This window comes from Rhinolophus sinicus, chromosome 9, assembly GCF_057876585.1.
Source record: "Rhinolophus sinicus isolate RSI-liver-muscle chromosome 9, RSI-T2T, whole genome shotgun sequence".
Taxonomy (NCBI): Eukaryota; Metazoa; Chordata; class Mammalia; order Chiroptera; family Rhinolophidae; genus Rhinolophus; species Rhinolophus sinicus.
In genome coordinates, this window is record NC_142509.1 from 10473074 (window position 1) to 10597118 (window position 124045).

A 124045-nucleotide genomic window follows, 5' to 3' on the forward strand; every position below is an offset into this window, starting at 1 on the left:
AGGAAACCCAATCTTTTATAATGGGCACTAAACATGTCTGCCCTTTGCTTCAGAGGAAGACATTATCTTTGTTATACTGAACAGTAAGTATGATTGCCTTTTGCTCTAGGGTAGACACTCTCTTTACTTTCTAAGGCTATTTTGTACACAAACATCCTTGAAAAGATAATCAGAAACAAAGAGCAGTTAATACCTTTCTCACAAGATGTGCAAAAACATGAGAAACCCATGGAGAATTACCTCCTGACAGTACCTAGAAACCAGTGGTGGTAAAAATCTGTTATCATTCATAAGGCCGAAATGCAAGAAGAAATAGTCATCTGAGCCCAGTGAGAACTGGAGCCATGGAAAAGGGGCCACAAGTGGAAATTTCAGTTATAGAGAAAAACAGCTGCCATTAGAGAAGCAATGCTGAAGCAGGGAGAGAGTGAGAAAGAAACTGATCTGTTTCTCCCACTCTGATTTTTGGCCAGTGACTCCAATTAGCCAAACCTCACAGGAGGCCAGCTAGCAAGGAAACCTGGATGACACAGTTCAGTTTCCCAGGTCCACAACAGCCTTGTGAGGAGATTAGAGAGTCTATCTGGAATGCAGTAGAGGAGAATAATTAGCACATTATGTGGTCCCTCCAATATCTTAGCTTAGAAACTTCTTGACATTCTGGGATCAAATGATCTTCATTCCACTCATGCTAGTCAGTTGCTCTCAAGGCTACATGGAACTTATCAACACACAGGACTTCTCAACCTCTGAAATATTAAGCTTCAAAATACCAGTCCCTGACCACACTTTCTAAACCTCCGGTTGGTTCACTCTCCTTTCCCCCAGTAGACCTGCTTTGCTTACTTGAGCACCACTACTTCTTGCAGTCCATTAATCTGTTCTGGTTCCAATTTCCTTATAATTGAATTATGACATTTAATAATACTTTCAGAGTCACTGAATGATAAATTATCAGTCTTTTGACTGTCTGAAATGCTTCTATACTATGCTCAATACTGTGTTATAGTTTAGCTGAGTATAGAATTCTAGTGTACTGGTTATTTTCTCTCAGAACTTTAAAGATATTATTCTAGTGTTTTCTGGCTTCTATTCTAGCTGATTATATACTAATTTAATGTTTCTTTTCTTCTGTAGGTAACTGTTGTCTTTGTCTCTTGTGTCCTGCAGTTTTTCTATAATGTGTTAACATAGGGATTACTATTGATTCATTTCATTCATGACTCAGCTTTCTTCAGTTTGAGCATCATGTCTTTTATAATTCTTGGAAAATGCTCAGCCCATATTTTTTATATTGCCTTCCCTCCATTCTTTCTACTTTCTTCTCCTAGGAATTACTATTCGATGTGTGTTGGATACTGTCCTCCATATCTCAACTTTTCTTTCATATTCTCCATCCCTTCTTTGTACAATCCTCTGGTTACCTTATAACTATGTTCCAGTTCACTAATTTTGCATTAATGTCTTAGTCTATAGTTTTATCCACTTATTCACTTTTAATTTCAGTAAAAAATGTTTTTCATTTCTAGAAGTTCTATTTGTTTTGTTTTGTTTTAATGTACCTGGTCTATTTTCACAGAGCCCTGTTCTTTCCTTATGATTTCTATATCTTTAATCATTAGCAAACTACTTATTTTATAATCTTTTCAAGACTGTTTTATGAAAACAAGGTTTTATGGTTTTAATTCTACTGTATCTGATAAATGTCTGCATAATGGGTTATTTTCCATGTGGTTTGGAAGTTTTACTATCAACTCATCTTCAACAGGAATTAGTTTTCCCATGTGAGTCTCCTGGATTATGGAAGTGTGCGACATAATGGCTTTATATGTACATCTTTCAAGCACAAATATAATTTTATTGTCCAGGAATACAAGCTCTCCATGATCTGCTTTTATACTAATATCTCCTCTTCAAGATTCCCATTAATGAGAATAAGATAAATTTAGTTTCAAAATCTGAAAATGGGGCAAAAATACATTTCCTTGTTACTTCCCTGGGAAGTTTCTAGTTCCCACTTTCACTGAGCAATAACTCTACCAGAGTCCTGGCTTGATTTAGGGATCTCAGTTCCAGCTTCCTGCCTTGTTCTATATTAAAGCCATATCTCCTATCCTTATGCAGGTGGTAGAAGGCTGGTACCCAGCCTCTAGAGTATATGTACTGCTTTATTTCCCTGACTGATGCATCAGGTTTATAGATCCAGGTTCTAGTTCCTCTTTCACTTTTGGCACCCAGGAATACCATTTCTATGCCTTTGCAGTGAGAAGGGGTAGCAGAGATCCTCATTGGCTCATTCTGCCATGATGTTTAAACTGGCAGTTGTCGTGCGGGGAAGCCTGCGGGGTCTCTGGTCCCGCTCCCCATACAAGAACGCAGGATATGGTGAGGCCAAAAAGGAACACCCACGGAGCCATAGGTAGGGGAGTCATACCACTACGGTCTCACTGGAGGCTGGGTTCACTGGACGTGCGACCTGCTGTCCCTTTTGTCTGCAACCCACCGACGACTCTCTTTCACTCTCCTTCACTCTCTTCCGTAGCCGCAGCAGTTATATTAGCGGCTAATTGGCTAACTGGCCACAGCTGACGGCCAATCAGCCACAGCTGACGGCCATCTACTACCCGAGCCAGCACTCCTCCACGTGAGGCCGAGAGCCTGTAAACTACTTTCTGGGGCTCTGCCCCCACACAGTCCTCCCTGCATTGCCACTTTATTCATATCTATAATTCCTTTGTTTCTCTGTTAGCTTCTGGGAACCTTACTCCATTCATGGCTTTGGTGCCAGCCCTATTCAGCCTAGAATCCACATTACACCATTCAACTACTCTACTTCCTACAAATTAACATTACAGACTCTTTTATTCTGCCTCACCCACCTCAAAAACACTCAAGACTGGATCTAGATGAACAGCCCCTTTCTTATACCACACCCATGACAAGCATAGTACACAGTGAAAGCTTTGGAGTAAAATAGCTAAATTTGAATACCAGTTGTCATGTGGGGCGGCCTGCTGGCTGGGCCATTTGTCACACGGGGTCTCAGCTCCCACTCCCTACATAAGAACGCAGGATATGGTGAGGCCAAAAAGGAACACCCACGGAGCCATAGATGGGGGAGTCATACCGCTATAGTCTCGCTGGCGGCATCCGCCTCTCTGCAATCTGCTCTTGCTAGTTCAGCCACAATCTTCTTGCTAGCCCCCATTTGCTGCTAGCGTAGCCACAGCAGTTATATTAGTGGCCAATGGCTCCCTGGTTACAGCTGACGGCCAACTAGCCACAGCTGATGGCCATCCAATCTACAGTTGATGGCCATTTACTAGCTGAGCCAGCACCTTTCCACATGAAGGCGAGAGCCTGGAAACTGCACTCCTGGCTCTGTCCTCACACCAGTTCTGCCATTTACTAGCTGGGTAACCTTGGGCAAGTGTTTAACTTATTTAAGCCTCCATTTTCTCTCCAGTAAAATGTAAATAATAATAATTTTCTCAGAGTTATTGTGAAGATAAAATAAGATAATGAAGACAAAGCACTTAGCTTAGCTCTTGACACCTTCAAGAAAGGTAGCTATTGTTAGGTTCTAGAGAAAATCTCCACATTGATACAAATACTAGTACATTTTCTTCAACCTCAGCAAGACCCTCTGTTAGATTTGGGAACCTTTTAAACGCTGCCTTTCCCATTTCTCACAACTCTTCTTGCAAATCTGTAACCTTCTCCTCAAGCCATGTTCCAGCAAGTAATTTTGCTTCTTATTTCAACAAAAGCATCGAGAGTATCAGGTGCCTTCCCCATCAATTTAGGCAATCAATGAAGGCAATCAGTTTTACTGCCCTCATGTGTGGCTTGTATCAAATTTGGCCTCCATTTCACAAAAATATTTTCAGTACAGGCTGTGTGCCAGGCAGTAGTCATCTAGGTCCTGTGGATAAGTCAATAAACAAAAGAAACAAAAACTCCTGCCCTATATAGTTTACATTCTACTGGGAAGAGAAAGTGATAAACAAACAAAGTAAATTGTATTTTATATTAGAAGGTGACAGGGGCAATGAAGGAAAGTAAAATGCTGGCAGGGTTGCAATTTTAAACAGGGTTATCAGGAGAGTTCTCACAGGCGATGAGGGAGTGAGGAAATAGAAAGTGCAAGGGCCTGAGGTGCAGATGCACCTGGTGTGTATGAGGAAAGCAAGTGAGGCCAGGATGGCTGAAGAGAAGAGAGTAAAGTAGGGAACTGTATGAGGTAAGGTTGGAGAACTAATAAGGGCCCAGATTGTGTAGAGCCTTGTAGGCCATTACGAGGACATTGACTTTCATTTTGAGTTCGATGGAAAGCCTATGTTGGTGTGGGGACAGAGCCCCAGAAAGTAGTTTCCAGGCTCTCAGCCTCACATAGACAGGTGCTGGCTCAGGTAGTAAATGGCCATCACTGTGATTGCATGGCCATCAGCTGTGGCTAGTTGGCCGTCAGCTGTAACCAGTGAGCCATTGGCCACTAATATAACTGCTGTGGCTATGCTAGCAGAAAAATGGGGGCTAGCAAGAAGATGGTGGCTGAGCTAACAAGAGCGGATTGCAGAGAGGCGGTGTCATGCGGGGTGGCCTGAGGGGTCTCTGCTCCCGCTCCCCATACAAGAACGCAGGTTATGGTGAGGCCAAAAAGGAACACCCACGGAGCCATAGGTAGGGGAGTCATACCACTATATTCTCTCTGGCGGCACTATACTCTCACTGGAGGCTGGATCCACACTGTCCGCAAACCGCCATCCACGCTTGCCAGCCCAGCCGCCATCTTCTTGCTAGCCCCCATTTTTCCTCTTTTTGCTAGCATAGCCACAGCAGTTATATTAGTGGCCAATGGCTCACTGGTTACAGCTGACGGCCAACTAGCCACAGCTGATGGCCATCCAATCACATTGATGGCCATTTACTACCTGAGCCAGCACCTGTCTATGTGAGGCCGAGAGCCTGGAAACTTCTTTCTGGGGCTCTGCCCCCACAGGCGGGTGCCGCCAGAGAGAATATAGTGATATGACTCCCCTACTTATGGCTCCGTGGGTGTTCCTTTTTGGCCTCGCCATATCCTGCGTTCTTGTCTGGGGAGCGGGAGCAGAGACCCCGCCGGATGCCCCGCACGACAGTTGGATTTTGAGTAGTGGGATGACATGAGAAACTTACATTTTATTGGCATCACTCTGCTACTGGGTTGACATTTGACCGAAAAAAGGTAAGAGCAGACTTAGGGAGACCAGTTAGAAGACCACGGAAATAATCCAGGCAAGAGATGTTGGTGATTTCTCTCAGGGCAGTAGCAGTGAAGGTAGTGAAAAATGATCAAATTCTGTATATATTTTGAAGCACCAACAGGGTTTTTTAATTGAGATATAATCGATATATAATATGATTTGATATTTGTATATGTTGCAAATGACCACAATAACTCTAGTTACCATCAGAGTTACAACTTTTTTTCTTATGATGAGAACATTTAAGATCTGCTCTCTTAGCAACTTTCAAATATGCAATACAATGTTATTATTAATAATAGTCACCACGCTGTACATGACATCCCCATGACTTATTTATTTTATAACGGGAAGTTTGTACCTCCACCCATTCTGTCTACCCCAGCCCCTGCCTCAGGCAACCACCAACCTGTTCTCTGTATCTATGAGCTTACTGTTTGTTTTTAAGATTCCACATATAAGTGAGATCATATGGTGTTTGTCTTTCTCTACCTATTTGAGAAATGTTCGAATTCTGTATATATTTTGGAGTGCCAACAATTTTTGTTAATGGACTGGATGTAGCGCGGGAAAGAAACAGAGGAGTCAAGGATGATTTAAGATTTTTGTCTAAGCAACTAGAAGGATAGAGATCCATCCAATTACTTAAGAAACACTGAGAGGATTGGGTGTTCCTGGGGAGGATGAGGATGACCAGGAATTCAGTTTGGGCCATGTTAAAGCAAAGACACCCACTTGATATTCAAGTAGAGATGTCAAGTAGATCATTGGAGTTTGACATTCAAAGGAGAGGTCCAGACTGGAGATATAAATTTGGAAGATGTCAGCATATTTTAAAGTTATAAGACTAGATGATATAACCAAGGGAGTAAATACAGATGGAAGAGAGACTAGGTCCAAGGTCTGAGGTGGGGCAGTACAGATGATAAGCAAAGGAGACTAAGAAAGAGTGGCTAGTGAGGTGGGAGGAAAACTGCGAGACGGTGCTGGTGTCCTGGATGTCAAGTGAAAATATTTCATGGAAGAGACAATGATCAACTTAGTCAAATGTCACTAATTTAAGTAAGATAAGGATAGAGAATTGACCATTGTGTCTAGCAACCCAGAGGTAATCGTGACCTTGACTAGAGCAGTGGGAGTGAAAGCCTAACTGGAGCGGATTGAAGACAATTCATTCAAACAGATACATATATGCCAATGTTTATAATAGCATTATTCACAATAGCCACGAGGTGGAAACAACCAAGGGTCTACCAACAGATAAATGGATAAACACAACTTGGTATATACATACAATGGAATATTATTCACCCTTAAAAAGGAATGAAATGCTGATATAGACTACCAGATGGGTGAAACTTGAAAATATTACACTAAGTGAAATAAGCCAGACAAAAAACAAAGAAAGCTATTACATGATTTCACTTACATGAGGTACCTAGAATAGTCAAATTTATAGAAACAGAAAGTAGAATGGTGGTTACCAGGGGCTGGGATAGGGGTGGGGAATGGGAGTATTGTTTAATAAGCAAGAGTTTCTGTTTTGGATGATTTAAATGTTCTACAAAAGTTCTATAAAGTCCTAGACATGGTGATGGTTGCACAACATTGTGAATATAGTTAGCACCACTGAATTGTATATTTAAAAATGGTTAAAATGGTAAACTTTATGCTATGTATATTTATGCAAAAACAAAAACAAAAGAATTGAAAGAGAAGACTTGGAAAGAATATAGACAAATCTTTAGGAAGTTTTGTTGTAAACAGGAGCAAAAAAAATGGGGCAATAGAAGGAAGGGGAGGAGGGGTCAAGAAAGGATTTTGTTTTAAAAAGAGAGAAATTGCGAGTCCTTTTTATTCTTTTGGAATGATCCAGGAAAGAGGGGGTGATGATAATGTAGAAGAGAGGAGGTAGAATGGCTCCATCCTTGTCACTGAATAGAAGTGCAGTGTGTGGGGCCAAGTGGCAGTGTGGGTTTTGCTAGCAGCAGAGGAAGAGACAGTCTCTGAAGGGAAGTATTGGGAGCATGAATTTTTCAACTACCCTAACAGGAGGGAAGGCAGAGTAATTGGATTCACACACAGGGGAGTGGGGTAAAAGTGGTAAAAATATTTCAATTCTCTTCTTACTGCTTTTCTTTTATCTCTGAAATAGGAAGGGTTGTCATTATGGTACACAGAGTAATGGCCCCCCCAAAGATGTCCAGGTCCTACCGTGTTTCCCTGAAAATAAGACCTAGCCGGACCATCAGCTTTAATGCGTCTTTTGGAGCAAAAATTAATATAAAACCCAGTCTTATTTTACTATAATATAAGACCGGGTCTTATCTAGCACAATATAAGACTGGGTCTTATATTAATTTTTGCTCCAAAAGACACATTAGAGCTGATCATCCGGCTAGGTCTTATTTTCAGGGAAACACGGTGATCCCTCGAAACTGTGACTGTTACTTTACATGGCCAAAGGGAATTCACAGATGTGATTGAGGATAATGACTTCAGATAGGAAGATTATGATGGATTATCTGTGTAGGACCAATCTAATCGCATGAGTTGTTAAAAGTGGAAGAGGGAAATGAAATATTGATACATGCTACAATAATGGATGAAAACATGCTAAGTGAAAGAAGCCAGGCACAAATGAGCACATATTTTATGATTCCATTTTATATGAAATGTCCAGAATAGGCAAATCCATAAATGGAAAGTAGATTAGTGGTTGCCAGGGTTTGGGGGTGGGGAGAATAAAAGGGACTGCTAAAGAGCACAAGGGTTCCTTTTGGGGAGGATGAAAACTGATGTATAATTGGTTGTGGTGAAAAATACACAATTCCACGAGTATGCAAAAACTATCAAATTGTGTACTTTAAGTGGGTGAATTGCATGGTATGTGAATTACATCTTCAACGCAGCTGTTCCTACAAATGTGGAGAAAAGAAACAGAAGATTGGGTCAGAGTAACATGTGACAATGGTGTGGGAAAGATGTTAGGAAAATTTGCCTTCATTGGCTGATGTTATCTTTTGTCTGTTCGCTTTTTGTTCTTTTGTGCCCCCACATGAGAGACAGCATGTGGGGTTCCCTCACATGAGACAGCATGTGGGGTTCCCTCACATGAGACAGCATGTGGGGTGCTGGTTAACCTTTTGTTGGCTCACATGTGGAGGACTACATGTGAGGTTTCTTCCAGACTAACTCTGAGTTGGTTTTTTAACTATTTCGCCCACATCAGCAGATGAGGTAGGAAAAAGTAACTAAGTAAATCAGAATGATGTAACAGGCATGTTGCCAGGCTTTGGAAGGCCTGGGGCCAACAGTCCCAGGCAAAAACAGTATTTTTTGTCTGAATAAACTGGCCCTTCAGCCAGATAAACAATATTTTTATCACAGGAACTGCCAGACCCTCCCGGAACTGGCCATTCCCTGAGAGGGAGGCAGGAACAAGGAGCTTGGCTCTAAGGAACATCTGAAAAAATATATAAGACAAACCTCAGTTGGCAGTGTGATATTTTTTGTCTTTTGTCATTGGTGATTCTTCATCAGTCTAACATTTTGGAAACTCATATACAACATGCGGATTACAACACCAGGAGACTCCCTGACTTCCAGCCGCGGATCTGGTGAGGTCTGGTTGCTTCCCTATCTCTCCAGTGTTGTTCCGTGTCCCGTCCCATACCCCCCAACCCCGTTAGTCTTAAGAACTTGTTAGCCATTTTGGAAACTTGCATGCAGCTTGCAGCTTGCAGCATCGAGAGACGCCCTAACTTCCAGCAACAACAATGGCAACAGCAGTAGCATTCTTGGGAACTTGTTAGCATTTTGGAAATGTGTATGCAGCTTGCAACATCAGGAGATGCCACAGTTTCCCAGCTGCGGACCTGACAAGGTTTTGATTCTTGACCTTTCCATTGTTGTTTCCCCAGAGTTTGGTGAGCTTTCGGCGTCTACTGTAATAGTTGCTATCCTATAAAATTTATTTACTGCTTTTGGATACTCCTTATTGATGTTATTTGTGTGTTTGGCCAAGTGATTTTTGATCAATAGTGAACATATGTTGGGATCTCTTAAACTTATATATATATGTATACTCCTTTGGTATATAGTTTAGTCTTAACCGCCTTCACTTTCAGTCATTAGCATATTGTTTTAATTGCCTTTGTCTTTTGCTACTGCATATTGCTAAATAAATTGATTAGATATTGATAAATAAATCAATTAATCCCTCTCTAATGTGTCCTCCCCTTTCTTTTCCCTGCTCATTGTTACACAATGGAAAAAGGGTCAGAGTTGCTGACTTTATACTTAGAAGGAGACCATGAGCCAAGGAATGCAGGTGGCCTCGAGAAACTGGAAAAGACAAGGAAAGGGTGTGGGGACAGAGTCCCAAACAGCAGTTTCCAGGCTCTCGGCCTCACGTGGAGAGGTACTGACTCGGGTAGTAGATGGCCATCAGCTGTAACTAGTTGGCCGTCAGCTGTAACCAGTTAGCCAATTAGCCACTGATATAGCTGCGCTGGTTGGAGTGAGTCGAGTCAGTTTGTCGGTTGGCAGGCAGAGAGGTGGACAGCAGGTTGTAGGTTGTGTAGATCCAGCCTCCAGTGAGATTATAGTGCCGCCAGTAAGACGATAGTGGTATGACTCCCCTATCTATGACTCCGTGGGTGTTCCTTTTTGGTCTAGCCATATCCTGCATTCTTAAGTGGGGAGCGGGACCAGAGACCCCACAGGCCGCCTTGCACGACAAATGGTGCAGCAAGCAGGGTATGGCGCCAGCCAAAACTTTCTGAGGGATGGTGGAACAGTTTGTGCGTGTGAAAACTCAGTCTTGGTAAGCCCATGAGGAGCAGTGCAGTCTGCCTGGGAGAGACGTGACCCCTCGGTGAATTGGTGCTCCTCTCGAGCGTCCGGATGGCATGCTGCCCTGTTGGCCATAGCAGGCATTACCAGATTTTTGGTGGGCTGCTGCTGTAGGCTCCAAGGGTGGCAGACATCTTACATGGAGGCCACCACCAACTCAGACACCTGGCACGGCGAACAGGATTCTGACCAGGTAGGAATGGTGTCTGACTCGGGGCAGGAGGACAGGTGGCCCCCACACAGTGTGTGGTGCCCGGTGGCCACTGTTCTCAGGAGTTGGACCCCCAAGGAGGGGTGGGAGGACATGGATGGCTCTCTGGCCAGCATGGAGAGGGCCCTGCATGTTTTGGCTGAGCGGTTGCCGGAGGAGGCAAAGGCTACAGCGGCCGGGTTTGCTGGTTGTTCCTCACGGCCTTGAGTCTCAACACGGAAAATGCGTTTCATGAAATGGCCCAGGTGCCGGACCAGATGTCCCAGTTGGGAGTGCTAGAAGCCCAGATCCGCCTGTTAGAAGAGGGGCCCCACAGTGGAGACTCTGAGGCAGAGGCGGAGGAAGCGAGTGCAGACAATGTAGCTCCCAACCCCCAAGTCGAGCCAATCTTGAAGCAAAAGGTAAACCATGAGCAACCTTTGGGCCCCGGGGGCGTTGCTGCTGGCAACCCAGTTGTGACTGAGTTCACAACCTACACCCCTTACACTCCCACTGAGTTGCAGGAGCTGGGGAGGCAGTACAGACAGCGCCCTGGAGAGCCAGTCTCAGCTTGGCTTTTACGTTTATGGGATGAGGGAGCAGACAGCATTCTCTGCTCCCCAGGCGAGATGGAAAAGCTAGCCTTCGTGACAGTGCATCCGTCCCTGCGACAAAGGTTACAGAACTGCCATAGGTTGGCCCAAAACCAGGGCAACCACACTCTAATGGAGTGGCTCACTGCTGTGGTATGCACAGTATGGGGACAGGCTGGTGAGCTGCCAGACACTGTGAGTAAGTGGCAGTCATGTACAGAACTTACTCAAATCATCCGTGAAATGGGTATGAGACATGCTATTTTCAACCCCAGCATGCGGGGGCTGGATGACGAGCTTTTTACAGCCAGCATGAGAGATGTGGTTTTGGATACTGCACCTGCGAGTGCTTTTGGATCCTTGGTTGCCATTCTTACGCCCTATGTGGGGCGGCGGATCCATGAAGTTACAGTTGCCATGGCTATCCAAGGGGATGTTGAAAGCTGGAGGCAAAGGAAGTTAAGACAGGAGGTCCAAGCAGTTGAGACCTGGAAGCCCAAATCAAAAGTAAAGGGGTGAGGTCGCGGGCCTCAGAGAGTAACACGCGCACAGATGTGGCATGATCTCGTGGCAGCAGGGGTCGACTGGGAAAAAACAGACCAGCAACCCAATGCACTCTTGTTGTAACTTTGCAAACAGTTGCATCTGGAACAGCAATTCCGGAGAAGCCTAAAGGAGAAATCTGGGAAAGTGCAACCCGTGTCCCTCCAGGACTTCATGCAGCCGCTTGAGGCCGACTCCTTTCAGCTTGATTAGGGGTGGGGCCAAGGTACCCGGTCGGAGGGGACGAGCAGGGACCAGAGGCCCCGCGTGGACCTGTCCATACATTGGTCCCCTTCGAATGTACAGGGGGTTTTAGCCCTAGTGGACACTGGCGCAGACTGCAGTCTTGTTTATGGGAACCCAGAACTGTTCCCCAGACCAGCAATCTGCATTGATGGCTACGGGGGAAAAACTGTGACTGTGAAAGCCGTTTCCTTACCACTGGGTATAGGAAGCCTTCCCCCTCGTACCTACAAGGTTTATGTCTCCCCCGTTCCGGAGTATATTCTAGGGGTGGACGTGCTACACGGCCCCAGCTTACAGATGTTGGTAGGAGAGTTCCATCTCCAGATCTGGGTGGTGAAAGCAGTGACACGTGGGCATGCTCACCACCCTCCTCAAGTGTTGCCACAGCCCTGGTGCGTGGTTACAGAGTGACAGTACCGCCTGCCAGGAGGGCAGGAGGAGATTGGTCATACAATATTGGAATTAGAGAAAGCACATATTGTGAGGCTGATGCACAGTCCCTTTAACTCCCCAGTATGGCCTGTGAAGAAGCCAGATGGGACCTGGCAAATGACTGTGGACTATAGGGAGTTAAATAAGGTGACGCCACCTTTGCACGCTGCAGTGCCTTCAATTCACGATTTGATGGATCGTCTGACTGTCCGCGTGGGAACGTATCACTATATAGTGGACTTGGCCAATGCTCTTTTCTCCATTGACATTGCACCTGAGTGTCAAGAGCAGTTTGCTTTTTCTTGGGACAGGCAGCAGTGGACTTTTCAAGTCTTTCCGCAAGGATACTTGCACAGCCCCACTATCTGCCACGGGCTCGTGGCCCAGGATTTGGCACAGTGGGATCGCCCATCCTCTGTGGCCTTGTTTCATTATGTCGATATTTTATTAACATCAGATTCTCTTTCTGATTTAGAGCAAGCAGCTCCCTCTCTTCTCTGTCACCTGAAGTCATGTGGCTGGGTGGTGAATGAGGAAAAGGTCCAAGACCCTGGCTTATCTGTCAAGTTTTTGGGTGTTGTGTGGTCGGGTAAGACAAAGGTCATACCTGAGGTGATTATTGATAAAATACCAGCCTTTTCCCAGCCGACCAAGGTCTCCCAACTGCAGACGTATTTGGGTCTGCTAGGATATTGGCAGGCGTTTGTACCCCATTTAGCACAAATGGCAAGGCCCTTGTATAACATGATTAAAAAAGGGGGCCTCATGGGATTAGACAGAGGCTATAGAGCAAGGCCTTTGTTGCCAGAAAACTGGCGTTGAGGCAGGCACAGGCTCTGCAAGTAGTGGACCCTGGTCACCCATTTGAACTTGATATTCATGTAACCCAAGAGGGGTATGGTTGGGGCCTCTGGCAACGACAGGAGCATCTCTGGTTGCCAGTGGGATTTTGGTCCCAATTATGGAAAGGAGCGGAGGTCTGCTACTCTCAGGTCTGCTACTCTCTAATAGAGAAACAGCTGGCTGCTGTGTACGCAGCCCTAGTGGCCACAGAAGCCATCACAGGAACGGCACAGGTATTGGTTCGAACAACCTATTCCGTCCAGGGGTGGGCCTGTACGTGGACCCAGGGATCCAAAACGGGGGTGGCACAGACCACCACCCTCGCCAAGTGGGGTGCCTACTTAGAGCAACATAGCACCCTTAGTTCAAGCCCTTGAGCACAGAGCTACAACAGGTCCTGGGGCCTGTGGAGCTTGTAGCCCAGGCTGAGCCAAGTGCTCTGCCTAGAGGGGAGAACTTGGAGCCCTCGCCCTACAAAGGACAGCCCCCGGTACCTGAAGATGCCCGGTTTACCAATGGTTCTAGCCGAGGGGCTGCAGCTGTTTGGACAGCTGTTGGTGTGCAGCCCAAAACAGTCACCATCTGGTTTGATACTGGGACGGGCCAGAGTCGCCAGTGGGCTGAGCTACAGGCTGTGTGGATGGTAATCAGCCACGAGCCCGGGCCCCTAGTTATTTGTACTGACAGCTGGGCGGTGTTCCGGGGCCTGACGTGGCTCCCTACATGGAAACACCAAAACTGGTTGGTAGGACACCATCCACTGTGGGGTCAAGCCATGTGGCAGGACCTCTTGGACCTAGGGCAGAGAAAGGAGGTGACCCTAATGCATGTCACAGGTCACTCCCCTGTAGTGTCCCCAGGTAACAATGAAGCAGACGTCCTAGCACGTGTCCAATGAATAGAATGGACTCCTGCCACTGATGTGACCCATTGGCTGCATAGGAAATTGCAGCACGCTGGAAGCCGAACCATGTGGCAGGTGAGCAGACGCTGGGGTCTACCTTTGAAATGGCAAGAGATAGCAGATGCCTGCTATGACTGTGCCGTCTGTGCCCAGGACAGCCCCCAAAGGCGGAGGCTCCCCTGGGAGACACAGCAGATTACACGAGGGAGGGTGCCCCTCACTCGCTGGCAAGTGGATTACATTGGACCCCTGCCTAAGGCCCACAATGCTATGTCTGCGTTCACAGCAGTGGACACTGCTATGGGGTTGATGTTTGCTTGGCTGTGTCCGCTGCAGATCAGCAACATACAGTGGTTGCTCTTACATGGCTGTGTGCCCTCTATGGGCACCCCCAAGTCATTGAGAGTGATAGAGGTACCCATTTTACGGGGAAAGAAGTGCAGTGCTGGGCTGCCAGGATGGATGTGCAATGGTTGTTTCATGCCCCATATAACCCACAAGCAGCTGGCATGATTGAATGCTACAACGGCCTTTTGAAGCAAGACCTCCGGGTGTCAAAACACCCTCCCACAATGGTGACTGGGCCTCGTGTCTATGGGACGTCCTGAGAGTCCTGAATGAGAGACCACGGAAGGGAGGGTCCACACCAGTAGAAGCTCTGCTACATCGAGCGGCCGCTCCCATTCAACTACAAGTTACCACCAGTGAGACTCTGTTAAAGCCAGGCTACGGCAGAAATGGAAACATTTTGCTGCCAGCACCCACATGCTTGAAAGCAGGGGAACGGCAGCAATGGACTTGGCCCTGGCAGGTCAAAAGCCCCCACTGTCGATGGTTGGGCCTGATAGCCCCACAGGGGGCCGGTTTGACCCATGATTTGCAAGTGACACCAGGGATGGTGGCTGAGTGGCCACCGCAAGTGCCTGTAGTATACGGAGGTCCTGATACCGGGATGATTTTGTGGGGAACCTATGTGCTCTCGCTATGGCCTATTATGGGGTCCCCTGTTCTGTTACATGTTGAAACTATGTGAGGGACCCCAAGCAATGCCATAAAGGTCTGGTACCACAAACCAGGAAAGGTGCCAGTGGCAGCGACCCTCCTTTCCCAGGACAAAAAGCTAGCATGTATCCTCCCAGATGGAAGCGATTTGCCATTGTTGGGTCCTAAGACTACTGTTTCTTTCTGTCCATACGTGCCTGTGGGCTCATATGACACAGGAACCCTTACGGAAGATGCTTGTCACGTAAATTGTGAGGCGAGACTTGTAGGGGTGGAGTGTAGGGACAGAATCCCAGAGAGCAGTTTCCAGGCTCTTGGCCTCACATAGAGAGGTGCTGACTCGGGTAGTAGATGGTCATCAGCTGTAACCAGTTAGCCAATTAGCCACTGATATAGCTGCCAGGGCTGCGCTGGTTGGAGTGAGTCAAGTCATTCGGTCGGGTGGCAGGCAGAGAGGTGGACGGCAGGTTGCAGGTCGTGTAGATCCAGACTCCAGTGAGACTATAGTGCCACCAGTGAGACGATAGTGGTATGACTCCTCTATCTATGGCTCTGTGGATGTTCCTTTTTGGCCTAGCCATATCCTGCGTTCTTATATGGGGAGCGGGACCAGAGACCACGAAGGCCACCTCGCATGACAAATGGCAGAGCGAGCAGGGTCTCCCACATGACAAAGGGATTCTCTTCTTAAGCTTCCAGAAAGAGCACAGCCCTGCCAACACCTTGATTTTAAGCCCTGTGAGAGCTGTGTCAAATTTTTGACCTACAGAACACTAAGATAATAAATTTGTGTTGTTTTAAGCCATTACATGTGTGGTAATTAACGTCATGGCATTCATCAATTGTGAGTGAGAATAGAGAACAAGATATTGGAGGCTTGACAGGGTTGTTAGGAAATAGTCATCAAAGAAAGTAAAAGAATGAATTGGCTAGGAAACTGTAGTATGGTTACCAACCGGCATTAGGAATACGCTTAAGGGAATTGGGAACAACTTTTCCCCGTCTAGATGGCTACTGTGGGAGTTTTGTCTCTTTATTTTCCACCAGTGGGCAATGTTTTATTGATTCAAAGATGACCATTTGTTAAAAGTTTGTCAAATCACTATATCACACTCCTAACCACAAATGATTTCCGGACTGGGTTATTAACAAACACTGTCCCTCCAAATGAAAGCAACAGGCAGTTAACTAAAGTCTTAAAGAATTAACAACAACAAAAACCTCATTCCTTGCAAAGGCAGTTGTGATTATTGTTAACCCTTAAGCAGAGCCCCAGCCCAAATGTATTCACCAACAGAGTACACTGCTGAAATAGTCAAATCCTCTTCAGAGGAATCTCTCCCAAACTCTTTCTCAGGGATGGCCCTGTGGGATACAAAGAAGGCAAATTCTACCAGACATAACCTGGGACAGAAATACCGAACTCATTCCATTAGTAAGTGATTTAACAAACAGATGCTGTGGGGACAGAGCCCCAGAGAGCAGTTTCCAGGCTCTCGGCCTCACATAGAAAGGTGCTGGCTCAGGTAGTAGATGGTCATCAGCTGTGACTAGTTGGCCATCGGCTGTTACCGGTTGGCCATTAGCCACTGATATAACTGCCATGGCTAAGCTCCAAAGTAGTGTAGTGGTGTGGTGGTGTGGCATCCTGGCGTGGCGTGGTGGCGTGTGGATTATGGATTACAGAGAGGCGGATTGCAGCTAGCAAGTGAGGTTGGTTGGCAGAGACAAGTTGAAGGCAGGTTGCTTCCTGTGTCTCCAACCGAGCCACCAGTGAGACTATAGTGGTATGACTCCTCTATCTATGGCTCCATGGGTGTTCCTTTTGGGCCTCACCATATCCTGTGTTCCTATGTGGGGAACAGGACCAGATACCCTGCCTGACTCCCCGCATGACACATGGCACAGTGAGCAGGGTACACGGACAAAGCTCTCCGAGGGGCGAAGGGCGGTGGAACAGTTTGTGCATATGAACACTCAGTTTCAGGGAGACCAGACGGGCAGCTGCCTGAGAGCTGGACCCCTGTGGAGGGGTAGGAAGATGTGGATGGCATAGGCTAGAGAAAGCAAAGGTTGTTGCAGCCCTTTGGGCTGGGAAGTGCTTGCTGAGGTCCTCACCTCCAGGTTGGGGACGACTTAGAGCCCTCGACCTGCGGAGAGGGCATACATTGTGAGGCCAATGCACAGCCCTGGCGAATGACTGTGGACTATGGGGAATGGGCTCCATCCCTGAGTTGATGAACCGCTTGACTGTTTGCTTGAGAATGTACCACCGTGTAGTGGAACTGGTGGATGTTTGCTTCCTGTGTCTTGACCGGCCGCCATCGAGAATATGTAAGCACCTTGACTGTGAGCCACTGTTGTTCCAGCAGGGTACCCTGAGAGGCCCAGAGAGAGTGGGAGTGCCCTGAGAAAGCCTGGCTGTGTCGGGAAGTCTGGCTATGCCCAGAAAGAGTGGCGGTGCCCTGAGAGCCCTGGCTGTGCCTGGAGAGACTGGTGGTACCGTAATAAGCCCAGGAAATCTGGCGGTGCCCAGGACTGGTGGTACCCTCAGAAACCCTGGCTGTGTCCAGGATATTGCATTCACCTCCAGGTTCCTCGCACAGGGCCCCTCACGGAAGACACTTGTCATGTAGATTGTGAGGCGAGATCCTATATGGGTGGTGGGGACAGAACCAGGAGTACAGTTTCCAGGCTCTCGACCTCACGTGGAAAGGCACTGGCTCAGGTAGTAAATGGCCATCAACTGTGATTGGATGGCCATCAGCTGTGGCTAGTTGGCCCTCAGCTGTAACCAGTGAGCCATTGGCCACTAATATAGCTGCCGTGGCTACTCTAGCAGAAAATGGGGGCTAGCAAGAAGATGGTGGCTGAGCTAGCAGGAGCGGCTTGCAGTTAGCACAGCGAATTGCACCTAGTAGGTGAGGTTGGTTAGCAGAGAGTGGATGGCAGGTTGCAGATCGTGTGGCTCCTGCCTCCTGTGTCTCCAACCCAGCTGCCAGTGAGAATATAGTGGTATGACTCCCCTATCTATGGCTCCGTGGGTGTTCCTTTTTGGCCTCACCATATCCTGCTTTCCTATGTGGGGAGCGGGGCCAGAGACCCCGCCTGAGAGATGCCTATGAAATTTGCTAATCCTGTGATCTATGTTATTCACCTCCTACAGCAAGATAAGATCTATACCAGTCACCACTATATATTGCTTTCCTTGTTTTCTAAAAGGGTGATTTTTTTTTAAGTTATGGATATGTTGTTTGTCTTTCATCATTTTATATTAGTTGTACTCTAGAAGAACAACATATACACACACATTTAGTTCGTGTGAATTCAAGTGGTCTTGAGACAGACAGAAGCATACGCATCATTTCACTTGGTCACTGCTCATAATGAGCAGGCAATGGAAGACATGAATCTGTCACGTCCTCAGTTGGTCTTAGTTTCTGGGCACTTCTCATGGTGTGCACACCTAGTAATCTGAGTGCAAGTCTATAGTCCCTAAGCCAACAACTTCCTCTGATGCTCAATAGAAGAAGAAGCAATCTATTCCAACACTGGAGGGAAAACCCACTAGGTTGGACTTGTTGGGAGACAGCATGTCAGTCTCCAACATGGCTTATAAATTCTAAATATTGTGCTTTATGGGTGATTTAGGAGATCTTCAAAGGTAATTTCGACTATCCATGATTTAGGTTTGTAACACGTGCCAGTTGTGTTGTTTTTTGTTGTTGTTGCTGTTTGTTTGTTTTTTAAATAAATTTTATTGGGGAATATTGGGGAATAGTGTATTTCTCCAGGGCCCATCAGCTCCAAGTCACTGTCCTTCAATCTAGTTGTGGAGGGCTCAGCTTAGCTCCAAGTCCATTTGCGGGAATTGAACCGGCAAACCTTGTTGTTGAGAGCTTACTCTCTAACCAACTGAGCCACCCGGCTGTCCCAAGAATTTTCAACTTTACTGTAGATGATAAAAAACAAGGAAGCTAAATGAAACAGAGTATAGAAGCAAATGGCATGTGAGGTATGTTGGAGATATAAAAATAAGTGGGGCATACATGTTCTGAACTAGATAGAAAGAAAAGATCTAAGACGTACCAATATTCATGATTCACTAAATATACATGACGCAAATTAAGAATTCGACATTTATGAGGTCTAAAGTCAGTCCAGACATAAATGATACCATTCTGGCCCACTTGTGCCTCTGCCCAAGAAATGTAGATGAAATCCATAGCTACTCATCAGGCTAATTGCTGAGCTATAGCTATTTGCCAGGCACACCTGTCCCTGCATCTTTTCAATAGACTAGTGTGTGCGTTGGCTCCATATACTTTTAGCCTATAGGACCTCCTTGCTCAAACCTCAACTGATCCCGATAGTCCCGCCATCAGAGAGGAAAGCTAACAAAGCAGGGAAAAAACAGGAATAGGAATATTGTATGACCCAGATTCAGGGAGTAGGGCTCTTCTAACCCACTTGTAAGTCATCCAAAATGTGTTAATCTACCTCACCTCTTTGCCCTGACTTCTTGCTGTGTGTTTTAAATTTTTCCAATTAACTGTGTGATTTGAGCTTTAGTTTGGTATGTGAGCCTTTCTTTTCTGTGGCTTCTGGGATAGCTTTGCCTAAGAAGAGTCTCTTGGAGACCCTTGCCCCAAGGTTAATTTCTCACATGGCAGGAGCTAACTTTAAAACCTTTGCAACAGATCATGACTCTACTTTTTTGAGGGTCATTAAATTTGTCATTTAGCCCATAGGTTGCAAAATTGTGTGCAACCATATCCAGATCTGATCAACAAAGATTCTGGGAATCAGAGATGAATATAATAGCTAGTCATATCTTCGAAAACTTTCTCATTGAGGATACAAGGTATCTGTTGTTCTATGTGGGAAAACTACATTATGTTAAAGGGAATTTATGAAATTGGATGTATAGGAAGAAATACCTGTGTGCTCTACTCTGAGACCATCTGCCTGGCACGCTCCCTTCTCCTAGAACCTGTCCCTCAGCATCTGGCATGGAAGTGACATGTGCTTATAGCGTCTTGATTATCACCTTGATTTCAGCTGATTGGTTTATGGCTGAGTACTCAACCTGAGATAAGCCAATAAGCCCCTTCTCTGGGATTTTTGAATTTAGGACTCAAAGAATTAAGGTCAGTTCTTTTCCAATGTAGAGTCTGTGTGGTATAGTCCTATAGATTGCAATATATTAGGATTTTAACTTGATACCTTAGATTCTAGAGCCAAATTGCTTAGATTTGAATCCTGACTCTGACATTTACTATCTATGTGCGCTTGCACCATGGCTTAATCTCTCTTCAGTTTCCTTATCTGTCAAGAGAGACAATTATAATATCTGTTATTGTGAATATTAAAACTTATTGTGAATAAGGTATAACAATACCTTATTATGTTATCTTTACTCTAGACAAATTGAGACAAAGGATTGTATTTTTCCCCAATCTGACTTCAATTCAATGTTATTCAAGTCAACATTTATTTTGTACACATACTATACAGGCATCTGTATAATCTGTACACAGAGATCTTGTGGGTTTTGTTCCAGACCACCAAAATAAAGCAAGTCTCACAATAAAGTGAGCCAAAATCTTTTTGTTAGTGGAGGGTCTTGCCTTCAGTTTGTAAAAAATGTAACATCTATGAAGCATAATAAAATGAAGCACAATAAAACAAGGTATGCCTGTATTCCAAGTATTAAGTTTAGGAGAAAAAAATGGTGCCAAAAGAGACATGGTCCCAGCCTTCATGGAACTTATGTGGGGAGGCAAATATTAAACAAACAGGCATATAAAAATCATAAATACAAACTATGAGATGTGCTATGAAGGATAAGTAGAAAGTGATATGAGAAGTTATAATTGGAATACCAGTCTAGTTTTCCTTAAGAAAGTAATGTAATCCCAGACAAGAAAAAGCTGAAGGAGTTCATCACCACCAAACCATTATTACAAGAAATGTTAAAGAAACTTCCCTAAGAAGAAGAAAGGAAATCAAAACTATGAATAGGAAAATATCACAAAGAAAAAATTCTTACTAACAAAGGCAAACACACATAAAAGCAATGGATTAACCAACACTAAAACTAGTACAAAGGTAAAAAGGCAAAAGTAGGAAGATCATGTATAATTACAACAGTAAATTAAGGGATACATAAAAACACACATACACAGGGACCGGCCCGGTGGCTCCGGCGGTTGGAGCTCCATTCTCCTAATGCCGAAGGCTGCCGGTTCGATTCCCACATGGGCCAGTGGGCTCTCAACCACAAGGTTGCCGGTTCGACTCCTCAAATCCCGCAAGGGATGATGGGCTCTGCCCCCTGCAACTAAGATTGAATTAGGCACCTTGAGCTGAGCTGCTGCTGAGCTCCTGGATGGCTCAGTTGGTTGGAGTGCATCCTCTCAACCACAAGATTGCCGGTTCGACTCCCACAAGGGATGGTGGGCTGTGCCCCCTGCAACTAGTAATGGCAACTGGACCTGGAGCTGAGCTGCGCCCTCCACAACTATGATTGAAAGGACAATAACTTGACTTGGAAAAAAGTCCTGGAAGTACACACTGTTCCCCAATAAAGTCCTGTTCCCCTTCCCCAATAAAATCTTTTTAAAAATAAAAATCAATAGCTCACAGAGTTTATATGATTGAATGGGATTGCCTGCGCACTAGTTCTCAAACTTGAGCATGGATCCAAATTACCTGGAGAGTTCATTCAAAGACAAAGTGCTGGGCCCCAACCCCAGAGCTTCTGATTTAGTAGGTCTAGGTGTGACTTAACGATTTACATTTCTGAAAATTTGACAGGTGATGCTGATTCTGTAGGTCTGGGGACTACATTTTGAGAACCACTGGCCTAGGAAAGTAGTATACACACTGGTTCTCAGCCTTGGAGGCACAGTGAAAAGAATGTCAGGAAGACAAGGAAGAGAGAGCTTCCAGTTGGAGGGAATGCTCAGCAAGACCAAATGCTGCTCAAAGGTCCAGTAGGATGAGGGTGAAAAATGTCCTTTGGATCAGCACCATAGAAATAATTGGTGACTTTAAGGAGATACATTTCAGTGGAGTGAAAGGAAAACCAAATTAGACGGGTTAAAAAGTAAAGAAGGAGGTGCAAAAATAAACGGTGAGTACAGATAACAGTTTTGAGAAGTTTGGCTATGAAGCCTGTAAAGGGGAAGAAAAAGAGCATTGTGGCTGGTAGGGAGGTAGGGCTGAGAGTAGACATAAACATTAAGATCAAATCGCTGAGATCAAACACTGCTCTCCATTTGAATTTAAAAAAAAAAATTAAACCACCAATTCCCTTTCTGAAGATGAGTTGTATTTCAATAGTTTCATCTTTAAAACCTGAAGAGTCTTCAAAAAAACCCGAAGGATGGACTTTGATCTTGGATATTTTGGCATCTTGCAGAGGAATGGGTAAGTTTATTGAAGCACAAGCTCTTCCCTGACATCACATGTCTTAGGAAGCTGCCATTCTACTAGCTGATAAAATTGACCTCCACTTTCATTTATTTCATCATTGACTCATTCATCCATTAAACATTCATCAAATACCTATTATGTGCTAGACATTGTGCTAGGCTCTGGGATTACAGTAGTGAATAACAAGAGTCATTAGAATTAGAAGTGTTAGAGAACTGCAGGGAGATCTCAAAATATATACCATAGGATGTAACGTAATCTGGTGAGCCAGGGGAAGGTGGCATTGAATGAATATGAAATGTCCAGAATCAGCAAATCTGTAGAGACAGAAAAGGTAGCTATATTAGTGGTTGCCTATGCCTGAGTAGTTGTGGGGTGGGGGAATGGGAGTGACTGCTAATGGCTACGAGTTTCTTTTTGGGGTGATGAGAATGTTCTACAATTTATTGTGGTAATGGAGGCACAACTCTGTGAATATACTAAAAACCACTGAATTGTACACTTTAAATGAGTGAATTCTATGGTACGTGAATTATATCTCAATCATAAATATATCTCAATCATATATGTGTCTCAATCACATATATGTATATATATATACATATGTGTCTGTGTATATATATACATATATATATATGATTTGAAGATTGAATTAGTTAAACAATAAAGTATTTTTTCATAGAGAGAATAATGCATACATTGGAAGAAAGAGTGTGGCATCTTAGATGTGAAAAAAAATTCTGTGACTGGCATGTTTCTTGACAGAGTATACGAGTACAATGAGAGATGAAGTTGAAGATATGGAAAGGGCCCAGACTGTGTAGTGTTGTAAAAGCCATGCTCGAGTTTTGGGATTTTATCTTAAGAACAATAGGAAACCATTGTTATGTGACATGGCTGTGCATTATAACTCTGCCTACCATATAGAGTAAGAAGGGAGAGTATATTTGGGAAACCAGAAAATTGATATTCAATTCTCCAGGTATCTTAGAGTAGGATGGTGGCAATGAAGGGACAAATTCAGTAAGACTTGTTGATGGATTGGAATTGAGACGTAGTAGAGTGAAGTAGCAAAGCTGACTTGCTCAACCAGGTGGATGGAGAAATGGGAATACTAGAAGAGGTGCAAGTTTCACGGTGGGGAAGCATGATTGATGTTTTATTTTTTAAATATAGTTGGGATGATCTAATGAGGAGCAGGGATGATTTGTGCAATAATGAGCTCTCCTCCCTTGGAATTATTCAAGTCAGCCTAGAGATCTTTCTGTTGAGTGGAAAGCATTCTTGCTCTAAAATAAGTTGTGAACTAAATAACCAAGTTCCCATTAAGTTCTAATGGTCCACCACAAGAAAGTCCCCCCCCCCTTTTTTTTGCCAGAATTTGGGCCTCCAAACAGCTCATGGCTGCAATAAAACCTTGTTGCCTGGAATTTGAATTCCTCAGAATCATCTATACTAGGTTAATAATTGAAGGTTCCTCATACTGGTGTCTACATGGTTTGTTTCACCTGTGTGCAAGATTCCAGTTTCATAAAATCCTTCCAGCAGTATTATTTAACCTAGTATCAGAGAAAGGTATAACCCAAAAGCAAGTCTCTACTGGCCCAGGAAGAAAAAGGTGGAAAGCTGCAGAAACCATAGAAACTGACCCTGCCCAAAGTCAAAACAGAGAAGAGGCCTCTTACATAGTTAATCTTAATATTTTTTTCTCACATCCACTTTAAGTATCTAGCACTCTGTCCTGAGGTGCCAACCGTCATTTGTTGATTGATTTTCCAGATCTGGGAGGAGGAGGGGATGACAAAATTTTTAAATGTAACATGAAAAATAGAAAAGCACAAATGGGAGGGAAAGGGAGAAAAGATGACAATCTAAGGAAGGCTATTTTTTGTGCGTCAGCACTGCTAGGCTTGTCATGAAAGGGAGCTGCCATCTCATTTCCCTGAGAAACACTTAGTAAAGACTTGCCGAATAGGTCTTTTATTAACTGTCCTATTAAATGCCCTAATGTCCTATTAAGCGAGGTAGAGGGAATTTATTTGACTACTGTTAAAGAGAAAAACCACAGGCCCAAAATGGAGTCACTTGAGCTAAAGCCCACCACCCCAAACCTAGATTCGATACCTGACCTTACTGCAGTTTCAAGCTTCTCCAGGAATGTAATTTTAGTCTGTCAGTCTGGAGTTATTCTGGTCATTACCGTTGAGGACATCTGTCACCTGGGCGCATTCCATCCCCCAAAGAAAGCCAAGGCAATCCTCCCTTCCCCTAAGGGAAGGTAACCTTGCCTGAGATAATCCTTTCTTTTGCTAACGACTTTTTTGTTCTGCCCAGTTTCTGCTTATAGAAACCTTCAATATTGTAGAGGAAGCTTGCTAGAGGGGATGCTGCCCAATTCATGAATTGCTTCATATAAAGCCAATTAGATCTTCAGATTTACTTGAATTTTATTCTTTAACACTACTTTGTTCCCACCCTGATTCTTCTCCAGTTTCTACCTTGCACATAAAGTTCTAATACACACCCTACCAATGCTTCAAGTTCCTGCCCTTTCATGAGCCTTGCTCTCCTGGAGTAAGCATTCCACCTTTTTCTTCCTTCTTCAAATCTCAGCACAAAACTTCATGGGCCTAATTCACAACTTTCTAGTTTTCCTCATCTCTGAAATGGGAATAATAAAAAATGATGGTGGGAAAAATAGTAAAATCTATGCATTACAATTGCTGTGGTTAAATATTATATATACTTGAAAATTTGTTGGAAATGCAAAAGGCCTATAAAATTAGATGTTTTTATTATGTTTATTTCTAAAGTGATTTCAATTGTTAGAATTAGGGTGCTTGGCTGCTTGTGCCTCAGAAAAGTCCACTATACTTCAAGTGGAAGTCAACTCACCTAGCACAAAGCCCTTTGCAGAGGCCTTTCGGTTTAAAAGCTGGAGGCAGGGGAAAACAAAGTATGCAAATCCAGATCGCCGGGGGCCCACTAGGCCCACACCCCCACTCCCCCTCTAGGCACCTGGCAGGTGGCTTCACCAGGGGTCGCTTCCGCCTGCTGCGTTCTGGGCCCCTCTTTACCACTAGGTCTGGGTCTGGAGCGCCTGGGGAAGCTAAGACAGGGTCCTGGGAGTTTTAACACTTTACGCGATTTTGCAGTTGACCGAGAACTCTAACCCTCCGCCTCCCAACCCCCCACCCCAGGTAGTACCAGCAACTTCGGGGTGCCCGGCACATTCCCCACGCTGAAATGAAAGGCTAGATGATGGTGTAATAAAGTGAGATTCAAGGTTGTGGAAGAAATAGGCAGTTTTTGCAGCAGCTCTAGGTGCCCTGTGTTGGGGGAAGAGACAGACTTGGGACTCGATTTTCCAGTATTTTCAGAACAGCACGCCTCTCCACGTGGCCCAGGAAAATGACAGAGCAATCCTCAGGAACTGATGCCAGGGGATGCAAAGGCGGTACGGAATCGAGGATACCTGGCCGGGGGTCGGCTGTCTGAAAAAGAAGCGGGACCCTCACCTGTCTGGGGCGCCACCTCTTCCAAGGCTTCGGTTTCCAAGTGTGAAGAATGGGCGGATGACCAGCCAACCGCTCTTACCGAGAGAAAGGGGCTGCGGTGTTCCGGTTTGAGTCCGGCTACAGAAACCACTCGAAAAAACAGAGAAGTTTCTTTCGCTTTTAGTTCAAGATAAAAAAAATTCCAGAAGCATAAACCATGCCCAGAAATGCTTATGTCAGTGCAAGCGGGGACCTGGCTGAGGGGACAGCTGGAAGAAGGACAAGTTGGGCAGAGCTTATGCAGCATATGAATGTAAATCTGCACGTGTGCACATACGCAAAGGTGCAGACAGTGTCGAAACCCACGGTGTGTAAGCAGACATGCTCCCCAACAGTTCAACTCCGGACAACCGCGAGCGACCCCTTCTGCGCTTGCGCAATAACTCGGTTCCCCGCCCCCGAGCTCGCCCCGCCCCGCCCACTTCCCCTCCCGCCCACTTCCCCTCCCTCCCCCCAGCCTGGCCGCCTGCGCGGAGCATTGTGGGACACAAACAAAGTGCCCCCAAACAGGCTGGAGTGAACGGAGCGGCAACGGCGGCGGCGCCGGCCCGCACGCGCGCGGCGGCGGCTCCCTCCCAACCTCCCCTTCCCCTCCCCTCACTCCCCTTCCCCTTCCCCACCCCGCCCCGCCGGGAAAACGCGAGCGGCCGCTGCGCTCCCTAAACCGCCGTCTGCCTTCGGCCAACCGCCCCCAACGGCCGTCCCCTCGCTCCTCCCCTCTGGCTCCTCGGAGCGCCGCGGGCGCTTTCCTCCCGCTGCTTCACACTCTCCCACCTCGCGGGCACGCTGCCGCTGTGTGCCGCCATGCCCCAGCCACGGGCTGTCCACGGGCCTAGGCGCGGCGGCCCGAGATAGGGTCCCCTCAGTCTCCCGGGGGAGGAGAGAGGCAGCGAGCTGCGCGCTCCGCCCCCTCCCCCCGGGCTGTCGCCGCTGCCGCTGCCGCCGCCACCTCGCCGCCTCAGCCTGGCGGGGCGGAGGAGGAGGAGCACCAGGCCTCCGGGCCCCGGCACCGCCGCCCGCAGGTAATGGGAAGGGGAGGGCGAACGGGCCGCCGGGCCGGATCGGGGGCACTGGCCAGCCGCGCGTGCCCTCGGGGTGCGCCCGCCCAGGGGCTGACACTGCGCGTCCCCCATCTGGGCGCTGGACGGGAAGCCTGGTCTGGTCACCCCCATCCGCTCCGGGAGACACCCCACAGGGTCCCCTGAATGGCATTTAATGCTTCGAGGAGGAGACTGGCCTTGGGCCCCGCAGTTCAGGAGAAATTATCCGGACCTTCCAGGGTGCTGCCCGTCATTTGCACGCCCATCTGCCCAACACCCTAACCCACAGAAGGCAGAGGTGTGCACCTCCTCTCACCTGGGCGAGCCGGGGAGCCCGAAGCCTGACTTCTTTTCCCTCTACTGCCCGGCTGCTTTTCCTCTGGTACTGGAAAGAAAAGGACGGCACTTCTTTAAAAAAAATAATATAATTCAATCACCTCTTTTTCTTCCCTACCTGAGGATCACTCAGCATCTAGTCAATTTTCTGCTGGCCTAACCAGAAAAAGGGGTTACCTGAAGTGAGATGACAACTATGTTGGAACTGAGAAAAGGAAATAACATCCTTGTGAGTTACATGAATCTTAACCAGAATTTAGAATAAATCCTGATAATTTTGTACCTTATTGCAACGTATAAAAATGAAGGCAAAAAAATTTCAATTTTTCAACATATAGGTAGATAAGTAGATCTGTTGTGGTCAGGAAAAAAAATTCTCTTTAACTTCCACTTATTTTCTTACTGTTTTACCAGGATATAGGCTAATACCTGAAGCAAACTTCACAATTGGATAGATGGCAAGTAGTTTGAATAGGTAGAGATTAGAGATTTTTAAGGTTTACTTTTGACTAGGGTTTCAGTTGAAATTATGAGATTTTAAAAAAATTGTATAAATCTTCATTTCCCCTATTGTTTCAGGCTGACTGCCAATGCATATTTAATTTTACCTAATGTAGTTTCCTCATGAATGTGAGTATAATGAAAGGAATGTTTTCCTATACTCGTGTTTTAGGATGATTGCATTCATTAATTATGAAAACCAGATTTACTTATTTTGTGTAACACTGGTAGGCATTTTACATGTGATCTTATTTAATTCTCAGAACAACCCAATGACTTATATATTATTACTTGAATTTTATAGATGAGACAGAAACTTAAGTGATATTAAGTAACTTGCCCTAGGCCACACAGCTAGTTAAGTAATAAAGGTGAGATTTGTATCCAGATACAGTTCCAGTGTAGGTGTATTTTCTACTGAACCTCTCAGTACAGGTGCACTTTTTAAAATTTTTATGAAAAATTTCAGTCTTAAGGAGGTTGAGAAAAAAATACAATGAATACTCCACTACCTAGATTCAGTGATAAACATTTTTGCCGTATTGTTCCCCCTCTCTTATCCCATTCTGTATGTGTCTGTGTGTAACCATTTGAAAGTTAAGTTGCAAACATTATGACACTCAAATATTTCAGCATGCATTTCCTAAAATTAAGCACATTCTCCTTCTAACCCCAATTATCAACATATGCAAATTTCCTCAGTATTCCAAAGTCTCTTTGAGAGAGCCCACCCACCCCCCAGCTGTATTCAGACAAGGTTCATGCATTGCATTTGGCGATTATGCCTTCAGTTCCTTAAAAAGAAAAAAATAGTACCCATCTCCTTTTTTCCTGACAGTTGACCAAGCTATTTGTCTTATAGAATGCTTCCACATTCTGGACATGTCTGTTTCCCCCAGTGTCATTTAATTTATTCCTTTATCCCCCTGAATTTCCTGTTACTGGAAGTTAGGTCTAAAGAAAATCTTGATTAGCTTAAACTTCCTTTGGCAAGAATATTTAATAGGTGATGCTATGTACTTCACACTATTAATGATGCTAAATGTGACCACTTGATTAAAGTGGTGACTAACAGATGTGTTATAAAGGTGTGGTTTGCCTGTTCGTGATTTGTATATAATCTTGGGGTAGTACTTTAACACCAAGCAAATACTCTGTTTCTGACTACCTTTTTGCTTAGTAATTTTAGCACCCATAGATGACTCTGTATCAGTTATTTTATGGAGATTTTCTATAAGGAAGATTTTTCTTCATTAACTGGGGGTGAACTAAAGTTCCTCCTAGAAATGCAGAGCAAATCTTTATAATTTCTTCTCTTTACTTATCAATATTCAGAGTAAAGAGCTGGGGAAATATCACCCCCAATGGTGGCAAGTGAGATTTTTTTTTTTCTTTTTTTATGGGGATACCACTATGGGCTCGTGAGTTTTAATTTATCCGTGTTTTTTTTTTATAACCACTACAGTTTTTCTTTTTGATGATGAAATTGTCCCAAATTTGGACAATAGGACCCCTTTCAAGCTGGCTCCTGTGTCTTTTTAACACTCCTACTCACCATTTAGTCTTAGAGTGCTTTTTCATCACAAATTATCCCAGCCTTGCTTTGGTGGTACTCTATTTGTTCCAGATATGGAATGGGCTGTTTTAAGGAGTCTTGGTTCTTTTTAGTGCAAAGTGGTATGTGGAAACCAAGTTCTGGGTGTTTGGCATGTTCATTGTTGCTGGAGTGTCTCTGCTTTTAGGCCCTTTCAGAGGAAAGAACTACAGCTGTTTTATTTGTTTGCTTAATAATAAGTTCATAGTGATATATCCAATTTAAATTTAACATAGCAGACTTCTTGACTTTTTTAATTGTCTCTTGTTTTAAGTGAAAATATTAGTGCCTGATAGAATTAAATGCTTTCTACTTGGTACTTGTATATATAAGATATATACTTGCTATTATGTACATATAAAATATTTCAAAATTACCATACAATATTACTGTCAGTAAACTTTTGAATAAAGTTTAAGATTTTTTTTACATTTTTGTCCTTAGACTATATCACATGTAGGATGTACAATCAGAGTACTTACTGTATTCAGAAGTCAGTTGAAATACTTTTCTCTGTTTGGTTATGCTACCAATTTGATATGGTTCTTTGGTTTCATTTTTTATTTTAAATTTTTTTTAAATTTTATTTTTAAATATGTAAAATATATACAGTTAAAAAGTCAAAAAGCATTTTAAAAGTATTCTTAAAGAAACCTCACCCAAATTAGTTTCTAAGATGAAGAAATATTCTTTACCTTTGCCATACTTTTTAATAGATAATATTTTCTCATATATCTTAACTAGAAAGATTAGCAGTAGACAGGTATATTGAAGCAACATAGGAGTACGACTTAAATTTTTCAATTAGATTCTGATTCCTCTGCAAAAGAGAATGCGCTAAGACTGATCTTTAGAAAAGTAGATTTCAAGTTTGCTTTTGCAAGTTTCTCTTAAATATCATTTCTTTAAAGAGGCATGTAGTTGGTAGATCTTTTATGAATCTATCTACCTGTGCTTGTATGTCACACACCAAAACTGAAATATACATATGCTAGCTGCAAATATAAAAGGCATTTGGACATCAGTGAAGACAGCACATTTTGTTTGGAACAAAATTGATAGAAATTATGTCTTCAAAAGAGGGTGCAATGGTTGTCTAAAGTAGACAGAGCACAGTTAATCAGCCTCCTGTCATCCGGGTGCTGAAAAGCAAAAGATGTGTGTTTTTATGTGTACTCCACTACTACCTTGGGTAAGAGCATCTGTTTCCTTTAGGGAGTGGACTGGGAAAATGGAGAATGCATGTGCATTGGACCCATTCACCCTCATTCTGTCTTTAATCTCAGTAAAATAGATTGCCCAAGATTATTAGAACACGTAGGTGATGAAAAAGAGGCCACGAAAAGTAGCATAGGTATGTATAACCACATATTGTAGCAGTTAGAACCTACTGTGGTAGGTTGAGTGGACTAATATGATAATGATGATAGTACTATCTTTCGTAGAGCCCTTTCAAAAAGCCAGCAGTATGCTAAACATTTTATACATCATCTCATTTAAATCTCACATTAACTCATTGATATTGCTGCTAGTTGTCTTTCTTAGCAGGTAAGAAGCATGCTCAGTATCTCGTTTTCAAATTCAAGTCTGTTGGTCTTCAGAGTAATTGCTTAACTACTTTACTACAGCTGACAAATACAACACATCATAACATTGAATATATTTTCATACCATGAATTAAAGGAACTACAATGATTGATTTTTGTCCTATAGAAACACCAAAGATTGCCTGCCAAGAGCCCCATGTTCTTGTATTGTCTATTACATATCCTTGGTATATAATCAGATCTTGCTTCAGAAACTGCATTTAGATAACATTTTAATAGGCATTTAAAAAGCAGAACATCAAAAACCAAGATGTATTGCTGGATTGATAGATATGTGATAAAACAAGTATAGTAGAATGTTAATGGTAGAATCTAGGTCTGGCTATTCGGGCATTAACCTATAAAATTCTTTGAAGTTGCTGAATCTGCAAATTTTCATAAAAAAAAATGTTGGAGTGGCTAAAATTTTTTCTTATATTATTGACAGTTGTATAAAAACGAATAACATGCTATGTCCTCTATGTTTACAATGGTCCTCTTAAAAACTTTAGTACTCCGTTCTAGCCTTGTAAAGGATAAAACCATTTTGTCATTGAATATGGTCAAGCATCAGATTATTGTAAAGGGATTTCCTTTATTAGGGGACTCCTAATTAATTAGGTTCCTTCCAACTATAATTTTTAAATATCTTTATAAATAGTATATATATCGAATATGAGTATGTATGTATATTTTTTCCTTGTCGTTTTCTGGTATTTTGTAGACTACTATTGAGCATGCTTTTTATATAAGCTTTATGGGTTTTTACTTTAAATGTCACCATATTCATGACTGAAACAGATAGTTTTTCATGTACCTCAGAATGATTACTTAAAATTTATCTCCTTGTTAAGTTGAAAGCCACATTAGTTTTTCTTTGTTGTTTATGTTACAAATACTTCACCTCATTTTAGGCAACAAGCTGGAAATCTCTAGATTTTTGGTCACAGGATCTAAAATAATGTATATGTGCCTTTAAAAATATAAAGATACATCTGAAACTAAAACAAACAAACATACATACATACATTAGGTTTGTATTACACTCCTGCTTGAAGGACACATTGAGTATTACATTAATTTCTTCACTAACATTATTATTAGTGCCAGGTGACCTTAGCCAGCACATTTTTACATAGCTGATCCTGGAGTAAATCCCTGACTTATGTTGTCATCTTTCACATTGATAATTTTGTCTTATAAGAGTGAATATTGGTAGATGAAACTTATTAATGTCTCACTCTTCTTGGAGAACATCTTCCTTGGTCCACATCAAATGTTCTTCCATTTTAATAATTTTCTTTCATAGCTTTTTAAAAACCTTAAAATTACAAATGTTTGATACCCAGTTTGCCATTTCAATATTCTTTCTATATTGCTATCCTTCTACAAGTACTAAATGGTATATTTCTTTATGTTGACGTGATTTTCTATTTGGTTTTGATAGTTTTTAATGCATTCAGCATAACTACAAACATCTTGGGATAGCATATAACCGAGATTATGAAACTCTGGAATCAGGATTTTGTGGAATCTACTACCCTCTGGCTTCAGAAGCAACTTTAGATAATTCCTTTTTTAAATGATTTTCTCTTAATTCAGTTCTTAACCTGCTGAGAATCTGATTCCTAGCCTACTCTTAGCAAGCAAGTTTGTTCATTACTATCCTCTATTAAATATTTTATTTATGCTCTTTGATAAAATTAGTAAAATCTTTGGTCCAAACAAAGAAAATAAAATGTAAGAGTTTTCAGAGACTCAGTCATACTTGCTTGACTTTACTTCATTTTTCTCTTTTACCAGTATTTACTGGTGTGTGTATATGTGTTTTCTTCCACTTTTACCCTTTTTTACATGTTGACTCAGGGTTTTACTTTTTCCTTGGCTGTTTGCTTTCTTTCTTTCTGCTCTGGATCTTTCAACACTGCTCATTTCCTTTTTGTGGCTTTCCATTACTGTATGAGGACAGTTTCTTTTATCTTGGGTGCCTTTTACATGTAGTATAAAACTATACAAACCATTCTTCTATGAGAATTATTTCTATTTACAGGAATCACTGCCTCTCTCTGTTTTTTGGCCCACCTGGTATTGTTTCTTCCTCATTTCTTTCTATTTTCTTCAAGTAGGTTTACTCAGCTTTACTTTGAGAGGCAGTATAGCATACTGTTACGAGCACAAACTGAGCAACCACCGGAATTCATATCTTGACTCTGATGCTTACTAATTTTGTGGCCTTGGGTTCCTTAACTTCTCTGTGCTTCATTTTTCTTACTGGTAAATTAAGATACCAAGTAGTAACTGTCTCAAAAGGTTGTGTGAAAATTAAGTTACTTAATATATGTAAAAAGTACTTTTAAAAAATGCCTGGTACATACTAAGTACTATGTAAGTATTAACTATTAGCTAATGATTATTGTAGTTAATTTTTTAGAAACTGATTCAAAGCCATTGATTATTTTTTGATAGTTTATTGAGATACGACTCAAAAGCCATAGAATATTGCCACTACAAATTTGTGGTCTCCGATTGAGTTTTCCAATTTGTGGTCTCCAGTTGGGTTTTCAGTGCCTCCTAGCCATCCTTCTTTTTCTTGTCTCCACACAGATTTCTCATGTTTTACTTTCCTCAAAATTCTGCCTTCTCTTCTTTTCAAGTCTACTTCTGCCTATAACTTCAAAGAGAAATGAAAGCCAAAGCTATCAGACAAAAACTTGTACTGCTTCTTACCACCCATATATTAACTTAACTGTAACTACACCCTTTCTTTGCTCTGTTTTCCTATCACTGGGTCTCCTGTTTAAGGCTAATTCTTTCACTCATGCAATGAATCCAACTCCTTTCTGCCTATCCAGAGACCTTGTATTATCTGCTATCATGTTTTCCTGTTTCTTTAACTTTTCCTTCTTCTCTGCGTCTTTTCCCAACAACAATCAAAACATTCTCTTATATTTTACCACAATTTTTTAAAAAGACATATCTGGGGGGAAAATTGTCTAGTTTCTCCCAGTGTATAAAAATACCAGTATCCTCCCTTGAGCTCTTATTTCCCTCCAGCTAACCCTTTGCTCTATCTTTAGAACTAAACTTCTTAAGATTGAATTGTCTATACTCAAAATTTTCACTTCCTCATTTCTGTATACTCTTTATCTTTGTTTATCACAATCGAGCATCTGACTCTGCTACCTCTTCCTTATGTGCTATTATAAGGTCATCAGTGACTCTTTGTGGGTAAATTGAATAGACTTTGGTCCATATCTTATTTGACCTTTCAGTAGCATTTGACACTGTCAGCCACTTTTTGAAATAATTCTACCATCCTGTACATGTGTATCTCTTTCCCAGTTTTTTTTTTTCTGCTGCCCCACCCCTTTTTTTCTCTTTTTTTCCTTGATCAGTCTAGCTAAAGGTTTATCAATTTTGCTTGTGTGTTCAGAGAACCAAGTTTTGGCTTTAATTTTTTTCTGTGGCTTCTCTGTTTTCCATTTAATTTATGTTTGTACTTTATTTCCTTCTATTTATTTTGGGTTTGCCTTGCACTTTTTCTAGCTTCTTAAGGTAGAAGACTAGGTCATTGACTTTTTTTTAATTGTAGTGAAATGCACAGTAAAAAATTAGCACCGTAACCATTTTTTAAGTGTACAGTTCAGTGGCATAAAGTACATTTTTGCGTGTTGACTTTCTGGGTTTTACTTTTTCCTTAGCTGTTTGCTTTCTTTCGTTCATCACCACCATTCATCTCCAGAACTCTTCATCTTGTAAAATTGTAACTATACCTATTAAACAAAAACTCCTCATTCCCCTCTGCCCCCAGCCCCTGGCAACCACCCTTCTACTTTCTGTCTCTATGAATATGACTACTCTAGAGACCTCATATAATTGGAATCAGATAATATTTGTCTTTTTGTGTCTGGCTTATTTCACTTAGCATAATGTTCTCAAGATTGGTATCGCAGCACATATCAGAATTTACTTATTTTAAAAGGCTAAATACTATTCTCTGTCTGTATATACCACATTTCATCTGTTGTGAATAATGCTCCTATGAACACTTGTGTACAAACAGACCTTCACGTGCTCACGTTCAGTACTTTAGGGTACATACCCAGGAGTAGAATTGCTGGATCAGACAGTAATTCTGTTTTTAATTTTGTGAGGAACCAGCATACTGTTTTCCATAGTTTCTACACCTACATTTCCATCAACAGTGCTCAAGGGTTTCATTATCCACATCCTTATTACGTGTTTTTTTTTTATAGTAGCCCTCCTAATGGGTGTGAGGCGGTAGGGTGTGTGGTGGGAGGCAATTGATTTTCTTACTTTTCCATGCGTGTACACACACACGCACATATACAGAGGGTGCCAAAAAAAATGTATACACATTTTAAGAAAGGAAAAAACTGCATTAATATATACCGATAACAAAAGATAAATACAGGTCACATTTGACTTCTGCAATTACCAGAGGTGCTCAAAGTGGTTACCATCTGCGTCCAGACACTTCTGATTATGGAGAACTACTACTGCTTGAGCAACATTGACCAAAGTGTTAACGTCTGTTAAAATGTGTGCATTTTTTTGGCATCCCTGGTATATATATATATATATATATATATATATGTACATACACACACACACACATACATATATGTATATATTTAAAGCAGTGGGAAGAAATTCTAATAGTTTAATGTTATTGATTTGAGTTATTATTTAACTCCAGGTAAAGTTCAGTCTCTCTTTCTCAAAGCTCTAAACTAGAAAGGACTTCTTTATGTAGTAAAATTATAAAAAAATCAGCTAGCTATAAAAGTTAAATGAATATGAATGTCTAACCACTGTGATACACCCGAAACTACTGTAAAATAATATTGAATGTCAACTGTAATTAAGAAATTTTAAAAAAATTAAAGTTAAATGACTTTTTTAATACCTCAGATACAGTAACCCATTTGCAATTCTTCCTGAAAACTTAATAAACATTTAAGGAAGATAAACCATCATCAAATAAAGATCACATACACTTTTGTTAGTGTTCAAAGTAAGTAAAAGCATGTTCTCAAATATGAATACTTACGAGAATTCATTATAAAATGTGGTTCCTTTCATGAAAAAGTATAGATATTTATTCTTGCTTACATTGACAACAGAGTGATAATGCTTTTTTAGAACAAAACTTAAAATATGAGGTACTGTATATAATATTTGTAAAGAAAATAGTGAAAAACTTATTTTAACAGTAACTTTCTGGAAAAGTAAGTAGAGTTGTCATTTTCACTGGTTCACTCAAATTTTCTATGTAAGTTTAGACTGAAGTTTTTACTTTGAGTTAGGGCTCTTCCATTCTTAAACCATCTATATTAACAAGTTTTCTATAAAACGTTTTCATGTGTTATATATATTAAATTCTTTAAAAATATTTCTCAGGTTCTATTTTGTTCATCATTTGCTGTTATACTTTTATTAATGTGATTAAACGTAAACGAATATGCTTATTCCAAAAACAAACACCATAAACCACAAACATTTATTCAACATTCTTAAGATGCCCTCTCTGTGTTAGGCAGTTACAGAATACACACAGGCTCAGCTTCTTCCCTCAAGTAGCATGTGGATCTATAGAAAGCAAGATCTGTAAATGACTAATTGATCACCTATTGTACATAAAATACTCTATGAGTAATAACTGAGCAGTGATCTTTTTGTGGCCATAAGGGATACTCAAATTGAGACTTACTGCACTATAATAAGCAGTATTACTGCTCATTATAACGCATGTTGTAAATGGCGTGGAAACAGCAATGATTAAGAACCTCTGGTGGTGTGGCCACAGAAAGACCTGTATACACATGTTCACAGTACCTTTATTTATAATAGCCCCAAACTGGAAACACCCTAAAAGTCTATCAACAGTTAAATGATAAACATTATGGTACACCCATACAATGGAATAGTACTTAGTAATATGAAGGAACAAAAAATTATTGAGCCTGGGGCCAGCCCGATGGCTCAGGCGGTTAGAGTTCCATGTTCCTAACTCCGAAGGCTGCCGGTTCGATTCCCACATGGGCAAGTGGGCTCTCAACCATAAGGTTGCCGGTTCGACTCGCAAGGGATGGTGGGCAGCGCCCCCTGCAACTAGCAACGGCAACTGGACCTGGAGCTGAGCTGCGCCCTCCACAACTAAGATTGAAAGGACAACAACTTGACTTGGAAAAAAGTCCTGGAAGTACACACTGTTCTCCAATAAAGTCCTGTTCCCCTTCCCCAATTAAAAATAAAAATTCTTGAGCCTAACAACATGGATGAATCTCAAAAATAATTATATCCAGTGAAATAAGTCAGATCAGTAAGGAAGTATATATTATATGATTCTATTTATATAAAATTCTAGAAAATGAACCTTGTCTAAAATAGAAAGCAAACCAGTGGCTCCTGGGGAGGGGCAGGAGGGAGAGACTTGCAAAGAGGCACGAAACTTACAGGGGTCATGGAAATGTTCCCTATCTTGATTGTGGTGATGATATATATGTCAAAACTGATCAAATTGTGCATTTTAAACATATGCAGTTTATTGTACATCAGTTTTATCTCAAGCATTCAAATGATTCTTTTTTTTTAAATAAATTTTATTGGGGAATATTGGGGAAGTGTGTTTCTCCAGGGCCCATCAGCTCCAAGTTGTTGGCCTTCAATCAAGTTGTGGAGGGCACAGCTCAGCTCCAAATCCAGTTGCCGTTTTCAATCCTTAGTTGCAGGGGGCGCAGCCCACCATCCCATGTGGGAATTGAACTGGCAACCTTGTTGTTGAGAGCTGGCGCTCTAACCAGCGGTGCCATCCGACCGCCCCTCTGGAAGCTCTGCGGCAGCTTGTTGTCTTTAATCTAGTTGTGGATGGCGCAGCTCGCTGGCCCACGTGGGAATCGAACCGGCAGCCTTGTTCGGAGCTCGTGCTCTAACCAACTGAGCCACCTGGCCACCCTTCATTCAAATGATTCTTAACACAGGTATGATAGATTCCAAAATATGTTGGAATTATCCTTTTATCCTTGGAGAGACAGGACATATACTCTGGTAAACCTAAGTTGGTGTTACATCAAATGCCAGATCAGTGGTCATGACAGATACTACAGGAGTTCAGTGAAGGGACAAGCAGCATAGGTTAATAATAAAAAGAGGACAGGATTTAAATAAAGTCAGTTCCTGATTTTGAGCCCCTATTAGGCCACTTATTTTCTCTGATCTTTATGTTCCTTGATCTTTAAACTTTCCTCATCTACTTCATCAGGTTTTTAAAATCCAAAGAAAATGTATTTAAAAACACAGTGTAATCTGAAAAGTGACATACAAATGGAAGGTATTGCTCACATGTAGGGTGGAAGGAAGAACAAAGCATAGAAGTATTTGACTGTTTAGAGCAATAAGGAGGGGAGTTCCAAAAAGAGACCAGAAGTGGGGAAATGTAAATCCATATGGTGTATTCAGAGAGTAAGTTAAAATCAATTTGGAGTTAATAATTAATATTGCAGACTAAGGAAAAGGTAGCAGCCTAAAGCATCTAAAGATATAAAAGAGCTGAGAGAATATGAGGTACATGGCAAGAAAGCTTAGCATCAGTATGTAAATTGCTGTTTACTAGCGCTATGACCTTGGATGAGTCAGTTATTCTCTGAACTTCAATTTCTTTATCAATGTAATGGGAGGAGCTCAAGGGTTTTATATATTGAACTTGGTATCAATTGTATACAAAAGTGTTGAAAAGAACAAAATGCTATTAAACACTTTGTAAGCGGGCATTTTCCCGCCAAATCGCGTCGTAACGCGGGGTTTTTTTGACATTTTCTCACCAAAATTAGACTTTCCGTAAAATATTCATATCTTTCGATCTATTTATTTTTCTATGAAACTTTCAGTGTTTTAGTTTAAAAAGAGGTGCAAAATACGTGTTATTCTCATCTCCCGCGCTTTGGTATAAAAAGCGATATGACGAGTTTACTCGTTTCCCGCAAAAACTGTGTTAAGAGTTGTTCAGTGTGACAACGAAGGCATGAGGTAATAAGTGCTGGATTCAGATTGTTGTATTTTAGAGGGTATTTGAATAATGGAGGATTTATTCAAGGCTGGTGACACTAAAGGCAAGGAGACCAGTCAGGATGCTATTTTAAGTAATCCTAGGCAGTGACTAAAGGAGAAAAGAAAGAATGGATCTGAGAAAGGTCTTAGTATCCAAGTCTGTGTTGGGAGGAAAAGGGAAAGATAGAAGTTGTATTAGTTTCCTGTGGCTTTTATAATAAATCATCATAAACTAGATGGCTGAAAACAACAAATTTATTCTCATAGTTCTGGAGCACAAAAGTTCAAAATCAGTATCACAGCATTGAGATCAAGGTATTGGCAGATACCCACTCCATCCAAAAGCTCTAGGGGAAAATCCATTCCTTGCCTCCCCCAGTTTCTGATGGCTCCAGGCATTCTGTGGCTTGTGGTGACATCACTCTGATTTCTGCCCCATCTTCTCATCACCTTCTCTGATATGTGTGTCATCTCTGCCTCTTATAAGGATGCTCTTTAGAGCCCACTTGGATAATCCAGGCTAATCTCCCTATCGCAAGATACTTAACTTAATCACATCTGCAAAGTCCTTGCCATAAAAGTAACATTCTCAAATTCCAGAGATTAAGGCATGGACATATGTGGGGGGAGTGACCTTTTTAAGTCTACACAGAAGTCAAAGATAACTCTCAGGTTTTCTACTTTTGGGAATGGTGGTATCATAAAAGAAAATACATTTGTGAGAGATGATAATGACTTCATTTGGACCTGCCGAAGTACCTACCTGTGGGATTTCTGTGTGTGGATACTCATTTTATGTATCAGAAAATCTTGAATTAAGTGGCTTAAATGCCAAGGACATTTATCATTTTAAACAAAAACAAAACAGGAATCCTGGAGTAAGGCAGCTTCAGACTTGATTATTAGCAATTCATTGACAGCATCAGGGACCTAAGTGCTGAACTTGTTTCTTTGCCGTACTTAACCTGGCCCTCCTTATGATCACAATTCTAGGTCTTAAATCCAAAGATGAGCACATCTAACTGGCTTGTTTTGTGTGCCTTGTTTTATCAGCAGGGAGACCTAACCCTAAGCCATGACGCTCCCTAGCAGGCTCTATTCCTCTTTGCCAGATAGACATTTAAAACATTTTCTTGATTGTCTTTTACCTAAATAGACCTATTATATCTACATTGCAAATTTGTTGAGGTAGGTACCCCCAACCCTTCCCCCATACTGTACACAATCCTCCTTTATGATTATCGTAAGTGACAAATGGATTTTACTACTCATTGATGTGAAAATTTGAAGATAGGAAACCAGCTTTTTCTGGCGTGGGTCAGAAGTTTAAACAACAGCCCATTCACCTTGCTTAGCCTTCTTTAAGTTCTTGTTAACAATTTCCTAACTGTCTCCTGATTTAACATGAAGGCAGTGGTTAAGTGTGGTATGGGGACTTGCCTGGGGATCCCCGGAACCTTCCTGAGGGAGGGTCCACAAGGTCAAAACATTTTTATAACAGTATTAACATATTGTTTGTCATTTTCATTCTCATTCTCACGATATTCAGTGGAGTTTTCCAAAGGCTGCTTGAAATGTAGTATCACAATAGACTCAATACAGATGCAGATAAGGGATGTGGCTGCTGTAATAAATCATACTTTAAGAGATTTGCAAAAATCAGTGCCTCTTTTTCTGAGAAAATGTAGTTTTTTTTTAAAAAAATGTCAACATGTAATAGGCTTATTCAAATAAATCAATTTTTTACATTTCTAAATGTTTTTACTTATGATATGGTAATTATTAGTAGATATCACTCACATAAACAAGGGGTCCTGAGACTACACAGTTTGAAATCTTGCCGTCTAGTGTTGATGCTACTCTAATTACATAGTCAAAAGTTTTTCAATTTCACCAATCATTTTCCCTTGTTACTTGCTGATTATTATCAATTATGTAGACAAAGCATCTTCATACGTTGCAAGATTTGTTGTGGGTACTTCAGAATCATTCATACTATTCAGTGATTTATACTATTCAGTGATTTATCCCATTCATGGAGCAGCATGCTTTCTTATTCTTTATTAATATGTTTAACTGCATTTTATTTCAACCATAATCACAGACTTCTGTGAATCACAGACTAACCTCTAAGATAGTATTCAAGTTCACACTTTTAGCATTCTGAGGATTTTTTGCTTACTGACTATGCTGGATTTAATAATATCCATAACCACCTCAAAACTAAGCAGAGGGCAAAGTAATGAAGACTAGAGAGCAACGACTCAACAACCTTGCAAGGCCATTATCATCATCTCTTGGTAGTGGAGAATTAACTCTCTTGCTCTGGAGAATGACTTTGATTTATGAATAAACATTCATAAGCAGAAGAGTAATTTTTCTAAATTTGTATGTAAAGGGAGAATAGCTGAGGGAAGATTTTCAGGTGTTGACAAAAGATAGGAGGTGGTAAATCAAAAACGAGTACCAGATTTTAAGCTCTGGGTGACTGAGCAATTGAAAGCATCCATCATTAACAGAATTAGAAAGTCTGCAGTGGCGTATCATTTGAGGAGAAAGAATTTAAGTTCGGTTTCAGGTGGTGAATTTGAAAGATAGCAAACACATTTAGATGGAATTGTCCAGCACTAGCTGGTCATGAGAGCCCCAGAATTGAAATTCAGGAAGGATAATGGGGTTAGAGATTTGAGATGAATTCAGCCAGAATTGATAGAGTCAGAGATCTGTCAATAAAGATACTTCATCTGTTACTTAGTGTTGTGTCATATTCTTGTGTATATAGTATGTGTTATGCACAGGTGCTTTCCATATACAGATAGTCCCTGACTTACAAAGTTGACAACAATTTTTCAACTTTACAGTGGTGTGAAAGTGTTACACATTCAGTAGAAACCGTACTGAAACTGATGAGTTTTGATCTTTTCCTGGGCTAGTGATAACCACTATGAAACTCTCGTGATGCTAGGTTGTTTTGCAGCAAGTACTACAACTAATACTCAGCTTGTAAAATTCTGGCCTGATAGCAATGTCTTTTTCAAATATCATTTTATTATAGAATTTGCCTGACTTTCTATCAGTTTGACAATTTACAGAAGTATTTACTGGAATGAGGCATAACTTTTCCCATTCCAATCTGTTTAGTTGTATAAAAGCAGTTTGTCATTTTCAGGATAGTTGATTACTAGTTTGAACAGATTGACTGTGAGTTCTAGAAGTAATAAGATAAAATTTTATTTCAATAAGAACAATTGTTCCTATGTGGAAACTGAATTGTTCTTACAGTATTAGAAAATTAATGGCAAGAGTGCTTTAATTTAGGAATACTGGCTCCAGGGCCTGTTAAGTATGATTTTTATACAAAGCAGTGGATTCCCAAAAATAAAGTAATCTGGGTTCCACTCCCATCTTACATTAATTTACTGACTTGGTTAACCTTTCTGGGCTTTTTTTTTTAGCACAGCATCTAGTCCGATAAATGTTTCGTGAACTAAACTTAATTTCTTAAACTATAAAATAATCTCCTTATACCCCCTTCAGCTTCAAAATTCAAATTCCTTTATTCTATTTCTGAGGGGTTTTTTCCAATTGAGGGGGGAAGAATGCCTCTTTACGATCTTTTCCTCCATCCTTTATCTCTTTTAACCTCTAAGATAGTATTCAAGGCATGAGTAGTAATATCTGTAGTATAAGAGAATGAAAACTGTCAGGTCCAGAGTCATACCTCACAGTTTGGCATATGTATGGTTGCTCTGGAGACACTTAAAATAGTATTGACTGTATCAAAACTCGATGTTTTCCCATAGTTGTCTATATCTTCAAAGACTGGTGATTTCCACAGTTGCTGTAAGAAGTCCTTTTCTTGAGCAGCTTTAGTCAGGGTCCTCAAAGAAGCAGGTCTTACCAGAGGTTTTGTAATTGCTATCTCTTTATCAGTTGTGAGTTAAAACTAGAGCTTAAAGAATGGGGCTTCCAAAACCAATTCACGCCGGAGCTCAGCGAAGGCAGCGCCTGTGGAGTCCTGTTCTGTGGAACACCGAGGAAAAGCTACTACTAGACGCCGTCTGTCACCAGGGGTAAAGGAGACCCCAATGAGCCGAGGGGCAAGATGTCCTTGTATACCTTCTTTGTGCAAACCTGCCGGGAAGAGCACAAGAGGAAACACCCAGACTTCCGTCAATTTTGCCGAATTCTCCAAGAAATGTTCGGAGAGATGGAAGACCATGTCTGCAAAGCAAAAGTCAAAGTTCGAAGATACGGCAAAAAGTGACAAAGCTCACTATGACAGGGAGATGAAAACTTATGTTCCTCCCAAAGGTGATAAGAAAGGAAAGGAAAAAGATCCCAATGCTCCTAAAGGCCTCCATCTGCCTTCTTCCTGTTTTGCTCTGAACATCGCCCAAAGATCAAAAGTGAACACCCTGGCTTATCCATTGGGGTACTGCAAAAAAATTGGGTGAAATGTGGTCTGAACAGTCAGCCAAACAAGCAACTATATGAACAGAAAGCAGCTAAGCTAAAGGAGAAATATGAAAATGATATGCTGCATACCGCGCCAAGGGCAAAAGTGAAGCAGGAAAGAAGGGCTCTGGCAGGCCAACAGCCTCAAAGAAGAATGAACCAGATGAGGAGGAGGAAGAGGGCGAAGATGATGATGACGAAGAAGAGGAGGCTGTCCTATAATGATGTGTGTGTGTGTGCGTGCTCAGGCAGTTTTGCTAAGAATGTGAATTCAAGTGCAGCTCAATATTAGCTTCAGTATAAAAACTGTACAGATTTTTGTATAGCTGATAAGATTCTTTATAAGAAAACACTTTTTTAAAAATACAGGTGGTAGCTTTTTGAGGGGCTGCTACATACAGTTAGATTTTAAGGCTTCTGATGTTAAATGTTTCTAAATATTAAATGGTTTCTTAATTTCTTGTGTATTGTAGCACAGCAAACTTAAAGAAATTAGTATCAATAGTAAATTTTGGGTTTTTTAGAATATTGCATTTTGTTTCTTTAAAAGATTTTGTAATAAAATTATGTATATTATTTTTAAAAATGGGGCTTCCATATCTTAATTGCCACAACCTAATGTATAGTACCATTAATAGTTTTAGAAATTATGAATTACTTAAGTATTTGTCATTATTGCAGTTACTTCAGTTTTATTTTGTCCATGAATACACTTATCATGAGAAGGGTGAGGAAGCAAAGTATGCATATTGTCTATTAGCAAGAATGACACAATGAAACAATTTGCAGTAACAACACAGTGTAATTATATATAATTTACCTACACGTTTGCTGCATTTTAAATATTACATGTGGCTAGAGACTCAGAAAAAAAATCAAGATTTTCATCTCGGTGTCAAAGCTTAATTTTTTTTCCCCTTCTTCCGCCCCCTCCCCCACTCCAGTTTAAGCCATTGTTTCTCCGTCTAGTTGTAGGGCACAGCTCTCTGGCCCATGCTGGTGGTATTATGAACCTTGCTCTCCCCCCGGCTGAGGCAGTTGGTGGCCTGTCGTCGGTTGGCCGCTCACAACAGCTCACGGCATCATCTGGCTGCCGGCCACTCATGCTGGCCACCAGCTGCTCCTGGCATCACACGGTAGCCCATGGCTGCTCATGGCAGCCCAGCTCCAGGGCGAGCTGTTGTTCACAATCTTAACTGTAGAGGGCGCAGCTCACTGGCCCATGTGGGAACCAAACTGGTGACCTCAGCATTAGGAGCACGGCGCTCCAGCCACCTGGGCCATCGGGGCGGCCCTATGTTATCTATATTTTATCCAGTTTTTTAAAAAATCTAGCCTTGCCCATGGAGGTATATCATGTGTGTGAACATCATGTGTCATGTGTCATGGCTAAATTAATTAAAAGACTGATGATAACTGCCAACTTGAAAAGAGAATGTGAACAGTTTGAATTGGTAGCTACCCATACTCAAGATGATACTGCGAAATACCAGAATTTTATGATTGTGATCGCTTCTACCAAGTGATGTATTAGAAGGCGGTAGAACTAGGTGACTTCAAACATTCCTCTCTACCTGAAGATTCCTTGATTTTGTGAATAATCCTTGCTTTTATTAGTTAAATAGGGGATTGAAAACCTGTGGAAACAACCTGAATATCCAGCAACAGATGAATAGATCATATATATATATATATATATATATATATATATATATATATATATATATATATAATGCAGCCTTTTAAAAGGAAAAAAATACTGATACATGGATGAACCTTGAAGACATTATGCTAAGTAATCCAGTCAGTCAGAAAGGGACAAATAAATATTGGGTGATTCCACCTACTTGAGGTACCTAGAGTAGTAAAATTCATAGAGACAGAAAATAGAAGTGTGGTTACTAGGGGCTGGGGTGTTGTTCCTTGGGTCTTAAGGTCTCTAGATAGTTTACTTTTTATCCACCTTTCAGAGTTGTCTTATATTTATTTTACGTATAAAGTACATAGTACTTTAACTGCTGAGTGGAAGGAACAGGAAGAAGTACAGTGGTACCTCAGGTTTCAAATGTAATCTGTTCCAGAAGACCATTTGAGTTCTGAAACGTTCGAAAACAGCTGACAGCTAGGCCTCAGGATCTTGCACTCAGCGGAAGCTGCGTGACATGTTTGACTTCTGAAGGTGTTCGAAAACCGAAGCATTTACTTCCGGGTTTACGGCCTTCGTAAACGGAGATGTTCGAAAACCAAGGTACTACTGTATATTTCATCTTGGCCCAGAATCTAGTCTCTTGCCCATTTTTTCATTGGGTTGTTTGTTTTCTTACCATTGAGTTGTAAGAGTTTTTTTTACATATTCTGGGTACAAGTTCTTTGACAGGTGTGTGATTTGCAAATAATTTCTCGTAATGTAGTGTTTTCACACAGCAAAAGTTTTTAATTTTCATGAAGTCCAGTTTATCATTTTTTTCTTTTGATTGTGCTTTTCATTTAATGTCTATGAATTCTTTGCCTATCCCCTTATTCCCTGCCTGGACATACAGGTTTTTTCCTATCTTACGAATGCTTTATAATTTTAGTTTTACATGTAGATCTATGACCCAGTTTTAGTTAATTTTGGGATAAAGTATGAGGTTTCAGTCAAGGTGGTTTTTTGTTTGATTTGAGGGTAGTTTGTATATGGATGCTCTATTGTTGCAACATTTATTGAAATGACTATCTTCTCTATTGAATTGCTTTTGCACCTTTGTCAAAAATCAGCCATATTCGTGTGCACATATTTTTGAACTCTCTTCTGTTCCATTGATCTCTGTCTATCCCTTGGCCAATACCACTCTGTCTGGATTACTGTAGTTTTATAGTAAGTCTTTAATTTAGTGTGATAACACTTTTTCTTTTTCAAAACTGTTTTGTCTATTTTAGTTCCTTTGCTTTTCTGTATAAATTTTAGAATCAGCTCGTTTATATATACCAAAAAAATCCTGTAATTGTAATTATGTTAAATCCCTGCATCAATTTGAGTAGAATTGACATCTCTACTATATTTAATCTTCAATGCGTGAACCTGCCTCTTCATTTACTTAGGTCTTCCTTAATTTCTTTTTATCCGTGTTTTGTACTTTCAGCATGTGGGTTCTATACATGTTTTATTAGATTTATATTTAAGTATTTTGTTTTTTCTGGAGCTGTTACAATGATACTGAATTTTTTTAAATTTAGATTTCTTACTCTTCATTGCTACTATACAAAAATATAATTGACCCTGTGTACTGTCATGTTCATCCTGTGTCCTGTCACTTACTAGCTCTAGGAGGTCTTTTTTTTTTTTTTAAGATTCCTTGGGTGTAGATAATCATGTCTAAGTAGGAACAGTTATTTTTTCCCTTTCATATATATATATATATATATATATATATATATATATATATATATATATACACACATACATATATGTGTATATATATACATACATACACCTTTTGGGTTTTTTCCCCTTGCCTTTTTTCCTGATTATAATGGGAAAGCATGTAGTCTTCAACCAGTAGGTGTGCCAACCTGTTGATTTTTTTTGTAGTTGCCCTTTATCAGGTTGAAGAAGAAGTTCCCTTCTATTTCTAGTTTGCTAAGATTTTATCATGAAGGAATGTTGTTTTAGGGTGTTGTTTTTTTTTTGATGCTTTTTCTGCATCAATTGAAATTATGTGGTATTTCTTCCTTAAACTGTGAGTATGGTGGATTAAATTGATGGATTTTTTTTTTTAATATTGAACCCCAGGATAACTCCCTCCCCTTGATTGTGGTATTGTTGGTGTTGCTAAATTTGATTTGCTATTATTTTGTTGAGGATTTTTAAATCTGTGTTCACAGGGGGTATTGTTTTGTAGTTTTTTGTACTGATTGTCTGGCTTTTATATCAGAATACTGCTGGCCTCATAAAACAAGAAGTGTTCTTTTTTTTCCTGGAAAAGATTGTATGGTTGGTGTTACTTCTTTAAGTGTTTGGCAGAATTCTGTAGTGAAACCGTCTTGGTCTTGAAGATTTCTTTAGAAGGACTTTAATTATGAATTTGATTTCTGTAACACAGGATTATTCAGGGTATCTGTTTCATCTTGGTTGAATTTTGTGTGTGGTTATCTCAAGAATTGGCCCATTTTATCTTTGTTGTCAAGCTTAAGTGTGTATAGTTGTTTGTAATAGTCTCTTATGTTTTTTATATTTGTTGTATGTTAACGAAAAAAATCCAACAGTCATAAATTTTGACAAGATCTGGTTGACTTTATTCAGCAATTTGTGGATCTGGCAGTATCCAGTCTAGAGATAGAGTGGAGCTCCCAAAGAGTTGTATAAAGTGAGAGAATTTTATAGACCAAAGTGAATAGGAGCAAGGAAGTTTTACTGGGCATTTGCTGTTTGGGTAAGACAGGGTTACTTTCCTTATATGGAGAGATGTCTTGCAGCACAGTTAGGTAACTTGTGCTGAGCAGGCAAGTGCTGATTGGTTGGCTCAGGCCTTTTCTGGGAGAGCCGCGTATAGAAACTTAGTTAAGTTCCAGTTTGCTGACATGGACCTTAGGGTAAGCAACTCCATCTTGGGCCTATTTGGACACTTCAGCAATTGATATCCAATTTTTCAATCCTGATATCAGTAATTTGTTTCTTGTCTTTTTCTTTGTCAATCTTGCTAGAGCTTTATCTATTTTATTGATCTTTTTAAAGATCAAACATTTGGTTCTATTGATTTTTTTATTTTCAATTTTATTGATTTCTGCTCTTTATTAATTCCTTCCTTCTATGCTTTTGTTTTATTTTGTTCTTTTCTAGTTTCTTAAAATAGAAGCCCTAGATTACAGATTTGAGACCTTACTCATTTTCTGATATAAGGTTTTAATGGTATAAATTTCCCTCTAAGTGGGTTCTGTGTTCAATTTTAATGTGGAGGGAGTGTCCCCACACCAACAGGCAATTCTTCGACACTAGCTGGGTGTTTTACCATTTAACTAAATTCTGACATTATCCGAAGATAGCATCAGCCTCTCCATTTAAGGTGTTAGTCCTATAAGACTGACCTCTCACCCTTACTGCATGGGCCAATCAGAAGTCCAGGTTGTCACTTACGCTTCTGACAGACCAGCTATAGATTGGAGGTTCCTACAACCCCTTCCTTGGAAGTTTGATTAATTAGAACTAGAGCAGCTCATAGAGCTCAGGGAAATGTTTTACTTACTAGATTACGGATTTATTATAAAACTAAATAACTCAGGAAAAGCCAGATTGAAGAGATGCATAGGACAAGGTTTAGGGAAAGGGTGTGAAGCTTTCACGCCTTCTCGTAGTATGACGCTCTTCCCCCAAATCTCCACATGTTGAACTGCCCAGAGGCTCCCCACGCCCCATCCTTTGGGGGCTTTATGGAGACTTGATTACATAGGCATAATTGATTCACCTCGAGTCCTTCTCCTCTCCCTGGATGTCAAGGGGGTTGGGAATGAAAATTTCAATGCTCTAAGAATCATATGGTTGGTGCTCCTTGGCAGCCGGCCCCCATCCTTACGGATATTCTAAAAGCCAATTCATTAACATAGCAAGAGACACCTTTGCTGCTGTCATGACTTAGGAAATTCCAAGGGTCTTACTAGCTCTGTGCCAGAAGTGGGGATGAAGAGCAAATACATGTTTATTATAAATCACAGTATCGTGCGTGTGCGTTCTAAACACTTATTTTAGCTGCATCCCATAAATTTTGATACGTTGTTTTTCAGTTCAGTATACTGCCTGACTTCCTTGTGTCTTGCTCTATGATCCATGAATTACTTAAAAGTATGTTGTTTAATTTCCAAGTGTTTGGGGATTTTTTTTGTTATCTTTCTGTTACTAACTTTTTGTTTGTTTAAATCCATTAGAATCAGAGAATATACTTTGGAAACAATGTATATTCTGTTAGTGGGTGGAATGTTTTATGAATATCAGTGTTACCCAGTTGGTTGATTGTGGTGTTTAGTTCTGCATCTTTCCTAATTTTCTGTCTGTCAATTCCATTGATAACTGAGACAGGGGTGTTGAAGTCTCCAAATAAAATTGCAGACTTGTGTATTTCTCTCTTCATTTCTGTCAATAACAGAAATAAATTCACTAAAGGTGAAACCAATGTAACTTTACTAACAGTTGTCACCCCAATAAACTTTAATTTTAAAAAAATGCACTAAAGGGACTCAACAGTAAGTTTGACCTGGCGGAAGAAAGATTTAGCAGCCTTTGTCATAGCTCAGTAAAGATTATGCAAACAACAAAAGAAAACAAAGGGGAGGAAAAGGATAAAGAAAAGAGAAAAGTAAACAGTCTCAAAAAAAATGTGGGTCACCATCCAGCACACCAACATAAGTGCAATGGGAGTACAGTGGTACCTCGGTTTTTGAATGTCTCCATTGACGAACATTTTGGTTTACGAACACTGTAAATTTTATGGATCTATGGTATCATTAGATAGTAAAATTCATGCTAAATTTGCATTTTTAGGGGTTGATTTTAAAGGTCTGGAACATATTAATCCATTTTGCATTACTTTCTATGGAGAAACGTGCCTCGATTTTCTAATGTTTCAGAACTCGGTCTTTTGGAATGGATTGTGTTCGAAAACCGAGGTACCACTGTACTAGAAAGAGAAGAGACAGGAGTAGAAAAAAAATAATGGCAGGAAACACCCCAAATTTATTGAAAAATAATAACCTACACATCCAGGAAGCTCTATGAACTCCAAGTAAGAAAAATAGAAAGAGATCTACAAACATACACATCATGGTAAAAATGCTGAAAGTTAAAGACTAGGAGAAAACTTCGTAAGCAGAGAAACAACTCATCACTTACCATGGAACACCCCTCCCGCATGAGATTAACAGCTGACTTCCTATTAGAAATAGGGGAGGCCAGAAAGCAGTGGGATAACATATTCAATGTGCTCAAAGAAAAACTGTCAAGCAAGAATCCTTTCTTTCTAAAATGAAAGCAAAATACTTTCCCAGATAAAAAATGAATTTCTTGCTATCAGACCCACCTTACAAGAAATACTAAAAGAAGTTTTTAAGTCTGAAAGCAGATGACTCCCAGATGGTAATTCAAATGTACACATACAAAAAAGAACACTGGTATAGGTAAATATGTAATTGTGCAAAATAATAGAAATTAATATTTCCGCCTTTCTCCTCCTCACTGATTTTATAAAATGTGTGTATTTTAATGTGGAGCCTATAATATACAGACATGTAATGGATGTATAATATGCCAATCACACCACAAACACGGTAGGTAGGAGCAAAGCTGTATTGGGCTACATGAGTTATTACTGATGGTAAAGTAATAATTATAACAATGTGTTACTGTGTTTTTAACAATATACACAGTATGTATATACTAAAAAGGGGGAAGGACTAGAGCTATATAGGAGTCATGTTCCCATATATCACTAATGTTAAGCTAGTAAAAATCAGAAGCTGATTGTGATAAGTTAAGATTTATATGGTAAACTCGTGAGCAACCATTGAAAATATGACTCAAAAATTGGAAAAATTGTTAAAGAAATTAAAATTATATATATATATATATTAGAAAGTGTTCACTGGATGGATTCAAGATGGCAGCATAGGAAGATTCCGAACTCACCTCCTCCCGTGGAAATACCTAATAGAGAGCTACATATGAATCAACTTACTCTGAAACAAACCTGAAAACTAGCTGAACAGCTTCCACAACAAAAAATGAAAGGACCACATTGAGACTAGTAAGAGAGGCAGAGACATAGTCTCGCAAAAATACCCGCATCACCTACAGTTGGGAGGGAATCTCAAAAATACAGAGCTTCTCCCTAAGGAGTGAGGGATTTATGTCCTGCATTAGGCACCCCAATTCTTGGAACCTGCACCAGAGATATGAGCCCACAAAACACCTGGCTTTGAAAACCAACAAAGCTTACATCCAGGATACCCAAAAGCCTATGAGGAATGGAAAGTCTGCTCTTAAAGGGCTCATGCTCAGATTCATTTATCCCACAACCCAGGACAAAAGCAAAAGTTTGAAAGCGTCTAGCCCATACATGAAGGAGATTCATTAGCTAATCTTAAAGCGTCTGCTGAAGGCATGGGAGTATGTTGGGTCTTTCTCCAGGGATGGAGATGATGGTGGGCACCATTTTTGTGCTTTCACTCCACCTTGTTACCGTGTTTCTCTGAAATTAAGACCTAGCCAGACAATCAGCTCTAATGCATCTTTTGGAGCAAAAATTAATATAAGATCCGGTATTATATTGTATTATATTATACTGTATATCACATCATATATCATATATCATTTCCTGGTCTTATAGTATAATAAGACCGGGTCTTATTAATTTTTGCTCCAAAAGACTCATTAGAGCTAATTGTCTGGCTAGGTCTTATTTTCGGGGAAACATGGTAGCACTGACACTGATAGGTGCCATTTTGAACGTCTTCTACCTTACTAGGGCCAGCAGGCTTGCCCTGGCTTTGGGCTCCCCATTGAGCCCACTGAAGTTAGTGGGTGTACACAGTCCAAACAGGATGCCCCTTGAGCACTTGGCTCTGGTGGCCAGGAGGACCTCAGTGCTGGACTCCAACATAACTGAAACAATCAGAGAGACAAGAGACCACCATAGGGTACAGCACAGACAGCAGACTGAAACACAGCCCCAGTCTACCTGTGAAAAAAAGCCTATTGTTTTGGAGCTTCAGCCTGAAGGCAGGTTTCAGGGCCACCACACATCTAAGGCTACCGAGGACCTTTCAGGGAATGTAGGCCAAAGGGCATCATCTTTGCATTCTCCCTTGGCCATACAACTTGCTGGAACCTCCTAGAAAGGAGATTATACACTTGTCTGGATCCCCCATTTTTGTAACTGTCCCAAGGAAACACCTTCAGATATACTGGCCTAGAGATCAGCATGGATTATGACTGCAGACCCAGAGGACTGTGTAAGTTTGCATACTTTAAAAGATGCTGCCTGAGGATTTGGCTTCCATTCAGCCTCAGTCTAATTGCTGAGAGCGATCCCTCCCTTTGAAACACTGACAGCTTGGCACAACATCAACAACTGGGACCTATCAAGGATAAATCAGGCTACTTAGACAATCAGAAAGGTTCTAGAACCAGACTAGAGCTAGGGCAAGGTTGAACAACAAGATTCATTGCTTACACAAGGCCACTTCTTTGAGAGGCAGCTGTCTCACCAAATACATAGAAGCAAACACAGGGAGATAAGTATAATGATGAAACAAAGGGATGTGTTCCAAATAAAAGAAGATAAAATCCCCCAAAAAAACCTTAATGAAACGGAGATAAGTAATTTACCGGATAAAGAGTTCAAAGTAACAGTCATAAAGATGCTCACTGAACTCAGTAGAATGGATGAACTAAGTGAGAACTTCAACAAAGAGAGAAAATATAAGAAATTACTAGATAGAAGCCACAGAGTTGAAGACTACAATAACTGAACTAAAAATACACTACAGTAGCAGACGAGATGAAGTACCAGAACGGATCAGTGACCTGGAAGAGAGGGTAGTGGAACTCACCCAAACAGAGCAGCAAAAAGAAAAAAAACAATGCTAAAAAAGTGAAAATAGATTAAGGGACCTATGGGACAAACAGTAAACAGAATAATATTCTTATTACAGGAATCTCAGGAAAAGAGAGAGAGAAGGGCAGAACACCTATTTGAAGAAATAATGGCTGAAAACTTCCCTAACCTGCACCTAACCAGGTCCAGGAAGTACAGAGATTTCCAAATAAGATGAACCCAAAGAGATCCACACCAAAACAGATTATAATTAAAATGTCAAAAGTTAAAGAATCTTAAAAGTAGCAAGAGAAAAACAACTTATTACATACAAGGGACCCGCCCCCATAAGACAATAAGCTGATTTTGCAGCAGAAATTTTTCAGTCCAGAAGGGTGTAGCATGATTTAATCAAAGTACTGAAAGATGAAAGCTTACAAGCAAGAATACTCTACCCAGTAAGATTATCATTCAGAATTGAAGGAGAGATAGTTTTTCAGATAAGCAAAAGCTAAAGGAGTTCATCATCGTTAAACCGGCCTTATAGGAAATGTTAAAGGGACTTCATTAAGCTGAAAAGAAAAGGCACTAACTAGTAACAAGAAAACATGAAAGTAAAAAGCTCACTGGTGAAGGCAAAAAATAGTAAAGGTAGTGGATTTGCCATCTATAAAACTACTGTGGAGGTTAAAAGATAAAAGTACAGTCATGCACCGCTTAATAACAGGAATAAGTTGAGAAATGATCATTAGGCAATTTTGTCATTGGGCAAACATCACAGAGTATACGTTTGCAAACCTGGATGGTATAGCCTGCTACTGTAATTGTATGTGCTATACTTTTATATGACTGGTAGTACAGTAGGTTTGTTTACACCAGCATCACCACAAACGTGAGTAATGTGTTGCACTACAATGTTATGATGGCTGCAATGTCACTAGGCAATAGGAAATTTTCAGCTGCATTATAATCGTATGAAGAAACTACCATTGTCTCTGAGGTCCATCATTGATAGAAATTTCATTAAGTGTCACATACGGTAATAAAATTATAATTAGTTAAGGCATACACAAGATGGTGTAAAATATGACATTTAAAACATAAGGAAGTAAAAATAATAGTTTTTAGAATGCATTCAAACTTAAATTATCAACTTAAAAAGACTGATGTATGTTTTTTGTGTATGTATGTGTGTATATACAGACACATATATTTGTATGTGTATCTATATATATATATATCTGTTATATGTGAACCTCATGGAAACTACAAAGCCAAAAGAGCATAAACATAACACTAAAGAAAGTCATCAAACCATGAGGGCAGATAGCAAGAGAAGTAAGGAACAAAGAGAAACTACAAAAATAGCCAGAAAAATAGTTAACATAGTGTCAAGTTAATACCTATCAGTAGTTACGTAAATGTGTATAGACTGAATTATCCAATTAAAAGACTTACAGTAGATAAATAGATTAAAAAAGAAAGAAGATCCATCTATGTGTTGCCTACAAGAGATTCACTTTAGATCTAAGGATACACACAGAGTGAAAGTGAAGGGATGCAAAAAGATAATCCAAACAAATGAAAATGGAAAATAGTAGGTGTAGCTATACTTATATCAGACAAACTAGTCTTTAAAAAAAACTAATAAAAGACAAAGGACATTACGTAATGATAAAAAGGGGTCCAACAACAGGGTATAACATTTGTAAATGTCTGTGTTCCCAACTAGGAACACCTAAATATAGTATAAAGCCAACATTAACAAACCTAAAGAGAGAAATAGCACAAAGATAGTAGGAGACTTTAATACCCCACTTACATTAATGAATAGATCGTGCAAACAGAAAATCGGTAAGGAAACATTGGCCTTACATGACACATTTGACCATATGGACTTAATAGTTATATAGAGAAGAACATTTCATTTAAAAAACAACACATAGATCATTTTCCAGGATAGATCACATGTTAGGCCACAAAACAAATATTAATAAATTTAAGAAGATTGACATAGTATCAAGCATCTTTTCTGACCATAATAGTATGAAACTAGAAATCAATTACAAGAAGAAAACGTGGAGATTAAACAACATACTCCTGAACAACCAATGGATCAGCCACAAAATCAAAGGAGAAAGCAGAAAATACCTTGAGACAAATGAAAATGGACATACAACGTTCCAAGATCTATGGGATGCAGCAATAGCAGTTCTATGAAGGAAGTTCATAACGACACAGACCTACTTCAAGAAACAAGAAAAATCTCAGTCTAACTTTACACCTAATGGAACTGTCAAAAGAAGGACAAACGAAGCCCAAAGTTAGTAGAAGGAAGGAAATAATAAAGATCAGAGCAAAAATAAGTGGAGGACAGAAAAACAATAGAAAAGATAAATGAAACTTAGAGCTCATTCTTTGAAAACATAAGCAAAGTTGACAAACCTTTAGACTCACCAAGAAGAAAGAGGATTAAAAAAATAAAATCATATAAGAAGTTACAACTGATTCCACAGAAATACAAAGAATTATAAGAGGCCTCTGAACAACAAAACACCACAAATTGGACAACCTAGAAATGAATAGATTCCTAGAAACATACCATCTCCCCAGATTGAATCATGATGAAATAGAAAATCTGAGTAGTAATCATACTAGGGAAGAGATTGAATCAGTAATCAAAAAACTCCCAACAAACTAAAAGTCCAGAACCAGATGGCTCCACTAGCAAATTATACCAAACATACCTGTCCATCTCACATTCTTCTAAAGAATTGCAGAAAAGGGAGAACTTCCAAGCTCATTTTACAAGACCAGCATTAGCCTAATACCAGACCTTGACAGGGACACCACAAAAAGAAAAAAAAGAAAAGAAAGAAACTTATAGGTCAATATCCCTGATGAACATTGATGCAAAAATCTTCAATAAAATATTAGCAAATTGAATCCAATAATATTAAAAGGATTATATACCATGATCAAGTGGGATTTATTCCAGTAATGAAAGGATGATTCAGTGTCTACAAATCAATCAATGTGATACACCACGTTAACAATGAAGGATATAATCATATGATCGTCCAATAGATACAGAAAAAGCAATTGACAAAATTCAACATTCATTTATGATAAATACTCTCAAGAAAATGGATATAGAGGGAATGTACCTCTACATAATAAAGGCCATATATGACAAACCCACAGGTAACACCATACTCTGTGAAAAGCTGAACGTTTTTCCTTTAAGATCAGGAACAAAAAAATAATGCCCACTACTTTTACTCAACATAGTATTGGTTAGTTCTACTCATAGCAGTTAAGCAAGAAAAATAAATAAAAAGGATCCAAATTGGAAAGGAAGTGGTGAAACTAACTATTTACAGATGACACGATTCTAGATACAGAAACCCCTAAAGACTCCAACAATAAATTGTTAGAACTAATGAATGAGTTTAGTCAAGTTGCGGGATACAAAAGTCAATATACAGAAATTTGTTGTGTTTCTATACAGTAATTTTGAACTATCAGAAATAAATTAAGAAAATTGCATCAAAAAAGAATAAAATACCTAGGAATAAATTTAACTAAGGAGGTCAAAGACCTGTACGCTGAAAACTGTAACACATTGATAAAAGAAATTGAAGACACAAATGGAAGGATACCTGTGTTTGTGGATTGGAAGAATCAATACCATTAAAATGTCTATATTCCAAAGCAATCTATAGATTCAATGTGATCTCTATCAAAATTCCCATTGCATTTCTCACAGAACTAGAACAGTAATCCTGAAATTTGTATGGAACCACAAAAGACCATGAATAGGCAAAATAATCTGGAAAAGAAGAACAAAGTTGGAGGTATCATGCTCCCTGATTTTACTGTACTACAAAGCTATAGCAATCAGAAACGTGTGGTACTTGCACAAAAATAGACATACAGATCAATGGAACAGAATAGAGAACCAGAAATACACTTAACGCATATGTGGTCAATTAACTTACAACAAAGAATATACAGTGGGGAAAGGATAACCTCTTCAATAAATAGTGTTGGGAAAAATGGACAATTACATGGAAAAGAATTAACCTAGAGCTCTGTCTTACACCATACACAAAAATTAACTGAAAATTGATTAAAGACTTGAATGTAAGACCTGAAACCATAAAACTCCTAGAAGAAAACATAGGCAGTAATCTCTCTCACATCCATCTAAGTGTTGCATTTTGGATATGACTCCAAAAGCAAAGGCAACAAAAGGAAAAATAAACATGTGGGACTACAACAAACTGAAAATCTGCATAGCAAACTAAAAATATTCTGCATAGCAAAGTAAGTCATCAACAGAAATGAAAAAGCAACCTGAATGGTGGAAAATATTTGCAAATCATTGTCCAGTAAGAGTTTAATAACCAAAACATTTAAAGAACTCAATGGCAAAAACACATACTTCTAAATAACCAATGGGTCAAAGAAGAAATCAGAAAACATTCTGAGGTGGTTGAAAATGAAGATACAATATCCCAAAACTTGAATGCCATGACAATCTGTAGACATGTTTGTTGTGGGGACTATGCGCCAACCACAAGAAACATTTCACGGACAAGCGAAATTGGTATTCAAGAACAAGGCTCTTGGCTTCATGTTGCAGATGGCTGAGTAGGAAGATCCCAAGCTCACCTCCTCTCATTGACACCAAAACTACAACTACACATGGAACAGCTACCGTGTTTCCCTGAAAATAAGACCTAGCCGGACCATCAGCTCTAATGCGTCTTTTGGAGCAAAAATTAATATAAGACCTGGTATTATATTATACTATATTATATACCTGGTCTTATTTTGATTTAATTTAAAATTCTGTTTAATTAAAATAAGACTGGGTCTTATATTAATTTTTGCTCCAAAAGATGCATTGGAGCTGCTGGTCCGGCTAGGTTTTATTTTCAGGGAAACACGGTATCTCTGAGAATAACCTGAAGACTTGCGGAACAGATTTTCTACAACTAAGGATATAAAGAAAACCACTTGAGCCAGGTAGGAGGGGCAGAGACTCAATCTAGTCATGATGCACCGTACTTCCCACTTCCCATGCAGTGACCCACCAGTGAGAGAGATTTCACAACCTTGGAGGTCCCCCCCCAAAGAGTGAGGGACCCAAGCCCCAGCCTGGGGGACTTGCAGCAAGAATGGGAGCTACATAACATCTGGCTTGAGGTTTGCATCTGAGAGAGCCAAAGGGCTGTAGAAAACCAAAGTTGGGCTCTTTCCAAGTCCCAGTACAGAGGCAGCAGTTTGAAAAGCCCCTGGCTTATACGTGAATGTGATACATTAACTAATTTTAGGGTGTGTGTTGGAAAGGCAGGGTTCGGTTGGAACTTACTCCAAGGACAGTACTTTTGGGTGCCCTTTTTGTTTTTTGTTTCTGTTTCTTCTCCTTCCACCTATCTCGTCTGACACTGGTAGGTACTATTTCTGACACTCTTCATTAACCTTGGTAACACTGTTAACCCCACAGTGGCATTTTCCTGAGGACCCATCCTGGCTGGGACCCTTCCAAAGTGGCTCCTGTTCTGCCACATCTGGTGGGTGCCCTCAGCCGGTACTGGTGCCCCCCCCAAAGCAGCCCCTGCCTCACCACAACCAGTAGCAGCCTCAGTCAGCACCAGTGCACAGCATTGTCTCTGCTACAGTTGAGTCTCGGCCTCATAGCCAGCCATACCAGAGGCCTGCCCTGCACACCAGCATGCCAGCAGCAGTTGAAGTCAAACCAACCAGCCAGTGGGGGCCACCCTGTACACCAGTGTTTGCACACCAGTGTTCCCACAACAGTTGTTTCCAGACCTCACAGCCAGCCAGGCCAGGGACCAGCCTTGCCTGCCAGTGTGTCTGTAGCAGTCCAGCCACAACAAGAGGCCATACAAGTCCACACAGGGAACAAACACCTCTGAAGCACTTCATTCTGGTGACCACTGGGCCCCACAGGACACCTTTTACATAATGCCACTTTTTCAAGGCCAGGAGACATAACTGATCTACCTAATACATAGCAACAAACAGGTAAAATGAGGAGACAAAAGAATATGTTATAAAAAACAAACAAACAAAAAGACAAAACCCCTGAAAAAGAACTAACCAAAACAGAGGTAAGCTGTCTGCTAGATAAAGAGTTCAAAGTAATAGTCATAAAGGTGTTCATCAAACTCTGTAGAACAGTGGGTCAATTTAGTGAGAACTTCAACAAAGACATCAATAATATATAAAAAAGAACCAATCAGAACTGAAGAATGTAACAACTGAAGTGACTAATACACTAGAGGGAATCAGTAGGTCAGATGATGCAGAAGAATGGACCAGGAATCGAGAAGACAAGATAGTGGAAATCACCCAATTGAAAGAGCAAAATGAAAACAATTAAAAACAGTGAGGATAAGGGGGCCTGCCTGGTGGCTCAGGCAGTTAGAGCTCCATGCTCCTAACTGTGAAGGCTGCCGGTTCGATTCCCACATGGGCCAGTGGGCTCTCAACCACAAGGTTGCCAGTTCAATTCCTCAAGTCCTGCAAGGGATGGTGGGCAGCGCCCCCTGCAACTAAAATTGAACACGGCACCTTGAGCTGAGCTGCCGTTGAGCTCCCCGATGGCTCAGTTGGTTGGAGCACAGGCTCTCAACCACAAGGTTGCCAGTTTGCTTCCTCGAGTCCCACAAGGGATGGTGGGCAGCGCCCCCTGCAACTAAGATTGAACATGGTACCTTGAGCTGAGCTGCCACTGAACTCCCACGAGGGATGGTGGACTATGCTCCCTGCAACTAGCAGTGGCAACTGGACCTGGAGTTGAGCTGCACCCTCCACAACTAAGACTGAAAGGACAACTTGAAGCTGAACAGCACCTTCCACAACTAAGATTGAAAGGACAACAACTTGACTTGGAAAAAAGTCCTGGAAGTACACACTGTTCCCCAATAAAGTCCTGTTCCCCTTCCCCAATAAAATCTTTAAAAAAAAAAAAAAATGAGGATAACATAAGGAACCTCTAGGATAACATCAAGCATCATAGAGATCACAGAAGGAGAAGAAAGAGAGAACGGGACAAAATACCTATTTGAAGAAATAATGGCTGACAACTTCCCTAACCTGGCAGAGGAAACCGACATCCAAGTCCAGGAAGCACAAAGAGTCCCAAACAAGATGAACCCAAAAAGATGCACACCAAGACACGTCACAATTAAAATGTCAAACGTTAAAAAAGATAAGGCGAGAATCTTAAAGACAGCAAGAGAAAAACAACTAGCTAAGTACAAGGGAATGCCTATAAGGCTATCAGCTGATTTTTCAGCAGAAACTCTGCAGGCCAGATGGGAGTGGTATGATATATTCAACACGACAAAAGGGAAAAGCCTACAACCAAGAAAACTGCTTGTCAAGGTTATCATTCAGAATTGAAGGAGTTTCCCAGACAAGCAAACCCTAAAAGAGTCCATTACCACTAACCTGGCATTACAGTAAATGTTCAAGGGAATCTTTAAGTGGAAAAGAAAAGGCCAAAATTAGAAATAAGAAAATATGTGAAAACAAAAAAGTCACTACTAAAGGCAAAAATATAGTAAAGTTAGTAGACCAACCACTTATAAAGTCAGTATGAAGACAAAAATGGCAGTAAGTACATACATATCAATAATTACTCTAAATGTCTGGATTGAATGCTCCATTCAAAAGACATAGGTTGGCTGAATGGATTAAAAAACAAGACCCACATATATGCTACCTACAAGAGACTCACTTCAGATCTAAAGACACATATACTGAATTTGTACCAACTAGACAGTTGACCAAGTTTACTATTTGCAAGTGCTGGGAAAGCGGCGTGAAAAAGACTGCTCGAACTTTTCGCCAACAATCATGACAGTGCACCAGCTCAATGAATGTCAGAGCCCGTAAATCTTTACGAATAAATATTTTCAGATTTTGGGGGTAGATACCCCAGGAGAGAGATTGCTGGGTCATATGGTAATTCTATTCTTAATTTTTTGGGGAACTTCCACACTGCCTTCCATAACGGCTGCACCAATCTGCATTCTCACCAACAGTGTATGAGGGTTCCTTTTTCTCCACAGCCTCTCCAACATTTGTTACTATTTGTCTTGTTGATGATAGCCATTCTGACTGGGGTGAGGTGATATCTCATTGTGGTTTTTATTTGCATTTCTCTGACGATTAGTGATGTTGAGCATTTTTTCATATGTCTATTTGCCATTTGTATGTCCTCTTTCGAGAAACATCTCTTCAGGTCGTCAGCCCATTTTTCAATTGGGTTGTTTGTTTTTTTGTTGAGTTGCATGAGTTCCTTGTATATTTTGGATATTAGCCCATTATTGGAGGCACTGTTTGCAAAAATCTTCTCCCATTCAGTCTGTTGCCTCTTTATTTTGTCGATGGTTACTTTTGCTGTGCAGAAGCTTTTCAGTTTCATATAGTCCCATTCGTTTATTTCAGCTTGGTTAAGTTTATTCCTAGGTATTTTATTCTTTTTGTTGCAATTGTGAAAGGAATTGTGCTTTTTTAAATTTCTTTTTCTGAGATTTCATTGTTTGTATACAGGAATGCAATGGATTTTTGTACATTGATTTTATAGTCGGCAGCTTTACTGTATTTGTTTATTGATTTTGACAGCTTTTTGGTGGAGTCTTTAGGGTTTTCTATTTATAGCATCATGGCATGTGCAAAAAGTGACAATTTAACTTCATTCCCAATTTGGATGCCTTTTCTTTCTTGATTGCTCTGGCTAGGACTTCCAATACTGTGTTGAAAAGCAGAGGTGATAGGAGACAGCCCTGTCGTGTTCCTGAACATAGAGCAAAGGACTTCAGTGTTTCACCATTAATTATGATAGTAGCTGAGGGTTTGTCATATATGGACTTTATTATGTTAGGCATTTTCCTTCTATACCCATTTTATTAAGTGTTTTAATCATAAATGGATGGTCGTATCTTGTCAAACACTTTTTCTGCATCTATTGATATAATCATGATTTTTGTCCTTTATTTTGTTTATGTGATGTATCACATTGATCTATTTGCATATGATGAAGCATCCTTGTGCCCCTGGGATGAACCCCACTTGGTCGTGATGAATAATCTTTTTAATGCATTGTTGCATTCGATTTGCTGGGATTTTGTTTAGGATTTTCATCAGAGATACTGGTCTGTAATTTTTTTGGTGTGTGTTATCCTTACCAGGTTTTGATATCAGGGTAATGTTGGCCTCACAAAATGAATTATTGAAGAGTATTGTCTCTTCTTCAGTGTTTTGTAAGAGTTTCAGTAGGACAGGTATTAGATCTTCTTTGAATATTTGGTAGAATTCACAAGTGAAGCCATGTGGTCCTGGACTTTTGCTTTTCAAAAGGTTTCAGATGACTGATTCAATTTCCTTACTGTTGATCCATCTATTTAGATTTTCCAGTTCTTCGTGATTCAGCCTAAGAAAGCTATATGTTTCCAAGAACTTGCCCATTTCTTCTAGGTTATTGAATTTGGTGGTATATAGTATTCTTGGATGATACTTTATTTCTGTGGTATCCGTGGTAACTTCCCCTCTTTCCTTTCTGATTTTGGTTATTTATTTTTTTATCTTAGTCTAGCCAGTGGTTTGTTAATTTTATTAATGTTTTCAAAGATCCAGCTCTTTCTTGCAGTTTTCTATTGTCTTTTTGTTGTCTATTTCATTTAGGTTTATTCTGATTTTTATTACTTCCTTCCTTCTGCTGACTTTAGGTTTCATTTGTTCTTTTTTTTTCTAATTCTTTAAGGTGTAATGTGATGTTATCTGGGATTTTTTTTCTTCTTTCTTGAGATAGGCCTGTAATGATACAAATTTTTGCATGATGATATTAATACTGCTTTCGCTGCATCCCAAAAGTTTTGGTAGGATGTATTTTCATTTTCATTTGTTTCTACGTATCTTTTGATCTCTCTTATTTCTTCTTTGACCCAGTCATTCTTTAAAAATATGTTGTTAAACCTCTACATATTTATTGTTTTCCCTGCTTTCTTTTTGTACTTGATATCCAATTTCAAGACCATGTGATCAGAGAATATGCTTGATATGATTTCAATCTTCTTAAATTTGCTGAGGCTAGTTTTATGTCCCAATATGTGGTCTATCCTTGAGAATGTTCTGTGTACACTAGAAAATAACGTATAGTCTGATGTTCTAGGATGAAGTGCTCTATAAATGTCAATTATGTCCATTTCACCTACTGTGTCATTTAGGGCTGATTTTTCTTTATTTCCTGTTTAGTTATCTATCCATAGCTGTCAATGATGTATTTAGGTTCCCTACTATAATTGTATTTTGGTCAATTTCTTCCTTTAGTTCTGTTAGTAGTTGCTTTGTATGTTTCAGTGATTCCTGACTGGGGGTATAAACATTGATGACTGATATTTCTTGTTGTATAGTCCCCTTTATCATTATGAAATGTCCGTATTTGTCCTTGTTACTTTTTTTATCCTAAAGTCTGTTTCATCTTATATATCAGTATGGCTACATCTGCTTTTCTCTGAATACCATTTGCGTGGAATGTCTTATAGTTTTCAGGATATAGGTCTTTCACATCCTTGGTTAAGTTTATTCCTAGGTATTTTATTATTTTTGCTGCAATTGCAATTGCAAAAGGAATTGTTTTTTCTATTTCTTTTTCTGAGATTTCATTGTTAGTATATAGCAATGCAATGGACTTTTGTACGTTGATTTTGTAACCAGCAACTTTACTGTATTCGTTGATTGATTCTAATATCTTTTTGGTGGAGTCTTTAGGGTTTTCTATATATAGCATCATGTCATCTGCAAAGAGTGACAATTTAACTTCTTCATTCCCACTTTGGATGCCTTTTATTTCTTTCTCTTGTCTGATTGCTCTGGCAAGGACTTCCAACACTATGTTGAAAAGCAGAGGTGATAGGGGACAGCCCTGTCGTGTTCCTGAACGTAGAGGAAAGGGCTTCAGTTTTTCACGGTTAATTATGAGATTAATTGAGGGTTTGTCATATATGGCCTTTATTATGTTAAGGTATTTTCCTTCTATACCTATTTTATTAAGTGTTTTAATCACAAATAGATGTTGTATCTTGTCAAATGCTTTTTCTGCATCAATTGATATAATCATATGATTTTTGTCCTTTATTTTGTTTATGTGATGTATCACATTGATGGATTTGCGGATGTTGAACCATCCTTGTGCCCCGGCGATGAATCTCACTTGGTCGTGATGAATAATCTTTTTAATGCATTGTTGTATTCGAGTTGCTAGAATTTTGTTTACGATTTTTGCATCCGTAGTCATCAGAGATTTGGTCTGCAGTTTTCTTTTTTTGTGTTGTCCTTACCAGGTTTTGGTATCAGGGTAATGTTGGCCTCATAAAATGAGTTAGGGAGTACTGTTTGTTCTCCAATTTTTTGGGAGAGTTTGAGCAGGACTGGTATTAGATCCTCTTTGAAGGTTTGGTAGAATTCACTAGTGAAGCCATCTGGTCCCGGACTTCTGCTTTTGGGAAGGTTTTGGATGACTGATTCAATTTCGTTACTGGTGATCAGTCTGTTTAAATTTTCCAGTTCTTCATGGTTCAGCCTCGGAAGGCTATATGTTTCTAAGAACTTGTCCATTTCTTCTAGGTTATTGAATTTGGTGGCATATAGTCCTTCATAGTATTCTTGGATGAGCCTTTGTATTTCTTTGTCATCCGTGATAACTTCCCCTTTTCCACTTCTGATTTTGTTTATTACTGTCTGTCTCTTTTTATCTTAGTGAGTCTAGCCAAGGGTTTGTCAATTTTGTTAATCTTTTCAAAGAACCAGCTCTTTGTCACATTAATTTTTTCTATTGTCTTTTTGTTCTCTATTTCATTTAGTTGTGCTCTGATTTTTGTTATTTCCTTTCTTCTGCTGATGTTGGGTTTCATTTATTCTTCTTTTTCTAGTTCTTTAAGGTGTAACATGCGGTTATTTATTTGGGATTTTTCTTGTTTCTTGAGATAGGCGTGTAATGATGTAAATTTCCCTCTTAAAACTGTTCTCGCTGCATCCCAAAATTTTTGGTAGGATGTGTTTTCATTGTCATTTGTTTCTATGTACCTTTTGATCTCTCCTCTAATTTCTTCTTTGACCCGGTCATTCTTTAATAGTATGTTGTTTAATCTCCATGTGTTTGTGTTTTTTCCCGCTTTCTTTTTACAGTTGATATCCAATTTCAAAGCCTTGTGATCAGAGAATATGCATGGTATGATTTCAATCTTCTTAAATTTGCTGAGGCTGATTTTACGTCCCAATATATGGTCTATCCTTGAGAATTTTCCATGTACACTAGAAAAAAATGTATAGTCTCATGTTTTAGGATGAAGTGCTCTATATATGTCTATTATGTCCATTTCATCTAATGTGTCATTTAGGGCTGCTATTTCGTTATTTATTTTCTGTTTGGATGATCTGTCTGTAGCTGTCAATGATGTATTTAGGTCCTCTAGTATAATTGTGTTTTGGTCAATTTCTCCCTTTAGTTCTGTTAGTAGTTGCTTGGTATATTTCGGTGCTTCCTGATTGGGGGCATAAATATTGATGACTGTTATGTCTTCTTGTTGTATAGTCCCCTTTACCATTATGAAATGTCCGTCTTTGTCTGTTGTTACCTTTTTCACCCTCAAGTCTGTTTCATCTGATATCAGTATAGCTACATCTGAATTTCTCTAGATACCATTTGCTTGGAGTGTCAATTTCCACCCTTTCACTTTGAGTCTATGCTTGTCCTTGTAGCTGAGATGTATCTCTTGGAAACAGCATATGGTTGGGTTTAGTTTTTTGATCCAATCTCCTCCTCTGTGCCTTTTTATTGGTGAGTTCAGTCCATTTACATTTAGGGTGATTATTGATACGTGAGAATTTCCTGTCATTCTATCTTTAGTTTTCTGGTAAGGCTGTGTCTCCATTGTTTCTTTGCCTTTTTGTTGTTGTCTATTATTTCTGTGTGGTAGTATTCTATGATGTTACCCTCTGTTTCTTCTTTTATTACATTATGTATTTCAGTTCTGGATTTTTTTTGAGTGGTTACCCTTAAGTTTATGTAAAAGAAAGCTTGATATTTAGAGTATTCCATTTTCTTCAGCATGCTTACTTTCTCCATTCCCATATTCCGGTTGAGGCCTTTACTCTTCCCCTTTTTATGTTTTGGTTGCCACAGATTGTCCCTGTTGATGGTGGTCGAATAGCCTACTTTAGTATTTCTTGTAGCCTCCTTTAGTATTTTGTGTATTAGAAAATTCCCTCAGCTTCTGAATGTCTGGAAAGGTCTTTATTCCTCCTTCATATCTAAAGGATATCTGTGCTGGATATATTATTCTTGGCTTATAATTTCTTTCTGTCAATAGTTTGAATATTTGGTTCCACTCCCTCCTGGCTTGTAGAGTTTCTGCTGAAAAATCTGATGATAATCTAATGGGCTTTCCTTTGTAGGTTGCTGTCTTCTTTTCCCTGGCTGCCTTGAGGGTTCTTTCTTTTCCATTGATTTTAGACAGCTTCAATACAGTGTGCTTTGAAGAAGGCCTGTTGGGGTTGAGGTAATTAGGTGGTCTATTTGCTTCTTGGATTCGAGGATCCAGTTGTGTCCACAAGTTTGGGAAGTTCTCATCGACAATTTGTTTGAATATATTCTGTTCCCTTCTCTCTGTCTTCTCCTTCTGGTATGCCCATTATTCTTATATTGCTCTTTCTGATGGAGTCAGAAAGTTCTTGTAGAGTTCTTTCATTTCTTTTAAAGTCTCAAGTCTCTTTTTTCTATCTGTGTAATTTACAGGTTTCTATCTTTGATGTCACTGATTCTTTCCTCCATCTGGTCAACTCTACTATCTAAGCTGGCTATTTCATTCTTAATTTCTTCTATTGAGTTCTTAATCTCCAGAAATTCTATTTGGTTCTTTTTGAAAATTTCAATCTCTCTCGTGAAATGCTCATGTTGTTCTTTGATTGCATTTCTGAGTTCATTAAACTGCCTTTCTGTGTTTTCTTGCATCTTGTTGAGTTTTTTCAGAACTGCAATCTTGAATTCTCTGTCATTTAAGTCACATATTTCCATATCTTAAAGTTCCTTTTCTGGAGACTTTACTTTTTTTCTGTCTTGTTACCTTGGTTATTCATGGCAATTACTGATTTATTATTTCTCTTCCTAGACATCTACAGGAGTGGCTTCTGCAACAGGTTGATAGGAAGAGGTCTTTCTTTTGTTTTCCAGTACTTGTTGGTAGAATGTTTTATTTTCTCTCCGACTGCAGCCCTTTTTTCTCTCTCACATGGTAGTGCTATGTTTTCTCTGCACTCTTCCAGCTTCTCACACAATGGGGGATTCCCTGGGAGATAGGCTTCTCCTCTTTTAATAGTTTGCCTGCGTCACAGGGCACGGTATCCATGTGGGTATGCGGAGAGCTTTTGATGTTCCAAAGCTCTTCCTGCACCAGATTCAGAGCCTGTATGTTTCAGCAGTTCTGTTTACTCCTGCAGGGATCCGCCCAGATAGGTGGGGTCAGGGGCGGGGTGTGAGAGGTGGCCCAGAGCAATGGCGGCGACCACCACCACAGCCGGTCCTGCTTCCACAGCTCCCTCCCCTTTGCCGGAACTAGTTGGGCTGTGAATCTGTGTCTGCGGTCCACAGTTCTCAGAACAGCAAATATTCTGTTCTTTTGATCTAACACTGCTGCTGTTCCGCTTCTAGCACTGGGCAGGTGGGGGCGGTGCGAGCTCTGGGAGTGTAGGGAGGGGGTGGCTAGTCTCAGTGCCTAAGGTTTCTGTTCTTTGCTCGGCAGTGAGGGCTTAAACCACCGTTTTCAGCCTTCTTTCCTCAGTCTTTTCTCCGAGGTCTCTGCCGTGAGCGTTGGGTTCAGCCATGTTATATGCTGTCCCCTCAGCCCTGTGGAGCCCTGGCGGAGCCCTAGCAGTCCGAGCTCTTCCCTCTCCCGCAGCTGCGGTAGTTCCGGGATGCAGCGAGCTCGGAGCACTGAGCTGGGTCTGCGTCCTGCGCCCGCGCAGCTCCGTCTCCGCACTTCTCCCTTTCCTCCTCCCCCGCTCGTGCGATTCTCCCACCTGTAGGTGAAATCAGTAGTGGGCCTCTTCGTCTCGCCTGTCTGTTGTGCAGGGCGTCCTTTGTGGAGTTATTGTTCAATTAGTTGTAAATTCAAGGGGAGATTTACAGAGGCTCACCTCTCACTGCCATTTGGATGACGTCTCCTGGTTAGCTTTTTGTTCCCTCACATGAGAGACTGCATGTGAGGTAATAGTTATCTTAGGGTCAAGAAAATTCTCTTTCGTCTCATCCTCAGCAGGAGAGATATGAGACAATGTTGCTTTCTGTCTGTTTTGCTCACATCAGCAGATGAGGTAGAGAAGTAACTAAGTTATATCAGAACGATGTGGCAGGCATGTTGCCAGGCTTTGGAAGGCCTTGGGTTGATGGTCCCAGGCGAGAACAGCAGGTGTTGCTTGTCCGAATAAACTGGCCCTTCAGTCAGATAAGCAATATTTTTGTCACAGTAACTGCTGAACCCTCCTGGAACTGGCCATTCCCTGAGGGGCAGGAAGAAATAAGGAGCTTGGCTTGGCTCCAAGGACATCTGAAATAATATATAAGACAGACCTCAGTTGGCAGTGTAAATTCGTCATTTGTCATTGGTGATTCTTCATCAGTCTAACATTTTGGAAACTCGTATACAACATGCAGCTTAGAACATCAGGAGACACCGACTTCCAGCCGCGGACCTGGTGAGGTCTGGCTGGTTCCCGACCTCTCCAGTGTTGTTCCCCATGGTTGGCCTTCTTGAGAACTTGTTAGCATTTTGGAGACTTGTATGCAGCTTGCAGCCTCAGGAGGCACTTCAGTTTTCCAGCTGCAGACCTGGCATGATTCTGATTTCTTACCTTTCCACTGTTGTTTCCCCAGTTTGGTGAGCTTTTGGTGTCTACTGTAATAGTTGCTATCCTATAAAATTTATTACTGCTTTTAGGTACTCCTTATCAATGTTAGTTTTGTATTTAGCCGACTGATTCTTGATCATTAATAAACATATGTTGGAATCTCTTAAACTTGTATGTATGTATACTCCTTTGACATGACATTATCAATGTATATAGTTTAGTCTTAACTGCCTTTACTTTTTGTCATTAACACATTCTTTTAAGTAACTTTGTGTTTTGTTATTGTATATTGCTAAATAAATTAATTAATCCCTCTCTAGTGTGTGCTCCTCTTTCTGTTCCCCACTCGTCATTATAGGTGGACACCAGGTTAATGTAGATTCTGGTTTGGTGCTAGTGCTGAGCCTGGAGCTAGCTACTCAGCAAAAGTCCCAGAGCACATTGAGCCCAGCTGCCCCCTGCCTGGGATCTACCAACCCCCAGAGTTGTCTAAGAAAGTGTGCGGCACAGGTGGCGTTGGCTGCTGGCTGAAAATGTGCCTCTGGTGTTCCACAAGTTGGGTGGGGCAGCATCCCAGGGATTCACCAGGGTGGAATGAGCAGAGCTCACCAAGCCAGTCAGATTCAGATTTGGCCTGTGTGGGAATGTTCAACACAGGAAAGATGGCACCCACCTGCTGGTTGCATAAGAGGAAGATTCTATACAGAGATAATGGTGACTGTCCCTTTAGTCTTTGCCCTGAAGCCACACAACTCAGTCTCTCCCTATGTCTCTGACTCCTCCCAGCTGTCCCTCCACCTTCCACCAGAGTCCAGGGTGAGTGCCTGCAAGTGAGTGAGTCTCTGGACAGTCTGTGCAGAGGACATCTGGGTTTTCTGCAGCCTTCCATCTCACTTGGATGGTCAAAATCTCCACTTTTTTCCCCAGCCAGATGTTGTATGGGTTGGCTCCTCTTCCCAGCACCAGTACTCTGAACTGGAGGCCCCGATTTGGCCTGAGGGTCCCTCACTCCTCCAGGGGGCCCTCTACAGCTGAGATATCCCTCCCGATTCTCAACTGCCACACACAGGTGTGGTGCTGTCTCTACCCATCCTACCAGTCTTGACCTGGCTTCTTTATATCCTTAGTTATAGGACTTCTGTTCAACTAATTTTCAGATTGTTCTCCAAGTTGATAGTCTATAATTTGGTTGTAATTTTAACGTGATCACAGGAGCAGGCAAGCACAGAGTTTGTCTACTCTACTATCTTGGATCATCTTCTCCACAGTATAGCTTTTGCATACTGTTGGGAAATCATAAGTACTCTTCATTGTCTTGGCCAGAGAGTAAAGCAGACTCGTACCCCTCCGATTTTTCTAAAGTGTCACACATTTTGCATAGACCTGAGACAGAGCATCATCCTCTTTCCCTAGCTGAGGAGTAGAAGGGTGTGGGATAGGGTTTGGAACTCACAACCTAGTGATCACTCTCCACAAAAATTATTTTCTAATATTTAACTCTGAACGTTGAAAGTAGGTGTTACTCAAGGTTGAAAAATAGTATTCCACCAACTCCTTGCATAATTGGCCTTGCATCTCACTTTGTTATTTGGGGCCTCCACCCAAACCAAGATTGAAATGGTTTCAATTTAACACCCTGTTGCACATATTCTCCAGATATGCTGTTTAATTTCTTGCCTTTACACTGTTGTTCATACATATGGTTGCTAGATTAAGACTATGTCGCATACTCTGAAGGCATGTTTCCTCCCGGCAGCACACGATCCTAGTCAAAGTAAGCACTCTCGATGGCCAGGCTTTTAAAGAAGAAGCCAATTTACTGGAGTGTAGCAAATGAACAAAAAACTTTATACAGCCCTCCCATTTTATACCTCTTCATCTCATTCCTATGAGAGAGAAATCGGCAAATATGTTAAATGATGGTTTGCTTAGACCAATCCTTTGTGTAAGTGTCTCATTTTGTTACTTGTCTTTGGAAAAGTATATGGAACAAGTTTATATTTGAACTGTTAACTTTGATTATGGTCAGCATAATTATTTCAGTGACCTTACCTGGCTTTCTTTGCACAGGGTTTTATGGCTTTTATCCTATAGTGTTAGTCAGACAGGGAAGTGTCTCAGATTGATCATTTTGTCCTCCCATATTAGAATATTCAGTGGCCTTTTTATGTTTATTCAGCAGAAGATTTGTAGGGTTCTTTTTTTTCCTTTTCTGCTTCACATATACATTTACCTACATAGAACATCTGAAGGAATGTTTATGTAACGGATTGTCTGATGTTTGAACTGACATTGCCCTCTGCATGCTCACGTTTAGAATATCTTACAGTGCCCGTTTACAAGTTGCCAGTACAGTGCACACATTGCACAGGGAGGCACATCAGGATGGAGCACCCACCAAGATTGTGTGTGATCCCATGATAGCCTGGAAGTACCCTCTATGATGCCTTTTCCACCTTGCAGATTGAAAATTAAGCATTCCATAGTATTCCATTTTCTATTTTCAATATCACTGCAGCACACCTCTTATAGTCTTAGGCACTTACATCTTCTTCATAGGGCTGTCAACTTACTGAGGTCAAGGACAACATTTTATTAGTACTTGTGTTCCTCCTTTCACATAACAAAGTGCGTCCTATTTAGTAATTATTATGCTAAGTTTGGGATAACACAAACAAAATCATTGATATGGTTTGACTGTCAGAATACCTAATTTAGTCTTACTAATATTTTTGTTCAGACCAAGGAGGTAAAAATACTAAAGTGTGCTCAATTATAATCCTACTGTACATATCATATTGTGTGGAACCAGTCTTAAAGGAGTATTGGGAAGTGGAGATTGCTTACAGCAGAGCAATCTGGATAGCAAGGGTCTGAATCAGATTTTAAGGAGCACCAAAAGGGACTAGGGGCATTTAGTTTAAAGAAGAGAAACTTCAGGAAAGAGTGAAGTCTGATTGCCATCTTCAATTTTTGAAAGTCTTTTCAAGGGGAAAGGAAAGGAAGACCGACTGTGTATGGCTTTTAGAGTTTGAAACAAAAATACTTGAAACCCCATGGTTTTGCAGCAGTGTGCTGTTTTGTTTTTGTTTATTTAAGGGAAAAAAAAGTTTATTTAATGTGCAAAAAGCGAAAAACACCCATTCTACTACCAATGGTTCCCTTGGGTCTGATGAAAGCTACTGTATATACCTGGAGACATTATTCCATATACGGCTTCAGAAGGATCATGGCTTCCTTAGGGAATCCATGAATCTCTAGTTAGACCTCATATTCCCTTGCTCTGTGGCTCTGTGTGTGTGTGTGTGTATACAAATACATATATATATTTCACAAAAATGGTGTTATAGTCAATATTCTTTGGTTACAGTCTTCACTAAATATATACCATATTTTGTTATATATAATGCGCACTTTTTTGCCCAAATTTGTGAGGGAAAAATAAGGATGTGTGCATTATACATGGTTAGTACTAATTCCATATCTATATAAATGGTTTTAATTCTTTTACTTATGCTTATGCACTAAAAGTGTAACTCTATAACGATATCTGTATGCAAAATAATACTCTGGAATATTACCGGTTTTGTTGAACTTATGACAAACTTGCAATGAGGAAGAGTTCTTGGCCTTCTATAATGCATAAATATCAAATTTGTTACTGGTACATAAAACTTCTGGTACATTGTATCTGTTCTTGTGTTTTATACTTTGTTACATAAAGTTTCTTGTACCATAATATGTTAAAAAATAGATGCTAAAATTCCTTTATAAGACAAAAAACAAGTACCTACATGTAAAATAAAAATTTGAGTTAAATTAAAACAAAAGATTTGTTTCCCTGAGAGTCTGGGCCAAAAACATGGGTACACATTGTATTTTTACACACAAGCGCATTATACATGGTAAAATAATGGTAATAATAATAATTACCACTATTGAGTATTCAGTGTATGTCAGTAATTGTGCATTCGTTTAATACACACAATCAAAGATTTTTCTAGGTTCATTAAATATTCATCTTTAACATAACTTTTAATTTGTTGTTATATTTTTGAGGCATTTGGTATCTTTTTTATTTAAAGATAATTTTTTACAAACAGTATTTCCCCAGATTTGCTTTGTTTTGCATTTATTTCAGACTAACTAGTTAAGAAAGTTATTTGTCTTAGGTGAAATAATTGATGTACGTTCCGGTTGCATTGGAAAAGTACTGTGACCTGAGAGTCAGAAGACTCAGATCCAGCTTTGGTTGTCATTTATTTGTTAGTCACTTACCTTTTCTGAGCATTAGTTTTCTTTATCAAAGGGCTTAATATAAGCTTCCCTGACTTTACATAGCGGGTATAAAGAGAGGTTAGAGGGAAAGTACTATTAAAACAAGCATTATTAGATTTGCCAATTTAAAAGTATTTGAGAATGTCAATTCTTGATATTTTTAGTAAATAAATGTAAAATCTGATAGTAGCAAATCAACGGCCTTTTTTTTTCTCTCTTTTTTCTTTTTTTTGTTTTTTTGGAAAATCTAATCAGATGATTGATTACTAACCATTTCTTAAGTTTACTTCCAGAAAAGTTGTTTTCTTATATTAGTAATATAAACAACAATAATAACTGCTTTTATTTGGTGAGCATTCATAAAGTGTGAAATACTGTGCTAAAGCATTTACTACATATATTGTTTCATTTAGTCCTTATAACAACCATGGAGGAATTGTTGAGGAAAGATCCAGACCTGTCACATTCTAAAACCTGGACTCTTAACCACTTATATTTACTCACTTTATATCCTGAAAGAGACAGTATGTGGCATTGAGGTTAAGAACATAGGTTCTGGAGCCAGCCTGCCTCGATGTGAACCCTGGGTCTGCTACTTAGTAAGTTTTTTACTTCAGCAAGGTTGTTAAACCCTTTCCTGTCAAACAGATAATAATGCATGTATTGATAGAGACACGACAATAAAATGATCAAATGTGAAGCATTTAAATAGTGTCTGGCACGTAGAAAAAACTCTGTAATTGTCATAATTTACAAACTTATTATTTAAAACTATGTAGCTGATTAGACAGTTTGGGAGCCTGGGAATTCTTTTTATATTTTCTTTTTTTTTTTCTTTAATGTAAATGTTTCCATGAAAAGATGGTTTTATTTTTTTATTAAATTTATTGGGGTAACTTTGGTTAATAACATTACATAAATTTCAGATGTACATTATAATTCGAAATCTGTATACTCTATTGTGTGCTTACCATCCAAAGTCTAGTCTCCTTCTGTCACCATATATTTGATCCCCTTTACCCTGTTCACTTTCCCTGACCGCCCTTGCCCTTTAATAACCACCATTCTGTTGTCTGTGTCTATGAGTTTGTTTTTGTTTGTTCGTTTGCTGCTTTTTGTTTTATATCCCACATATGAGTGAAATCATATGGTTCTTGTCCTTTTCCAGCTGACTTACTTCACTTAGCATTATACTTTCAGGATCTATCCATGTTATGAATGGCAATATTTCATCTTTCTTAGGGCTGAGTACTATTCCATTGAAGTATGTTTACTTCATCTTTATCCAGTCATCTGTCTGTGGACACTTAGGTTGTTTCCATTTCATGGCTGGTATAAATCATACATAAGGGTACATATATCTTTACAAGTAAGTGTTTTCAAACTTTTCAGGTAAATACACAGAAGAGGGATTGCTGGCTCATATGGTAGTTGTGTTTTTATTTTTTTGGAGGCGCCTCCATACACCAATTTACATTACCATCAGCAGCGTATGAGGGTTCCCGTTTCTCCACATTCTCTCCAACACGTATTATGTCTTATTGATAATAGCTACTCTAACAGGTGTGAGGTGCTGTCTCATTGTGGGTTTGATTTGCATTTCCCTAATAAGTAGTGATGTTGAACATCTTTTCATATGTCTGTTGTCCATCTGTATGTCTTCCTTGGAAAAATATCTAGTCAGGTCCTCTGCCCATTTTTTTTTTTTTTTTTTTTTTTAATTAAATTTATTGGGGTGACAATTGTTAGTAAAATTACATAGATTTCAGGTGTACAATTCTGTATTACATCATCTATAAATCCCATTGTGTGTTCATCACCCAGAGTCACTTCTTCCATCACCATATATTCGATCCCCCTTACCCTCACCTCCACCCCCACCCCCCTTACCCTCTGGCAACCACTAAACTATTGTCCGTGTCTATGAGTCAGATGGTTTGGTTTTGTTGTTGTTGTTGAGTAGTATGGATTCTTTATGTAGTATTTTGGATATCAGCCTCTTACTGGACGTTTCATTTGCAAATATCTTTTCTCATTTGGTTGGTTGCCTTTTTGTTTTGTTGATGGTTTCTTTTGCTGTACAGAAGCTTTTTAGTTTCATATAGTCCCATTCATTTATTTTTGCTTTTGTTTCCTTTGTCTTTGGAGTCAAGTTCACAAAAACATTTCTGAAACCAGTGTCCATAAACTTAGTGGGATGTTTTCTTTTACGTATTTTATTGTTTCAGGTCCTACATTCAAATCTTTAATTCATTTTGAGTTAATTTTTTGTGTACAGTGTAAGATAGTAGTCTAGTTTCATTCTCTTGCATATGGCTGTACAGTTTTCCCAACACCATTTATTGAAGAGACTTTCCTTTCTGCATTGCGTATTCTTGGCTCCTTTGTCAGAAATTAGTTGCCCATATGTGTGTGTGGGAATGTACTTTAATATGTTCCCTACCTTGAACTTTCTCTCTCACAGCCATATTTCAGCTTTTTGATTTAGCACACTGGCCACATAAAACTATCTAAATCACCTATTTCAACTAATGCTTATTTTGTATATTTTTTAGGTCATTTCTGATTCATTTGCATCTTTGAAGAGCATCTGTAGAAGAGGAAGGAAAAGATGGGTGTGAAAACATTTACTCATAGCTCCTCTTCCCACAGCCAGGAAATGCTTGGAAAGCTAAATATGCTGCGAAATGATGGACATTTTTGTGATATCACTATTCGTGTCCAGGACAAAATCTTCCGGGCACATAAGGTGGTACTAGCAGCTTGCAGTGATTTTTTTCGCACCAAACTTGTAGGCCAAGCAGAGGATGAGAACAAGAATGTGTTGGATTTGCATCATGTTACAGTGACTGGCTTTATACCCCTTTTAGAATACGCTTACACAGCCACTCTGTCAATTAACACAGAAAATATCATTGATGTTCTAGCTGCAGCCAGCTATATGCAAATGTTTAGTGTTGCTAGCACCTGCTCAGAATTCATGAAATCGAGCATTTTATGGAATACACCCAACAGCCAACCGGAAAAGGGTCTAGATGCTGGACAAGAAAATAACTCTAACTGCAATTTTACTTCTCGAGATGGAAGCATTTCTCCAGTGTCTTCAGAGTGCAGTGTGGTAGAAAGAACCATTCCTGTCTGCCGAGAATCCCGGAGAAAGCGCAAAAGCTACATTGTTATGTCTCCTGAAAGTCCTGTAAAATGTAGCACACAAACAAGTTCTCCCCAGGTATTGAATTCTTCAGCTTCCTACTCAGAAAATAGAAATCAACCAGTTGACTCTTCTTTAGCTTTTCCCTGGACTTTTCCTTTTGGAATTGATCGAAGGATTCAGCCTGATAAGGTTAAGCAGGCAGAAAATGCCCGGACTTTAGAATTACCTGGCCCATCTGAGGCAGGTAGAAGAATGGCTGATTTTGTGACTTGTGAGAGCACAAAAACTACCTTGCCTCTGGGTACCGAAGAAGATGTCCGGGTCAAAGTGGAAAGACTAAGTGATGAGGAGGTCCATGAGGAAGTATCCCAGCCTGTCAGTGCATCTCAGAGCTCACTGAGTGATCAGCAGACGGTGCCAGGAAGTGAACAAGTCCAAGAGGACCCGCTGATTAGTCCACAGTCTTCCTCTATAGGTATAATGTCTTCTGTGTTTTTCATGGTGCTATAAAGTCAGTTCAAGAGTTTTTAAGTACTTACTTGATAAAAGGTATTTTGCTGGGTCCTATAAGAAATATTAGGAAGAATAAAACATGATAACTGGATTTTCAAAGATGCTACTAGTACTATAATTTTTTTTAACAAGTTATGCATTGGGATAGAAAGAAAATAGTTGAACATTATCTAATGGGACACAGGCAGATATAGATGAATGAATTGTGAATTACTTTTAATGCAAAAAATACCAGTTTAAAAAATCCAGTTAGTGTTTTATTCTTCATTAAAATTATATATTGAACACTTAACATGTGCCAAACATTGGGAATACATGATAAAAAAGAGATAGTTGCTGCATCTGAGGAGTTACCGTGTTTCCCTGAAAATAAGACTAGCCAGACAATCAGCTCTAATGCGTCTTTTGGAGCAAAAATTAATATAAGACCTGGTCTTATTTTACTATAATGACATAATGTCACATTACATCACAACACAACATAACATAACACCGGGTCTTATATTAATTTTATTTTTTTAATCAGGGTTTTGTTTATTTTTAAATTGTTTTTTTGTTTTCTTTCCCCCTCCCCCTTTCTACCACCTCTCCCCACCACACTCCAGTTCAAGCTGTTGTTTCTCAGTCTAGTTGTGTAGGACACAGCTCTCTGGCCCGTGCTGGTATTATGAGCCTTGTGCTCCCCCCGGCTGAGGCAGGTGGTCGCCGGTCGTTGGTCGGCCTCTCATGGCAGCTCACGGCAGCACACGGCAGCCCACGCCAACCTCTGGCTGCTCACAGCAGCCCAGCTCCAGGGAGAGCTGTTGTTCACAATCTTAGTTGTAGAGGGTGCAACTCACTGGCCCATATGGGAATCGAACCGGCGACCTCAGTGTTAGGAACACGGCGCTCCAACCACCTGAGCCACTGGGCTGGCCCTTATATTAATTTTTGCTCCAAAAGATGCATTAGAGCTGATTGTCTCGCTAGATCTTATTTTTGGGGAAACACAGTAATAGTCTGAGAAAGCAGATGTGTAAATCAGCGATTAATGCTAGCCTAGATGTATGAACAAAACGTTAGCATGTTCACAAAGGAAAGAATAAGTTTATGCTATATATTTGAGCTGGATCTTAACAAGTAGGAGTTTGCCCAGGCAAGGGATAGAAAGAAAATAGTTGAACATTATCTAATGGGACACAGGCAGATACATTTCTTTGAGAATGTATAAAAGCATAGACATGTGGTAGAGCATTGCCTGTTTGGTAAGCAGTGAATTTGATGCAAAATGAGGCGAATAAAGCATGAAAGCCTGCAAGTATGGAAAATAATGGGAGGTAAGACAAAATGAGTGATTGAGAGCATGTTGTGAAGAGCCTTGAACACTAGTTAGGATTGCATTCAGCTACATGTAACAGAATCCCTTCAGAGTGGTTTAAACCAAACTGGATTTTATTTTTATTGCATAAAACGTTCAGAAATAGGAAGTCCAGGGCAAGTACAGTAGCTCTACAGTATAATCAGTTGTTGGGCCCTTGTATGTTTATAACCCACCATCTTTTGTTTGTCAGTTTGATTTGTATGCTTATTGTTTCAGGGTTACAAAATGCTTCATTTTTAGCCTTATATTCTAGAAAGGAGTAGTGTTTATATCAGGAAAGCACACATGTTCCCAGAAGTCCCTAAAGAGCTTCTGCCAGATTATGTCACATGGTTTTTCTAGCTGCAAGAGAATATGGGAAGACATGTATATTAGTTCGGTGTATAATTGCCTCAGACACAATTAGAGGAGAATGGATATTGTATGCAACTAGCAGTGTCTGCCACAGGTACGCGAAGTAAGCTTGGATTTTATCCTACTGTGTTTCCCCGAAAATAAGACCAAGCCAGACAATCAGCTCTAATGTGTCCTTTGGAGCAAAAATTAATATAAGACTTATATTATATTATTTTATACTATACTATACTATATTATACTATATTATATTATACTATACTATACTGTACTATACTATACTATACTATATTATATTATACCCGGTCTTGTTTTTCTTAGTTTACTTATAGTAAAATAAGACTGGGTCTTACATTAGTTTTTGCTCCAAAGGACGCATTAGAGCTGATTGTCCGGATAGGTCTTATTTTGGGGGAAACATGGTAGTGGTGATAAGGAGTCTAGCTTAAAGGGAGTAAAAAATAAAACATTTACAGATATTTTAGGAAAATTAATTTGGTATTGGTATAGCTGGGCAAAGACAGTCTCAGAAATCAGTTACCATATAGTTGACTTTGTATAAATATGAATGAATATGCTTAGAGTAAAACTAAAGAAAATGGGTATTAAGAGACTTTGTAAAGGAAGAATCATTACTACCTGATGATATCTGAATATGTGGATTGAGGGAATGGGAGGGGTCAGAGTACTCTGGATGACTAGGAAAGTATTGATAATGTTATATTTGTTGATTCTAAGTCACAATTTTTCATATTATCTGAATTCAGATGTGTCTTACAATTAAGTCATAGTTTTTCTTAAATGGCACAAAAAAATAATGGTAATCATATAAAGGAGTCTGTTAAATGCAGTAACTACAATATGAACATCAGAAGGAAATGGGAACCCAATTTTAAGAGTCAATCAACAAGGTCAGTGCTGTATGGTTTATACTTGGGGGATGACCATGCAATATCACGCCAAAAAGCACTTAAAAAGGTAGGATTGGTGAGCTCATGACTGAAGATTACCAATTTGGGTCTTTTCTTTTAGCACTGACAGATTGACTCTCAATGGGAAATTTTATGTGTGTGTGTGTGTGTGTAATTTTGCCAAAACCAAAGAAAGGGCTGATCCTTGAGAAATATCTATATTCAGGGAGAGAAGAAAAGCCAACAAAGAATAGTAAAGAGGATTTCTCCAAATGATTGAAGAACCAGTAAGGCCATAACAACTTTTACTTTCTTGAATTTTGACCCACTACATAAGTTTCCCAGTGATGCCACAACAGAGTATCACAAACTGGGTGGTTTAAACAACAGAAATTTATTCTCACAGTTCAGGAGGCCAGAAGTCTGAATTTAGGTGTTGGCAGGGCCATATTCCCTTTGAAAGCTATAGGGAAGGAGCTTTCCTTGCCTTTCCTATCTTCTGGCAGTTAACAGGTACTCCTTCACATTCTTCAACTTGTAGCTACATCCCTCCAATTTCTACCTCCATCTTCATGGGACATTTCCTCAGCTTCAAATCCAAATCTTCCTCTTCTTATCAAGGACACCAGTCATTGGATTGGGGCCCACCCTATTCCAGTATGAGCTCATCTAACTTCATTACATCTGCAGAGACCCTATTTCCAAATAGGCAGATTCACAGATACCAGGGGTTAGGACTTGAATATGTCTGTTGTTGTTTTTTAAGTGGTGAAAAAGTAGTTTATTAGAAGAGAGAGTACACTGCAAAAAATTAGGAGTTGACCCAAGCAGCAGAGAATGGCTCAAGGGCCCCCACTAACCTTGAATATGTCCTTTGAGGGGGACACAGTTCAACCCACAACACCAACTAAAAATCGTATTCCTGAATTTGAGTCAAGATACTTTTGAAGAATTCAAGTGCCCACACATCCAATAAGATATTTGATGACGAGATCATAGCTATTTGTTGATATGACACAAATTTTTGTTAAGTTACTAGAGTCCTTAATCCTGAAACAGCTTGATACCTTCTGAATAATGAGCTGTTTAATGAATTATTACTGTTTTAATCATTTGTCTGAGAACTTAGAAACCAAATATTAATATAACTGAATATCTTGCTAACTAGACATGTTAAATAGTCTTATTTTAACACTTTCAAGTATATTAATTTATATTTTTCCTTTACTATATTAACATGATAAAACAGTTATATAAGCATAATTTATTTCTAATATACTATTATGAATGTAGGTTCTATTATAAAGCAGACACAACTCTGATCTGAATATCATGTAATCAAATAATACAGATGAAGTTTTCTTCCTTGCCTTCACACCAGATGTACTAATCACTCTCAACTAACGTGTCTTAAATCCAAACCTATGCACTAAAACAAAGCCTTATAGAAAAAAGTTAAATTCCTGGTAGTAGGCAGTCCAAAAATGTGGCAGGGAGAAAGGGAAGATGTGTGTGATACTTTTTTCCATATTCAAAGGAATGCTTCATAAGAGTACTTAATTTTACTAGCTTATTCAAGAAGATACCTAAAGGTAGTTTGTCATTCTAGAGACTAAGACTATAATATTCGATATATTCATTATGAAATTCTGAAATAATTATTTGATTATCCATGAAATTAATTCAAATAAGATCTCACCTGTTCTTTTAAATTCCTTTATTACCAATTGCCCACCAAAAGATTGTAAAATCTAATACCCACAACATAGGGCAAATAAAAGCAATAAATACAGCAAACTTAGAAAAGAGACTGGTAAGTTCATGTTGGGTTTTGCTACTCAAAAAGGTGAGTAAGTATCTGAGATACCTGAAGAAAAAATTTATAAATGAGAAGGACTTTTATGATATGGCTTAGTTATTTATCTTGAAGTATTCAACTATCTGCATGCACCAATGACAACTATAAATAGTTCTAGGTAGGGAGCGGCTGGTTAGCTCAGTTGGTTAGAGTGCAGTGCTCTTAGCAACAAGGTTGCCAGTTCAATCCCCACATTGGCCACTGTGAGCTGCACCCTCCACAACCAAATTGAAACAACTACTTGACTTGGAGCTGATGGGTCCTTAAAAAAAAAAAAAACACACACACACACTCAAACAAAAGTTTTTTTAAAAAAAGAAATACTCCTTATAAAAAATAGAATAAGTAAATAAATAGTTCTAGGTAATCCACAGTTTGCTGTGTTAACAAAGGAATTCAGTTTTTTCCAGACTCTAAAATCTTCCATTAAAAAAAAAGTGATCATGATGGTGGTAGGTAAAAATATTAAGAAATAACTTCACAATTTACTCAGCAGTAGTGAATAGATAAACTTGTTGAGGTGGGCAGCTGGAATAATGGTGGAATTGCAACATGGTTCATATACATTGTACAGCATAATGATTAAAAGTTCAGGACGTGGAGTCAGACAGGTCCAGATTCTGCTACTAGTTTCTGTAAAGTAAGAATAGTAATAGCTACCTATTAAGTATGTCAGTGCCCTCTAGCAATAGACCACCAGGAACACACCTATAGTTGAACAAGTTGGGGTGGGTGGCAGTTTTAATATCTGAAAATCCCTCACAGTAACCCTACATACACAGAATAAGTTAGTGTGCAGCACACATATGTAACTCCCCTGCACATAAGTAGTATCCTAGAGGTAGGAGTATTGGAAATACAAGTGTCGGTCATTACAACAAGAGTGAACCAATTGTGTGTCCCTTAAAATGGACAAATTCCTGATGGAGAGATCCAAGATGGTGGAGTAGATAAACACTGCCTGCTTCTTTCCATGAACACATTAAAATTACAACTAAATTATAGAACAATCAACCTGTAGAACCATCTGAAATCCAGCTGAACAGAAATTTTATAACTAAGGATATGAAGAAGAGGCCACGTCAAGACTGTTATGAGGGACGGAAACTTGAAATGGGCTCGCCCGAAACCTGTGTGTGATGGTTGAGAATCAGGAGGGATATCTTGACCATGAGGGTTCTCCCAATAGGAGCAAGGGACCCCAGCCCCACACCATGCTCCTCAGCCGGGAGTATGGTTACCAGGAAGAAGAGCCCCCACAACATCTGGCTGTGAAAGACAGTAAGGATTCTGACCATTGGATGGGACGAAAGGCAGTGGGAAACCCAGACATCCTGTCAAAGAACCCTCACACAGTCTCACAGCCAGTTACCCTGGGCTCCGGCAGAGGATGGTGACTAGTGGGCCATCAGAGGCATACAGGGGGTGAGACACTGAAGTGTGTGGGTTTGGAGTGAGGGCTGGTGGACAGTCACCATTATCCCTGTGTGGGATCCTTCTCATGCAGCTGGCAGACAGGCGCCATCTTTCCTGTGTTGAGCTCTCCCCACACACAGCCAAATCTGAATCTGGATTGGTCTGGTGAGCTTTGCTGGGAATCTGCCCCACCCAACACTGGAAGCATTTTCTTGGGGAGCAGCCAGCACTGCCCACATTGCACTGTTTCTTGGAAAACTTTCGGAGTCTGCAGGCCCCAGGCAGGCAGCGACTGGTCTCAGTGTGCTCTGAGACTTTTCCTCAGTCACTCCAGGCTCAGCACTGGCACCAAACCAGTATCTACACTAGCCTGATTACCTCAATTCTTCCTACTCTAGTGATGCCCTGAGACCCTGCCTCACCCACTTGCATACCTCACGAGGCTTTATCAGTGGCTAAACCTTAAGGGAGCCAGAAGGTGGCAGCAGGCCTAGGGTGGTTCTGGATTTTTGCAGAGCTACCCCAAGCCCAGCACTGGTGGCAGGCATCCTTGGTTTGCAGTGTGGCCTCTACCACATGCCTTCAGGTTTAGCACAGGCAGCAAACAACCACGGATCACTTTGCAACTCTTACCAGGTAGTCCCTGGCCAGTCACAGGCAGTGGGTGACCTGGGTCTGCACTGGAGCCCCTCCCAAGAGGCACCAGAACCAAACTTTGAGGTTGGCTTCAGACCATAGCAGAGCACCACCCAATTAGCCCCACAAGCAGCACACACAACAGGCACTAGAGTCTGCTGGGGCGAATCCCACTCAGTGGAGTAAGCGCCCTGCACAGCAGCCCATAAGCCCTGGACATGGCCAATCCCCACAGCCAGTCAGCCTGAGGTCAGTCCCACCCACTGATGTGCCAATAGCAATCAAGGCTCAAGCATAACAGGAGGGCACACATAACCCACACAAAGGACACTGCTAGAGCACCTGGAGCAGGTAACCAGGGAACCTGTGCCAGGGCCCCACACGGCAACTACTACATAAAGCCACCCGGCCAAGACTAGGAGACATAGCAGACCTACCTAATACATAGAAACAAACACAGGCAGCCAAAATGAGGAAATAGAAATACATCCCAAATGAAAGAAAAGGAGGAAATCAGAAAAAGAACTAAACGAAATGGAAGCAAGCAACCTACCAGAGACAGAGTTTAACCTTTTGCCGTGACAGTCAGGTATATCCAAATGAATATATCCAAAAATTTTTTACATAAAAGTAATGTCATTTATATACAGAGCAGCTCAAATTACTATTAAATGCATAAAATAGTCAAAATATCAACTTTTTGTGGATTTCTGACACGGGAAAAAAACTTGAAATCAACACAGCAAAAGTTAAAAACAATGGTTATAAGGATGCTCAAAGAACGTAGTGAGAACTTCAGCAGAGAGATAGAAAGTATAAAAAAGACATAGAAACCATAAAGAACCAGTCAGAAGTGAAGAATACAATAACTGAAATGAAGAATGAACTAGAAGGAATTACCAGCAGACTAGCTGAAACACAGGACCGAATCAGCACTTTGAAGACAAGGTAGTAGAAAACACCCAGTTGGAACAACACAAAGAAAAAAGAATAAAAAAAAAAAAAATGAGGATTATTTAAGAGACCTCTGGGACACCATCAAGCTTAACAACGTTTGCATCATAGGGGTACCAGAGGGAAGCGAGAAAGAAAGCAAGGGATTGAGAACCTATTTGAAAACATAATGACTGAAAATTTTCCTACCTGGTGAAGGAAATAGACATACTAGCCCAGGAAGCACAGAGAGTCCTAAACAAGATGAACTCAAAGAGGCCCACACCAAGACACATTATAATTAAGATGGCAAAGGTTAAAGACAAAGAATTCTAAAGCAGTGAGTAAAAGACAACCAGTAACTTAAAAGGGAGCTCCCATAAGATTGTCAGCTGATTTCTCAACAGAAACTGCAGGACAAAGAGCTTCCCAGAAAAGGAAAAGCTAAAGGAGTTCACCTCCAAACCAATTATTACAAGGAATGTTAGATGGACTTGTTTAAGAAGGGAGGGGGGAATAAAAAATACAAATAGTAAAATAGCAATAAATACATATCTATCAACAGTTACTTTAAATGTAAATGGATTAAATGCTCCAATCAAAAACATGGGGTTGCTAAATGGATAAAAAAAAAAAAAACCTTTACATATGCTGCCTATAAGAGACTTACTTCAGGTTGAAAGACACACAAAGACTGAAAGTAAAGGGATAGAGAAAGTTATTTCATGAAAATGGGCGGGGGGAGGGGAAAGCTGCTGTAGCAATACTTATAACAGACAAAATAGACTTTAAAACATGAGACAGAGATCTAGTAATCTTACTTCTGTGTATTTATCCGAAGAAACCCAAAACGGTATTTTGAGGGGACGTGCATTCATATGCTCATTGCAGCATTGTTTACAAAGGCCAAGATGTGGAGGCAGCCTGGGTGTCCGTTGATGAACGAATAAAAAGTAGGTGGAACACAGTATACGAGAACAGACAATTAAGTTTGAGAACTCATCCTAGAAAAAGTGCTACGTACCTCATTGCTGAATGTCACTGTGGTCACCTTCGAAGTACTCCCCTTGGGAAGCTATGCACTAATGCCAGCGCCTAGTCCATCTTTCACAGAAATTTTGGAACTCTGTTTTCTGGAATGGCCACCAGAGCCGTTGTCGTATTACCCTTGTTGTACTGAATGTTATCAAAATGTCTTTCTTTCAATATTTTCTTTATCTTCGGGTAAAGAAAGAAGTCATTGGAGGCCAGATCGGGTGAGTAAGGAGGGTGTTCCAATACAGTTATTTGTTTACTGGTCAAAAACTCTCTCACAGACAGTGCCGTGTGAGCTGGTGCATTGTCGTGATGCAAGAGCCATGAATTGTTGGTGAAAAGTTCAAGTCGTCTCACTTTTTCATGCAGCCTTTTTACCACTTGCAAATAGTAAACTTGGTTAACTGTCCAGTTGGTGCAAATTCATAATGAATGATTCCTCTGATATCAATAAAGGTAAGGAACATTGTTGCAAAAAGTTCGTGAACTTAATTGTCATTCCTCATATACAAAGGAATATTACTCGTCCAGGGAAGGGAATGGGTTCTTGCTATCTGCAGCAGCATGGATGGACTGAAGGGTGTTGTGCTGAGTGGAGTATGTCAGACAGAAAAACAGATGCAGTGTGATTTTTCTTATATAAAATCTAAAGAACAAAATAAACAAAACAGAAACTCATAGATACAGAGACTATTTTGATGGTTGCCAGATGGGAGGGTGTTTGGGTGGAGCAGGGTGAAAAAAGGGAAGGGATAAAGAAGTACAAATTGGTTGTTACAAAGTATTCATGGGGAAGTAGGGTATATGTAGCATAAGAAATACAGTCAATAATATTGTAATATGTATGGTGTCATATGGGTGCTAGATTTATTGGGGTGATAGATGAGGGGGTTGGGAGCAGGGTGAAAAAGGTGAAGGGATTAACACAAATTGGTAGTTACAAAATAGTCATGGGGATGCAAAGTAAAGCACGGAATATAGTCAATAATATGGTAATAACTATGTATAGTGCCAGGTGGGTGCTAGACTAGTCAGAAGGATCACTTCTTAAGTTATATAAATGTCTAACTACTATTGATGTACACCTGAAATTAATATAAAATAATATTGAATGTCAGTTGTAATTGAAAAATTAAAAAAGGAAGGAAAAGGTGAGGAGGAATAAGAGGTCCAAATTTCCAGATATAAAACAAGTCATGGGGATGTCATGTACAACATGGGGAATATAGTCAATAGTATTGTGATAGCATTGTATGGTGTCAGATGGTTGCTCTGCTTATCATGGTGATCATTTCTTTAGGTATATAAATGTTGAATGACTGTGGTACACCCCCAAAACTATTGTATGTTAGCTATATTTTTAATGAAAATCTAAAAACAAAAACATAAAAAAATGGGCAAATTCCTTTAATGGAGTTGTAAACAGTTCCAGCAAACCAGGCTGAAGTAGCTCTGAAGAGAACAAAGTATCCTAGTCAGGGTAGCCCCAGTATAAGTGTTTTTCTGATTGAATATGACTTCCTGATAGGATTGCAGTAACTTCAGCAGAAGCTTTTTGATAATGTGAGTCAAGGCCCATTTATTTTTACAAGGCTGAGGGCTGGAATGTGGTATGATACAAGGGGCCTATAAAAGGGAATCTACCTTCTGAAGTATTTAAAGAAGCAGTTACTAAAAGTTTTGTCGTCAGGTCAGATGGAGGATAATATGTCCAGCAATCTGTCAAATTCAGAGTAGTACCTATGGTCTGTAAGTAAACATAGAAGAGTTTTTGTTTTTCCTTAAGTGGCAGAAGGAGATCTTAGCAGGATCAAAAACAATAGGATGAAGATGAGAGATATTAGTTGTAATAGTCAAGATTAGTAGTGATTAGTAGTAAAGATACAGAAAAGAATACTGAAGAATCAGAAAATTAATCTCATTTTGTCATCTTGGGTAGGAGCTCTCCACTTTGAAGTAAGGTCTTCAGGAGAATCCCTCAGAAGGAATGGATGTACAGTATGTCTTTAAAGTTGCAAAACGTGAATCCAGTGAACAACACCTTGAAGTTTTACTGCTGAGTCAGTTGTTAACAATATCTGATTAGTTTCTTTTTACTGATACTCAGTGGCAAGCTTCCTCTGGTTGCATCTTTTCCAGAAGACCAAAACTCCAGATTATAAATGATTCAGAAGCTGCTCTGGTGAATGTAGCTCATACCTGTTTGTGATAAAGCTAGAGGCATCATAAGAATCTCTTGTAGCGTTTAGTCATATCAGGTGGTAATAGGATAGAACATAAGACTTAAACTGAAATTTCCCCTTGTGAAAGGCAGCCTATTGTTAACTACAATTTATCTTATTGCCATCAGGCTTTTGGCAGTACTTAGAAGAATGAGGGTGTTTAAGCACTTTGATTATTATAGTTATCTTTATTTTATTTATTATCTTTTATTTTCTTTATTTTGACCTCTGTGGATAAGGACAGTGAATGGTCTGAGTGAAGATAAAGCTTACGTCTTTCTTTAACAACAATATCAGTGTAATGTGTGGTCCTGCTACTGGAGAAATAAGCTGGGATTTCTCTAGTCAGGAAGACAGACTCTAGTACCCCTTTTTCTACCATTACAGCATAGCTTTTTAGCATGAGAAAACCTCAGTCCACCCTAAAAATGTATACTCGTAGCTTCATTGGAGGTGTACCTCAATGCTTGGTTCCTATCCTCGTCTTACCAAGGTTGTATCATTGACAGGAAAGCCATACATTGGAAACATCCACGGCAGTGCCTTTTAAAAGCCATACTCTAATTTTGGTACAGTGCTGATACATCTCAGATGAACAGCCTTTTCATGGCAGAAACTCCCCCCAAAATGGCCACTTGCAACTCCAAATTGTTCTTGGTGAAATTCAGTCAGTTGAGAGATAAGTATAACCAAGCTAGTGTTACAGTGAGAAAACATGAAACAGATGTTTGGCCTGGAAGAGGTTCAATTTTAGTTTGAAACCCATGAGAACTGTAATGGTCCATAAGAATAATGCTTATGTAACTTTATTTGCAGGGCTTGGCTAAAGGCCAGTTGTCATTGATCAGGGACCAGAAAAAACTTGATTCTGGTCATTTGAAACTAAGCAAAGCCGTTCTCAGGACACAAAGACAAAATTGAAGAAGTCCTTATAAGTTTTTTTTAAAAAACATCTTCATTGAAATACAACTTACATATCATAAAATTCATGCATTTAAAGTGTATTCTTAGTATTTCTTTTTTAGTATATTCACAGTTGTGCAACCATCTCCACAATCTAAGTTTATAACATTTTCATCACCCTGAAAAGAAACTGTACCACTTAGCAATGACTCCTATCCCACACCTAGCTCTAGACAACCACTAATAAACTGTCTATAGATTTGCCCATTTTGAATATCTCATATAAATGCCAACATGCCGTATGTGGTCTTTTTTACTAGCTTCTGGCACTTCCCATATTTTCAAGGTTTATCTATGTCATACCTTTCAAAGTTTTGCAATGTTTTTGCCTGTCACAGTCTCCAGGGCCAGTTCAGATAGACTAATCTGGCCTGTGTTCATCCGCTCATTATAGTCGATTCCTCTTGTAGACAAGTGTCAACGCACTAGACAGACAGATCATAGGAGCAGATGTTAGAAGTCTGGAAAACAGTTTCACCAGGGAACAATGACATCTCATTGGATAACCAAAATATTTCCCAAAGACCTTTTTCTGGGAAAACACGCCCAACACTGAAGGCTCCAGTGAAATATTTCAGCTCAATTCAACATGAACTCACCTCCCAGCCAAGGGCATGTTATACCTCAAAAGGGATTTTAGACATGCACTCTATTATTGAGGTTCCTAGTGCAAGGCAATGGGAACTATAGCAGAATCTTGATGGGTCCTCCATTTCTGCCAGTGCCCTGTTACCAGCATCAACCAGGAGCACACATGTAATTAAACAAGTTGAGTTCATTGCTCATCTGCAACATGGGAGATCACATACCATGGGATCTTTAGGGCTTATCAGTAAGAGGGTTTTAGTAAGTACTTAGAGGATTTGGATTGTGTTTAGGTGATTTTTTAAGGAGGATTCAAGAAAGTGGGGTTTTCTCAAGACTGGTGATGTCAGAAAGCAGGGATAATCCTATGATTGAGTATCTTAACAAATGCCTATAAATAAAGACCAAAGTGGACCTAAAGCAGACGTGTAATAGCCACAGAGCAGGATATTGGCAGTTTTGTGATTGCATAGTGACCTTGTTCTTACCTGTACTTAAACAAAATTATGTGTTTTGTCTCAGACCAGTGTGATCTGGTTTGATGTTGGGGTTCTGTGATACTGTTTTATGTCCAACAGGAAAATACCAGGACCTAGCTGTGAACACCAGGCACACTCATAAGTATCAGTGTCAGTCCAGTTCCTAAATATTAGGGGCTACTTTTCTCTTCTTCAAGTAAGACATGAGATACTGTATTTAAAACATTTAATTTAGAGCAATGGCTGGCACATGGTAAATGCTTAGTAACGGATGGCCACTGTAATTATTTTTTACCACTATAAGAGTTTTTGTAAGTGTCTTATATACTTGATGGTTAGCAGCAGAAAACAGGATTCAGTTTAATGCCACAGTAGCTATCACACAGCAGTCTTTATTGGTAGAGGAGAGTAGCATCTCTCTTGATAAGGTAGCACTTACCATATAAAGCTGGTTGTTTACTATTTCATAAGGTGAGAGGGTTCTGTTCAGAATTCCTAGCCCTGATTACTATGAGAGCAGGATCCCTGTAGTGTAGAAAGGAAACTTCATTTTAATAATTTTAAGAAATACCACTATCACCTCAGGAAAGTAATATTGCTGGTATATCCTGTCATTAAATCAGTTCAATTAAAATTCCAATTTATATGATTACTTTTGTTATCAGTGGTAAAAACCATCATCTCAGGAAAAAGAGTTTACAAGATTTATTTTTGCCGATATTTTTAAGTAATATAACACTATGTGTTATAATGTCCAGTGGATAGAATTCTAAAAGTATATTTTGTTTTAACTCTTAATTTAGCTTGGAGTGGTTTTTATTTTTATCTTTTGGTGCATTTAATAGCCATGGGCAAGAGGCGAATGTCCTTTGTTTTACTTTCCGTGCTCCATATCCATCAAATTAGGGATCTAGAGGCCAAGCTTTAGATGATATTTTAGAATGTGGAAATAAATAACTTTGTTGTAAGAGAGACCTTCTGCTAGATGTATCTTGTACTCCATTTTATTTCTTTTTGACCAGCTTTTTAAGCAAACTTGTGACAATACAAGATCAGTCAAAAGCAGAGTGGTTGTGTATTTTCACCTTACCAAGACCTCATCACCTCCTAGAAATATAGCTTACCTGATGGTGAGGAGCAAATTTCAGTTAGATCAGTCTTCCTGGCCGGCCTTACTCACACCTCCAGCCCTTTGTGCAAGTCTTTGTCTATAGGCTTTAATACTGGCTGTATTCTGAATATCTGCAGAATATTGCTATAAAGTAGTTTTTTGTGTGTGTCCATGGTGACCAGTTCCAAATATTGGGATTTTTCCACTTTTTATCCTAGGATAGATTGAAATATTAGTTCCCTTTCCTTTAAGGAAAAAAGTGAGAATGGGAAGATACTAACAAGTGAACAGCTATTTCTTATACTACAGCATTATCTGGCCCTCGAACCCACAGCTGAATTAAAAACAAATCAGAAGGATCAGGAATAAGTTGAATAAGTAGGCATAGGGGAAAAGCATAAATGTCTTTGACAGTAAGGGAAAGAGAAAAAGAAAAGGCGTACATAGAAATGCTAGGCACATACTAGTAAGGGTGAGATGGGGTGGGGGCAGGAAGAATGGAGGTACAGTTGAGGATGAATGTAAATGCATATAGCTTTATCTCCTTTCAAAAACCTCTATCAGTGTATTAGAATATAGTGTAATAATTGGTGTTCTTGATTTTCATGAGTCATCAAGAAAAAAAAACTATCATTATTTAAGAAATCAAGGCAAAATGTAACCCTGTCACAAAATTTCTAGCACAAATAGTTTAATAAATAAAGTCAGTTTGAATGCCTTAAAAAGGGATTAAGTTAGTGTTTTGGAAAATTTTTCTTAAGTGGAAAATGTATTCATTTCCTAATAATATCAGCTAATTGAAGTGTTCCAAAGGGGAGAGCTGAATTATTAGATTGCAGATATTCATTGGGAGTAAATTTCACCTTATGTACCTATTAACAGATGATATTTATTAAAATATATATGGGGTTGACAAACTGTTACAATTAGTACATTTTAGTTTTCATTACAATATTGCAACCAAAAATTGCTTGCTTTTAATGGACTACACAGCTTCAGCAGCTCAGATTTGTTCATTTGGTACAGCGCAGCTTATTTGCATATGGTAAAGACATTTGGCAGAGTTCTGTACCTGATAAGAACAGGCTAAGTTGTTTAGATCTACCCTCCCACCAAAAACAACAGTATGATTTTTTTTAAGGCACTTAAAAGTGTTTGAAGAGTTGATTAGGGTATGCCAGGTTGATTTTAGGGGGACAGCCTGCCCCAGAGAGGTAGGTAGATATCAGAACACTAAAACCAGTGTTTCCCTAAGACATTTGCCAAAATATAAATGGGCTTTGGTTCATCAACTCAAAGAGTGAGGGAACTAGAAGTCAAGGCCCAGAGGATATGAAAGTTGTGAAATCTTAGAGAAGTTGCTCCACACATTAAGTATGGACCCATAAGTTCTATAACAGGAGAACTAAACCTGCCCTGCTTCCTCCCAACTCCAGGAGACTATAGAAACAGCTGCCTTGGCAATTGGCAGAGTAGAGTTTTAAAAAGGAGAAAGGAGGAAACACATCTCTGAGAAGTTGTGGCCACCAGCCAGCCCTCTTGCAGATTTATATCTCAATTATTTCTTGCACAAGTAGGCCAAGGAATCTCAGTGATTTGGGTTTAGTAGTGCCCTCCAGGAATCTAGCAGAAGCAAACATAAAGCTCTGAAAAGGGGCATATTCATCCTAACCTCAGCAAGTCAGTCCCTTACAAACCATTTTCAAGGGCCGTAACTCACTGTCAAAAACACACAAGGAAACGTAGCAGAAGAGAACCAACTGGAAAAAATAAATAAATTGGCACAGCTAATTGTCATAGTTTGCCACACACAGATATGAAATAAATATCCTTACTATGTTTAGCAAAATAAACAAGCTTGAATAATAGTGTCAGAGAACAGTAAAATAAAAAATGATATAGCAGATTTGAGGGGAAATAAACAAGTAGGACTTTCAGAAAAGAAATAAAATGACCAAAATAACAATAGTCAACATTTTGGCAGTAGATTGGACTTAGCAAAGAAGAGAATTGGTGAATCAGAAAATAAATTAGAAGAAATCACCTGAATGCTGCACAGAGACTGTATTAGCATTCTCCAGAGAAACAGAACAAATAGGCTATATATAAATATATAGAAAGAGACTTATTAGGAGGGATTCACTGACATGATTATAGAGGATGAGAAGTTTCACAATTTTCCATCTGCCAGCTGGAGGCCCAGGAAAGCTGGTGGTGTAGTTCCAGTCCAAACCCAAAGGCCTGCTGGTATAAGTCCGACAACTCCAAAGGGAGTATTGATGTCCAAGAGCAGGAGATCCATCCCAGCTCAAGCAGGGAGAACAAATTTGCCCTCCTCCTACCTTTTGTTATATTTGGTCCACGGATTGGATGATCATCTTTACTCAGTCTACAGATTCAAATGCCAAGTTTTTCCAGAAAAACCCTCACAGACACACTAAGAAATAATGTTTTACCAGCTCTGTGGGCATCCCTTAGCCCAGTCAAGTTGATACATACAATTAACCATCACAGAGACAGTGGTAGAGACTACAGTGCAGAAAATTAGGGCTATGGACAATACAAATGTAGTTTTGATGGAAGTCCTACAAGGAGAAAAGAGAATGGCTGAGAATTTTCCAGAATTGACGAAAGACACCAGTCCATGCATTAAAGGCCAGCAAAATCCCAAATAAGAGTAATAAAAGAAACACAAACCTTAGACACAGAGACAATTCAGAAAAAAATTTTTTTAAATGGCATTACCTTCAGAATATCTGCCTTTTTATAACATCAGAAGGCAGTGGAATGATTATCTTCAGTATGCTGAAAGAAAATACTGCCAATCTAGATGTCTACACACAGTGAAAATATCTTGCAAGAAAGAAAATGATAACATTTACAATGAAATACTACTCAGCCATAAGAAAGGGTGAAATACTGCCATTTGTGACAACATGGATGGATCTTGAGAGAATCATGCTAAGCAAAATAAGTCAGACAGAAAAAGACAAAAAGCGTATGCTTTCACTCATGGGGGATATAAAACAGAAAGCAACAAACAAAAAGTCATAGACACAGATAACATTATGGTGGTTACCAGAAGAGACGGGAGGGGAGGATGAAGAGGGTAAAAGGAATCAAATAGATGATAATGGAAGGAGACTAGACTGGGTGGTGAGCACACAATGCAAAATACAGCTGATATGTTATAGAATTGTTCACTTGAAACTCATAAAATGTTATTAGCCAATCTCACCCCAAGAATGAAGGTGAAATAAAGACATTTTCAAAAAAACCAAAACAATTCATCAGCAGCAAATCATCACTAAGGAAATTCTTAATTGGTACATACTACAATGGAATATATTACTTGGCCATAAAAAGGAACGAAGTCTTGCCATTTGTGGCAACATCAATAGACCTAGAGGGTTTTATGTTAAGTAAAATAAGTCAGAGAAAGACAAATACCATATAATACCACTTATACGGTATGTAGAATCTAAAAAAAAAATAAACAAAACAGAAACTCAGATACAGAGAAGAAATTGATGGTTGCCAGATGGTAGGGGCTTGAGGGGAATAGGTGAAAAAGGTGAAGGGATTAAGAAGTATAAACTGCCAGTTATAAAAACAGTCACAGGGATATAAAGTACAGCATAGGGAATATAGCCAATAATATTGTAATAATTATATATGGGGTCAGGTGGGTACTAATCAGGGTGATCACTTTGTAAGTTATATAAATGCCTAATCACTATGTTGTTCACCTGATATAATAATACTGTATGTCAACAACTGTAATTGAAAAAAATAGGTGACTGATTTCGAAAGTAAGCAGTAAAAAAGAATAGGAAAGGATTGTGTAATTTCCAAACTAATAAAAGGGGAGAAATGGAATGATTATTGTCACTTGTATTCAACAAGCTGATTCTGAAACATAAAGAAATGCAAAGGGCCAAGAATAGCTAAGGTATTCAGGAAGCAGATGAACAGGGTGAGAAGATTTGCTCTACCTGATACCAAGATTTATTATTATAAAGCTGTCGTTACTACAGTTTGGCATTAATGCAAGTACAGACAAGCAGATGGAACTAGTAGAAAACCTGGAAACACCCATGCGTTTAGAGCACTGCAAAGCAGAAAAGATGGGTTTTTCAATAAATGTTCAATCAGTCACAAAATTAACTTCAGGTGGATTAAAGAATAGACATAAATGTCAAGGAAAAAATATAAATCATTAATAAGATAATTTGAGATAGGGAAGGATTTTTAAAACACCACCAAGAAGCCATAACCATAAAGGAAAAGACTAATAAATTCAATTAAATTAAAACTTTTGGTTATCAAAAGAAATAATTGAAAAGATAAGCCGTAGAAGAGGGAAAAATACTTGTAATACGTATCACTGACAACGGGCTTGTATCAGAAATATGAAAAGAACTCTTATAATAAAAAGCAAACAACTCAGTAACAAGACTTAAACAGGCATTTCCCAAGAGGGGACTCAGTAAACACATGAAAAGGTACTCAACCTCATTAGTAATGAGGCAAATGAAACTCGAACACAGTGAAATACTGCTACACAGCCACCAGATTGGCAAAATTTCAAAAATCTGATAATACCAAGTGTTTATGAGGATGTAGAGCAAAAGAGCTCACACTACGTGTAGTCATGTAAATTTAGTATAATCACTTTGGGAAAGAGTCTGGTATTTTCTAATAAAGTCAAAGATAAACACACCCTATGATCCAGCAATTCCTTTCTAAGTATAGATACCCTAAGAAAAAAACATGCCTATATGCATTAAGTTACTTACACAAAGAGTATTCACAGTAGCATTGTCCATAACAAACTGTCAATCCAAAGTGAAATGGGTAGATTATAAATATCATACAACCCTAGGTAAGTTTAAACAACATGGGTAAGTCTGCAATCTTGAAGGAAAGAAGCAAGACACAAGAATATATGCTATGTGACTCAATTTCTATAAGTTTACAACCAGACAACACTAAAGTGTACCGTTTCTGGTGACAGTGGCAGACTTTCCCATAAAAGCCATGATGGTAAGTTTTTAGACTTAGCTGCCACATTGTCTCTGTCGAAACCTCTATGATTCGACTCTGCCACTAGTGTAAAAGCAGCCCTAGACAGTACGTGCCTGTGTTCCAGCAAAAACCACTTCTAGTTTCTGGGTATATGCATATGAGATAAAATTGCTTTTAAAAAGAAGGGTGACAAGAAAAAAAGGAATGGAATGCTAACCAGAAAATACAGGATAAGGGTTACTTCTTGGAAGGAGGGGTTTGTGATCAGGGAAGGGTAAATGGGAACTTCTGGGATGCTGGCAGTGTTTCAGTGGGACTTGTGTAGAGCTTACACAGGTGTTCACTTTATAGCTATCTTCATTATGTAAAAGTTGTATGTACAATAAATAAGTTGTATGTCACAAATAAGTTAAAAAATAAAAACTGATTGTTACATTTGATTTTATGTGAATTTTTGTTTAGTTTACATTTGAATTGCTCTGCTTGTTTCTAAAATTTGTATCAAAGGAATATTAAAAGAATTTAAGTAGTAATACAAGGCTGTTGTCTTGCATATGATTTTTTTAAATCACATAAACATTTAATTAACATAAAAATAAAATATAGAACACTTGGTTTTGATTAGTAATTCAGGATATACGTATACATTAGTCTGTGTTTAGAGGCTTGGCGATACAGCTTGCAATTAATACCTTGTCTTATTTACACCAAAATATTGACAACTGTCCTCTTCTTTGCAGGCTCAGTAGATGAAGGCGTCACCGAAGGGTTACCTACACTTCAGAGCACTTCTAGCACTAACGCTCACCCAGATGAGGATGATCGGTTAGTACCAACATAGCGTGTCGTTTTCTCGTAGGGGCTATGCTTGCAACTCTTAAATTTAAGCATTTTATCTGGGAATTATGTAAGAAGTTTATTGGGACTTCACTTCAGTATATTTTTCAGAGTAATGAGGTAGCATCATCACATAAATCAGCTCACTTATGCGAGCGTTTTTTGGCATTTCCAAAACCGCCCAGTCCTATCACTTTAAATAGTATTTATATCAGAGGTTGGCAAACTATGGACCACAAGCTAATTCCAGCCCACCAACCTTTATTTGTAAATCATGTTTTATTGGAACACAGCCACACTCATTTGTTTATATACTGACTGTAGGTCGTGGAGTTGAATGAAACAGAGATCCTGTAAGTAAAAAATATTTACTTACCCAACCCGCTATAGAAAATGTTTGCCAAACCCTCATCTATACGCATAATTCCCAAGTCATTATCTTCAGATTGACCGTCTCTGCTTGATATTTCCACATAGATATATCAGGGGCATTTCAGAATTAACATGGCCGAGACAAAAATGCAAACTCCTAACTCCCCTTCAAAGCCTGCTCCTCCATCCAGTCTTTCCCATCTCAGTGAACGACAGCATCATCCCCCAACATTTCTCAAGCAGCATCTCTGGGAATTATACGTGATCCTTTTATCCCTCACTACTCCCCGTTGCCCCTCCCCATATTTAATCCTTGAGCAAGTCCTGTCAGCCCGCCCTCTACAACATGTCCTCTACCAGTCCACTTTTCCTCCTCCTCCACTGCCACCACCCTAGCCTAAGTCACCACCATGTTTTGCATTGACTACCAGCCTTCAGCTGGTCCCTGATTTCATCCTCCCCCTACTCCAACCATTCTCCATGTAGCAGCTAGAATGATCTTTTTATTTTTACTAAGTCAGGTTATATTGCTGTTCTAGGCCACAAATTCTAAATTCTTCCTATAGATTCATACTTCAAATCTAAACTCCTTATTAGGCCTTTTAAAGCCCTACATGATATGACATCTGCCTGACTCCCTTCAGACCATCCTTGCATACTACATTTTAGCCATACAGGTCTCCTTTCAGTTCCTAGAATAGTCCATATTTGCTTCTGCTTTTGGATCTTTCTGCCTTGTAGGGCCTTTACTCTCCCTGAAATGCTTTCTCCCTTGATTTTTACATTGTTGGCTCCTTCTTGACCTTCAGATCACTGTCTAGATGTCAATTCTCAAGGAAGCTTTTCCTGACCACCAGTCTAAAGTAAAGCAGTACCAATCACTATTGGATCACCGTGTTTTAATTCTCTACTCTGATAATTTTCTTGAGTTATTGTATGTCTGACCACTGAATATAGAGTCCACTGAATTAGTAACTCCTCTAGACAGTCCAGGATAGACCTAAAAACTGTATTTGTTGAAAACTTGAAGGATTCAAAGAACTCAAACAAGGTTTATTCTTGAATAGCTAACCCTTGTAGAGCAGGTTATGTACCAGTCATTTAAATAAATTAATGAAGGTGTAAACAAATGGAAATGTGCCTAGATTCCTTAATTTCAAACATTAATGCAATTGTCGTGTTCTGTACCAGATACTGTGCTGAGTAGTGGAGATACTAGAGATGAAATATGTAGCCCTTGCCCTCAAAGAGATCAAACCATTTTAGGGGTAGGGAGAGAGGTTGAAGATAAGTAAACAAATCTGCAGAGGGTTCTGTTGCTCTGCATAGAAGGATACCTACTTAAGCCACTGATGAATCAAAGGCTTCCCAGGAGGAGGAGGTGACTTTGCTACATGTCATGAGATGAAATGACTAGGCGTTATCTAGGCAAAGAAGGTCGCCTAATAGAGGAAGTTAAATGTACAAAAGCACAGCATTGAGAGAGAACTATTAGGAGGAACTGCTTGTATAGGTTATATCTGGGGAGTATGACAAGACATGAGGCTGGACAAGTCCACAGAACCCAGATGAGGAGTGCCTTGCAAAGGGGTTTAGACTTTCTTCTGAAGATAACAGTGAACCGTTGCAGGAGTTTAAATGGGGACTGATTGAATCAGTTCAGAGGGCTTTAGGGCTAAAAGAGAGGGTGTTGTTAATTCAGCCTTGTATTGATGAAGGCCAAAATTAAAACACTGGTCAGAAGGAAAGGATTAGAAAGATTAAGGATACGGTCAAATATAGTGATGGAAGGACAACTGACTCTGGGTGGTGAACACATAATGCAATATGCTATAAATTATGTATTATAGAATTGTACGCTTGAAACCTATATAGTTTTGTTGACCATTGTCACCCCAATAAATTTTAATTTAAAAAAAAGAAAGATTAAGGATACCTTAGGTAAAATCTTTTATGATATATTAAGTGGCTTTATGTCCTTGCTTAACTTAAGATAGTGGATCTTCTGGACAATAATGTTTTTCATATTGCTGTAAATGAAACGTTAAACAGTTTCAAAAAGTCTTAAGTTTTTTTTCTTTTGTTCATTTCAAGTTGTGCAGAAGTATTTATTCAACTTAAAAATCAGAGTCTGGTTGCCTTCTTTGGTCTGTTTTTTAGATTGGAAAATGTTCAGTATCCCTACCAACTCTACATTGCTCCTTCTACCAGCAGTACAGAACGGCCAAGTCCAAATGGTCCAGACAGACCTTTTCAGTGTCCAACTTGTGGGGTGCGATTCACCCGTATTCAGAACCTAAAACAGCACATGCTCATCCACTCAGGTAATGTCATGTTCCCTATTGTAGTGTAAATGAGTACTCTGAAACATTTTATTTTGGAATCCCAATTAAAAATAGAAAACAGGTGTTATTGAGTTAAAAAAATATATATATAGTTCTGGGAAGTCAAATGAGAACAGATAGGTCTAAGTCTATTGCTGAAATGGTACAGTGTCAGAAAGCTATTTGCTTAATACATTTTCCATTGGCATAAGCATTCTGATTAAAACTTAGAGCAATGTATGTGTATAATATGTAAATTAAAAAGATATTGGATATATTAGGTGTATTGTATATATATGAGGTAGAAAAGCACGTATACAGATGGTAGAGCAAATGGGGTTAACAAGGTATATATTAGTTTCCTTTGTATGTAAGTTTGAAATTATTTCCAAATAAAAAGTTTTTTAAAATTTAGTAATAATAATTTTAATTCTGCAATCCTGAATTTCTCTGTAGCTAGTTAGCCCTATAGTATTTTATTTATTTATTTATTTATTTATTTATTTATTTATTTTAGTATGAAAGAGATTTTGAATAAATAATGTGTAAAACAGATTTGAAACTTAAGTTCAGTGATCACATAAAGGCAACAGAAGTCTTGTGGGTAAAACACTGACTTCTGATAAGACATCTTTGCTGTTGTTTTCAGCTGTGTTATTATCTCATTTTCCTCTTCTTTAGATAGGTCTAATAGTCCCTTTGACCAGCACCAATTCTCTATGACTTTGTTAAATCAACAGATTGTATTTTGAAGGTTTTATAATTTTTTTGCCAAAACTGTGTTAGTGAATTGGAGGAGACCATTAATATAATTTATAATTCATTAATTTCTACATATTTTTCTATCACTATTACATTAAATACCCAAAAACCCAAGTCATCAAATGATAGTTCTGTCACGATCATTAATTATGTTCAGAGATGTTAGAATTTTTTTTTCTCATTTCTCTCAGAGATAGGGGAGGAAGAGTTAGATACTGATCATTTTCACATCTTTTCAATATAAACCTCATTACTTTAATGAAATGAAATAAATGTGATATGAGGATCTGAGTTCCGTTTAAATACTGTGGTTAAATTGTGTTTTCAAGTCTGTGAAATAGATAATTTAGAAGGGTATTCAAAAAATAAATTTGAGTATATGTTACCTAGTTTACCCCCTCTTGCCTTTCTTTTTTTAAAAAACACTTTTTTTTAAAAGCGCTTCATATGTTCTATACTTTTTCTGAGATAATGAATTGGAATTTATTTTTAGTGGTAATTTTTGTCTTTTCAAATTCATCTATTGCTGCAAAATTATAGCTCAGAAATTTGTGAGGTTTATGACCTTTCAGAAGATTTTGTTTTTAGATAATATTTCCTTTTGCTTTATTTTATAGGAATTAAACCATTTCAGTGTGACCGCTGTGGGAAGAAGTTCACCAGGGCTTACTCGCTAAAGATGCATCGCCTAAAGCATGAAGGTAAACGCTGTTTCCGGTGCCAGATATGTAGTGCCACTTTCGCTTCCTTCGGGGAATATAAACACCACATGAGGGTTTCCCGGCACATTATCCGCAAGCCTCGGATTTACGAGTGCAAAACATGTGGCGCCATGTTCACCAACTCTGGAAATTTAATCGTGCACCTGAGGAGTCTGAACCATGAAGCGTCAGAGCTAGCAAACTACTTCCAGAGCAGGTGAGGTGCACAACGAAAACTGAACCAGGAAAACTGCTTTTTCTAAACTCTCTTTTCCTGCTTTTAGGGCAGCCTGCTGTGTTTTTATCAGGTTGCCAGGTAATCAGTAACATTCCTGTTAAATTCCCATTGTCCATACTCTGATCTCCTGATCTGATAAAATTTTGCTGAATCTTCTAAGTATATACAATTAAAAATATTATAGTTGGAATTAGAAATCTTTTCCTACAGGAGTAGACTACTTATCCACTTGGGGGTTTTGTTTTTATAATATGAAGTTAAAATAATTCTGTAGTGAATCTTAAATGACCTTATTGGAAAATTTACCATGTCAGATGATACTTAATGCTATTGGATTACTTCAGACTCTTTGGATGTTAATAAAATTCTTGACCACTTCTCTCTCTTTTCTTTAAATTTTATATAAAGGAATATACAATAAGAGAGAAAATTTAATAGCAGTTACGTATAATGGATTCTTTATTATTTAGATTAAATGAAGTTTTCCTTTTTTCTTTCTGCTTAAAGCTTCATGCTTTTAATATTAATAATTTATAATAAAGTTACCTTTCTGATTTATGGTGTATCCAAGGAAATCAGGTTCTAGTTCCAGCTCTGCCACTAATTGCTGTTATGATTGAATATGTCACTTGACAGATGAAGAAGCTTGAAAGTTAGAGAAAGGCAAAATGTAAACTTTAAAGGTGATTTCTGAGGTCTCACCTAGATATAAAATTCTATTGTCTATTTTTAATACATCTATAGGAATCATTAGTTTCTTACAAAATGAAATCTTAATTTTAAACCACTTTTATTTTTTAATCTTATTTTTAAATAAATTCCAGTTTATTCCTGCATAGATTCTGTTTTTCTCTTCAAATCAGACATTCATTTTGTTTAATGTAATCATTTCTAACTCTGAGTGTCTGCTGTCATTATCACAAAGCCTAAGTTATACTTGTCATGTGAAACATTGTTCAGGGCTAAAATAGTGTCTCAGTTAACCACTCCTGTTGTCTGTTGTATCTTCCCTATACACAGCTCTCTATTCTCCATTCCTCTTGTCTAACACCTGAAGACTTTTTAGAAAATATAAGACATCTTAAATTGCTTTGTACATGAGCAGATTTTAACTTTTTTATTAATACTTGACAAATTATAAAATAATCTTACTCAGTATGTTAGTTGTTGACATTCCTAGTATTATGAAGCAATAAAAATTTAAAGCACCTAAAACTTATTTCATAATGTTTGTTTTAATTACCAAAATACTTACAGTAGAAAATTTAGAAAATATAAAGAAGTTTAAAATATAAGAAATTAAAGATCTTTTCTGATTTCACCACTGAGGAATAATATCCACTGTTGTTAAAATTTTGGTAGATTTTACTGTCCACATTCAGTAATCAAATTTAATTATTGTATCAATAAGAATATTAAATACTTTCGATATCAATAAATTAAATACTTTCTGAGGACTAACATGTAACTAATCTCATGGCATTCATTTCCAAATACTGATTCAAAGATAAATATAATTACTCTCTTCATATACCAAATTTAATAGCAGGACACACATAAATTAGTTTTTTACATTTCTCTATATAGAAGATTTTGCATAAGGTCACTTATGCGTAAGGATTTAGTTTCTTAACTAACATTCAGGAAGTAATGAAACTAGGTTTATATACCTTTTAATTAGTGTGTAATTCAAGAAAGGTTAAGCACAAATTATTCAAATGATCTTTGCTTAAGTGAGTATGCTAATTGCATTTGTTTTGTATACAGAGACTCTTCTACATAAAACAAGACTATTTAGGTGCCCAAGGTGACACTGAATTTTATCTGTTGGTGGCGGTGAGGGTTGATATACTTTGGTTCTAATGTATGGCTTTGCTTCATATTTAGCCCTTTTTCCTTGATGATTGGATATATCTGAATGAATATATCCAAAATTTTTATACATCAAAATAATGTCATTTATATACAAAACAGTTCAAATTGTTATTAAATGCGTAAAATAGTCAAAATAGCAACTTTTTGTTTTTGTGGATATCTGACACATTTTGAAAAAAAACCTTGAAATCAATTAATGCAGCAAAAGAGTTAAGAAAGTTTAGAAGTTGAAAATTCCTGAGTTTAATCTTCATTCAAGGATCATCATTCAAGAATTAGAAAAATGAAAACTCCCAATCCTGTTTTACAAATCAGGTCTTTTTATGTGTCTTACTTAATACTGGTTTGAAAGTTAACTCCATTTCATCCTTTGCCTCTTATCTAGTGATTTCCTAGTACCGGACTACTTAAACCAGGAGCAAGAAGAGACCCTTGTTCAGTATGATCTTGGAGAACACAGTTTTGAAAGCAACTCCTCTGTTCAAATGCCTGTAATTTCACAGGTCTCCTCAACCCAGAATTGTGAAAGCACTTTTCCCTTGGGGTCTCTTGGTGGGCTGGCAGAAAAGGAGGAAGAAATGCCAGAGCAACCAAAGACCAGTGCTTGTGCCGAGACTCCCGGAGGTGACCCCCCGAAATCAGAGCTGTCTTCTGTAACTATTGAGTAATTTCATGGTTTGGCTTCATTTTTGGTTTTTGGAAAGTGCCTGTGCTTGGTCTTGTACATTTAAATTTAGTTCAATTTTTTAAAGAGAAAAGGGTTTGGGAAAGAATTTCCCTTTTTTACTTTGTAAACCCTGCAACTGATGTTTTATTTTTCCTGACTGAGAGATTGCTTCTGTAAGTGCACAATAACATGATCTTGAAATATAATAGAAGCTATAAGACTTAAGGAGAACCACTTGACTTAAAACATGTATCAGTTTCTCCTTCCATTGTTAAAAGTAGGCTAACAACAGATTATTAGCTAAAGAAGAAATCAGATCAATATTGACCTTCCTAAGATGAAACGGTACACCAGAAACAAATTGCTAAAAAGAATTTGACAAATGGTCCAAATAGATGTTTACTCCTATACACAGGACGTTGTACAATATTTTGTAAAGCCTGTTGTTTTGGGAAGTATTTAAGGTAAGCTGTCTTAAAAATTATTAGGGTAAATACTGCTGAAATCCAACATACTCCTTTTTTTTTTAAGCTTTATCATTTTTATTCTGATTTTTTTCATAGTGAAAATTTGATATTGGGGTAGGCAGTCCCTGTACTTTACAGTACTACTCATTCAAATAATCTTTCTTCTATAAAAGAAGACAGAGAACCATGATTGAAAATAGTCAAGCTGTGCATGGGGTGACCAGGAATGGAGAATGTAGTGTGTAAAATCCCAGCTTCATAGGAACTCTAATACTGCTTTTCTGGCTAAAATTTTTATTTACCTGGTATTTGAATGTTAATGCCTGACTAATTATGTCACTGCCAAAATCAGTTTTCCCCTTGCCTCATTGACAATACTTTCACTTGCATATATTGGCGTGATACTATATAAAGGAAAAATATTGGAGATAATCTATATTTCATATGTAGGTTTATGTATTGTTGGGGATGTTTTTATTGTGCTGTTTTGGACAAAATAAAGAATTCTCTATTAAGGCTACATTCTTAACCCAACTAAGACTGTTTATAAAAATCCCATATGACAGTGAAACATTGTCCTTGTTCTAAAAAGCTTTTAACTATTGCCAAGTTTATTAAAAGTAGTTCGTGTAGTTTTTACACAATGTAAGCAATAATGTAAAAGATGAGAAAAGGCTATAAAATGATCTCTGACTCATAAATCTGGGGGAAAATGTTAAGACTATAGAAAAACTAAAAACCTTGAATTAATGAGTATCATCTCTTTTGCTGGTAAAAAATGAAACTTTCTTTTTTAGTTGAAATTTATGATACTCTAGGCTGGAGTATATTTTTCATCTAATGCCATTTACAGTATCACTTTGATCCTAAATATTCATGAGTTCATGAACAATGAATTTTTGAGTAACTTTTATTTACATATATATATATATATATATACACACACACACACACAAATTTTAATAATTATGAAAGCACCTGATTCAATCAGAAAAAAGAAATAAAACATACTTTCTTATTCCACACACAAGATCTGAATTTTGTCCAGGTGCTAGACCTTAATAATAAAATATGTTTTTAAGTTTTCGTGACTTAAATTGTTCCATTTTTTAAAATATGCTAATTCTGTAATTCATTTTGCCTCCTACAAATGGAAAGAAAAGGAAAGGAAACTCGAGGATTTTTTTAGGCTAATGTTCTTTCTGTCTCTTTCCATATTCTGCTGTCTTTACCTTGTTTCCAACTCCGCATCTCACTCATGAGCCTGTTTTTACCCCTTTGCTCTCAAACATAGGTGTATTACCTTCAGGAAAGTCAACATATACAGGTTATGATGGGCTTCCACCATTTATGCATCTTTACTAATAGGGTTGAATTACTTTGTGCAACAGATTGGTACTTACTAGTAATGGCACTGCTGTGTCTCAACTGGAAAGGTCAGGAGTTTTTATTTTTAATGTCATATATATTCTTTGAAAACTGTTATCCCTACCAATAGATAAATGTCAAAGTTAATATAAAATCTTATATGGACAAGACAAAGAATAGGCAAAATTATGACCAGCAATTGTTGTTGCCTTCAGTTTTAAGAGTTACTAAAAAAAGAAGAAAAAGGAAGGAAGAAAATAAGGAAAGAAATAGGGCTAAAGAAATGTATTAGAATCATTTGGGGATTTGTTGGTTGAAAGTGTTTATTTAGCACATCTCCTGTCCTGAGACCTCTACATTAAGAGAGCCTTGCACAATTTTGGCAGTTCTGAGGTATTCTGTGTTCTCACAATATAGAATTACCACCACTGGCTGTTCTTTCTCAAATGGAAATTTTACATTTTCATTGATAATTACAATTGCACAGATTTCCAAGTTATATGAAAAATTTAAATACAGTACTGTGAAAATGCATACTTGGTTAGTTGTCTACTTCCCAAATCTTACCAATACAGTTAACTAATTAATATCCAACAAAGTCCTTCCTTTTTTCTATTTCAAGGAGGCTCTACATTTTTCTTGATACACATTTTAAGGATATTTAGCTTACAGATCTGTTTTAGGAAATGAAGCTGCAAGGGATAACTGTATATAGTGTTATTTAGATTTATTTAAAGTTCACTAAGAAAGGGATGTTTGGATATACACTTTTTACCAAAATATATGGAAAACATTGCAAAGAGATGAAAGGCAGTTATATTATCTTATTCATTAGAAACTACCAGTATAACTAAACATTAAAAATTCCAGGTTAAAATACTTAAGCATAGCTGTCTTAAGTCCCATGAGGGTAACTGTGATATTTAAGGGCTTAAATTTTAGAATACAGGATAAATTGCTTTTTTAAAACCAAGTATTTTATACAAGAAAAGCATTTATTTTCCATTTTTAAACTACCAAATAGGTATGATATACTTTAGAAATGAGCAAAGATATTTGTCATGATACTGGATATACACTCCTGCAGTCTTTCTTTGCATTTTTAAGGGTGTATTCTAACAGTGGACGCATCTACCGTGTTTCCCCGAAAATAAGACCTAGCCAGAGAGTCAGCTCTATTGCATCTTTTGAAGCAAAAATTAATATAAGATACGCTCTCATATTATAGTAAAATAAGACCAGGTCATATAGTAATTTTTGCTCCAAAAGACACATTAGAGCTGATTGTCCGGCTAGGTCTTATTTTTGGGGAAACACGGTAGCATATCAGTGATTGTACTAATTCAGAAACAAAGGGATTAATATTGGTTATTTTTTTGAATTTTAAGTTTTTATAAAGGGGAGCAGATGGAATTTGTCACCCACCAATATATTTAAATGGATTTTTCTTAATTTGAATTTCAAGTAATCTTAATTTTTAGCTGAAGTGATTAGTTATACATTTAGTACATTACCAGCTTCTAAAATTCTCAATTTCCGTGAGACAAAGAGTACTAAAAACTGAAATGTAAGACAAAGTCTTACATTTTAACATTTCAGCAACCATTCTGGTTTACAATAATTTGGTTCCATGTTATGACATATGCCCTTTGGCTTTTAAAACAAACCAAAAAAAGCTTCCACTATTGTTAAACTATTTTTATCAAATGGAATGGACTAGTTAGGACATCTAATGTACTTCTCATCAGTAACTCTGTTACCTTCTAACTACTGAGCCAGTCTTTCCCGATGTATAAATGGTTCTCTGAAAGCCTTTGAAAGCTGTATTAATCTTTCAGTCTTTTATCTCTTATTTTTCATTCTTGTACTTACCTTATGCTAAATAGAGGCCACTCACCTGGTTTAGTGGCTTTTATTTTGAAGATTCCCAGATCATATTTTAGTCTCTTTTAACTTTGTAGTCCCAGAAAAATATAATACTGTATGGTAATTTGTACTAGTATACCACATGGAGAGAATTATTCTTATTACTTGATGAATGAACAGCCCTAAAATTGTGATATTTAACTGAAAGGAGTTTGAGATTTGAGGAATTGATTAAGAGAATTAGATCCTTTCATGCAGCACTTACTCTATTTTCACTCATCTGCAAAATGTGAAGTTATAACTGAAATCTACATCCAAGTGAGGGAGAATAGTTTTCGAGATGTTAATATTAATTGGGGATGGGGGACTAGTAAAGTTTGCTTTGGAAGAGACCCAAAGTTGCTAAAAGGTAATAAATGTGGTTTTTTTCACTGTAAGTTATTGACATAAGATACTTTATTTATAATATATTTAGATTTTGAAAGTTACTGAGAGGAGAATATATAGAAACTTGATTTTCTTTTCTGAAGCAGTGAAACAAAATTGGAGAAAGCTCTGTTATAGTAAACACATCTATGAGGAATATTTATCACTAAACATAGACCTTTAAGCTAAAATCGTCAAAATTTAAATTAAGTTATTCCTTACTTTGCCTATACCCGTTTTTATCTTTCAGTTGCTTGACAGAATGTGGTGACAATAGAGTATTTTTTTATTTGGAAAGCCCTCAGCAAGACACTATTGCCAAAAGCAATAATAGTTCAGATTAAACAATGAAGTAGAATTGAACCGATTTCTAGGTTTAACTAAGGAACAGACACTCTATGGATATTTCATTTTTAGATTATAAATATGTTGAGATTTATTAATGGGGAGTTAAGTCTATGTCAGATTATGGGGAGAAGACTCTTGGTGACATCATAATTGTACTTTACTTCATACTAAACTAATAGATATTCCATTACGTCATAATGATTATATTTTTATGATAGAAAAAAATAATAGATCCATGTCTTTACAAATAGTCTCTGCAGAGATGTCAGGCAATGTTATCGGAATCTCAATTTGGCAGTATCCGAAAATGAGACTGCCTTAGTTTGTGCTATTTTAATTAAGTAAACTCCCTCTGTATAGGACGCAGGCCAGTTCCAACTAATACCAAGGTTCCTGTTTACATAATAGTTTACAAAGAATTTAAGAGTTCAGACCATTGATAGAAAACAAAAACTTTTTTAAAAAAATTTTAAAACTCAATTTTTTAATTTCAGTTTGAAGTGCCTGGTTTATAAAATCAAATTCTTTGATTATTGCCTTTCTCTTTTCAGTTGACTGATTTTGCTGATTAAGCTTAAAGCCCTGGGCTCCATTGTGATGATTTATTGATAAAATTTCTGCTTGATGGTTTGAAGGGCTACATTTTCACGATTTTATTAAATTGTCCTTGTTTTCCTAAATGTCATCTAACCATATCCAGATTTCATTATTCAATTAAGTAAGTAAAAAAACCTTCCTGTAAATGAAATTCAGGTTGCCAAAGTACATCACCTACTGAGGAAGGATAAATCTTCCCTACGTTAAGAAGATCCCGCCACCTCTTAACACATATCATTTCCCTCAGTGTTAGTGGGGGTTGTGATCATTTAAAGATGGGAGGCCTTTTGTGCAGTTCCTAGAAACACCTGTTTTCTACCATAGAGGGAACCTTTTCTATGATTAACTTATAAGTGTGTTTTCTCTAAGAGCTTTCTTTTATTTCAGTTATCAATTGAATTTTCCAGTTGACAGAAGCTATGTAGTAAGTCTCTCATACTGAGAGTAGTCCATTAAGTTATTGGAAGTTGCACTGCTTTTCATCTTTCAGGTGCCTGAAATGAACGCCATCAGGTATTTGGAAGGAGTCAGATCATTAAATTTTATTCATTTTCTTCCTTGTACAAAGTGATGGCTTCAAATGCCTATATTTCAAGATACTTTTAAAAAGCAACAGTCCCTAAAAGGGTAAAATTTGGTTTCAATCCAAGTCCCAATAATATATTTGATTTTTCTGTTGTTACTGATGCCTCCTGTAGCATCAGCTAGAGATTGCCTGCCTCTTTGTAGGGCACACTTATGGCACCTTATGTCCAATTGGAGGATAGTATGTGGCTTCTTTGTGCTTCTACTATCTTTTCAAAAGCCATTTTATAAAAATCCTATGTAGCCTATTTTAATATTTAAATATATATATTTGTGAGAGATACTTTTAGAACAGACTTTTTTTTTTCACTTTAAAATTCCTGTATTTCCATTTTTAAGAGTAAATTTAAGCTTTCCAGGATTAGGACATGTCTTTTTCCACTACAATATAATGAGAAAGTCAGATTGAGATAAAAGACCATAATTCAGTGATAAAAGAAATTGGTGTCTGGTTAAAGGAGACAAATGTGAAGGGAAAAAAATGTTTCGATGTAACAAAAATGAATTTTTAAATAAAATTGTGTTTTTGTGTAATTTCATATTTGCTGCTACATTAGCTCAGTATTTTACAGAGCTAACATATAAATCTGGCTCCATTTAAAAACTGGAGTACTTTCTAGTACAACCAGCCTAGGAGGAAACTGCGCCACAGTCTTCCAGATGAGTGACTGCTTTGTTTATCTGATGCATGCTTTAATATTTGCCTACAGCCCAACATCAAGGAAGTTTGGGGGAAGCTTTTGTACCTTGCTAGTTATAGCAGTATGATTCTTTGGGGGCACTGGCATTTTGTGAAACCCTTGGGGGTGGGTATGCTAGGGAGGAAATGTGAATTAAATTATGTAAATGGATGTTTTTATGTCTTCTACCCTCACCTAGAACCAATACAGTTCTCTAAACTGTGCCAGTCCCCAATTCACCAGCTTTGTATCCAGTTGTCATCTCATTCAAGTATGGCTTTACTTGGTGACAGTGGCCATAGCTAAGTTACTTGGCATGTTTGACTTTCAACGATAACAAAAATAGTTTTGGATTTTGTTTTATTTCCTAAAAATGTATACAATGTCAGAACTTCACATTTTATATACTAGTATCTGGCTATTAGTATTTTACAGGAACCATAGTTCTTGATGACTACATATATATAGACATATATATATTTTTGTGACTTTTTTGTAAACTAAGTGCCGTTTGAACGTTACAATCATTTTTAGAGTTATTGTAATCAATGTGAATATCATGTTTTTTCAAATCTGTTCTGAGCCTATAGTGTTTGCTTTGTGAACATATGTGTATTGTATATATTCTGTATAGCTACATTGTACTGAAATATTAGCTTGTTTGATATAAGGAAAGTATGTATTGAGTACCTTTTTGCTAGCCTGGTTGTTTAATCTTTTTTAAAAAGGTTTAAACTTTTTAAAAAAATATCTTTAAACTGGCCTTTATTACATGGTCACAAATAAAGTTACAGTTAGAAGAGATGGGCAGGGAAGAACTAGTTTTGAGTGTCTGAATAGAAACAAACATAAGACTAAGATACAGATTTTTTTCCTCATTAAAATACCTTAATGCTTTATGGAGTAAAACTTCCTGCTGTTATTTCTTGTTGGCTGGAATGAAGAATTGGTGGTATTGCTTGAGGTCAAGTGGATAAGAAAAGTCACCAGAGTAATGCATTGCCTAAGTAAACATCCACTGAGTGTGTACAAGACTAGAGAGTGTTACATTAGACAGCACATGTCAGCTTCCTGGGCAAGTAAGAAAAAAGCCGAAAGAGCAAAGATGGCACAAACACGACCTCTAAGATTGAAAGGGATATAAAGGAGGCTTATTAGAGAGTCATCAGATCCTACAGCTGTTAAAAGGTTCTTGTGCAAAGCTACTTCCTCAGTGGTGGGCTATATCTCAAGAAGTTGCTCTGAATCTTCCTAAAGTTATACTTTATTGATTAGAGACCTATTGGTGACCTTTCAGTAATATCTTACGACCAAGGAGTAGAAAATAGGTACTTACCAGGGGAAAGCAGCTCGTTGCGTAGGTAATGAGCCTATGAGAGCCTAAAGGAAGGGCTTTCTAACTTTAGATTCATCTCAATGTGGATTTTGACAACTGATCTATAGAATGAGACTTACAGGCAAAGAAAATTATTTCATTGACCCCAAGTTAGCAGGATCACTTTAGAATTGAGTTCAGAGAGAAAGAGGGTAAATCTGATGAAGTATTCTTTTTCATTCAGTGTGTTGAGTGATTTTAATGACAGTTTGCCAAACCATTCAAGGCCAGCAAACTGTTGGTTTCCTTGGTAGTCTCACACACAGATGACATACATCAATGCAAAATGTAGAGTTTAAAATAATTCTACCCTAGAGTTTGATTTGCATATGAATTACATACCTGAAAAATTCCTTTCGGGGCATGATGCTGAAGATAAAAACAAAAAGATGACTATCTCCTTAACTGGTAGAGTTAAAATTAACAGTTTGGGCACTCTCCTCTGAACAGGAATGTTTGTTCTAAGTTCTAAACTGAGAAAGTGAATAAAGTAAAATCTACAGACATACCAAGAGTGTAAGTGGGAGAAACTTGCTTGTAAACATCAAATCCCAAAATTTAATGTAATTCATTTTTTATATGGATAAACTTTTATACAAATGGAAAAACTGACTAAGATAGGGCTTATTCAATCTAGAAAGAAATTCTTTATCAGCAAACTTATATAGAACTAGGGTTTGAAAAGCCTTAGGGACAAAGGAAAAACTGTGTTATCGTTTTCTCCTTAAATTCTGATTGGTGCCCTTGAATTTTCCTACCGAAAAATATTTGAAATTTCTATGCCTACATAAGTGAACAAGTCATTGCAGAGAATCTGGGCAGGGCTGGCATTAGAATCATTTTGCGAGACTTCCACACATAATCCCACACCCTTCTTTCTATCCCTGCCTAATTTTTTCCACAGCTAACATTTCTGACTGCCTTGGGCTGGAGGTCATTCAGTGAATGAGTGAGCCTCATTGACCAGAGAACCTGAAAAGTCAGGCAGGCTTAGCAATGCACGCACACACAGACACACACCCAGTAAAGGGCCAGCCTCTGATGAGTCTCGCCATCTAGAGGGTCTATTGGGAAAGTTGCTTTAGAACATAGAAGGAAAAGATCACAACCAAGTAAATTCCTGCAGTCCATTTTAAATTAGAGTCTGAGGCAGACACGTTCCCTTTGGCAGTCCAGACATCAGTAGTATATATGGTAGGACTTGTGTATATGCCAACTTTTGTCCAGGAGTAGAATTCTTTATTGAATGCAAATGAGTCTACTTACAAGATTTGTAAAAATTCCTTTTCAGATGTTTTACAGTTTATAAAATGCTAGCGCTTTCAGTAACACGGTCTCCAAAAACCCAGTGAGATAAGCAGGGCGAATCATAACAAATGCACGGTCCACATAGGTAGTGCCCTTCCTGCCTGTTATAAAAAGACATTAGATCCACTCTGAAATCAGGCCACTAAGGGCTGGAACCTCAGACGCCTTGGCTCAGGAGCGTCTGTATCCGCTGGGCTGAGTGCTCTCCGAGACACAGTGATTGGAAGAAAAGCCAGGAACTTTGACACTGCTAGTTCTAGCGTTCTGATTCCCTTGAGCATTTTGGGAGACCCTTGAGAGAGGAGGAAATGTGAATTAATGCAGATGGGTATCTTTGTCTTTTATGCCAGGACCTAGTTTTCTTAAAGGAGAGTAGGAGGTTGTTTTCTTAACAATAGAAAAAAATTGCACATGGCCTTGTCCTAACATGTGGTCTGGTCATGTGCTTTGCTTTGTGTGCTCTTAACTTAGTTAATACCGCCACTTGCTTATCTTTCCCATCCCTGTTGATAACAGTTTCCATCATTTTCTCCATTCCTACTGCTATTAGCTTAATTCAAGCCTTTGTTGTTTCTACTAACATAAACACCCCCCTAACTGCTCTTCCCCCCTCTCCCGTTGGGCCCCCTCCAGTCTTGCCTTCACATACTACCAGAGTCATCTTTCTAATCAGGCCCTGCCCTGCTGAAACTGCCTCCCTCTCCCTGGCATATCCCTCCCAGCCTGCTCTGCCTGGCTCTTACAGTTGGACTGTCAAGACAGATCAGGCTTCACCTCTAGAAACCTGCCCTGCAGTCCTCACTCCCACTCCCACCTACTTCCAGTTTGGGGTGAAGGCCCCTCCTGTCTATTCCCATAGCAGGTCTTGTTTCGCTCCACCAGACCACTTCTCAATCACATTGTCTTGGAAATCTACCTCTTAGGGTAGTTATGAGAGTTAAACAAATTATACATAAAATGCTCAGAGTAGCACTGAATGTACGGTAACCACTCTGTAAGTCTAGTGTGTCTCCTTCACCTGACTGAATGCTTGACATCAGAGATTATCTTTCATTTGTGTCTGGCACATAGTAGAACTCAAAAAACTGAGTTGAATGAATAAACGTTGTTCAGAAATGGTCATAAGCCCAGTTGACCAGAATGCTCAGAGATGCTTATCAGAGACCCTTAGGACAGAACACCTAGAATTATTTTCATCATGTCACGTGATTTACCTCAGCTCTCACTTCATATATATCAGAGTCTTAACTCATTTTTAAATGAGGGTCTGAACTATAAGGCCATATGGGGTTATGAATGAGTGTTAACTTTAATCCTCAGAACAACTGCCATCAGCCAGAATTTTGGGCCAAAATTTCCCCAAATTGTTCTCTGAAACACTGTCCTGCCATTGTCTTCCCTTCATCTGGTTCACTAATCCATGAAGTCCACACCTAAATATCAGTTCTTGTAGCTTTCCCAGGGCCTCCCATGGTGGCTGGAGCTTCCTGTTAAGTTCGAAGAACAGCCTCTAGTTTTCTTACTTGGGTATTGACTATTTAAAATCAGTTGGTCTAAACACCAGATTGTTCCATAAGGACAAGGGCCATTTCTGTCTCTTGTACCAGGGTGTTCCCAGGCCCGGGGTTGGTTGAATGAATGAAGTCTGACCTTAGGAGCTTAGGACTTCTGAAGTAAAGAAGAAAAGTAAAACTAACATAGAAGTAACTGGTAGCCATGAGAGAAACGTCAAAAAGTGGGAAGTTTGAAGGAGGGAGAGAATCAGCTGGAGGGGTCAGGAGAGGCAACACGGGAGGAGGAACGTCAGAGCTGGGTCTTCCTTGAAAAGAGGTCGAGAATTTGTACGGGCAAAAATGAGGGGAAGAGAGATCCCTCTGGGAAACGACATTGAGCCAAAGAGGTAGAGTGTCCAGGAAAGGAAAGAAGCTTAATTTGCCGAGCATTGCCAATCCCTGAAGGGGACGAAGGGAAGAAAGTGCTTTAAAGTAGGCTGGTACCAGATCAGAGAAGGCCTGAAGAAGTTGAACTGCATTTGGTAGGAGATAGAGACCATCACACATTTTCAAGCAGAGGAACAGCTCAATCTGGGCTTGCTCTAGAAAGATGAAGGACAAGCATAGAAGTAGATGAGAGGGCAAGCATACAGACTGAACTGAGATCACTTAGAAATTACTTCAGTCGTTCAGGAAAGAGGCCAAAAGAAGGCAGTGGGAGTGGGAATAGAGGCATCGAATGGGAGGGGGTTTGGTGAGAGGTGAACCCGTGAAATCAAGACCAGTTATCTCGAAGAGCGGACAGTATCTGCTCTTCAGGGCCTATCAGTACTACTTACTCGCCCTCATTAAATTCTTAGGCAACCCCACTTTGTCTTTGAGGGAGGAGCTTGTGTCTAGGTAAAATAAGGTAAGAATTTGGCAAAGGTCTAAGCAGGTTCCACAGCTGAGCTCAGAGTTAGGCTGAGGAGAGATTCCCACCCCAAGAATAGCCACGCAAATAAAATTATGTAGCTGGGTGGCCCTTTCTAGCATAACTGCTTCTACTCGACTAAGTTGCTGGCGTTGAAAGTTCCAAAGACATTTCTCATGTCCTAATTCACTCTGCTGCTTACAATTCCTCCTCCCTTTCCTTCGGTAAAGCATCAACCAGAACAGAAACCTTACCCTCATGGAGTTTATATTCTTGGTGGGGAGAAAGGTCAGGCAAGAAGGGGGTATTAGCAACAATGCGCAAGATGCACTGTGTTAGTGGGTAGGTGAGTGACTTGGGGTAGGATGGCCAAAGCGAGAAGGACATGTCAGTAAAGGGATTGGAGAGCAAGAGGTGCTACAGGCAGAGGGAACGGCACGGCAAGGATCCTGAGAAGGCATGTGCTTGCCTGGCATGTTACACTTCCAGGAGGCTGGGGTCCCCACCCAGATGGATTTTGTTCTGAGGCCAAAGCAGAAGATAATGCCAGAGAGACTAAAAAGTGAAACAGAAACGGGGCATGGAGGAGGATTATTGCTTAGGTATAATACCATGTTTCCTCAAAAATAAGACCTGGCCAGACCATCAGCTCTAATGCGTCTTTTGGAGCAAACATTAATAGAAGACCCGATCTTATATAAGACCCGGTATTATTTTAACATAATCTGTTAATGTTTGCTCAAAAAGACACATTAGAGCTGATGGCCTGGCTAGGTCTTATTTTCAGGAAAACGGTAATATATGTCTTTTCCTGGACCGACTCATTCAGAGGAAGCCTGTTTCCTCAACACAAGCCAAGGAACAGGTTGCCGTAAATTAGAAACTGAGCTTAAAGGCACTGGCTGCAATTCTAAGTCAGCTTTTTTATGTAGCTGAACTCATTCTCCCTACCCAAATTTTTGGCTTATATGAGTTTAAAATGCCATTTCAAAGACCTGCGTATGTCAAACCCCCAGACACATCCTTTTCTACAGGCGGATACATAGCCACTCCTACCTGTATACTAAGACTAAGCCCAGAAGTGCACACACACTGCAGTTCATAAGCACGTCGTCTGCATTCATCCGGGAAACATGAAGTGACTTTTGTAGGACAGTTTCTCTTCCCCAAGAACTTCTGTCTGTTTTCAGTACAGATGCAGCCATCCAACTGTCGTAGGCCTCACTACGTAGTACCCATCAGCAACAGTGTCACTTTCGAATATTTTCGATCTGAGGGTGGTTGAACCTGCTGATGGGGAGGGAACTCACAGATTTGGAGGGCTGACTCCGGAGGGCTGCTCTGGAGGGAGGTGTGTGTGTGTGTAAAATACCTCTCAATGAAAAGTAGGGTTATCTGAAGAAGGGCCTCTGTTTCAGCTAGGGTACATCTGTAGGTCCAATCCTCCCCATGTCATTGCAATGCTACTGTAACCATCACGCCTGCCCAGACCCTTCCTTGTGAGGCTGTGGGTCCCTGAGCCTCCTCACCACCGAAGCACATGGGACAAAAGCCCTTTCGTGTTCAGTGAAAATGAGTGTTCTCCCATTTGAACCTGCCATTCCTGTTCTCACACTGCTGCCCTTGTTGTCAGCAACCACCACCACTCCACAGCCAAACTAAATGTCTCACCCCTTAGTTGCCTCTGTTTACAAGTACCAGGTGTGGAAGGTTTTTCTCCAGCTTGCTGCTTCTCTCCCACCTGGACCCTTTCACTCATAGTCATTGGTTTATCCCCGCTCTTATGTGCATCAGTGGATTTTCCAGTTCCTCTCCCACCATAAAGTGTAGGCTGGGAGTCGGGGTGGAGGGGGTGAGCAGAGCCAAGAACAAAGGAAAAACCGAGTAACTCAGTTTTGCCCAGCAACCCCCAGTCTCCAGATGGGAACCAGATGCCTCTCTGGGCTCAGCCAACAGCGCGCAACACTCAGCACCTGAGTTCTGAAACCTTGGAACATGGGCCTTCTGCCTGGTTCTCTCCACACATGGTTCCTAGAGGCCATCTTGAAGTATGTTAAATAAGTGGTGTAACCTGTGTTCAGTGTAGACGTGAAAGTTTGGTCCTTGTGTCCCAGAAGTCATCCAAAATGCAGCCCCATGAATAACCTAAGTACAAAATAGAAGAGGTTCCCTCACTCTTTCTGGGGAAATCAAGGTTGCATGTAATTCAGACTCAGCCTAAGATGTTAGTCTAGGGTGACAGGAACATGTGGAAATAAACAGGCCTACCTTTCCCGAGCCTAAGACCCACCTTTTAGTAGCTGGGCAGTGACAGTTTTTATTAAACACTCAGTTCTCCTCCCTGCCCTTTTAAGGTTCTTCCCTCCTGTGAAAGATGGCTCAGGACCCGGGAGCACTGTGTGTAGAGTCAGGAAACTCAGAGTCCAGCACCTGAGCGAGTCTTTTAACTTCCCTGAGCCTCACTTGCCTTGATTTGGGGGTCATCACTGTACCCCCAGTGCGTAGAGCAAGGCCTGGCACACAGTAAGAAGTCAGTCAATAAGTATCCTTGGAATGAATGCATGAGGAAGTAAGGAAGTGCCTGCTGGAAATGGGTCCATAATAACGGCATCTGTTTATCAGGTGACAGTCAATTAAAAAAGAAAGGACAAGTATAATACGAAGCCCAACACACTTCCTACAGAACCATTTTCACTCTCAGTAGTGAAGGAACACCTAATTCTATAAGCTGTTCACAGAGAAGCCGCACTCTTCATCCACTTCCCTGGTATATCGTGGACATGACTAGAAAGCTGAAAAATACCAGTGGAGAAAGCCTGAAGGGGTTAACGTTATTTAACCTTGGAGAAGGAAAGCTTTAGAGATGCGAAATGTTTCCAGATACATTCAGTGGGCTGAAATCCAAGCTCTGGAAAAACTGATGAGAAGCTCCTTGGGGCCCTCTACACCCCTAAGAAGAGAGCGAAGAGAACACTCGACTCCCCATAGCAGTGACTGATCCGGGATTCCCTTGGCCGCCTATAAACCTGCTCCAGCCTAGCTAGGAACCTGCCAAACACTCTTGCGTGATTCCAACCCTTAACACTCCAAGGGCAAATAAATGAGGCCTGCTCCACGTAGAAATCAGCCATCCAGTTCAGGAGTTCAGGATATGCTTGTGGGACTAAAAGTGCCTGCCAGCCTGTCCCACAGTGTGACGAAAACAACTGGCAAGCTGTGCCCTTGCCGACCCTCACCTTGGGGTGGGGGGTTAGGAAGAGGAGGAAAGGCAGCACTGCAACTGGAAGGCTGCTTTCACAGTGGGTCCGAACCTGGCGTTTCCACACATGGGAACACAGGGCTTCTAAATCAGTGATTCGCCAAGACTCACCATTACTTGGGTAGGAGGGGACTGTGGAGGGCGGTAAGCTGCCCAAAACTTCTGGACTCTGGCTGTTTCAGCAACTGGTCTCATGAAATGTAGTGTGTGAGCGCCCCCTACTGCTCTCACCTAAAATGAGCCCCAGGGCAGGGACTCAAAAACTCTTTCTTTGCCTTTAACCCAAACTTACTAAATATTTTTGAAAAGCATATTAAAAGGCTTTTGTTTAAAATAAATACCCGATGAAACACCTCAAACTGCTTGCCACTTATTTGTTTTTCTAAAATCTTTGAACTACGACAACATGGAATTGTCTTTTCAGCTTTGATTGCTCCAGTCCCCCAGATCTGAGTGAAAATCTTTGTCATTGGTGATTCATAAGGATTTCTGTCCCCCCACAGAGGCTCACTTCGTGGGTCTTCTCTGGGCCTGGAAGATCTGAGCAGAGGGGGTTTCCCTGGGCTCAGCCGGACTAAGAACATGCTCCAAAGCCCCGCCAGGCCCCCTCACTTCCTGCTCCAAGCCAAGGTGCCCGCACCCTTCCCCCCTCATCACTTTTGGCCTCTGTTCCCTTTACTTAAGCTTCACCCAAATCCAACCAGCAGTCAGCAGAAAGGAATGACTCCAGGAGGAAGATGAGGGGTAGCGGTTGTTCCTTCTGGATCAGAGGTCAGAGCTATTCCACTGCTCAGGGCCAAGACCTCAAGGCAACATTTTCTCCCTGTCTGCACTGGCCCTGGGCAGCGGCATAAGAGAAAGCAGATGCTTTGGCCCCTGAGGAAGGGAAATGCCCAGGGGTGCTGGCGGTAGCCAAGGAAATGGGAATGGGAAAGATTTTGAAATGCTGAAGGAGCCATTTCAGAGCCCAGCCAGTGCGAGTTCACTTTGGGCTTTTCGGTGTGTTCCTGAGCCAGTGAGTTTATTACCCTGCAAGAGAGGCCCGGACTCAGCATCTCAAGGCTTTCGGGGGAGAGTGCCTTGCTTCCAGAAGGCAGTACAAGATTCTGGGTTTGCATCCTTCCTCTTCTCTTACTGAGGAAGCTTGAGCAAGATACAGTGCCACCTCTGGGCCTGAGTTTCCTCTCATGCCATGAGAGTGACAAAATCTGCTTCCTTAGGACTGTGACGAGGATGCAATGAGATGATGTATACAAGGCACGTAGCACACCCCACCAGTTGTTCCTGACACCTGTTGTGTATCATGGAGTAGATGACCTTCCAAGTCCTGTCCAGCGCACAGATCCAGTGGGAGACCGACATCAAGATAACTTAGAAGCATTGCACAGGGCAGGTGTGCAAAGCTGGGCGGAGGTGCCGCGAGTTCCTAGTCACCTGACGCCTGTCTGTGCTCTCACAGAACTAAGGAGGGGATGCAGATACTTTGGCCACAGGTTGGGAGTTCTCTCAACTCCGAGGTTGAAAGATGGCATTCTTCCAGTTCAAAAAGGTTGCCCCTCAGCCAGCTGTCACCTCAGAAAATACTTCTCACTGAGCAATTGAAGGATCACGGAAAGGTCCTTGCACCCTGAAAAGGCCCCAGACATAGGCACCCTTCCCTGCATTCGGCCCCGACAGGTAGCCAGACCCTGTGACCTGACACCTACTAGGTAGGATCGTGACCTCCCCTTCCCACGACAGCCCGCCCTGGACCTGCCTCAGGACCTGCTTCGTCAGTGTCTGCCTGGTCTGGGGCCTGATGGGCCTGAAGCAGCCCCACATCCTGCATCAGCCACTCTTCTCCCCAGTCACAAAGGGCACAGAGTGGCCCTCAGCCAAAAGACTTTCCCCAGCCTTTCCTCTGGCTTACATAAATAAGCTTGTCACATATGTTTCAAACATATATTTCAGTTGTTTCTACTCTGTTTCTATCCATTTTCCCTGTAATATCAGGTACTTGGACAGTACTTAGATTAAGAAATTCAATGAGGTATCTGATGCCCTGTTTATTTTAGGACCTGTTCTCTGAAGGTGAAGAGAGGGAGGGAAAGCTAGAGCAAATGAGAGAGCTTCTCTCCCCTTCTCTACACAGGACCTGGTTCCCCCCCCCCCACGCCCCAGGCCTTTCGCCTGCCCCCCCCCTCCTGTTCTTGTAGCTCTTTGGAAAAACAGCACAGGGTGAGGATGGAAGAATTTCCTTTTGAATTAAACAAGTCCACATGAAGTTCCAGAGGAGAGGAACTGGCATAGAGACTGATATTCTCCATCCTGGGGGCGTGGGCAGGGAAAATAGTGATACCTCCACGGTGAAGGGTGCGTGTGGTGGAGGGAAAGCAGATGCGCCAGGGAAAGGGAGAGTTAGGTTTACATCCCAGGCAAATACACACATCCCTCCTGTTGGAAGATTCTGAGACGATGGAACAAACAGACAATGGAATTGAGTCCGCCTCTGCTTGGAAACAACTCTGGACAGTGCTTAGTTAGGAAACAATTGGAGGTGAGGGGCGAGGATAGGATAAATACAGTCTCGAAGCTGCAAGCCCAGGATGATGGAACTTGGGGTATAGGAGAAAGGAGGGAAATGGGAAAAGGATAATGGAACTCACTGAAACCCTAAGACTTAGGACTCCATCAAAACACAATGTCATGTCTGTACGCACATTAGGCCACAAGGCAAGCAGTGTGATGTACCAGCACTACCCTGAGAATCAAAGCTGCTCTTTATTCAGCACCTTTCTTGGGGGCGGGGGCAGGGGACAGCCTGAGTATATAGTATAGACACAGGCGTCCCCGTTATCAGCAGTGTCAGGTCCTGCTCACTCCTGCTCTTCCTGATGTGCCGGTGGCAGCTCCCTGTCCTCCCAGTCTCTGCACAGCTCGCAGGGCTCACCCCAGGAGAGCCAGGCCAGGCTTCTGGTCCACAGCTGGGTTACAGGAGACAGTGCCACTGCACAGGCCCCGCGGAATGCCCACTGCTCAGACCCTCTCTGCCATCTTCCCTCCCTGTCATCCAGGCCAGGGCTTGTCATCCCATGGAAGAACAGTTTGAACCATCTTCTAGGCAATCCCGCAATGTAAAAGCAGGTGATAAGTAGTCACATTCTTGCTTCGGGGTTTAGCCTCGTCATCCTCAGTGGTATTGAGTGGCTTTCCAGGCTCCCTTCCTGCTTGGCACTCTGAGGAATCCCAGCCCGATGACAGGACCTGACCTGAGGGCGCAGTTATGCCCCACTTCTCCCAACACTCCTTCCCTTCCCTCCCCAACTGACCAGCCTCATTGGGCAAATTGTGATGGCACGAAAGCTGCGGAAAATCACCTTCCTGCTGGCTGGGGGGCCCAGGGACCCAGTGTGCAGTGACATTCTGCCCAGGCTGGCAAAGCAGATGAAAGGCAAGTGTATCACCAGCCCAGAGCCCACCCCTGGAAAGTCTTATAGCTGGAAGGTCTCGTAACCAGGTTTGTCAGAACTCCCAGAGGGAAGGGGGACTCGTGCGTAGAGGAGCGGTTCCCACATGCTGATCCCACATTTTCTAAGAGTGTGGCCTACCTTCATTGTACATGTTCACATTTTCTTTCTTTATGAAATGACGATGTATGGGTAACACACTGCAAGGCGGGACGGTGACTGAGAGTACTGGCTCTGGGGCCAGATCACCTGCACTCCAATCCCAGGTCAGCAGTCCCCACGTGTGGGACCTTGCACAGCTACTTAAACTCTTGGTGCCTTGGGTTTCTGCCAGCAAAACGGAACTCCCGAAGGGTTGTTGTGAATTTCAATGAAACAAGGCAAGTAAAGCACCTAGAACACTGAGGGGGCGTTGTTCATCACGTTAGATACGCTGGACCCATGTTCTCTTATAATTTCACAGTTCCAAGAACTTCAAATGTCTCAGAAACACTGGCTTAAAGATTCACCTTCCCTTAAATGTGGTTGCAGGTGCAACACACACACACACACACACACACACACTCACACACACACACACACACACACACACCGGTCCCAAGCCTAAAAGTGAAAAGCATCATTTCATCACAAAAAGGTGGAGGCCCCCTGAATTAATCTGTAGGTATCTCAGTTGCCCTGGGGAGGGAGAGGGTGCCCTGGTGTCAAGCCAGGTCCCATTCCTGGGGCATAATCTAATCAGTTAATTCCCTAAAACACAGACCCTACTGTCAGTGTCTGTGTGTGTATAAGAACATACCTGCAGGTTATGAGTGTTCAATGTGATGTGTCTCACTTGCTTGCTACTCTCAGATACCCACCTCCTGCCCACGGGTCACCTCTCTTCTCCACCTCAAAAGTGGTCTTTGGCCCTGCCCTGGGAATGTGTATCTTCCAGGTCTGAGGGCCAGGTCTGCAGATGGGGGTGGGGGAAACTAAAGAGTCGAAGGACTGACCAGGGAAAGCTTTGTGCCTCTTGTGTGCTCACCCTGAGGTAGGACACCAACCTTACTGCACTACAGTGACAGGAAAGCAGCAGAGGACAGCCTTCTGAGAATGGTTGGAACTGGGGTCCTTCCCCGTCCCACCTCGCCACCAACCCTCAGCCCACCCCCAGAAGGCAGTGAGCAGCCCCTTGCCCCTGTGAGTACAACATCCCACCAACAGCCCACAGCCTGGAAGGGAAATCCTGCAATGCCCTTCATGATTGAACACCTTCCCTCCCAGCCCTTCAGGGTCTGGGTCTCTGGGTCTTTGGAGACTCCCAAACCGGGCCCTTACCTCGTCTATCAAGTCCATCCTAGCTAACCAGATTTCACTATTACTCCTGCGGACTCCCTGTCCATGCAATCGGATTAAATATTCATTAAGCTTTATATATTTTCAATTGGTGGCTAAAATAATTGAGATACAAGGTAGTTTAAGGGGACCAGGGAGATGAATAGTTTGAAGATCATACCAACAAAAAAGGCTGGTCAGCCAGGAAAGGACCCCGGGGTGGTTCGCTGAGCTTGGGAGAGAGGGACCCAACCAACAGCACTGGGCCCCGCACCAGCACAGGACATAGGTGCTCACGTGGGCAGGAGTGCCACCCCGTTGGCCTCGCCCCTGCCACTTCCTTCTCGCTGTCAGCTGCGCCTGAGTTGCTGTGGGGTCCCACACCTGCAGGTGATGCTAAGGATGCTAAGGTCCCCTCACCGGGTTTGCTGAAGAGGACTGCAGACCCCCCAGTGCCCACACAACAGGGCAGCAGCTAGGGGCTTAGAAGAAGCCACCTCTTGGCAGACTCCACGCCTTGCTCCACCCCATCAGAGCCTTCTCAGGCCCGGCTCCCTGCCCAGTTCACACTGTGCAGCTAGGGTACCTGGAGAACGGCCATGTGCATAAGGCTGCAGGGCCAGCGATAGAATTTGTGGGGCCCGGTACAAAATGAAAATGTGGGGCCCTTGTGAAAAATGATGAAGAATTTAAGGAAGGCAACACAGAGCATTAAACCAAGTTCAGGGCCCCTCTGAGTGAGCAGGAGTCAGTGACAGCCCTGACTAGCTGTTGGGGCAGTGAGGCACACTATCTTGCTTTCAACAACTTGACTCCAGATGCAATTACATGAACGGGTCTGCAAATGTACTTTCCTTCCACTCCCTGCACTGTAGACCTGGCTGCAACCAAGGCAGACTGCACTAATTAAATTGCATTTTCATTTACATGCTTGGAGCTAGACTTCATGGATTTAAAATGCAAATGCGTGCAAAGTAGTTTTGGCCACTAGTCCCTCCCCAGCAATGCCATGGGTGAAAGACAGCAGGCCTCTGGCCCCATC

The 124045-nt window shown here is 39.8% G+C and overlaps 2 protein-coding genes and 1 pseudogene across 4 annotated transcripts; 2 read left to right on the plus strand and 1 right to left on the minus strand.

The window, feature by feature from the left end:
- Positions 1-22170: 22170 nt before the first annotated feature.
- On the minus strand, positions 22171-27025 carry LOC109435845 (uncharacterized). Its single transcript, XM_074321777.2, has 4 exons — positions 26628-27025; positions 25815-25943; positions 23982-24077; positions 22171-22613 (listed from the first exon to the last, which is right to left on the minus strand). The coding sequence occupies exons 1-3, from the start codon at positions 27023-27025 to the stop codon at positions 24053-24055; spliced, it is 552 nt and encodes a 183-aa protein (XP_074177878.2). The 3' UTR covers positions 22171-22613; positions 23982-24052.
- On the plus strand, positions 26740-110789 carry ZBTB44 (zinc finger and BTB domain containing 44). 3 transcript variants are annotated; one of them, XM_019713987.3, is made up of 6 exons: positions 26740-26875; positions 75777-76850; positions 96520-96604; positions 99149-99312; positions 100692-100992; positions 103274-110789. In XM_019713987.3, exons 2-6 carry the CDS (start codon positions 75833-75835, stop codon positions 103554-103556), a joined length of 1851 nt encoding a protein of 616 aa, XP_019569546.1. In that variant the 5' UTR covers positions 26740-26875; positions 75777-75832; the 3' UTR covers positions 103557-110789. The 3 variants fall into 3 exon arrangements, with proteins under 3 accessions (XP_019569546.1, XP_019569547.1, XP_074177876.1); XM_019713988.3 differs by having other exon boundaries at positions 99200-99312; XM_074321775.2 differs by having other exon boundaries at positions 99203-99312.
- Positions 42316-43955, plus strand: LOC109435844 (high mobility group protein B2 pseudogene; annotated as a pseudogene).
- Positions 110790-124045: the final 13256 nt, after the last annotated feature.

Bases quoted from the DNA above. Each gene is read 5' to 3' on its own strand.
- LOC109435845 (XM_074321777.2), bottom strand. From the start codon at position 27,025: ATGGGGGTGACCAGACCAGGCTTCCCGTCCAGCGCCCAGATGGGGGAC. The intron at 25,944-26,627 runs GTGGGAGAGTGT...TGTTTTTTCGAG, and splicing joins AGCGGCAGCGTGCCCGCGAG to TGGTTTCTGTAGCCGGACTC. The intron at 24,078-25,814 runs GTGAGGGTCCCG...TCCTCCTCCCAG, and splicing joins AGAGGTGGCGCCCCAGACAG to ATCTGGAAAATCAATCAACA.
- ZBTB44 (XM_019713987.3), top strand. From the start codon at position 75,833: ATGGGTGTGAAAACATTTACTCATAGCTCCTCTTCCCACAGCCAGGAA. The intron at 76,851-96,519 runs GTATAATGTCTT...TCTTCTTTGCAG, and splicing joins TCCACAGTCTTCCTCTATAG to GCTCAGTAGATGAAGGCGTC. The intron at 100,993-103,273 runs GTGAGGTGCACA...CCTCTTATCTAG, and splicing joins GCAAACTACTTCCAGAGCAG to TGATTTCCTAGTACCGGACT.